At 36.1% G+C, this 144,179-nt stretch overlaps 3 protein-coding genes across 7 annotated transcripts; 1 reads left to right on the top strand and 2 right to left on the bottom strand.

Annotated features, from left to right (window-relative positions):
• Positions 1-25,094: 25,094 nt before the first annotated feature.
• LOC127834082 (F-box only protein 31-like) lies at positions 25,095-66,379 on the bottom strand. 5 transcript variants are annotated; one of them, XM_052359684.1, is made up of 9 exons: positions 66,112-66,379; positions 64,657-64,716; positions 64,151-64,227; positions 59,161-59,243; positions 44,431-44,511; positions 42,123-42,211; positions 39,696-39,867; positions 39,056-39,279; positions 25,095-27,271 (listed from the first exon to the last, which is right to left on the bottom strand). In XM_052359684.1, exons 3-9 carry the CDS (start codon positions 64,194-64,196, stop codon positions 27,100-27,102), a joined length of 867 nt encoding a protein of 288 aa, XP_052215644.1. In that variant the 5' UTR covers positions 64,197-64,227; positions 64,657-64,716; positions 66,112-66,379; the 3' UTR covers positions 25,095-27,099. The 5 variants fall into 5 exon arrangements, with proteins under 5 accessions (XP_052215644.1, XP_052215634.1, XP_052215652.1 ...); XM_052359674.1 differs by having other exon boundaries at positions 59,161-59,328; positions 66,112-66,378; XM_052359692.1 differs by lacking the exon at positions 66,112-66,379 and adding an exon at positions 65,908-66,053.
• An 11,400-nt stretch (positions 66,380-77,779) lies between these two features.
• Positions 77,780-97,185, top strand: LOC127834080 (beta-1,3-galactosyl-O-glycosyl-glycoprotein beta-1,6-N-acetylglucosaminyltransferase-like). Its single transcript, XM_052359664.1, is given in 5 exon segments — positions 77,780-77,928; positions 88,516-88,685; positions 91,484-92,166; positions 92,168-92,627; positions 92,964-97,185. Coding segments are annotated over 3 exon segments (1,365 nt in total). The 5' UTR covers positions 77,780-77,928; positions 88,516-88,685; positions 91,484-91,548; the 3' UTR covers positions 93,251-97,185.
• A 2,022-nt stretch (positions 97,186-99,207) lies between these two features.
• LOC127880599 (uncharacterized) lies at positions 99,208-118,233 on the bottom strand. The gene is made up of 12 exons (XM_052427945.1): positions 117,166-118,233; positions 114,084-114,291; positions 113,181-113,406; positions 112,644-112,789; positions 112,187-112,304; positions 110,606-110,769; positions 109,066-109,213; positions 108,000-108,141; positions 106,022-107,060; positions 101,975-102,126; positions 101,671-101,790; positions 99,208-100,598 (listed from the first exon to the last, which is right to left on the bottom strand). The coding sequence occupies exons 1-12, from the start codon at positions 117,861-117,863 to the stop codon at positions 99,707-99,709; spliced, it is 4,053 nt and encodes a 1,350-aa protein (XP_052283905.1). The 5' UTR covers positions 117,864-118,233; the 3' UTR covers positions 99,208-99,706.
• Between the last annotated feature and the right edge of the window lie 25,946 nt (positions 118,234-144,179).

The raw sequence follows: 144,179 nt of genomic DNA, 5'->3' as shown, positions 1-144,179 counted from the left end.
GATGACATTGTTGTTCCATGTGCCACTGTGTCCGAAGGTTTAGCCCGCCTTGAACTTATCTTCGAAAGGCTTCTTGATGCTAACCTTAAATGTAAGCCCTGAAAATGCAGCTTGTTTCAAAAGAAAATTTCTTGGCCACATTGTCTCAGAGGATGGTATCTCTACGGACCCAGCAAAGATTGAAGCAGTGCTGAGATGGCCAACGCCGAGAGATGCAAAGGAAGTTAAGAGCTTTCTGAGACTTTGCTCGTATTATAGGCGCTTCGTCAAGGACTTTGCGCTTAAAGGGAAACCTTTGCACAAGGTTTCGGATAAGAGCTCCAAATTTGAGTGGTCACAAGAATGCGACGAGTCATTCCAATCTCTAAAAACTTCTCTAACTTCCTCACCGATTCTAGGTTATCCGGTTCCTGGTTCCAAGTTTGTCCTGGACACTGACGCCAGTGACATAGCAACTCTCACAAATTCAAAACGGGACCGAAACTGTGATTGCATATTACAGTAAGGCTCTAAACTCCCATGAAAAAGCATACTGTGTTACACGGAAGGAGTTGCTTGCTGTAATAAATGCATTGAAAGCACTTCACTCCTATTTGTACGGACAGCCAGTCCTTGTCCGGACAGATAATGCAGCGGTAAGCTGGATGAAAAACCTGAAGCACCCTACTGGGCAAGTTGCACGCTGGCTACAGGAGCTTGGTACGTATAACCTTGAGGTTACGCACCGTAGTGGGTCACAGCACAGGAATGCTGATGCCCTTTCACGCAATCCGTGCTGTAATTGTGCCCGGCAACAACGCCTCAGTGATGAAGTGTCCGAGCAACAAACTGCTACACCTGAAAATTGTCTCCCTGAGGTAGACAAGCATGACAATGATCGCTTAAGGGCCGTTACACGATCCAAAGCAAATGAAAAGTCCCAATGCAAACCTTCAATGGCTACTCTTAGTAACTGGTCACCCACAGAAATCAAAACCGAGCAGCTGAGAGATCCTTGCATTGCATACCTCATTCAAGCTCTTGAAGGTTCTGAGACAAGGCCACAATGGCAGGCCGTCAGTGACAAAGCATCTGCTGTCAAAATCCTTTGGCGCATGTGGGACCAATTGAACGTTGGTAGAGGTTTCCTAGTACGTACATGGCATGAGGATGAGCTTCACAAATGGGATCAGATTGTCGTGCCGTCTCACAGACAAGAAGATGTACTTTATTACTTCCATGACATTCCGTCTGGTGCTCACTTGGGTGTCGAGAAGACACTAGGAAAGATTCGGCAAACTTTCTTCTGGCCAAGTATGCGAGAAGACGTTGAGAGGTACTGCGCGATGTGTACACATTGCGTATCGCGCAAGAAATCTAAGCTGCCTAAGTCACCCCTTGGTCAGAATCACACCTTAGCCCCATTAGAGCGGTGTGATGTGGACATATATGGGCCGCTTCCCAGGTCTGAATCTGATAATGCATTTGTCCTTGTGATATGCGACTGCTTTACACGGTGGACTGAAGCCATTGCGATACCAAATCAAGAAGCCAAAACTATTGCAAAAGCATTTGTCGACAATTATGTTTCGCGATTTGGAGTCCCTCCATCAATTAATTCGGATCAGGGTAGTTGTTTTACCTCATCTCTTTTTAAAAACATGTGCGACTTGTTGGGAATAAGGAATACTCTGTCCACTCCATTGCATCAGCAGTCCAACGGAATGGTTGAGCGCTTTAACCGCACTCTTGGTACCATGCTCACCATGTACTCTGCCTCAAACCAACGAACTTGGGACCAGTTTCTGCCACAAGTACTCATGGCTTTCCGGTCTTCCATCAACACTAGCACCGGACAGTCTCCGAACAAAATGGTTTTTGGTAGAGAAATCACATTGCCCTTGCAGGCCTGCATTGGATTGCCACCAGGGTCTGGTACAAACGAAAAACCTATTCCTGACGATTATGTGTCAGACCTACGTGCAAATTTGGAACACATCCATGATGTTGTTCGTAAAGATCTTGCGAAAAAGGTGGCCTACCGCAAGCGACATTATGACCTTTTCGCAAAAACTAGGCAATTCAAGGTTGGTGACCCTGTCTGGTTACTGGATTCAACACGCAAACCAAGTGTATGTAGTAAACTACGTCCACAATGGCAAGGGCCATATCCTGTATTAGGAAAGATAGACGATCTTGTCTATATTATAAAGAAGTCCCAGAAACACAAAGCTAAACCAATCCATGTTGACAGGTTGATGCGATTCAACGGAAGCGAAATCCCTAAGTGGATTCTTAACGCGAAGTAGATATTTATCAGTACAATTTACACAGCTCACAAATTGTTATCTTCACACAGACCACTTCCTACAACAATACAATCTGCACTTTATTATATAAATATATTGTTTTTAATCTTTCGCTGTGGTTGCAATCACTTGATGGCAAACTTCTGAAATTTGCATGAATCCTGCAATATGATAATTTGATACCGATACAAATGATGATGCTTAAATGAAGATTGAAGTCTATGATGAATGGTGCGCACCATACGCTGAGTAATGAGGTTGGCTTGATCACCCGATTGCGATTTACTCCAGAGAATGATTAGATTCTACGTTAAAGCATATCAGCTCATCAGTAAGGTATTTCCCTTGTGTACTTGCAGGATACAAGCCAATTGCTTGGGATTGAGGACCGGTTGGTTGCAAGGGTGCAGAAGAGGAGCGACATTGTGTTCCAGGCAATAAGAGAATCGGAAATCGACATTATACCGACTCCAATGTCGATCCACCTATCTGATCCATCATCACCCGTCCAGCTACCCCTCCAATCCATGCCATCCTTTGATTTGTCTCCCCTCCCCACAGTGTCTGCATCTTCATTGATCATCCCTGTACCAACTTCAATCCCCGCAATCAGCCCTCTCCGAAGAACCAATGAGGTAACTGCCGTCATCGCCTCCACAGCCAACACTTTACTCTCCAGCCAGACACCATCTTCAACCAATCTGTCACCTATTAACTCATCTTCCGTCCGTCCTGTTCCAGCCATGATGTCGACGCCTGCAGCCACACTCCAAGCACCCATCACTGCCAACCTGCCTTCCCTGCCAACAGCATCTGTTTTCAAGCCACCACCAACTATTAGGAGTCCCATCACCACTTCATCAACGTTTTCCACAACAACATTCCCTTTTTCTGTCCGATGCCTTCTATCACCTATTAGAGGTTCAACACATGTATATCATCCAACATCCCCAACCACCGAGGCTCAAAGCGAGGTCGCGAGGTATTCCCCTTCTCCATTGTCTGTGGTGGAACACTACGTGCCGACCCCTGCAAACACACTCCTACAAACACATGCGAAGGTCCTTCTGGTCAGTGGGGCCATGCCTCTGCTACGCCCTTCCAAACGTGATTGGTCTTCTGTTCCGGATGAGGCAATTACGCTCGTACAAGGTTTACGCTGGCCACCAAAAGGATGGAGGAACCTATCTCCTGACTGCCGATTACTTGCACTGGAGTATGCTGCAACATCCATCCTCCAGTCCACTGCTGTATCATGGAGCATCACTAACCGATGTCTGTTGGTCCACCAATTTCAGCACCTGATGCTCCCTGGTACAGCAGGTATTCTCCTGGACAACAGTGGAAAGGCCCGCCACTACTTACACGAAACAGTCCGAGAGATTGCCAGCGGCGTCAGCTCTCTTCCAACTGAAGTCAAGTCGACGATACTAAGGACCCTCCCAGAACATCAAGACGACCCTCTCCTGTCCATCATTAAGGACATTCCAGTTAGGCCCTGAAGGAAGAAGATGTCATGTTAACTTTGAATGTTTAAAGTTGTTTAGTATAAATAATTAAATTTTATTAAATCATATGTTTTAAATGACTGTTTAAATTTAATGACATAAAAAAAGTACTTGTGCTTGTACATTTCAAACTCCAGGAGGAGTTTATTTCTTTAAGGTAGGGGAAATGTAATATGTAATAGTTATGATATTATCAATTAAATCTACTTACATATGTTTTATTAACTCCAGATACTTGCTAACAATCCATTGTTTGTCACAATTCAGTAATTCAAATCCAAAAAATACGCCCCATGTTTGTTTACTATGACGCTGTCAGCCAGCTGTGTAGGAATACGACCTACATTTTCAATTGCACAATATAATTTGTTATTCCTAACTATTGTTCTCCAAAATTAATGGCTTTCACTTGTATTATTAATCTAAGGATGCATTTGTGTATTGCATTTTGGTAAAGTTATGTTCCAGTTGCAAATGCTTTGGAACTATTTTGTTAGGCGTAGAAAGCCTATGCATCATATAGTTTCATGTTTCCATTGTATTGTTAAAATGTTTAACAGAATTTAAATGCAGAACATTTCTGCCTGATATTATGTATTAATGTTATGTGTTTTAATACAAATTGCTTTTTATAATGTAACAACTCATATTATTGACTGACTTTGTTGATTTAGGATTCCGAAATGCTGTTCAGAAAAAATGGCTCTTTGTAAACTTGTTTTATTGGCTAAGGAATTCCTAAGTGTACGTTGATTGGTTGGGACGCCTAAGTTTCGGAATCCTGAAGCATCTTCACTATAAATAGCGCGCAGCATCACGGATTCTTCACCTCGGTCAATGACTCAAAATCCACGTATTTAAAAGTCGGAAACCTACCAGCTTAAGCTAAAGCGATCATAATGGTAGGGAATAGTTCTGTAAGCTCTTAAGTATTCTTTTAAGTTATTTAAAATAGTAGTCAAGTAACAGTGATGCTGCGCACCTTCATCATACTTATAGTAATTTATTCGTAAACCAAACTTCTTAAGTCGCGTTCTACGATTTGAATAGATTTGTTCTATCCTGACAACTTCGAAGTGTCTAAGTATTACATTAGGTAGAAAGTGACGAATTTTAACATATGTTTTGCGTGTTCATTAATTTAGATGGTTATGTGGTAAAAACATGGTTTAAATAGGGAATAATAGGTAAGTGTTGATTATAGATCAGGTTTATCATGCGAGGCTTAGAAAACAACAAGCACGACCCTTGGCGAGCGCATTTTCGTTTTCGTGCCGAGCACGATAAAACTGACTTATAATCAACACTAATCTATTATTCCATTTATCCCACTTTTTATTCAGTAAACCTTTTTATTTGAACAAAAATAGTTAAACTGGATAATTTAGCTTGATTTTTGAAGTCATTTTGTCGAAATAATAACGTAATTTCCTGCCGTGGATTATAGTAGAAATTTAATCAACGGGGCTTTAATCAACCGAATTCGCTGTAAAAGTGGTTTGAAAATGAGTACTTTAAACTCATTTACTCTGAAAGCGCATTACCCAGAGATTGAATATTTTGTTTGAAGTGTGTCGTAAAGATTTCCCGCAGGCGTAAAAAAAATAAAAATATATATACTACTGAATAAAAAGTGGGATAAAAGTAATAATAGATTAGTGTTGGTTATAGATCAGGTTTAGCATGCTCGGCACGAAATTTCTCTCTCTCTCTCTCTCTCTGTCTCCCTCTCTCTTATGTATGTGTTCTGTATGCGTGTTGTCTGTTCTGTCAGTCTGTCGGTCTGTGTGTGTGTTGTGTGTCTCTATGTCACGAGAGAAGGAGGAGAAGGAGAGAGAGGAGAGGAGAGGAGAAGAGAGAGAGAGGGAGAGAGAGAGGTAGAGGAGAGAGAGGAGAGGCGCGAGCGAGGAGGCGCGTAGATGAGAGTGAGGGAGAGCAGAGAGACGACTGAGGAGATCTCTATACGATCACTACGATAGCTCTCTACTCCTCCTCTCTCTCGCGCTCTCTATATCTCTCTCACTCTCTCTCTCTCTCTCTCTCTCTCTCTCTGCTCTCTCTCTTCTCTCTCTCTTCTCTCTCTCTCTCTCTCTCTCTATTTAGAATTTAATGCTATAAAAAAAGTTGCGGTGAGAACAGTTTGTGAGCATTTACCAAACCAAGTTGCGACCCTAACATAACAGAAAGCCTTACAGCTGACTGGAGCTCAATAAAAGTAGCAGTACGCAATATAACGAATATGGAAATGCAAGAGCGGTATAATTTATTTTAATATATTCAGCACCTGATTGCATAAATTTGTTTTCCTGATATCATGAACATTTATGGTCTAAAATCATTAGCATTGAAATACAAAACTATTCACATGGAGAACCAACACTTTAACAGCGCATCGTAAAGCGGATATAGCCGTATTCGTCTGAATGCACTCTAGGATTTATGCCGTCACACTAAATCGAGATTAGTATATTACCTAATTATGATCATTCTTAAAACTTGCCAAAACGATAACAATAATTAATTCCCATGTACAAATACATATTTCCTATTGTTTTTATTTATTCAAGCAGTAAAATTTGCTAAGGCATTATATTTTGAACGGTCAGTAAATTCTTATGTTATATATGTTTAACAGGAGTAGTGTAACTTTATATCAGTTCAAGTGATCACTAATTATCCGGACGTATTCTCATATGATTTGCTCATCTAACATTGTTGCATATGACTTTCATGAAAGCGCCATATACTTTTCATTTAAACGTGATAAACAAATTAATTTGGGCTTGCTTTGCACGCAACGCTGTTCGCCGATGTTCATGTTCACACAATTTTATCGAGAATAAATAAATATGGCTACACATGTGCAACGAACGCAAAACCTATATTATAGCATTAAACAATAGTAGGTTTTTTCGCGTTAAGTTATGTTAAATGTTAAACACTTCTTTAAAGTTGTTTTTCTACCGTATTTTAGTTAGAACATTTAAATGTTGTAGTTTATTTTTCCTATGTATGCTTGGTAAACCGTTGTTTATTAACTTGTCCGTTATAACAGTGCGTTTAAACTAGTTCAAAAATGTTTACTTATAATTTACCTCGTAATCATAGATGTTGTTTTTTTGTACATTGTACATGTTTTTTCTGATGTCAATAAATATTCGTGAAGGTGTCATTTTGTTTAATGTGTCAACCTTATCATTATGTTAAGGTTTCCAAAAAGTCCATTATTTAATTTAATTAATGAATTTCAAGGGCGATGACAGTCTTTTCAGATCCACCACCATAAATTTTAAAATGACTCATAAGTAAACAAGAGGGCCTGAAAGGTCCAAAGTCGCTCACCTGAGATAACAAGATATTATTGGGACAAATCTTCTGACCAAGTTTCACGAAGATCGGAAAATAAATGTGGCCTCTAGAGTGTTAACAAGGTTTTACTATAGCCATATAAGGAAAAATGCCCCGCCCCCTGGCAGCCATGTTTTTCATCCAACCGGCATTATTTTTGAACTCGTCCAAGATATTATTGGGATGAATCTTCTGACCAAGTTTATGAAGATCGGACAGTAAATGTGGCCTCTAGAGTGTTAACAAGATTTTACTTTAGCCATATTAGGAAAAATGCCCCGCCCTTTGGAAGCCATTTTTTTCAAGCAAACATAATTATTTTCGAACTCATCCAAGATATCATTGAGACCAATCTTCTGACCAAATTTCATGAAGATTGGACAATAAATGTGGCCTCTAGAGTGTTAACACGGTTTTACTATAGCCATATATAGACTCAATCCCAGTTAACATGGACAATTGATGTCGCCAACCCTAGTTGAATATTTGTAATGTATCATGTTGCTTTACGAACTGAACAGTATCTAATTACAGTCAATTGGTATATTCAGTGTTAATTTCCGCTAAGGGTTGATTCCCAAGCACCGAGATTCATAAAATAATACTGTGTTGATAACGGATAGCAACTAAAAACTGCCTGTCGCCAGATGCTATTCTACAACTGTTATCGTATTTAAGACATACTAAAACACACTAATTAAAAACGTTTAGGCTGTTAAATTTACGAACGCACATGCCACCATCCAGGTAACCAATTAGAATACGATATGAAAATTTTTTTTTAGAAAATTTGCCTTTAAAATATTTGTCTTCAAATTGAATAAATCTACGGGACAAAAGATCTTAAACCAATTTATTAATTATATACGTGCATAATTTCTTTTATTACGCTTGTAAATGGTCCTTTGTTCATGCACACATTGATAAAAAATCAACTTTATTTAACTGACATAGACGCAGTAATTAAACAGCTGTGTCAAAAGTGGAAATCCGAGCGTAATTTCTATTCGGTAACGTACGGGACGTTGAAAAATTGATCTATAAAACACTGAAGCGCATTGTTTACACCTGTGTGTACTTAATAGAACTGAGTTTTATTGAATAATATTGTGTTAATAAATGCATGAATATATCATTTCAGAATGGCTAAATCTAAAGCACAGCGCATGCGCGAATATCGTGAAAAGAAAAAAGAGCAGCTTGGTGACAGCTGGTTAAAGGCAGAAAGAGAACGAGTGAGGGGATACTTTGTTCCAATCGCAGATTTGGACGATGAAGCACGAGAAAGAAAAAGTGAAAGCAATAAAATAAGGCAGGCCAGATTCAGAAATAAAAGAAGAGTGGACAAAGCAAATGAGGCAAGTGTTGCCAATGTTTACAATATGAGCAATGACATACAACAGCCTTCAACCAGTGAAAATGGTGTTTCCAGCTCATCTGATTCCGTATTGACAGTAAAAATGCCATTTATGGTTAGGGAAAAGGTATCAATTCGTGGCAGAAAAAGATCATCGAGAGCCTTAGCGAAATCTTACAGAACTATTGAGACATTGCAGGATAGAAATGAAGAATTAAAAAGAAAGCTTATAAGTGCTCAGAAACGACTTCAGCGTTATGAAAATCGTGTTAGCAGCGCCAACACACCAAAAAGCAAAAGTGACAATCTCTTGAAACGATCTGGAATCAACCCAAAAGATGTTCCTGAGGTAAGAAAGAAACTGATATTAGGAGAATGTTTGTCAGAAGAAATAAAAACAGCAAAGAATGCTCAAGAGGGAAATTCTGCCAAAGCTCAAATTGTTCATAGAGTAGCTTCAGGAAAGGTCATTAAGAAGTACAGGATGAAAAGCACACTAGAAAAGGTTACTAACTTAAACAGAAGGAGGAACATAAAGAACAAGAATGTTTTGTCAATTAAACGGAAAAGACTTGACGACCTCAGGAAGAGAGTGAATGATAAGATACAAACATTTTTAGAACGAGATGATAATTCCAGACAGCATCCAGGAAAAGGAGATGCAGTAAAGGCAGGCAATAAGAAGATACAAAAAAGAGTGCTAAATGATTACATGTACAATTTGCAATTAAAGTTCAATGCAGAATCAGATATAAAAGTTTCCCGGACAACATTCTATAAAACACGACCGAAGTACGTTAGTCTGGTGAATTTTACATCAAGAAGTGTTTGTGCTTGATAAGATACCAGAGGGCGAGGAAGTTAAGTTTAAACAATGGAAACGTGTTAAGCTGCAGAGTGGAAAAGAAAAACAGCGTGTTGTCGAAGTTAAAACCTCAAAAGCAGATTTTGTTGAAATGATGCTGGAGACATATCAAGACTTAAAAAATCATATTCAAAGAGTGAAACAGCAATACGCCGCAGTAAGTAAAATGAAGGAATGTCTACCTAAGGATCAAGTCTTAATACAAATGGACTTTTCTGAAAACTACAGCTGCAGCACACTCGAAGAAATACAGTCAGCCTACTGGAATAGTAGCATGGTTACTCTTCACCCTGCCGTTATTTATTATCGAGGTGAATTTGATGAGTTAAAACATACAAGTTACGTTCATGTGTCCGAGATGCTTAATCACAATGCCTCGATGGTGATATGTATCATAAACAGTCTCATAAACATAGTGAAGGCAATTATCCCAAACGTGACCTCAGTTCATTTTTGGACTGATTCACCTTCTTCACAATACAGAAACAAGACCATATTTGACCTGGTGAGCCGATTCAGAGTTGAGTATGGGGTAAAGGCATCGTGGCATTATTTTGAAAGTGGACATGGTAAAGGCCCGTGTTACGGCGTCGGTGGCACTACAAAACGAAATGCAGACAATGCAGTGAAACAGGGTAAAGTTCTCATACAAGATGCTTCCGATTTTTATGCCTGGGCAACTCAGAATGAACAAGGTATTCGCTACGAGTTTGTAACAGAAGAAGATTACAACTTGACTAAGATAAACGTCGACGAAAGAAACAGCAAAATAAAACCAGTAAAGGGATGTATGAAAATTCATGCAGTTGTTGGGACAAACGATGGAACAATAGCAGTCAGAAATACCTCGTGTGCTTGTAGTAACTGCTTCGATGGGTCATTCAATATAAAATCACCTTGTACGTGGGAAGAGCATAGAATTGAATTAAAAAGGCAATCAGGTAAAGGCATAAAGTTGACAGATTCTAATGAGAAGCCCAATCAGTCGTGTAAGCCAGCAACAGTGGACAGCGTACAAATAGTACACGAAGTAATTAATGAGAACATTGAAGTGAGTGTAAACTCTAGTAAAAGTCAAGAGGATATACCTTCAAAGCATAATGACATGACAAGCGAAAGGGCACCGTTTGATATGGCAGCAGAAATAGATGGCCAAAACAGACAAAACGATTTTGATATTGAAGTGAATAAACTTGTTGTTGCAAAATATAATGACATGTGTTACTAGTATATTGGAAAGGTATTTGAAGTCTGCGATAAAGACAATACGGTCAACATTACTTTCATGAGTGAGTGTGGCAAGAGCAAAGGAAAATACAAATGGCCTATAGTTGAAGACAAAGTATGGTTGAAAAAAGGTGATGTCGTTCGATTGATCCATAACCCTATACCAACAAGTAAAACTGGGCGAATGTTTACCTTTGAGCAAGACATTTTTCAGATGCTTTCTAATTAATGTTGGCGACTGTGCTTCCGTTGCAGCAAGTTGTATATTGAACATTAAGCGGGATAACTTACGTGACAGAACTTTCTTTTTGTATTTTTAGGATCTATCTCAACATACGAAGGACAGTCTACCAAGTCTACAAAACTTTAATATTGATTAGCATTTTGCATTAAAACATTTCATTTTGTATTACATTTCCAGGTAGGAAATATTAATGATTTATATTTTTCCAATTTGTTTAATCGCCATGCGGAAAATATATAGAAATAAATTTCGATAAATATATTTTAAAGAAAAAAAATATATACGTAATTGTTGTTTCGAAATGGTAACATATGGTTTACGATGTTTAATTGCAAATGTTAATAATGATGTGGTTATAGATAACAAGTAATCACACATTTACACTGTTGTAACCAACGGGACGAACACATGTCATTTACGGGACATCTGAATTTTATGAACCAACTTGTGTAATCCTGTAGTTACCGATTTGAATTTTGTGCCAATGTTTCTCAATAACGTTTATATAAAAATGCTAAGGTGTTGCACTTGTAAAAATTGTGTGTTCATTGTTTTATTTAAAACGGAAATGACCGCATTTGAAAAACAAAAAAAAGTTTTCTTTCGGTCGTATTGACTTGTTCGTCATATATATATATCGTACGCCTGTGGTGACAATACCATTAAATTCTATGTCTTATAGGTCTTACTGTAAGTTTTACACCAATTTGGTATGACTGTTACTTCATATACATCCCCTGACTTCGTGCATTTGCTTCTACACCCTTAATTGAATTCATAGTCGTATTTAATTAACTGTACTCAACATGAAGTGCCCTATTAAAATAAATATAAATACGTAAGTGGTAAAATTTCAAATGCTGGTTATTAACACCTTACTTGACAAAATTAGGTAACTTCCATGACATTTTATTGAGATAAAAAAATAACTTTTTTTTTATGCTGATAGTCTACGTTTACTGGGAATGAGTCTATAGCCATATAAGGAAAAATGCCCCGCCCCTGGTGGCCATGTTTTTAAAGCAACCAAAACCATTTTCGAACTCATCCAAGATATCATTGGGACAAATCTTCTGACCAAGTTTCATGATGATCTGAAAATAAATGTGACCTCTAGAGTGTTAACAAGGTTTTACTATAGCCATATAAGGAAAATAGCCCCGCCCCCGTGGTGGCCATGTTTTTCAACCAACCGGCATCATTTTTGAACTCGTCCAAGATATTATTGGGATGAATTTTCTGACCGAGTTTCATGAAGATCGGACTATAAATGTGGCCTCTAGAGTGTTAACAAGATTTTACTATAGCCTTATATAGTCATATAAGGAAAAATGCCCTCCCCCCTTGGCGGCCATGTTTTTCAAGCAAACGCAACCATTTTCAAACTCATCCAAGATATCATTAATACAAATCTTCTGACCATATTTCATCAAGATTGGACAATAAATGTGGCCTCTAGAGTGTTAACAAGTTTTGACTATATATAGCCGTATAAGGAAAAATGCCCCGCCCCCAGGCGGCCATGTTTTTAAATCAACCGGCATCATTTTCGAACTCGTCCAAGATATTATTAAGATGAATCTTCTGACCAAGTTTCATGAAGATTTGACGATAAATGTGGCCTCTAGAGTGTTAACAAGATTTTACTATAGCCATATATAGCCATTTAAGGAAAATTGCCCCGCCCCTTGGCAGCCATGTTTTTCAAACAAAGGTTACCATTTTTTTAAATCATCCAAGATATCAGTGGGACAAATCTTCTGAGCAAGTTTCATGAAGATTGAAAAATAAATGTGGCCTCTAGAGTGTTAACAAGGTTTTACTATAGCCATATAAGGAAAATGCCCCGCCCCCTGGCGGCCATGTTTTTCAACCAACCGGCATCATTTTCGAACCCATCCAAGATATTATTGGGATGAATCTTCTTACCAAGGTTTATGAAGATCAGACAATAAATGTGGCCTCTAGAGTGTTAACAAGGTTTTACAAAAGCCATATAGAGCCATATAAGGAAAAATCCCCCGCCCCTGGTGGCCATGTTTTTAAAGCAACCAAAACCATTTTCGAACTCATCCAAGATATCATTGGGACAAATCTTCTGACCAAGTTTCATGATGATCTGAAAATAAATGTGACATCTAGAGTGTTAACAAGGTTTTACTATAGCCATATAAGGAAAATAGCCCCGCCCCCGTGGTGGCCATGTTTTTCAACCAACCGGCATCATTTTTGAACTCGTCCAAGATATTATTGGGATGAATTTTCTGACCGAGTTTCATGAAGATCGGACTATAAATGTGGCCTCTAGAGTGTTAACAAGATTTTACTATAGCCTTATATAGTCATATAAGGAAAAATGCCCACCCCTTGGCGGCCATGTTTTTCAAGCAAACGCAACCATTTTCAAACTCATCCAAGATATCATTAATACAAATCTTCTGACCATATTTCATCAAGATTGGACAATAAATGTGGCCTCTAGAGTGTTAACAAGTTTTGACTATATATAGCCGTATAAGGAAAAATGCCCCGCCCCCTGGCGGCCATGTTTTTAAATCAACCGGCATCATTTTCGAACTCGTCCAAGATATTATTAAGATGAATCTTCTGACCAAGTTTCATGAAGATTTGACGATAAATGTGGCCTCTAGAGTGTTAACAAGATTTTACTATAGCCATATATAGCCATTTAAGGAAAATTGCCCCGCCCCTTGGCAGCCATGTTTTTCAAACAAAGGTTACCATTTTTTAAATCATCCAAGATATCAGTAGGACAAATCTTCTGAGCAAGTTTCATGAAGATTGAAAAATAAATGTGGCCTCTAGAGTGTTAACAAGGTTTTACTATAGCCATATAAGGAAAATGCCCCGCCCCCTGGCGGCCATGTTTTTCAACCAACCGGCATCATTTTCGAACCCATCCAAGATATTATTGGGATGAATCTTCTGACCAAGTTTTATGAAGATCAGACAATAAATGTGGCCTCTAGAGTGTTAACAAGGTTTTACAAAAGCCATAAAGAGCCATATAAGGAAAAATGCCCCGCCCCTTGGCAGCCATGTTTTTCAAGCAAACGTTACCATTTTCAAACCCATCCAAGATATCATTGAGACCAATCTTGTGACCAAATTTCATGAAGATTGGACAATTAATGTGGCCTCTAGAGAGTAAACAAGTCAAATGTTGACGCCGCACAACGCACGACGGACAAAAGGCGATCACAAAGGCTCACCATGAGCACGTTGTGCTCAGGTGAGCTAAAAAGATTATTATATTATACGGTTAAAACGAGAATAAGAAATTGAAAAACTACTCCAAAATTGATGTTTAACACAATGTGTTATGTGACAATCTATATAAAACATTTATGAATTACTCGCTATTATTGATCGTTTCTAAAATGATCGTTTTATTTAAATTAAGAATTTCGTGTACATGTATTGTTTATACGATTAGTGTACACACCTCGTAGCTCACTATCAGTACATATGCATTACACAAACACATGCATAATACCTACAGGTCGTTCGAAAGCGGTAAAAGTGGAGACGGAACCAGTGTTCGCAATGTTTATCTTATGTGGCGTGGGAATTTTTGTATGACGCTCTGAATTAAATTTGAGCTTTGTTTCATTTCTAAGTTACATGCCATACTTAATTACCTTGGATAATTTTCAACATGCAATTTGAAAAAAAGTTACGGTGTGAACAGTTTGTGAGCATTTACCAAACCAAGTTGCGACCCTAACATTACAGAAAGCCTTACAGCTGACTGGAGCTCAATAAAAGTAGCAGTACGCAATATAACGAATGTGGAAATGCAAGAGCGGTATAATTTATTTTAAAGCGGGTATATACGATTTTTTTATATGTGTTTAATTGTAATATATTGATAAAATATGTTACAATAACACAAAATAGGCAAGAAAAATTATACATTAAAGCCGAATTTCATAAAATGCAGCAAAGACAAAATAGCGCCCCGAGCCGACAGTGACGTACATATTTTCCTACAATAACCGAAGCATTCGTCTTTGTATTAGGATCGGAGATAGTGTTCGTGTGTCGTATGAATAGATATCGTTGCAGGAATTCAAATAAACCGTTAAACTAAGTTTAGATGCACATCGTACATGTATGGTATACATGCTGGCGAATTCGGCTGTACAGCCGTTTTCAATTTCAGAATTAAATATCTGGCTTATTTCGCATTTTTCGACACATGTTATTCTTAACTTTTATTTTAATTTATATTGAAATATATATATAATAAGTTTTTTACACAGTTAATATAAATTCATAAATATTTGACAAAATCGTATATACCCGCTTTAATATATTCAGCAACTGATTGCATAATTTTTTTTTCCTGATATCATGAACATTTATGGTCTCAACCAATGTGCGATTTATAAAAACAGTTGCAATACAAATTCATCATTATCATTGAAATACAAAACTATTCATTATATTCTGAACGGTCAGTAAATTCTTATGTTATATATGTTTAACAGGACTAGTGTAACTTTATATTAGTTATAGTGATCACTAATCATCCGGACATATTCTCATATGATTTGCTCATCTAACATTGTTGCATATGACTTTCATGAAAGCGCCATATACACTTCTTTATATTTGAAAAGTTACATTTTTGTTGTACTGCACTTCATATCAACTTTGTTGATTGCCGCTACTCGGATTCCGGCGTTTGACTTAATGGAACAGTCCTACGTTTGGACATTCTTGACATTTAAGGCATAATTACATTTATTCAAACGCATTTGAATATTTAAGCAAGTATATAAGGTGTTATTACTTTTTAACAAATTAAACAAAATCACTCATCTGATATAAAAAGTAACTTATCTGTTCTGTGCACACCAAAATATCATTAGAACAAATGAGTCGCGTTCTGAGAAAACTGGGCATAATTCATGAGCGTAAGTGTCATCCCAGATAAGCCTGTGCAGTCCGCACAGGCTAATCAGGGACGACACTTTCCGCTTTTATGACATTTTACGTTAAAGCAAAAATCCAATTTAGGCGCACATGCATTATGCCCAGTTTTCTCAGAACATGACTCAAATGTTATGACCAAGTTTAATGAAGAGTGAACTACATGTATAAATGTAACTTTCATAGTGCTTACGATGTTTCACTATAAAGTTATAAGAATTAATTCCACGCCCCCTGGCGGCCATGTTTTACAACAGAACCATTTTTAAACTTTAAAAACAAATGTTCTGACCAAGTTTTATGATGATATGACAATAATTGTGTCATCTAAAGTGTTAACGAGGTTTTCTATATCCATAGAAGGACAAATGCGCCGCCCCCTTGTGGCCATGTATTTCAACAGACCAGAACCATTTTCGAACTCATCATAGATATCATAAGAACACTTGTTTTGACCAAGTTTCATGAAGATCGGACTATAAATGTGAGTTTTAAAGTGTTAACACATTTTTACTATTTAAGGAAAAATGCCCCGCCCCCCCCCCCCCCTGATGGTCATGTTTTTCAACCTACCGGAACCATTTTCGAACTCGTTCAAGATTCGGATAAATCGTCTGGCATTGCATAATTCAAATTATGCTGTTACATATAACAAGAAATATCTTTAAACTAGAAATGGCGCGGCAGAGGCCGACGCGTATCCCCACGCCGAATGTTTGACCTAGGTGTGCCCCAGGGTTGGTAATGGGGCCATGCATAGCTGAGATTGACCGTATTGTCATAAGAGAAGTTCATCATCAATTAGAAGTGAATTGGTGTATAAATGAAGAAGTTATAGTAAAAGGCAATTTTGGGTGGGTGTGACATATGTGGGCAGGGCGCCCCAGGGTTGGTAATTGTGCCATGCATAGTTGAGATTGACCGTATTGTCATAAGAGAAGTTCAGTATCAATTTAAAGTGAATCGGTGTAGAAATGAAGAAATTATAGTAAAAGGCAATTTTGGGCGGGTGTGGTCTATGTGGGCGGGGCCCCAGGGTTGGTAATGGGGCCATGCATAGTTGAGATTGACTGTATTGTCATAAGAGAAGTTCAATATCAATTTGAAGTGAATCGGTGTAGAAATGAAGAAATTATAGTAAAGGCAATTTTGGGTGGGTGTGGTCTATGTGGGCGGGGCCCCAGGGTTGGTTATGGGGCCATGCATAGTTGAGATTGACCCTAATGTCATAAGAGAAGTTCAGTATCAATTTGAAGTGAATCCGTGTAGAAATGAAAAAATTATAGTAAATGGAATTTTTTGGTGGGTGTGGCCTATGTGGGCGGGCGCCCCAGGGTTGGGATTGGGGCCATGCATAGTTGAGATTGACCCTAATGTCATAACAAAAGTTCAGTATCAATTTGAAGTGAATCCGTGTAGAAATGAAAAAATTATAGTAAATGGAAATTTTTGGTGGGTGTGGCCTATGTGGGCGGGGTGCCCCAGGGTTGGGAATGGGGCCATGCATGGTTGAGATTGACCGTATTGTCATAAGAGAGGTCCAGTATCAATTTGAAGTGAATCGGTGTAGAAATAAAGAAGTAAATGTAAAATAACCTAAAAAAATGAGTGATAATTTCTGACGCGGCCCCACCCCAACCGCTATAACTTTTGACCCAGGGGTCAGATCAAAATTCCAAATAGTGCAGGGTCGCACATATGCTCATAGCTACCATGTGTGTAAGTTTCAAGGTTCTAGTGCTTTTAGTGTAGGAGGAGATAGTGGCCAGGACGGACGGACAGACAGACGGACGGACGGCGGAGATAACCACAATATCCCCACCTTTTTTTCAAAAAGCGTGGGGATAAAAAGATATACGGCGTTGATTGTGGTTGGAGTTTATGGAAGGTAAAGATTTAAATGAATGAGATCAAGGATAGCTAATATCTTTTTCTGTGCAGTTTTTAGCTGCATGAAACGCAGTACGGGATGTTACGCGGAGTTTCCGCGGCTTATTTTACATTATTACATATTGCTGGTCATAAACCTATAGATACAAAACAGAAAACCGAAGTCAACCGGCCACACGCGAAGTCTCCGTACATATTTCAAATATGTATACGCGCGTTCTTCGAACAAATCTGTATGAGTGGTTTATCGGGCATTGCTACGTGTATTTGATTCGATTATTAACAGTATCGAGAATCATCGCGCTCATACTTAATAAATTAGTCAATATGCTGCAATAATACATTAGTAAATATGATGGAATAATTCTTGTTAATTAATTAAAAATAATATTTATCATGGTATTGTTGAAAACATATTAAGAATCTATTATTGACATGCCATAAAATAATATCGCTGGATATCTTCATTTCACATCTTTCTGGTGGTAAAGAAAATTCCAGTTCACCTAGTTCACGCTTTAGCGTCTTTATTCGGCGTAAGCTGTATTAAGCCAGCTTTTCACCCTGACTTGACCTTTGTAAGTGTCCAATAATACTCAAATAAAATTTCCCGCGGCTAGGTACGAATGAATACACTTCATTTATTCCATTGGCTGATTTGAGTATAACACCAGAACATTGGAAACACATCCGCGTCTTTGTAACACTGTTTTACTGCATGAAACAATTTTATCTCTAATGAAAAGGCTCAATAGATAGAACAGTTTTACAATCAATTTTCGACATAAATACAGTTTGTGCGTTCACCTTTTATTTTCAGAGAATTACCAGCGCAAAAGCGTTTATACTAAAGGCTATGTTGTCATATTTAGTACTTACTTGCATTGCATTTCAAACCGCGAGGTTTCGGGCCAATTCGCGGCCATTTGTGAAAGTCAGAGTTTATATACAGTTCATCACCGGAGTTCGCAGAAGGGGCTGCGATCATTGTGTTACACCGGTCTTACTGACAATAACGTAGTGACTGTAATGCATTGCATTCCAATCCGCAAGGTATCAAGGTCAGTTTGCGGTCAGTTGCAGAAATCTTTATATAAACGCCGTCTCGTAAACTTTGTGCACTTGAAGTCTGTTTTGATCAGAAAGATACTAAATAAAGATATTCGGCGATATTATTGTGGTATGTCAATCATCGATTTTTAATATGGTTTCAACATTTGCATGATAAGGACCAATTTTGATAAAATTGATTAGAAATATTTATCCATTTAGACCAGTTTATTAAGCATGAGCACAATAATTCATTATACTATAATTATGCAATTAAATAAGATTCGAGTATTGCCGGCTGACCTATATGCACTCGTTTATTTTCATGTTTCTTGTGTTTTTCTATTCTGTAAATATAGATATCTGAGTAATAATATCACATAAAGCAAAATAAGCCACGAAATCTGGCGCAACACCCCGTAATTGATTTGCTTATGATGTAGCTAAGAACTGCGCAGAAAAAAAAGCATCCGCTACTTTTTATCTCATAGAGATAACTTTTGATCGTTCATAAACATCGACCACAATCAACGCCGTATATCTTTTTTAAAGATATTTCTTGTTATATAACTATTATGTTACTGACCGCGTTACTCCGAACAGCACATAAGGTCTGACCTGTATATAAACTCTGACATTCAAACACACTAACCGCGAACTGACCCCTTATACCTCGCGGGTTGAAATGCAATGCATTAAAGTGAGGCATCGCTTCCACTGCTCTTTATACTTTTACATATAACATGTTGACAGGAATATGGAAGTCAGTACTAAATATGAGAACATGGCCTTTAGTACACAACGTTCTCGCGCTGAAAATCCTCTGAAAATAAAAGGTGCACGCACAAACTGTATTGATGTCGAGATTGGGTGTAAAACTGTTCTATCTATTAAGCCTTTTTATTAGAGATAAAACTGTTTCATGCTGAACACGCAGTAAAACAGTGTTACAAAGACGCGGACATGTTTCCAATGTTCTAGTGGTATTATCAAATCAGCCAATGCAGTCAATGAAGTGTATTCATCTGTACTTGGCCGCGGGAAGTTTTATTTGAATTCTATTGCACGCTAACAAAGGTCAGGCTAAGGTGAAAAGCTGGCGTATACAGCCAACGCCGAAAAACAAGGGCTGTTTGTAAAACATGCATGTTCCCCATATGTGCTGTCAGTGGTAGTGGCAGCCATTGTGTGAATACATTTTGTGTCAATGTGACCTTGACCTTTGACCTAGTGACCTGAAAATCAAAAATGGTCGGCCATAACTCTGTTATTATCCAATTGTGTACAATGCCATTTGGCGTGCATCATCCTTTTATCAATATATATACTAATACCAAGTTTCAATGAAATCCGCCAAAGCATTTCCAAGATATGGCTCCGGAAACAAAAAAGCATTTTTTTTCAAGATACAAAGGGAAATAACTCCGTTATTAACAGATGGTGTATAATGCCATTTGGCGTGCATCATCCTCAATATATATACTCATACCAAGTTTCAATGAAATCCGCCAAAGCACTTCCAAGTTACCATCCGGAAACCATTTTACTGTTTCGAGTCACTGTGAAATTGACCTTTGACCTAGTGACCTGAAAATCAATAGGGGTCTTCTGTGAGTCATGATCAATGTACCTATGAAGTTTCATGATCCTACGTTTAAGCGCTCTTGAGTAATCATCCGGAAACCATTTTACTGGTTCGAGTCACCGTGACCTTGACCTTTGACCCAGTGACCTGAAAATCAATAGGGGTCATCTGCGAGTCATGATCAATGTACCTATAAAGTTTCATGGTCCTAGGCGTAAGCGTTCTTGAGTTATCATCCGGAAACCATTTTGCTGGTTCTAGTCATCGTGACCTATGAAGTTTCATGATCATAGGCGTAAGCGTTCTTGAGTTTTCATCCGGAAACCATTCGGTGGATGGACAGACCGACCGACAGACCGACATGTGAAAAACAATATACCCCCTCTTCTTCGAAGGGGGGGCATAATAATATTTAGTATGCATATGTACTGTGTTGGTATTTGTAGGTGTAAAGCGTTATTTTTAAAGTTACTGTCAACACGGTATTTGAATGTCGAGTGTCATTAATCTCTTTTCATTTAAGGTATATTACAGTATAGCAACTGATAATAAATGTCTTCTACGACAATAAGGCCGTAAAGCACTTAGTGAGTTGCAAGAAATCGAATTGCGGCTATTGTGTCACATTTAACCGCTGTGCCTATAAGTGCTGCATAGATAATCATAAATCAAATCCATACGTCGTTATTAAAATAAAAATTAAAAAGTTATGGGTAAATAAATGGGTAAAATGGGTAAAAAAAACATTTTACTTACAACATGCGACGCACATGATAATAACTCTAACGTAGGAATAAAATAAAATGACGTGCATAATGTCCATATTGCCATCGATACATGTTTCAAGTTTCATGAAAAAATATTAAGAATTTTTTAAGTTATCGCATGATCCAGAAAAGTGTTACAGACTCACGGACTGACAGACTCACGGACTGACTGACACACAGAGCGCAAACCATAAGTCCCCTCCGGTGAAACCTGTAGGGGAAAACAAGGTTTTACTATAGCCATACATAGCCATATAAGGAAAAATTGCCCCGCCCGTGACCGCAATGTTTTTCAACCAACCCGAACAAGTTTCAATCTCGTCCAAGATGTGATCCAAAAAAATCTTCTGACCGAGTTTAATGAAGTTCGGAAAATAAATGTGGCTTCCAGAGTGTTAAAGGGACCGTCAACCACGATTGACGAAAAATGAAAAGTTCTAAAATACAGTATTTTTACAAGTATTAGTTTATATTGATTAAAATATCACGACTGGTATATTACATTACTTGAAAATAGTTCATATGTTCAGTATATTATTCGGTAATACAATTTTTTGAAAATAGTTCATATGTTCAGTATATTATTCGGTAATACAATTTTGCGATGTGAAATCGAAAGTACATCGCAAAAATAGGTGGCATAACGATATATACTATAAATAACGCAAGTAGATTGGTCATTTTATATATAAAATATAATGCAATTCAGTAAGCATGCACAATTTGCATTCCTGGGTTTACCACGTGATGATGATGATCAATCTACTTGTGTTATTTATAGTTACTGGCAGTAACCTGGTACCTGTACCCAGTAAAATTAATTACCGAATATACTGTAAATATGAAAACTTAAAAACTTTGTTCAAGTAATGTTATATACCAGTCGTGATATTTTAATCAATATAAACTAATAATTGTAAAAAAGGGAGCTGTCACCATAGGATGACATGTGCCCCCTATAAACGCTATGATAGAAGTTATAGCATTTTTCGAAACCTAGACGCAGATTTCGAAACCTAAACGCAGACCCTAAGTTCAAGGTCAAGGTCACAGGGGTCAAAATTTGTGTGCGTATGGAAAGGCCTTGTCCATATACACATGCATACCAATTATGAAGGCTTTATCTCAAGGGGCATAGAAGTTATAAGCATTTTTCGAAACCTAAACGCCGATTTCGTAACCTAAACGCGGACCCTAAGTTCAAGGTCAAGGTAACAGGGGTAAAAAATTGTGTGCGTGTGGAAAGGCCTTGTCCATATACACATGCATACCAAATATGAAGGTTATATCTCAATGAACATAGAAGGAATGAGCATTTTTCGAAACCTAAACGCAGATTTTGAAACCTAAACGCAGACCCTAAGTTCAAGGTCAAGGGGTCAAAACTTTTGTGCGTATGGAAAGGCCTTGTCCATATAGACATGCATACCAAATATGAAGGCTTTATCTCAAAGGACATAGAAGTTATGAGCATTTTTCGAAACCTAAACGCCGATTTCAAAACCTAAACGCGGACCCCAAGTTCAAGGTCAAGGTTACACGGGTAAAAAATTTTGTGCGTATGGAAAGGCCTTGTCCATATACACATGCATACCAAATATGAAGGTTAAAACTCAAGGGACATTTTTCGAAACATAAACGCAAAGTGTGACGGAAAGATGGACAGACGGACAGACAGACGGACAGTTTGATCACTATATGCCCCCTTTTCTTCGAGGGGGCATAAAAATACGGTATTTTAGAACTTTTTTTTCGTCATTCGTGGTTGACGGTCCATTCAAAAAGGTTTTATTATATACATATAAAGAAAAATGCCTCGCCTCCTGCATGGCAATCATGTTTTTTAACAGACCAGAACCATTTTCGAACTGATAGAGAATAAGATATCATAAGAACAAATGTTCTGAGCAAGTTTCATGAAGATTGGACAAAGCATGTTAGTGACCAATTGCCAAAACAGTACGAAACAGCACAATACGAAACACATAGAAGAATAAAGCTGGGATCACCGCTTTGGAACAGCCAATCCAAAGAATTGGGGATTTACACCGGTTTTAGAGCGCCCAACCTCACACTTGGCTCAGCAATATTCATTATACATATAAGTGTAAATAAAATTTAACCCTATAGCATAGCAACTCAACTGTAACAATAATAAAAGGGAATTAAAACGCATTCAATTTAATTACCATTTAATTACTCAATGGTCGGAAGGAGACCAGACCAACAGAGTAAAAACTTTTTGAGGAACGATGAAATGAAATTACGAAAGTGTCAACTACATCCCTTCTTTTTACAAAACGATTTAAGAATATATTTATATAAAGTTAATATTTCAGATCATCATCGTGCAAATACAGGAAAAAGCGGCAACATTGGGTGTAAAAGATCCATATTACATAGCTTGGTTGTTTATGTGACTGCTAAAAATAAATCAAGCACGAAACGCCCATCAGAGGAAATATAATTACAATGTATTAAGTTTAACAATATAAACCGGATGACCTATCCATGTAGCCTAAAACAGTGAAAGTGGATCTGATGATGTAATTAAGAAGCAATGACACGATGACGTCAAGAAAATCCAATATAATTAAAGGGGCAGTACTATAAAATAACAAAAATATTAAAGGGTCAGTACTGTAAAATCGAATTACCAATAAAACCAGCTTTTTTAATTGAATATTTCAGAATTAAACATACAAAACTGTCATTCCATTAATAATTCCAAATTTTAAGAGAAGAAAGATATAGTGAATCGAAAACCAACAAGCATTTGTTTTTAAGTTCGTCAATATCATATCCTTTTGATAACAAGAGCACCGCATAGTCGGTGCCAACGCTCGGCTGTGGGTGCAGTTTTGAATAAATGAAAGCTTGTCAGAAGTAACCTTGACCTTTGACCTAGTGACCACAAAATGGGTGTGGCGTGTAGAACTCATCAAGGTGCATCTACATATGAACTTTCAAAGTTGTATGTGGAAGCACTTTGATTTAAAAGCCTGTGTTAAGGTTTTAGCACGACGCGGACGGCAGACGCCGGATGACGAGCTGGCTATGACAATACCTCCGGTTTTCTCCGAAAACAGCCGAGCTGCAAACATGCTTCAAAACATCTCCAGTTTCATGAAGATCGGACAATAATTGTAGCCTCTAGAGTTTTAACAAGGTTTTACTATAGCCATTTAAAGCAATATAAAGCAATTTTACTATACACATTTTCTTTAATACATTTTAATTTGCAAACATGCTTCAAAACATCTCCAGTTTCGTGTAGATCGGACAATAAATGTAGCCTCTAGTGTTAACAAGGTTGTACTATAGCCATTAAAAGCAATACAAGGAAAAATGCCCCGCCCCACATTGTGCTCAGGTTAGCTACAAATCGTTTGTTTTAAAAATCTTCTGTCATCAATTAGCGAATGTGTAGTGTATATGTCGTCCGCATAGCGATTGCGAATCCAACTAACAACCCCGATCCCTAAATACACAAGTTCCGCCCCCTCATCCAAAGAAAGAACTCGACAATCCAGTGACCTACTACAATTTAGGATATAGAATACGGAATGATCAATAGAAAAAAGCAATGCTGCATTCTACTACTTTCGGGTAACAATACTTGAGCTTCACATTGGATGGTTCATCTAAGAAAAAAAATCATGTACATGTTATCTCAAATTATTTGAAATAATGGAAAATATTATACTTTTAAACGCTCAATGCAAATATTTTGAACATGTAAACATCCTGGTCATTCTTTCCACCTGGCTATTTTCAGGAGCCCTTGTATCTTTCATGATGATAATTCATTCCCTCCAAATATAACCGGCATTCAGTTTAACCTACACCAATTGCTATTTGGGCTGGTAATTTAAATTGCAACACTACATACAAGAATTGAATGAAATTAATCTAATGGAAGAATATTGGTAATGTATAACTATAAATTTACTAAAATGTTCATAAAGCCACCAAACACACATTAGATAAACAAATAACAAAGTGCTCATACATTCGTCTTTATTAATAAATATGGACATTTTGGTATCACAGATATTAGTTTATATCACACACAATCACACAATTAAACATAATTTCTGAACGACAATCACACATATGATAATACATTTTTTACCAATGGACAACACAAACATATATGTATCTTTGCTATTTTACAAATACAATATTATGTTTCAAACAAAATGTAATTTACAACAATTACCACACTAGTAAGGCCAGCGATTTTTGTCCTTCTTTATAAAGTATCGGAAAACGGCACTTTCCCTCTAAGGAAAAAATACAAATTTCCCAATCGCTGTACAAAAAAATCCCAATTTAATGTTTTCCAAAATAAATAATTAATTAAGTTTTTTTTATAAATAATATTTAGTTAGTTTCCATTTGCACCTCTATGTCTTGAACCTAAGTAAATATAATATTGACAACTTGAAAACACCGAGTTATCAATTGTAAGTATTTGGGAGGAAAAAAAAGCAAATACGTTCAATTGATATACCCCGCGAAATAAATTTTGTTTATGGATGGGTGTAGACCTTTGACCTCAATGTGTGACCTTGACCTTAGCCATAAGGATTATGGGTGTTGAATGTGAAGCATCCCTAGATGATAGAGAACAACTATAGAAAGTTGCATGGCTCTGGCTCATGTGTTAATTGAGAGGCTGTGAGCTTATATTAAAAAGCATTTTTTTCAAGATACAAAGGGCCATAACTCTGTTATTAACAGATGGTGTGCAGTTCCATTTGTCGTGCATCATCCTCTTTTCCATATATATACTCATACACAGTTTCAATGAAATCTGCCAAAGCACTTCGAAGATATGGCTCTGGACGGACGGAAAGACGGACGGACAACGCCAAAACAATATCAGTCAGCCTATGGCGGGGGAGTTGAATGTGAAGCATCCCCAGATGATTGAGAACCACTATAGCAAGTTTCATGGCCTAGTAAAGGAATGACTAAATCATGAATAATTCATCAAATTTGTGACCTTTGACCTCAATGTGTGACCTTGACCTTAGCCCCTAGGATTATGGGTGTTGAATGTGAAGCAACCTCAGATGATTGAGAACAACTATGGCAAGTTTCATGGCTCTGGCTCATGTGTTAATGGAGATAAAGCTGTAAGCTTATATAAGAAAGATTTGTTTCAAGATACAAAGGCCATAACTCTGTTATAAACAGATGGTTTACAATGCCATTTGCCGTGCATAATCCTCAAAGCACTTCCAAGATATGGATCCAGACGGACAGAAAGACGGATGGACAAAGCCAAAACAATATCCCTCCACCTATGACGGGGGATAATAATCAAATTCATCAATTTCTCAATATGAAGACTTCACAACGCAAATTTTCCCAATTTCAGGGGTTTTCGCACATATTTTTCCCAATTGGGCTGGCACCATTACTTTTTCCTAATTGGGCAAAAACATCGCTGTAAGGGTTACTCATTAAGTCGTTAAAACAACTTGTTCTAACATAGTCAGCATGTATAATATCGGGCGGTGCTTCATTGTACACACGTTTTGCATAATTGTTAAAATAATGGTGATATAAGATGGGAGAAAAAAATAAATTATTTGCTACAATTATGCAACTTCTCATGATTAAAATGATACAATTTACAATATTGTAACGTCTCGCGAATAAAAACTAGTAAACAAGTTGCTAATATGAATGTTGGAACAATTAGGTCTCGCCCATTTAAATATCCAGGCCATTGTGTGACCATTATTTACATATTTGCCATGGTTCAAACTCAGCATGGATATTAAGGGATTAAAATCCATCCATTCATTGACTGTCATACCAACCTCTACGAAAGCTATCTGTATACGTAATATTGGTTCGAACAACATTAACATTTAATAAATTTCAAAAGAATAGAAACAACATCAATTGTACTCACATTTTTTAAACAAAATTTAACTTAACAACACAATCTAGTCATTTTTAAGGCAAAAAAGAGTGCATAAATACTGATAAAGCTAGCTCACACCTGATGCCCCAAGTTCCTCGTGTACACGTCTGTAGAACGAAAAGTGGTAAAGGTCTATCCAGATAACGCCGAACGTGTCCGCGTCAAACACAACGAAGTGAACTGGGATACGCTGTGGGTCAACATAGCCCGTAGGGGAAACAGTGCCAAGTGCGTGATATCTGTGAAATTATAGTAATAGAACATATTCTAGACCCGCTGAGTAAGCTACCATAAAATTCACGTAAATTCAGACATAGTGTGACCGACATTCTTTAACCATCCAGAGGGGAGGGGGGGGGGGCGGGGCAGGGCCCAGGACATAGTACTGTATCGGCGGGTAGAGCTGCAACAATTCAATCACATGCATCGAAAATCGGTTCGAAATGCGTCGATTCGATTACGATACCAAACCTACCAAATTCGATTCGATTCTTTAACATATACACATATATATATATATATATACATAGATACGTAAAACTCGCTGTATTCTGACTATTTGATACGGGAAGGTGTAGGTTTTATCTTTACCTGTAATTACGACGCGCGCGATTGGCTGCTTATTACTTTAGTCATCCAATCAATAAGCGCGTTACGGTCTACTTTCGGACAAAGCGTCAAAATTGCTGAACAAGTTGTGGCCGACAAATTGAAATTATCAAATGCGCCTAAGAAGCTAAAATCAAAAGTGTGGCAGTATTTTGGGTTTCGGGATGGTAGCCCTCCTGATAAAGCAAAGTGTAAACTGTGCTTCACGGATGCAAACATAACGTTGATTTAGCAAGACTAAGAGGTAGCACAAGTGCAACTACTCAAGTCGCCAGCCAGAAAAGTAGTTCTGTTTCTGTTGTGAATTAGTTACGTTTATTAAAGAATGTGCTTTGTCCTACAGGTAACAGATGATGCTGTCACGGCTAAATGGTAGACATGCTTGTAGCGGTTTTGGAAATAAGTATAATAGTGATAGTACTATCACTCCACTGATTCCAGATGTTCTTATGATTATTTATTTAATTTTATATTATTGTGTATTCTAGTCAGAAGATTTTTTATACCCCGGTAATAAAATTGAGTCCTAATTTGCTATTCTTTCTTATGTGTTTTATTAAAAATATTGACATAGTTTGAAAGACAATTGGCAGTTTCTTGCAAAATATTCCTTACAAATGTAAATTTTACACACTTTCAACAGTTTTTAAAACACTGTTGAACCAACCAAAATATATCAAACAAATACAAAATTTGACAAATGCCCAAGATATCTAGGTATGCGACACTTTTGAACAGAAATGTTTATGACAACCCTTTATTTATCAGGGATGTTTTTGTACCTTGCTTTAATTATATGTAAAACACATAATTATTATGTTTACGTTCGTAATAAGCATGTCTAGATTTTGTAATAAAACATGTTTAGATAAATTAAACTTTCTTAGTCAAAAACTATTTGGTAATCTATTAAATATGAACGTTAATGAAAATTCTTATTCTATCAGGAATGCTTTGTACCTTGTTTTGATTATATGTTAAACACATATTATGTTTTTGTTGTAATAAACATGTGTAGATGTAGATTTTTTTATCAGGGATGTTTTTGTACTTAGCTTTAACTATATGTTAAACACATAATTATTATGTTTTTGTTTGTAATAAGCATGTGTAGATGTAAATTTTGCAAAAAAAACATGTTTAGATAAATTTAACTTCCTTGTCAAAACCTATTTAGTTATATATAAAATATGAATGTTAATGAAAATTCTTATTCTATCAGGGATATTTTTGTACCTGGTTTTATTAACATGTTAAACACATATGTTTTTTGGTGTAGTAAGCATGTGTAGATGTAGATTTTATATAAAAAAATATGTCTAGATAAACTTAGCTCTTATTTTTATTCTATTGCATAATGTTTTAAATATTAAAATAAAAAAAATTCTGAAAAGCATGCAGAATTAAATGACCATCAAAATCTATTGCATTCAGGTTTGTTTGTGTGAATCATGAAGATTTTTTTGTCACTCTTCCCTTTTAATGTTCACCATAAGGGATACACCACCAAAATAATATCATGTAAACAAATCTACATATGTTGTAAAATTATGTATTTTTGATGTAAATAAGTCCATATGTTTGATTGTAACCACAATCATTCATTATACATTAAGCCTCCTTTTGTACATTTTGTTCTTTTGTTCATATATTATATGTTTGTGTTGAATTTGCTGAATTGTTTGTGTTCTAAAATGCAGAATTTAAAAGTTATGATTATTGTATTTTATACATTATGCAAAGATACCTGTTTTATGATTCATATGTTAAAGCACTTTTGTCATTGGTATAACCATGGATAATCTAAAATTAATCTCATACAACTGTAGGGGCCTAAATAACACTAAAAAACGTAGAGATGTCTTTGATTTTTTAAAAACAAAACAAGCACACATTTATTGTCTCCAAGACTGTCATTTTACTCCTGATATGAAAAATAGAATATATTCAGAATGGGATGGAGACTGTTTTTTTAGTTTTGGGCAATCAAATTCAAGAGGAATTTGCGTTTTGTTTAAAAAAAACTTACCAATCACAGTGAATAAAATTGAAAATGACTCTCTTGGAAACTACTTACTTTTAGATTTGACATATATGACAAACAGTTTTACCTTATGTACATTATACGGGCCCAATAAAGATACGCCCACTTTTTTTACAGACCTCTTTAAAAAAATAACAGATTTTAATACTGATAAATATATAATATGTGGAGACTTTAATTGTGTATTAGATGTAAACTTGGATTATCAAAATTATGCATCCATTAACAATAATAAAAATGCAAGAAATACACTGCAATCTATTATAAGAGATAACAATATAATTGATACTTTCAGATATCTAAATGGCACTATCCAACAATATACATGGAGACGGTTAACACCATTACAACAGGCTAGACTTGATTTTTTCCTTACTTCAAATAATCTGTCATCCAAAATTAGAAAATCTACTATTGATTCATGTTATAAGTCAGATCATTCCATCATTGACCTAGAAATAATTTTTGAGGATGTAGCACATGGAAAAGGGCTATGGAAATTCAACAATTCACTCTTAAAGGACATTGAATATTTAAACTGCATTAATACTTTGATAGAAAATATTAAACTACAGTACTGTATACCTATCTACAACATAGAAAACATAGAAAATATTCACAATAGCACCATACAGTTTGTCATCAATGACCAATTATTTCTTGAAACATTACTTATGGAAATAAGAGGAAAAACTATTTCTTTTTCATCATATAAAGCTAAACAGAACAAAAACCATGAATCAAATTTAATTAAGAAAATTGATATACTTCAAAAATCATTAACTGAAACTAATTCTGACCAACTCCGTGAGCTACAAAATGAATTAGAAAATGTGAGGGAAAGTAAACTTAAAGGATCTCTTATTCGTTCTAGAGCTAAATGGATGGAAGATGGAGAAAAACCCACAAAATACTTTTGCTCGCTTGAATCTAATCATTATACAAATAAGTCTATACCTTTTATTGAATTAGAAAACGGGGCTAAGTTAACAGAGCAAAACGATATTTTAAAAGAAGCTGTTTCATTTTATAAAACATTATACAATAAAAATGACAACGAAATAAAATACGATATTAATGCTGATCTATGTAATATTAATATACCTAAATTAAATAAAGTGCAATCTGACTCATTAGAAGGACTGCTGAATATTGAAGAAGTATCAATAACACTTAAAAATATGAAACATGATAAAAGTCCAGGCTCTGATGGATTCACTGCGGAATTCTTTAAGGTTTTTTGGAGTAAGTTAGGCCACTTCATAGTGAGAAGTCTAAATTATGCTTTTATTACAAATTCCTTGTCCATAACACAAAAACATGGAATTATTACTTGTGTTCCAAAAGAAAACAAACCGAGATGTTACCTGAAAAACTTACGACCATTGACATTATTAAATGTAGTTTACAAACTAGCATCGGGTTCCATTTCAAATAGATTAAAGACAGTACTTGATATTTTAATTTCCAAAGATCAGACAGGTTTCATTAAAGGTCGATTTATTGGTGAAAACACCAGATTACTTTACGATATATTGAAATATGCTGAAGATAATAATTTACCTGGGTTACTTATGACAATCGACTTTGAAAAAGCGTTCGATACTTTGTCCTTCCAGTTTATAGAAACAACTATTAGATTTTTTAATTTCGGACCAATGTTTCAAAAATGGATATTTATGTTCTTGTATAATACCATGGCCTCCATACAAATAAATGGATTCTTGTCAGATACTTTTTGTATAGAAAGGGGATGTCGTCAAGGAGACCCAATCAGCGCTTACATTTTTATTATTTGTGCAGAAATTCTTGCTATTAAAATAAGGGAAAGCAAAGAAATTAAAGGTATAACTATAAATGACCTACAATATAAAATATCACAATTTGCGGATGATACATCTTTATTTCTGGACGGATCAGAATCATCTCTTAATTCTACATTAGATATGCTTCATGAATTTTCATTATACTCTGGACTTAACATAAACTATGAAAAAACTAATTTAATTTGGATAGGCTCTATGAAATATAGTACTAGATCAATAAAAACTAAATACAAACTGACATGGGGAGCTACTACCTTTAAGGTTCTTGGAATAATGTTTGATATTAATTTAGACAAAATGGTAATGACAAATTTTGAAAACAAAATCGAAAGTATTAAAAGATCAATAAGTCATTGGAATCGCAGAAATATTACTCCTCTAGGAAAGATAACCATTGTTAAATCATTATTTCTACCTTTACTTATTCATCTATTTGTATCACTACCAACTCCAAGCGTAGACACTATGAAAACAATAAATCAATACTTTTATGACTTCATTTGGGCAGGACCGAGCAAAATTAAAAAAACAGTAATTGTTAAAGATTATAATGAAGGTGGATTAAATATGATAGATATATGTTCTTTTGAAAATTACATGAAAATAACATGGCTTAAAAGAATAGTGTCAGGAGAAGGAAATTGTTATGCACTGGCTAAATCGTTAATAGATTTTAAAATATTATTCAATACTGGTAAAATGTATGCCGAAAAAATATGTTTACACTTGAGAAATAAATTTTGGCTTGATGTTTTGAAAAACTATATATGAAGACCTGCCAAATTTTGACAAAAACACTAAAGGACCCATATTACCAACTTACATAAAAAAAATATTAACCAGTCCGAAAGAAGAGAAACATATTTATAAAACATTAATTCAAAACAATGACATTCCAGCTTGTAACACTAAATGGAACTCAGAATTTTTAAATATTGATTGGAAAAAAGTGCATGGACTTGTTTTCAATCTAACTAAGGAAACATATATCAGATGGCTCCAGTACAGAATAGTCCACAGAATATTGGGAACAAAATCCCTAATGTTCAAAATGAAAATTGTTACAAATAATCTATGTACATTCTGTAATTTGGAAGTTGAAAATATAATTCACTTGTTCTGGAACTGTCCAAATACCCAAGAAATTATTAAATTTGTTGTTGATATTGTTCGTAGAAGTAGACCAAGCATACATATTCCCATTACATGTCAGGATCTAGTACTTGGAATTATTAATCCAAAAATGAATGATTTAAATATAGTTTGCCTAGAGCTTAAACGGTATATCTTTCATTGTCAAAGAAAAAACAGAATCCCCTCAAAGTACGGACTTGTAAAAAGAATGAAACAAACTTTTGAAATTTACAAAAGCACAATTAAATCAGATGAAGAATTAAAAATATGGTCCCTTGTGAAAATATTTACTGACATCACATATAATGACATAACTAACCATAACACATAATTCAACTAATACATATGAATTTGTTTTGTTGTTCTTGTAAACTCTGCATTATCAGCTTGCGTATATAATGCAATTCAGCACCCATACTAATTTTTTTTTTTTTTTTTTTTCTAATGTGCAATTTTTTATGTTAAATGATATGTACATACTTATATTCAACACTAATTTAGTTTGTATTGAACAAACTAGTGTATGTTGTTGTTGTTACATACTTGTACTATAACTCAATTATAATTGTATATGAATGTATGTTTGAATTTAATTACCAAATTGCTATACATGAACTACTTTGTTATATGCTATACATGAACTACTTTGTTATATGAAATTCATAATGTATGTAATATTATACGGAGTGAATAAAATTTTGCAGGTAGAAAAAAAAAAAAAAAAAAAAAAAAAAAAAAAAAAAAAAAGAAATGTTTATTTTGAGGCAGAATAGTGGATATATGATAAAACTTGGTTTGAAGATGAATCGAATCGAAAAAATCGGTATCGGAGTGTCTGAAATCGAAATCGAATCGAGCTGTTGGTGAATCGTTGCAGCTCTATCGGCGGGACACACAGAATCACATACAGAATACAATTAACACGAACAGGATACGTGATACCTCTCTCTATGTTCTAATCTAATCTATTATATTTATCAGAATCTTCAGAATGGGTAATCATGTGACAAACAAGATGGCGACGTCCATGCTGAGACATGTATTTTTCTCGAGTTAATACCATTTTAGTTGCATTAATTGTTTAAGAGCCGCTGACATATAAGCGTTTATTTCGTATTAATATTCGCTTTTTATCTCGCCTTCACTTGCAGCGAATTTTCTTAGCTGATGCTGAAATTTTGTGACCCGCTAAGAAATTTCGCGATTGTCAAGTGATTCTCCCCTCTGATCTTTACTGGCCATTAGGTATTAAGATTACACACTGAAATAACGTTCAATAAGTCCGTTTGATATTAAATAAAATATACAAACCATATGCAGTATATACCAAGTACATATTCGATAAGATATAGGATACATGTTAAATAACGTATTTGTAACTGTGTCAATCACACAAGCCACACACACGTAACAAATAAGTTTTTTCACGGTGAACCAGAATCACAAAAGCGCATATTGACGATTGTCTCATTGGTTTGGCCTCCGTGCGAAGCGACCACTACAATGTATCTGTATCAAAGAAGCTTTAATTTCAGTCTAATTCTTCACGACTGATGAAAACCATGGCGCAAGCAATTTATTTTTATTAGACGGCAATATACGCTATTTAAAATTCAACAATGAACGTGTGAATTCCAACAACACGGTCGTTAATCACGGGCGCCACCTCTTTTTGCCCTGCATTTATAAATGAGCCGATGCTTCTTCCGAGGTGGCGCTTAATTCAATTATAATTCTACAGGGTGAGTCAGTTTATATATTTTTTAACATATTTCACATTATTTTAAAAATCAAACAATTTAGTGCAATTCAGCGAAGATCAATTCATTCAAAAATGTACAAAAACATACTATAACTGCCCATCTGGAAATGTGGGAACCTTTATAGGTTGTGTCAAAGGAGTTTTTGAAAGGAGATCGATGTCTTTTACCAGTGTGACGAGCTAATTTACAACCAATGAAATCGCCCCAAGACAGGACCTTTGAACAAGTTGTATGGCAATTTGTCGATATAATAGATAATTTTGTATTTTTTCCAAAAGAGATGGATCAAATGGAGGTGGCGCTAATGACAGGATTTGGCGCTAATGCACATTTTCAGCTGTTCTAATTTTTGTTGCCGTTTGTACTTTTTTGTTTGTTATTCAAGGTTGAATGTTTTATCTTTTTTGTCTTCATTCGATGATGGTTAGGTATAATCGAACAAGAGTGCCAAACTGTGTCACAAGATACACCCCTTTGCAGGTTTTGGACAACTTGATAACTTTACCATGACCCATATTTGAACTTGACCTAGATATTGTCCAGACACAACTTCTGACCAAATTTGGTGAAGATCAGATGAAAACTACTTCAATTAGAGAGCGGACACCATGCCTAATGCTTGAAATGCACTAAGTGACCTCGTGATCTAGTTTTTGACCCGGCATGACCCATATTCGAACGTGATCTAAATATTGTCTAGATAAAACTTCTGACCAAGTTTGGTGAAGATCGGATGAAAACTATTTGAACAAGAGCACCGCCTTGCGGGTGCAGACCGCTCATCTATTTTCTTTTTAAAGGTGAAGGGACTCTCATTTTCAATCACAAAGGAGGGAGGAGTGGAGTGAAGAGGGGTGTATAGTGTGGGGTTGTGGACATTTATTACATTATCTTCCAAAAAAGCGAAAAAAAAAAAAAAAAAAAAAAAAAATCGGGGGGGGGGGGGGGGGGTATAGTGTGAGGGTGTGGTGATAATTTGTGAGATGATCTTAAAAAAAAAAAAAAAAAAAAAAAAAAAATTCAAAAAAAAAATTTGGGGGGGGGGGGTGGGGGGGGGTGGGGTGGGGGTATAGTGTGAGGGTGTGGTGGTCATTTGTGAGATGATCTTATAAAAAAAAAAAAAAAAAAAAAAAATTAGGGGGGGGGGGGAGGGGGGGGAGGGGGGGGAGGGCACGGGGGATGGTTTGGGTGAAGTCTATTGTGGTATGTCAGGTAAGAGTAGTTTCATCAAAGTATCAATCAAATCTAATCATAAATAAAGAAGTTATGGCAATTTTAGCAAAATTTAATAATTTGACCTTGAGAGTCAAGGTCATTCAAAGGTCAAAGTAAAATTCAAGTTGCCAGGTACAGTAACCTCATGATAGCATGTAAGTATTTGAAGTTTGAAAGCAATAGCCTTGATACTTCGAGTGGATCGAAACACAAAATTTAACCATATATTAAAAGTTACTAAGTCAAAAAAGGGCCATAATTCCGTAACAATGACAACCAGAGTTATGCAACTTGTCCTTTTACTGTACCCTTATGATAGTTTGTGAGTGTTCCAAGTATGAAAGCAATATCTATGATACTTTAGGGGTAAAGTGACCAAAACATAAATCTTAACCAAATTTTCAATTTTCTAAGTATAAAGGGCCCATAATTCCGTCCAAATGCCAGTCAGAGTTACATAACTTTGCCTGCACCGTCCCCTTATGATAGTTCATAAATCTTGCAAGTATGAAAGCAATAGCTTTGATACTGTAGGAATAAAGTGGACCTAAACACAAAACTTAATCAAATTTTCAATTTTCTAAGTATAAAAAGGGCACATAATTCTGTCAAAATGCCAGTCAGAGTTACATTACTTTGCCTGCACAGTCCCCTTATGATAGTTAGTAAGTGTTGCAAGTATGAAAGCAATAGCTTTGATGCTTAAGGAATAAAATGGACCTAAACACAAAACTTAACCAAAATTGTCAATTTTCTAAGTATAAAAAGGGCACATAATTCTGTCAAAATGCATGCCAGAGTTATCTAACTTTGCCTGCCCAGTCCCCTCATGATAGTAAGTAAGTGTACCAAGTTTGAATGCAATAGCATTGATACTTACTGAGAAAAGTGGAACTAAACGCAAAACTTAACCAAAATTTGCAATTTTTTAAGTACAAAAAGGGCACATAATTCTGTCAAAATGCACGCCAGAGTTATCTAACTTTGCCTGCCTAGTCCCCTCATGATAGTAAGTAAGTGTACCAAGTTTGAATGCAATAGCATTGATACTTTCTGAGAAAAGTGGACCTAAACGCAAAACTTAACCGGACGCCGACGCCAACGCCAACGCCAACGCCAACGCCGACGCCAAGGTGATGACAATAGCTCATAATTTTTTTTCAAAAAATAGATGAGCTAATAAGAGAGCGGAAACCGCTGTGGACGCCGCCCGCCCGTCCACCCGCCCGCCCGCCGCCAAGGTGAAACTATAATACCTCCCGTTTTTTTAAACTGGCATATAAAAAGTAAAGTCTACATAATTATTGAGAAACATGTATTGGTAAATGATTTTGAAGGTTTCCATAATTAAATATACTATAAAACTGGAAAGTAACTTGAGTATAATACAAAAACTAACGACTAAACACATTTTAGCCTACTTAAGATTTGTTCACATTTGCATTTCAATGAATTAAGCATTTGGATTAATTGAAAATCTCACCGTTTATAGCAGAAGTAACATCTTTTGATTAGTTCTTGAATAACCTTACTGCATAATAACATTTGTCTCAGAAGAACTATTTTGAGAATGTTGAGAATGTTGTTATTGGATTTATTTAGTTTTACATGTTTTGAGTTTATATCGTTATGTCAGATTGATGACATTATAATTAAATTGGCTTCTTATATATTTACGTCTTCTTTGTTTTAGAATGTGTACATGTTCTGTACAGATTGGGTTGACGCAAGAACGTTTTTAAATAAAAATAAATTCTGAAAAGGAACATATTTATCAGTTGGGGGTCAAGTGATGGTTCATATATCGTGCATTGGCACCACCTCCTGTCCTAAGCGCCACCTTATTGGTATTGGCTCCATTTCTTATGGAAAAATACAAACTTATCTATTAAATCCCCAAGAGGCCAATGTGTTTGTGCATGCAGCAACTAGTATCAGTTGAGCGCAATCGTTTGATGTCATTTGGGTATTGATCTTGTGGACAGTTACTCGTCACGCGGGCAAAAAACATAGAATTGCTTTCCAAAATTCCACCATGGCACAACTAAGTAAGGTCCCCACGTTTCCAAATGTGTTGTGATTGTATGCTTCTGTACATTTGTGGATGAATTAATCTCTGCTGAATCGCACAACATTGCCGGATTTTTTTAATAATGGGAAATATGTTGAAAATACAAGTACAATCTACTCATCCCGAAGAATTAATCTTGATATTTCCAAACATCCGGTCCTAAGAGCCGCCTAGGAAGCATTGGCTCCTTTATAAATGCATCGCCAAAAAGAGGTGGCGCCCGTGATAAACGGCCGTGAACAAGCATAGCTGCAAACCAGATGTGCAATTATGCAAAAAGGTCATCCGCGTTCCCCAGAACTCTGTTTTCATGTCTTATGTGTTATATTAATATTTATCTCATACATAAGAAATTGCATAGTTTTTTTTATCAATAATGATGATGTTCACGTGTTTCACCTGCACCCCCCCCCCAACCCCCACCCACCCACCCCAAAAAAAGCCATGCAAGCCTTTTCGCTTGACAAACCTGGTAGATAAAAAATCAGTTTCATTATAAGAACGAAAATATTAATATGAAGAAAAATAAACAATTAAAGTCACACATAAATACTCAAACTCAACGAATATTTCGCGAAATATATTGCAAAATAAAGTTAACCCATAACAAATCAGTGTACCTTATAGCAATAGCCATAGTTTCAGCGCTAGTATGGTAACATTGACTAAACGATATACAAAACAGTTGTTTTGATATTTTGTGCGACAATATACTTTTAGTATTCCATGTGAATTTCCCGTTACGATATTTACAAGCGAATGCAAGACTGGCTTCGGGCAGCGCCGGAAAAACGTTGTATTCATGAGAACTACAAGTAGGTAGTGCTTCCTACGTTGCCCGAATCCAATCTTGTGTTCGCTCGTAAATAAAAGGATATCGTCATCAGAAATTCACATGGAAAATATATTGTGACAAAAAACATAAAATTGAGCATTTCCTGTCTCATTAAACCTACCGAACCAAATCTAGCATTAAAATTTTGGCTAATTTTATAAGGGACTCTGTTGTTTTATGTGTTAAATTTATTGTTCGAAATACTGTGCGAGATATTTGTGATTTTGAGTGTTTATGTGCTTTTAAATTTCTCACATATATTTACATGTAGTTACTCCAAAATCACATTTTATATAATTGAAGTTAAGAAAATGTTTTCAGTGTATATTATATTTGGAGTATGGGCTTATTAAAATGCTTGACACCTAAACAAATCCAGTACCCATATTGGTTGTAATAGTATGATTGTCCATTAGCATATAAAAATTGTTTCATGTTAGATGATGACAACATAATTATGTTCACACTTTTTTTTAAACAAATCTCAACCTTACTGCAGAATGATAGGAAAAAACTAAACTCCAACCTGCATAAGCACATGTCAGGCGCCTCCATATCAGCACTCTCATGTGTAGGAATCACAAAGGGCTGTCTAAAGGACGTCAATGCATCACCGATGACGGGTAAAGGGGCATCGCGGTCTATAGCAGCCACCTGTTCTATGGTAATCTGCTGTTCTCGCGTGAGAAGCATGGGCCTAGACAGGTCAGCCTCCACACTTACTTCACCTGCTGGGACATTACTGTCGCCCTGAAAGTTAATTAAAATTACAATCCATTTACAGACAAATACTTACACTTCAAACTTGAATTCATAACTATTAAAACATATACAGATCTTATTTAAGGTGTAATTTACAATCATATACATGTACCATAGAATTTTACCGAAAAAGAGCAGTCATATATCATGTTGCTTTCAACACTTATTTTTAAAACAAATCTTTGTCATACCATAACTGTTGAAACTTGATGTATAAAACATTGAGAAAGAATGTAAAAGGTTTTTTAAGGTATTTTGAACAATGAAATTACAAGAACTTCTCATATGTTTTGATAGTCATGCTGCCTACTCCTAACAGTTGTTTGATCTTTATTGACTATACCGCAAACATTACAAGACAGATCACTGCTGTTGATGTACAAGAAAGCCTTATTTCAACTTACTGAAATTTTCAGCACCGACACGTCCTTTTTCTCCCAGTTGATAGTCACCAACATGATCTCAGTACCGTGCGCACTGTACATCCCCTTAAAGAGGCCCTCTCGGAGAGGACAGAGCGGATCCAATACAGTCAACGGAGCAGGTAAGTAGAGTCTTTCAAATTGCTGTGTTTGTCTGGAAACAAAAGGGACAACTGAGTTAGTTGAACATAAAAGATAATATGACATACTTTCACACACAAAGAAAAAAAATGTCCAGTTGTTCATTACCCTTTATTTAAAAGACGGTATGACTAGCATGATTTCATGTTCTATTTATACCTCAATTCATTTTTCAGTTGACAGGTCTAAACATGTTCCTCTAAAGGTCCACAGAAACCATGAAAAAAGCCTAAATGCGTAGTTTTATTAAATTATCAAGTCTGGCCTCTCTATCCAGTTTTCAACTCCAAGTATTTGTCCACCATAATATCTCAATCTCTTATCCTATCGTGTCTATCTTATCCTTACTTATCTCCAATCTTTTCTCTTACCTGAACAAAACTATTGCCAAGCAATATATGTCCCCTACTGGCTACACCATTGTCAGATTGTTTTGATTTTTTTATAGATTTATTGCCATAGCAACCAGAATTTTTAACGTAGGAAGAAAATGAAATGACGTGCATTATGTTCACATTGCCATCTATCCATGTTTAAAGTTTCATGAAAAAATATGAAGAACATTTTAAGTCAAAGCAGGATCCAGAAAAGGTTGACAGACTCACAGACAGAGAGAAAACCATAAGTCCCCTCCAGTGAAACCCATAGGGGACAATACAACTGAGTAAAGTCAAACCCAAAGCCAGGGGCAGGGCGATGAATTGGGTGCACCCATCCATCAAATGTGTCATGTTTTGAGAAAACGGAGCTTAATGCATGTGTGTTAAGTGTCATCCGAGATAAGCCTGTGCAGTCTGCACGGGCTAATCATGGACGACACATCCCGCTTTTATGGTATTTTTTGTTTCAAGGATGTCCCTCCTCACCGAAAATCAAGTTTAGGCAGAAAGTATCTTCCCTGATTAGCCTGTGCGGACTGCACAGGCTTATCTGGGATATCACTTTACGCACATGAATTAAGCCCAGTTTTCTCAGAACAAGGCTAAAATGTATGTCAGGTGATAATTTCGTTGTGATACGACTGTTAATTGATACATATAATAAGTGCCATCTGCTTAGTATTGGCTCCATGCAAAATTATCTACTATGTCGGCAAGAAGCAAATATTTTTGTGCATGCAGCATCTTATGTATGTTGCTAGCAATCACTTGATTCTGTGAGCAATTTAATTTGGTTGAAATTTTCTCGTCACACCGGAAAAACTCATCAAAATGCTTTTTAAAACTCCACCAGGCCACAACCTATAAAGGTTCTCACTTTTTTAAAAGGTTAAGAATGTATGTTTCTGTAAATGTTTGGATGAATTAATCTTCGCTGAATCACACTACATTGCCCGATTTTAAAAATAATGCAAAATATGTTAAAACAAGACTATTGTCAAGCAATATAAGTCCCCTACCGGCTCCAACATTGTCAGAAATTCCAGATTTTTTAAAATATATACGTGTTGCCATAGCAACCAGAATTTTTTATTAAGGAACAAAATGAAATGACGTGCATAATGTTCATATTGCCATCTATCCATGTTTCAAGTTTCATGAAAAAATATTAAGAACTTTAGAAGTTATTGCAGGATCCAGAAAACCACCATTTCAGCAGTATTTCTAGTCTATTTGTTGCCATAGCAACCAGAATTTTTTACGTCGGAACCAAATGAAATGACGTGCATAATGTCCATATTGCCATTTATCCATGTTTCAAGTTTCATGAAAAAATATTAAAAACTTTTAAAGGTATCGCAGGATCCAGAAAAACCACCATTTTCAGCAGTATTTCTAGTCTATTTGTTGCCATAGCAACCATAATTTTTGACGTAGGAACGAAATAAAAATGATGTGCATAATGTCCATATTGCCATCTATCCATGTTCCAAGTTTCATGAAAAAATATAAAGAACTTTAAAAGTTATCGCAGGATCCAGAAAAGTGTGACGGACGGACGGAGACAAAACCATAAGTCCCCTCCGGTGAAACCAGTAGGGGACTAAAAACATATTTAACTAATTACCCTGTAAAATTATCCATGAAATTTCAAAACCTCAGGGCCTGAGCGCCACCTCGAAAGTTGCATTGGCTCATTTATTAATGCATCTCAAAAACGAGGTGGCGCGAATGATTAGCGACCCTGAATGGCAAAGAACTATTACATTGGAAATAAACAAGAACCCCATTTTTGGACAGGGGTGTGTAATTAACATTAGGATTAAACTATGCCTTTGCAATTATTGGAGAAGAAAACTACTGATCCACCATCCTCAGCTACACTTACATGTTAACGTTCTGAAATTTGTCCCCTGTAAAGTGAATCAGCCACTGTACCCCTCTCAACCTGCATTCTGCTGCAAACCTTTGCTTGGCCTGAAGAAAAGCAAGGTATCTATTAAACACAATGCATTTTCTAAGAGACAGCCTGGCTTTGTGCTTTACCCAGACTCTTCCGACCTTGAAAAGCTGATCTTGACTTTGAGATAAGGCTGACTCATGACTTACATTTTCTGAATGACATTAACTTTTAATGAAAGCCCATAATAATATAAGCGATATGAAGCAGACACAATGAGGGCTAATCTTTTGACCGCAAAGTCTGAACTTGACCTTTAGCCAGTGTTATTATTTGATGTTTTCTACACAAACATGCAGTATTCATTACATTAACATTGTAGCACAGAATCATGAAAACCCATAGAAAGGCTATAAACAAGAGATGTGTTTGTTAGAAACACAATGCCTCCTAATGCGCCGCTTTTTTTTTTTTTAATAACCTTTGACCTTGAAGGATTTCCTTGACCTTGACCTTTTACCACTCAAAATGTGCAGCTCCATGAGATACGCATGCATGCCAAATATCAAGTTGCTAACATCAATATTGTAAAAGTAATGACCAAAGTTAAAGTTTTGTGACACATACAATGACAGACAGACACATACAATGACAGGCAGGCAGGCAGGCAGGCAGGCAGGCCGGCAGGAAGGCAGGCAGGCAGGCAGGCCAAGACAAGACAAGACAGACAGACAGACAGACAGACAGACAGACAGACAGGCCAAAAACAATATACCCCCATTCATTCAATCCGGGAGTATAAAAAGGATTAATACAGAGGCTATGGCAACTGTTTATAACATTGTGGCTAGAATATGGAACTATGTTTTCTGACAAGACAGCTCTGAAACATGGGGCATGACACATTTACCAAAAAAATAAAGGCTAAACTATTGACCTTCAAGTGTGCCATTGAACTTAACCCAGTGTGATTTATGCATGTCTTCTTTTAGCACAATACCTTGACCTTGAGCCCGAATGACTTGACTCATGCCCTCTACACATTATCTCAATAACATGAACCCTGTTGCAAGCTTAATACACATGTTTGAAAAGATTGAAGAAAAAGAACATACACAAAAATCCAGACTTCACCATTTCACCTTAAAATGTAACATGATTTTGAGCTGAATTACTGACTCATGCCTTCTGCAGATCACATCGATGACCTTCATTTGTTAAAAAGCTTAATAAAAATCATTCAGAGGGAATATATGTGTCTTGTTCTGAGAAAACTGGGCTTAATTCATGAGCGTAAAGTGTCGTCCCAGATAAGCCTGTGCAGTCCGCACAGGCTAATCAGGGACGACACTTTCCGCCTAAACTTGATTTTCGGTAAGGAGGGACTTCCTTGAAACTAAAAATACCATAAAAGCGGAAAGTGTCGTCCCTGATTAGCCAGGCTAATCTGGGACAACACTTAACGCACATGAATTAAGCCCAGTTTTCTCAGAACAAGACACATATTATATACTAGTAGACTGGACACAAATGCATAAGCATAATCTTAATTGTTTTACTTTGAACTATGACCCAGACATGAAGCCAGCATAACTCAGTCATTCCTTCTGCACATTGTCTAACTAACCTTTTTTTATATTATGTCTATGTTTTATTGAAAGTCCTTTAATAAGATCACCAGAAATATGCGAAACATAAAGATAGAAGCTTAAACTTTTAACCTGAGGCTAGAAGAATGTCTTTTACCTTCAGTTACAGAGACTGATACATGCATTATGCACATATTTCAGTGATCTTAATATTAATCCCAGATTCTTAACAATCCAGCAATGGTCATATGAGATATGGAGTAATGATCAAAATAATGGCCCAGACCTTTGACCTTAAGTATAACCTCAATCATGGGCAAGCATGACTGTCTTGATAAGGTCAAAATTAAAGGCAAGTTTTATGAAAATCAATCAAAGTGTAATGAAGATATAAGATAGACATAAGTTTTCATGGACACATGGACAGACTTACTATTGGATAGCAGAGGGGCATTCCTATAATACCCCATTCAATTTGTGGTCCCGCAATAATAAAAATCTTCCATTTGCTTCATGGAGAAAATTTAAGACATTGCTCAGCTCGCCTTGAAATGCCCATGTTTTAGCAAGCCTTGAAATTACAGAAATAGGGGCGAATAGCTTTAACATTATAACTCTTGAACACATATGTTATCCTCCATCATTTGTCACTACTTTCCACTCTTTTCCTACTGGCATATACATGTATATGATCACGGTATGCTTACCATCTCGTCCACCTCATCTGACTCATCATTCAGGTCTCTGTGCCACACAAGGGAAAATCTTTCATATGGCGTACATCCTTCCTATAAACATGACTTACATTTGAATTTTTTGCAACATTTGTTTAGAAAAAATACAGCAATAATTAAGAGTTAATTAATTTATTGCAAATCAATCTTCTTACTATGTTGATTATGCAACATAGATTGAAAGATTATTAAACTGAAGTTTTACTGACATCTCATTTTGAAAATTGAAAATATACCACATAAGTTAAGATAACTAGTCATAAATATTACATAATAGAAGTTCGATTTTGAAAACAAATTCTGTATTTGAAAATCTTTTCAAAATCTCAAATTAAAATCTTGTAGCTTTTCTCAGAAATAGCCCTGAAAAGTAACAAATACAAACACATTAACTGAACTATCGTGAACAAGATATTGCAAAGCAATATGGTCCCCTACAGGTGAAAGTCCACCACAGGGTTTAACATTAACGGTTGTCCGATTGCCCTTGCCAAGTAAAAGTTGGGTCCGGGCAAGTAATTTTATAATCTAGGTGTCCGCCCGGGCAAGTTCAAAAAGAACAAAGAAAAAGGTGTGTTTCTGTGGTTAAATAGTACAAATAATCACAAATGATTTGCCCTTATGCACAAATTTACCTCGGCGATTGTTGTTTGCGGAAGTCCGAACTAACTAAGCATGGTGCGCTTGCATTTCCAAACTAATTTTTAGAAACACCGTAAACGGTGCCTATATTACGAGACTTTTTAAGATCTGTGTGGGGAGTAAAATATCAACAAAAGCGTGACAAAGGTAAGATTTTTTAGGATAAACTTTTTTAATATGTCACCATTTTCAATGGGATAAAGTGGAGAGCCCCCTCATTCATGAGAGTTTTCTATAGTATCATGATTTTATAAAACAAATAAATATTGTTTCAGTAAAATGCAAAAGCGCGTTTGAAAGGTTAGAAAAAGGTGGGATGCGTGTGGGACATTATTATCCCCACGCTTTTTGAAAAAAAGGTGGGGATATTGTGGTTATCTCCGCCGTCCGTCCGTCCGTCCGTCTGTCTGTCTGTCCTGGCCACTATCTCCTCCTACACTAAAAGCACTAGAACCTTGAAACTTACACACATGGTAGCTATGAGCATATGTGCGACCCTGCACTATTTGGAATTTTGATCTTACCCCTGGGTCAAAAGTTATAGCGGTTGGGGTGGGGCCGCGTCAGAAATTATCACTCATTTTTTTAGGTTATTTTACATTTACTTCTTTATTTTTACACCGATTCACTTCAAATTGATACTGGACCTCTCTTATAACAATACGGTCAATCTCAACCATGCATGGCCCCATTCCCAACCCTGGGGCGCCCCGCCCACATAGGCCACACGCACCAAAAATTTCCATTTACTATAATTTTTTCATTTCTACACGGATTCACTTCAAATTGATACTGAACTTTTGTTATGACATTAGGGTCAATCTCAACTATGCATGGCCCCAATCCCAACCCTGGGGCGCCCGCCCACATAGGCCACACCCACCAAAAAATTCCATTTACTATAATTTTTTCATTTCTACACGGATTCACTTCAAATTGATGCTGAACTTCTCTTATGACATTAGGGTCAATCTCAACTATGCATGGCCCCATAACCAACCCTGGGGCCCCGCCCACATAAACCACACCCACCCAAAATTGCCTTTACTATAATTTCTTCATTTCTACACCGATTCACTTCAATTGATATTGAACTTCTCTTATGACTATACAGTCAATCTCAACTATGCATGGCCCCATTACCAACCCTGGGGCGCCCCGCCCACATAGACCACACCCACCCAAAATTGCCTTTTACTATAATTTCTTCATTTCTACACCGATTCACTTCAAATTGATACTGAACCTCTCTTATGACAATACGGTCAATCTCAACTATGCATGGCCCCATTACCAACCCTGGGGCCCCGCCCACATAGACCACACCCACCCAAAATTGCCTTTTACTATAATTTCTTCTTTTCTACACCGATTCACTTCAAATTGATACTGAACTTCTCTTATGACAATATGGTCAATCTCAACTATGCATGGCACAATTACCAACCCTGGGGCGCCCTGCCCACATATGTCACACCCACCCAAAATTGCCTTTTACTATAACTTCTTCATTTCTACACCAATTCACTTCTAATTGATGATGAACTTCTCTTATGACAATACGGTCAATCTCAGCTATGCATGGCCCCATTACCAACCCTGGGGCACACCTAGGTCAAACATTCGGCGTGGGGATACGCGTCGGCCTCTGCCGCGCCATTTCTAGTTTTATTTTGACACAGAAACATCACCTCTGGTAAAAATAAGCAATAAACTTTATAAGCGGAGATTACACTATATCATTATGCATTCTTTTTCAGGTTTCTTTCATATATTTATGAAAACAAAATCAAGAAAAATATTCTTACAGTAATTTGATCTGTGTGGTATACGTGTTTAGAATGATCCGTGTTTTGAGATAATAACGACAATATATATATTGTTAATTAATTTCAATTATTTCACTACTACTACTACTACTACTACTACTACTACTACTACTACTACTACTACTACTACTACTACTACTACTACTACTACTACTACTACTACTACTACTACTACTACTACTACTACTACTTCTACTACTACTACTACTACTACTTCTGCTACTACTGCTACTACTGCTACTACTACTACTACTACTGCTACTACTGCTACTACTAGCAGTAGTAGTAGTAAAAGTAGTAGTAGATCTATTATTATTATTTAAAAATTGATTCATTTCAGTAATCACCTATTTCACAATAGTGAGCGGACTAATTAGTTAAGGGAAGAAAAAAAAGAGGAAACAGTTTCACATGACAGGAATACTATACAGAAGGGGAAACTAGGAGTAAGGTTGGAGCAGGCGAGACGAAACGATAGCAAACTGTTGCCAACAATAAGAATGTGGATGGACTAACGCAATTGAAATTTTAATTCGGACACAAATTCTGCAATAGAAATTGTGTCAAATATTACACAGGTTGACAAAAAGCAAAGTAATATGTATGTTTTAAAATCAAATGTGAAATAAAAACTGATAAAACAGAATCCACCAGACATATTGGTTTGTCATGGATTTCAAAGTGCCTTGCATCATTGTGAAAAAAACTTACAACGACTAAAAAATGTTACATTTTCAACATTATTTTCTATTTTGTTGTTATTTAAAGTTGAAGGTAACCGGTATGATTAACTAAAAACAAAAAAATGGTCATAGTAGAAACATATATATATGGGTGTGTTTGTGTGTGTTATTTTAAAAAATTATGCTCCAGCGTAAGATTTTAATATTATAATGGGGATTGTATAGCATGTCTTTATATCATAATTATGTATTAGTTCAACAAGCGGTGAAAGCGTAGTGTATAGCCATTATGTGTTTTACACGCTATCGCATTTAAAAATCCAGTTTCAAAAACATTATTGACAAGCATTTTTTAAACAACTGAAAAGAACTGAAAAACTTAAAAACAGTATACCACACAGATCATTCTAAAAACGTATACCACACAGATCATATTACTGTAAGAATATTTTTCTTGTTTTTTTTTTCATGAATATATAGCAGAAACCTGAAAATGAATGCAAAATTATATAGTGTAAGCTCCTCCAATAAAGTTTTTTGCTTAATTTCACCAGAGGTGATGTTTTTGTGTCAAAATAAAATAATGTCCCCACACTGATCCTACCTTTTTCTAACCGTTCAAACGCGCGGTTGCACTTTACTGAATTTTTTTATTTGTTTTATAAAATCATGATACCTATAGAAAGCTCTCATGAATGAGCGGGCTCTCCACTTTATCCCATTAAAAATGGTGGCATGTTAAACAAGAGGGCCAAGATGGCCCTTGTTCGCTCACCTGAGAGGAGTCTGTTCATTCAATCTTTACCAAACGTCAAACTTCACCTACATATTGTCCAGACAAACATCCTGGTCAAGTTTCATCATTATTGAACCAAAACTCTGGAATATGGAGTGTTTTTGTTTTTGTAAGATTTGACCTGGTGACCTATATTTTGAGTTGACCCCCCCCTTACCAAACATCAAACTTTGCTTACAAAAATAAATATTATGACCAAGATTCATAAAATCTGAAACAAAATTGTGACCTCTAGAGTGTTTACAAGGATTTTGTATAATATAATGAAAATTTGGACAATCTAAGGGCAATAATTATGGCATTTATTATGTGATATATATAAAACCAATCTTTGAACCAAGTTTCATGATTATTGGGCAAAAAATGTGATTTCTAGAGTGTTCACAAGCTTTTTTTACTATATAAATATAAGAAAACTGCCCCCCCCCCCCCGGCAGCCATGTTATTCAACTGACAAGAACTATTTTCAAACTCAACTCTCATATCAAGGAAACAAATGTACTGACCAAATTTCATGAAAATTGGGCCAAAAATGTGACTTCTAGAGTGTTCACATGTTTCACTATATACATATAGAGAAAAATGCCCCGAAATGTTTTTTCACCGATCTGGACCATTTTCAAACTCGTCCGAGATATCAATAAAACCAATGTTTTGACCAACTTTCATGATGATTGGGCAAAAATTGTGACTTCTAGAGTGTTTACAAGGTTTCTCTATAGCAAAATAAGGAAAACTGCCCCCCTCCCCCCCCCCGGCAGCCATGTTATTCAACTGACCGGAACAATTTTTGAACTCAACTCTCATATCAAGGAAACAAATGTTCTGATCAAATTTCATGAAAATTGGGCCAAAAATGTGACTTCTAGAGTGTTCACATGTTTTCACTATATACATATAGAGAAAAATGCCCCACCCACTGGCGGCCATGTTTTTTTACCGATCTGGACCATTTTCGAATTCGTCCGAGATATCAATAAAACCAATGTTTTGACCAACTTTCATGATGATTGGGCAAAAATTGTGACTTCTAGAGTGTTTACAAGGTTTCTCTATAGCCAAATAAGGAAAACTGCCCCGCCCACTGGCGGCCATGTTTTTCAACGGACCGGAACCACTTTTAACTCGACCAACATATCATTAAGGCAAACATTTCCACAAAGTTACATAAAGATTGGTCATGAAATTTGACTTCTACAGTGTTTACAAGGTTTTTCTTTTTTTTTACCTAGTTTTTGACCCAGCATGACCCAGTTTTGAACTTGATCGAGATATCATTGGGACAAATCTTCTGACTAAGTTTCATGAAGATCTGACATGAAATGTGGCCTCTAGAGTGTTTACAAACCAAATGTGGACAACGGACAGACGGACGGAAGACGGACAAAGACCGGTCACAAAAGCTCACCTGAGCAATAAGGTGAGCTAAAAAGTAACACTTAAAAATCTTACCTTTGTCATGCTTTTGTTGATATTTTACTCCCCACATAGATCTTAAAAGGTCACGTGGTATAGGCACCGTGGTAAATGGCTTGGGATTCCAAACATCAGCTTTCAAATGCTATTGTGTTTATCTTTTTCATTACTATTCAGTAACAAATAACATCGTTGGTTTTTCAGTCACAAAGAAAACAACTAAATTTATAACTATATAAAAACAACAACAATTAGCTTCAGTATATACATATTTCATAATTTGCGACATACATTTTCAACAATCTTTTACTTTACGTCAATTGACATTTTTGTTACGGTTCACATGTTCAATGTTGTTTTATGTTTACAGTACTGTTAGCAGACAAGAAATGTCTAGTTTATTTAGCTTCGGCTTTACAAGTAACTTTAAGTCTGCAAAATCCAATGAAAAATGCACAGAAAAATCATCCGAAAGTGCCAAAAAGTGCGAATTGAAACGAAAACGCAACTTTTTACCATAATGGAAAAGTGAGTTTGAATGGTTGAGATATGATGAATCGTTAGGAGAAATGTTTAATAATCAAATATTGGCACAAATCTACATTTAGACTTAAATTATACTTTAATTACTGTAATAATTTTGTTAATGTGCAAAAATAAAAAAAGGTTTTGTGGTGTATCATTTTGATCTTTATCAAAACATATGAGGTTTACAGTTAATGGTTTACAGTTAATGTGATATTTCATGTTTTGGCAAGTGGCTTTACGTTCAGGGCAAGTAGATTTTCTAAGTACTTAGTTGGTTTTTAGGTTAATGTTGAGCCCTGAACCATTGTCAGTTTAAAAAAATATATTTGTTGCCATAGCAACCAGAATTCTTGACATATGAACTAAATGAATTGCCATGCATAATCTCCATATTGCCATCTGTCCATGTTTCAAGTTGCAAGACAAACATGAAGAACTTTCAAAGTTATCGCAGGATCCAGAAAAGTGTGACGGACTGACAGACAGACAGGGCGCAAACCATAAGTCCCCTCTGGTTTGACCGGTAGGGGACAATAATATTGCAGTCAAAGGGGAGTTACTGTGGCAATGGTAATATTAAATGCTTGAATATTATGATATTTGTTTGTTGAATGTGTAATATTTTCTAAAAATTGATTTATAATATATATATATTTATGGTTTATTCGTAAGCAGAAAGTGGTACAGAGTTAAAGCAGAATACTCTTCCACTGGAGATGCAAATCTGTTGCAGACTTATGTTAGTAAAAACCTTATATTTGAAATCATTCAGCTTTAATTGTTCGGGGAGGACTCAAACTTTTCTTGTGTGTCCCTGCCACTTTGCGCTAATCAAGTTTAGACTGTATCTTACAACTATTATTTTACATTTTAATCACCAGAATGAAATCTTTGCTACTTTATGTTGAACAAGCGATGTGTTCGTGAAACACTATGTCCCCATATATATGACCTTTGACCTTGAAGGATGAACTAAAACTACACTACACTAAAAGCACTAGAACCTTGAAACTTACACACATGGTAGCTATGAGCATATGTGCGACCCTGCACTATTTGGAATTTTGATCTTACCCCTGGGTCAAAAGTTATAGCGGTTGGGGTGGGGCCGCGTCAGAAATTATCACTCATTTTTTTAGGTTATTTTACATTTACTTCTTTATTTTTACACCGATTCACTTCAAATTGATACTGGACCTCTCTTATATCAATACGGTCAATCTCAACCATGCATGGCCCCATTCCCAACCCTGGGGCGCCCCGCCCACATAGGCCACACGCACCAAAAATTTCCATTTACTATAATTTTTTCATTTCTACACGGATTCACTTCAAATTGATACTGAACTTTTGTTATGACATTAGGGTCAATCTCAACTATGCATGGCCCCAATCCCAACCCTGGGGCGCCCGCCCACATAGGCCACACCCACCAAAAAATTCCATTTACTATAATTTTTTCATTTCTACACGGATTCACTTCAAATTGATGCTGAACTTCTCTTATGACATTAGGGTCAATCTCAACTATGCATGGCCCCATAACCAACCCTGGGGCCCCGCCCACATAAACCACACCCACCCAAAATTGCCTTTACTATAATTTCTTCATTTCTACACCGATTCACTTCAATTGATATTGAACTTCTCTTATGACTATACAGTCAATCTCAACTATGCATGGCCCCATTACCAACCCTGGGGCGCCCCGCCCACATAGACCACACCCACCCAAAATTGCCTTTTACTATAATTTCTTCATTTCTACACCGATTCACTTCAAATTGATACTGAACCTCTCTTATGACAATACGGTCAATCTCAACTATGCATGGCCCCATTACCAACCCTGGGGCCCCGCCCACATAGACCACACCCACCCAAAATTGCCTTTTACTATAATTTCTTCTTTTCTACACCGATTCACTTCAAATTGATACTGAACTTCTCTTATGACAATATGGTCAATCTCAACTATGCATGGCACAATTACCAACCCTGGGGCGCCCTGCCCACATATGTCACACCCACCCAAAATTGCCTTTTACTATAACTTCTTCATTTCTACACCAATTCACTTCTAATTGATGATGAACTTCTCTTATGACAATACGGTCAATCTCAGCTATGCATGGCCCCATTACCAACCCTGGGGCACACCTAGGTCAAACATTCGGCGTGGGGATACGCGTCGGCCTCTGCTGCGCCATTTCTAGTTTTATTTTGACACAGAAACATCACCTCTGGTAAAAATAAGCAATAAACTTTATAAGCGGAGATTACACTATATCATTATGCATTCTTTTTCAGGTTTCTTTCATATATTTATGAAAACAAAATCAAGAAAAATATTCTTACAGTAATTTGATCTGTGTGGTATACGTGTTTAGAATGATCCGTGTTTTGAGATAATAACGACAATATATATATTGTTAATTAATTTCAATTATTTCACTACTACTACTACTACTACTACTACTACTACTACTACTACTACTACTAACTACTACTACTACTACTACTACTACTACTACTACTACTACTACTACTACTACTACTACTACTACTTCTACTACTACTACTACTACTACTTCTGCTACTACTGCTACTACTGCTACTACTACTACTACTACTGCTACTACTGCTACTACTAGCAGTAGTAGTAGTAAAAGTAGTAGTAGATCTATTATTATTATTTAAAAATTGATTCATTTCAGTAATCACCTATTTCACAATAGTGAGCGGACTAATTAGTTAAGGGAAGAAAAAAAAGAGGAAACAGTTTCACATGACAGGAATACTATACAGAAGGGGACACTAGGAGTAAGGTTGGAGCAGGCGAGACGAAACGATAGCAAACTGTTGCCAACAATAAGAATGTGGATGGACTAACGCAATTGAAATTTTAATTCGGACACAAATTCTGCAATAGAAATTGTGTCAAATATTACACAGGTTGACAAAAAGCAAAGTAATATGTATGTTTTAAAATCAAATGTGAAATAAAAACTGATAAAACAGAATCCACCAGACATATTGGTTTGTCATGGATTTCAAAGTGCCTTGCATCATTGTGAAAAAAACTTACAACGACTAAAAAATGTTACATTTTCAACATTATTTTCTATTTTGTTGTTATTTAAAGTTGAAGGTAACCGGTATGATTAACTAAAAACAAAATAATGGTCATAGTAGAAACATATATATATGGGTGTGTTTGTGTGTGTTATTTTAAAAAATTATGCTCCAGCGTAAGATTTTAATATTATAATGGGGATTGTATAGCATGTCTTTATATCATAATTATGTATTAGTTCAACAAGCGGTGAAAGCGTAGTGTATAGCCATTATGTGTTTTACACGCTATCGCATTTAAAAATCCAGTTTCAAAAACATTATTGACAAGCATTTTTTAAACAACTGAAAAGAACTGAAAAACTTAAAAACAGTATACCACACAGATCATTCTAAAAACGTATACCACACAGATCATATTACTGTAAGAATATTTTTCTTGTTTTTGTTTTCATGAATATATAGCAGAAACCTGAAAATGAATGCAAAATTATATAGTGTAAGCTCCTCCAATAAAGTTTTTTGCTTAATTTCACCAGAGGTGATGTTTTTGTGTCAAAATAAAATAATGTCCCCACACTGATCCTACCTTTTTCTAACCGTTCAAACGCGCGGTTGCACTTTACTGAATTTTTTTATTTGTTTTATAAAATCATGATACCTATAGAAAGCTCTCATGAATGAGCGGGCTCTCCACTTTATCCCATTAAAAATGGTGGCATGTTAAACAAGAGGGCCAAGATGGCCCTTGTTCGCTCACCTGAGAGGAGTCTGTTCATTCAATCTTTACCAAACGTCAAACTTCACCTACATATTGTCCAGACAAACATCCTGGTCAAGTTTCATCATTATTGAACCAAAACTCTGGAATATGGAGTGTTTTTGTTTTTGTAAGATTTGACCTGGTGACCTATATTTTGAGTTGACCCCCCCTTACCAAACATCAAACTTTGCTTACAAAAATAAATATTATGACCAAGATTCATAAAATCTGAAACAAAATTGTGACCTCTAGAGTGTTTACAAGGATTTTGTATAATATAATGAAAATTTGGACAATCTAAGGGCAATAATTATGGCATTTATTATGTGATATATATAAAACCAATCTTTGAACCAAGTTTCATGATTATTGGGCAAAAAATGTGATTTCTAGAGTGTTCACAAGCTTTTTTTACTATATAAATATAAGAAAACTGCCCCCCCCCCCCGGCAGCCATGTTATTCAACTGACAAGAACTATTTTCAAACTCAACTCTCATATCAAGGAAACAAATGTACTGACCAAATTTCATGAAAATTGGGCCAAAAATGTGACTTCTAGAGTGTTCACATGTTTCACTATATACATATAGAGAAAAATGCCCCGAAATGTTTTTTCACCGATCTGGACCATTTTCAAACTCGTCCGAGATATCAATAAAACCAATGTTTTGACCAACTTTCATGATGATTGGGCAAAAATTGTGACTTCTAGAGTGTTTACAAGGTTTCTCTATAGCAAAATAAGGAAAACTGCCCCCCTCCCCCCCCCCCGGCAGCCATGTTATTCAACTGACCGGAACAATTTTTGAACTCAACTCTCATATCAAGGAAACAAATGTTCTGATCAAATTTCATGAAAATTGGGCCAAAAATGTGACTTCTAGAGTGTTCACATGTTTTCACTATATACATATAGAGAAAAATGCCCCACCCACTGGCGGCCATGTTTTTTTACCGATCTGGACCATTTTCGAATTCGTCCGAGATATCAATAAAACCAATGTTTTGACCAACTTTCATGATGATTGGGCAAAAATTGTGACTTCTAGAGTGTTTACAAGGTTTCTCTATAGCCAAATAAGGAAAACTGCCCCGCCCACTGGCGGCCATGTTTTTCAACGGACCGGAACCACTTTTAACTCGACCAACATATCATTAAGGCAAACATTTCCACAAAGTTACATAAAGATTGGTCATGAAATTTGACTTCTACAGTGTTTACAAGGTTTTTCTTTTTTTTTACCTAGTTTTTGACCCAGCATGACCCAGTTTTGAACTTGATCGAGATATCATTGGGACAAATCTTCTGACTAAGTTTCATGAAGATCTGACATGAAATGTGGCCTCTAGAGTGTTTACAAACCAAATGTGGACAACGGACAGACGGACGGAAGACGGACAAAGACCGGTCACAAAAGCTCACCTGAGCAATAAGGTGAGCTAAAAAGTAACACTTAAAAATCTTACCTTTGTCATGCTTTTGTTGATATTTTACTCCCCACATAGATCTTAAAAGGTCACGTGGTATAGGCACCGTGGTAAATGGCTTGGGATTCCAAACATCAGCTTTCAAATGCTATTGTGTTTATCTTTTTCATTACTATTCAGTAACAAATAACATCGTTGGTTTTTCAGTCACAAAGAAAACAACTAAATTTATAACTATATAAAAACAACAACAATTAGCTTCAGTATATACATATTTCATAATTTGCGACATACATTTTCAACAATCTTTTACTTTACGTCAATTGACATTTTTGTTACGGTTCACATGTTCAATGTTGTTTTATGTTTACAGTACTGTTAGCAGACAAGAAATGTCTAGTTTATTTAGCTTCGGCTTTACAAGTAACTTTAAGTCTGCAAAATCCAATGAAAAATGCACAGAAAAATCATCCGAAAGTGCCAAAAAGTGCGAATTGAAACGAAAACGCAACTTTTTACCATAATGGAAAAGTGAGTTTGAATGGTTGAGATATGATGAATCGTTAGGAGAAATGTTTAATAATCAAATATTGGCACAAATCTACATTTAGACTTAAATTATACTTTAATTACTGTAATAATTTTGTTAATGTGCAAAAATAAAAAAAGGTTTTGTGGTGTATCATTTTGATCTTTATCAAAACATATGAGGTTTACAGTTAATGGTTTACAGTTAATGTGATATTTCATGTTTTGGCAAGTGGCTTTACGTTCAGGGCAAGTAGATTTTCTAAGTACTTAGTTGGTTTTTAGGTTAATGTTGAGCCCTGAACCATTGTCAGTTTAAAAAAATATATTTGTTGCCATAGCAACCAGAATTCTTGACATATGAACTAAATGAATTGCCATGCATAATCTCCATATTGCCATCTGTCCATGTTTCAAGTTGCAAGACAAACATGAAGAACTTTCAAAGTTATCGCAGGATCCAGAAAAGTGTGACGGACTGACAGACAGACAGGGCGCAAACCATAAGTCCCCTCTGGTTTGACCGGTAGGGGACAATAATATTGCAGTCAAAGGGGAGTTACTGTGGCAATGGTAATATTAAATGCTTGAATATTATGATATTTGTTTGTTGAATGTGTAATATTTTCTAAAAATTGATTTATAATATATATATATTTATGGTTTATTCGTAAGCAGAAAGTGGTACAGAGTTAAAGCAGAATACTCTTCCACTGGAGATGCAAATCTGTTGCAGACTTATGTTAGTAAAAACCTTATATTTGAAATCATTCAGCTTTAATTGTTCGGGGAGGACTCAAACTTTTCTTGTGTGTCCCTGCCACTTTGCGCTAATCAAGTTTAGACTGTATCTTACAACTATTATTTTACATTTTAATCACCAGAATGAAATCTTTGCTACTTTATGTTGAACAAGCGATGTGTTCGTGAAACACTATGTCCCCATATATATGACCTTTGACCTTGAAGGATGACCTTGACCTTTCACCGCTCAAAATGAGCAGCTCCATGAGCAGCTCCATGAGATACAATGTACACGTGCATGTCAATTATCAAGTTGGTAGCATCAATATTGCAAAAGTGACATTAAATGAGCGATTTTTACCCATATATTTTACCTTAAAGGATTACCTTGACCTTTCACCACTCAAAATGTGCAGCGCCATGAGATACACATGCATGCCAAATATCAAGTTGCTATATTCAATATTGCAAAAGTTATGGCAAATGTTTAAGGGATCTTTTCATGGTGTGGTAAATTGACAAAATTGAAAAAAGTTGTTTCAGATAATTCGCAAATTTTCGTTTTAGTTATGAAATTTGTGAGGTAACAGTATTACTGAACATTTACCATAGTCCAATAAAGCAATTATATGTATCTTTTGACGATTTGAAAACCTAAACGATTTGAAAACCTAAAAATTATAATGCGTTGCAATGCAAAATGATTGAATAATTTGGCGAGTTCTGTTGTTGTCGTTTAAATTTACGAAACTACGAAGAATTTTATATAAGGTATAAAATACTTAAACTGTGTATACCCGGCGGAATAGCCGAGAGGGCTAATGCGTTTTTACTTCTGACTACCTCCAGGACTCCGGGGGTCACTGGTTCGAGCCCTGGTACCGGTCTTTTAAAGTTTATTCTTGATTTTATACTGGAACTTTTAAGATCCAATGTTTACATTTATCTATATAAAGCATTTAATGACAAATTTCAAAATATGTCAAAATCTGTGAAAAGGCCACTTTTAAGTTGGGGCAAACAAACAAACCAACAAACAAACCAACAGACAGGGCAAAAACAATATGTCCCCCACTATGGTGGTGGGGGACATAAAAAGATGTTCATTTAAAGTCTTTACTTTAGCTGTGTTACATGTTATAAACATTATATAAAATACAAGACAGTTCCATGGCTGGCCATTTTTACCCTAGGGATTTGATTGAAACAAGCTTGATAGAAGACTATCATTCCATGTTATAAGGCAAATATTGTCATGGTCTTCTTGTAAAATATTTTAGATTTTTGAGCAATTTTGCAATATAAGTCTATATTAATCATGTGACCCCCTGAGTGTGGCTAGATTTAAGTACAAGGGCATGATTTAACCTGTTTCAACTCGATCAAAAGCAAAGTGAAAATGGCTATGTGCAAACAACTTTAAACCAGAACAGCCTATGAGGTACTCGCATTCTGTTCAGGTTTTATGCTGTTTGTTGCTAATCGGTCACTAAGAATTGGAAATGAAGCCTTTAAAATATGAATCTTATAGGAAGAAAGGCCTTTTATTAAAATAAAATTTTTAAGCGACTACAAATGTGCAAAATACATATCTTTGTGGTAAAGGCTAAACTAAATCTGTAGAGGACCACAAGACAATGTTGCACACGAAACATTAGAACCCTTTAAGGTTATAGATAGTTTCTAAGTTGTTTTTATTACTATCTATATTAAGCTCTGGGGAACAAATGGACTAGAACAAATTGATCAACTTATAAAAGAGAAGAGATTTTTTTTTTAATGTTTATTTCTATGAAATTTCTGAAAGTCTGCCCAGCCGTTCAGGCGGGGGAGTCTTGGCACGCACAAACTGACTGACCACAGGCAACAGGGTATCTTAACAGACGGACTGACCACAGGCAACAGGGTATCCTAACAGACGGACTGACCACAGGCAACAGGGTATCCTTACAGGACTGACTGCCGACAACAGGGTATCCTAACAGACGGACTGACCACAGGCAACAGGGTATCCTAACAGACGGACTGACCACAGGCAACAGGGTATCCTAACAGACGGACTGACCACAGGCAACAGGGTATCCTAACAGACGGACTGACCACAGGCAACAGGGTATCCTAACAGACGGACTGACCACAGGCAACAGGGTATCCTAACAGACGGACTGACCACAGGCAACAGGGTATCCTTACAGGACTGACCGCCGACAACAGGGTATCCTAACAGATCCCCATTAGGACTCACTGATCAAGAGAGCTAAAAACTTACCGCATTTATTGTGCAAGGTGTTGTTGTCTTATACATTCTTCTATGCCATTCTAAAGAGATTCCACTGCTGGGCTCTACTGATACTGTAAATAAGGTTGCCTTTATAAGCTCTTTATTAATGTCTTGCTGTCCAAAATATTCATGTCCTACTATGCTTCCATCAGTGTACTGAAATTAAAGGTTCACATAAAATAGCTCTCTTTCAAAAACATCAGAAAGTATCATAGTCACTGAACCATTGATCATATGAGTCGTGTTCTGAGAAAAGTGAGCATAATGCATGTTCGTAAAGTGTCGTCATTGATTAGCCTGTGCAGTCTGCACAGGCTAATCAGGGCCGACACCTTCCGTCTTAACTTGATTTTCGGTAAGGTGGGACTTCCTTGAAACTAAAAATACCATAAAGCGGAAAGTGTCGTCCCTGATTAGCCTGTGCAGACTGCACAGGCTAATCTGGGATAACACTTTACGCACATGCATTAAGCCCAGTTTTCTCAGAACGCGACTCATATGAATAATGGAATTATACACTATGAGATTCAAGACTTGCAATATCTTTAAATATAAATGTACCAATATAATTCAAGGAGTCCAGTTTTTATTTGACGATATATTGCCATTTCAGGGTTGGACAGTTTAACCTGATTAAGTAGAATATATGTAGTATTTCATTGGCATATGTAAACTTAAAGATGAAAATTAATAAATGAAATCAAACAAGAAATATGACCATGTCAAGAAACAAGATTTTCACATTTTACTTATTAATTTTGTTGATTGAAATTATCTTTCCAAGCAAGGTCCTCATTTAAGGTATATGTACCAACATGCAAATTAAGTTCTGGAGCGGTACACATTTTAAGTCTACTTTAAGTTACAATGACCTTGAATTAACCAAAATGCAATTCTTCTATAGGTCTACATGTACATCAACAAAATAAATTAATAATGCGCAATACTTTCATCAGAACTAAAGCTATAGAGCGAAAACTATTTTTATTTCGTAAGCAACATACACTAAGACTTTGACCCCATTTGCCCCAGACCTTCCCGTAGTCAGTCTATATCAGACCTTCCCGTAGTCAGTCTATATCAGACCTTCCTGTAGTCAGTCTATATCAGACCTTCCCGTAGTCAGTCTATATCAGACCTTCCCGTAGTCAGTCTATATCAGACCTTCCCGTAGTCAGTCTATATCAGACCTTCCCGTAGTCAGTCTATATCAGACCTTCCCGTTGTCAGTCTATATCAGACCTTCCCGTAGTCAGTCTATATCAGACCTTCCCGTAGTCAGTCTATATTATAACCAAAATACACACATAATTTCAGCATAATATACATGTATCTATCCTATTTTAAGCAGCAGTGTCCTGGACCTTGGCCACGATACATTTATTGGTCTTGATCCCTGACCTTAACCCATTTATGCCTAGTGGACTCTCCCTTCCTTCCAAATTGGATCCATTTATGTCCAAAATTAGGGATGTCTAGTATATTTATTTCTATATTAAGAATATTTCTTACAGAAATTCATTTAAGCAAACAGCGCAGACCCTGATGAGACGCCGCATCATGCGCTGTGTCATCTGGGTCTAAGCTGTTTGCCAAGGCCTTTTTTCTAGACGCTAGGCATTAATGGGTTATGTGATGTTTCTAAAGACATGTGTAAAGTTTTCATTGAGTGTCTGTGTAAGTTTAAGAGATATGTTCTTGTTGCATGCCAACTTGGACCTGAATTTCATCTTGAACACAAACTCAACCTGACTTTTCTAGGTCGTAAAGGGTATACATGTAATCCTGAAAAAAACTGGTCATAGCTGTAGGTCTTATTAATCAGTTACTGTTTATACAGATCCCAAACAAATATCCACAAACGTTTACCTACAAAAGAGGCGCAATTTTTCTTAAATGCAGGTCAGACTGAAGTACCTTGGTAAATAACTGCCCATGATGATCCCAAAGACATACAGGAAGTTTCAAGAGAAAATCTCAAGCAGTTACAAAGACAAGTACTTGCTGCAGTCATACCTGAACTAAAATGTCATCTTACACACACATCTTAAGAAGTCTTATTATAAGTTATATAAGTAAAAAGGGGACATAATTCTAGTAAATAGCTTGTCAAATTTATTGGTGTTGGTCAGTGAATGTTCATAAAACCTTTGACACATACATGTATGTGGAGTTTTTATTCAATATATATGCATGTTAGATTAAGAAATAATAAAGAAGTTGCAAGCAAAAGTTTACGACCGTGGACAATATTTTCAATTTGCAATCCGTCATACAAAAGTAAGGCGGCAGAATATATGTATTTTATATCGACTTTTTTAAGGCATTCGATATTTGTGCACATCCAAAGACAACAGTATAGACAACTGAAATCGCGTATTAAAATCGGAAACTATCTAACCGATGCATTTGTTGTGAAAAGGGAACTAAACAAGGCTGTGTTAGTTCAACAATAGTTTTCTCCCTTTATATAAACGACCTTATAGATTACTTGAAATCTGCAAGTGATTGCGGGGTAAAAATAACCGGTTACGATTAAAAGATTCCTGGTTTCCTTTTTGCTGATGATGTCGCATGCGTAGCAGATACTGTCATCAATCTTCAGCGATCGATTAATCATGTGGCCTCCTTTTGTGATTCAACAGGAATGCAAATAAACATTGACAAATCGAAAATCATGGTGTTTTGAAACGGAGGACCACTACGGGCATACGAATCTTGGACGTATAAAGGAGTGCAATTAGAAACAGTCCCTTTTTATAAATATCTCGGGTCTTACTTTACGCCAAAACTACTATGGACTAAAACAAAAGAGATCCTTAGCCTCCAGGCGCTTAAGGCAGTCAACTCCATACTGAACCAACAGAAACACTTCGGTTATTTTCACCACCATGAAGCATTTAAATTGTTCGATTCAGTAGTGAAACCTATACTTACGTACTCGGCAGAGGTGTGGGGATACCAGTATTGTGAGCAAATTGAAAACGTGCAAATAAGGTTTTGTAAACGTATAGCTTGTCTTAATAGAAATGTGGCCGACTTTTTCGCGCTAAGTGAATGTGGGAGATATCCACTATTCGTAACATATATGAACAGATGTGTGAAATACTGGTGTAAACTCACGCAGATGCCAGTAAATCGATACCCGAAACGGTGTTACAATATGCTACGACAATTAGACGAGGCTGGACGCACTACATGGGCTACGCAAGTGAAGAGGTTACTATTCCAATATGGATTTGGGTATGCGTGGATACACGGAGACGTTGGAAACACTGTGGCGTTCTTGAAACTTTTCCAAGACAGACTAAAAGACTGTGCTAAGCAGAAAATATTGGCTAGTATAAACTCCTCACCAAAAGCGATTAGTTATAAACTTTACAAAAGCATCTTACACCCAGAAAGATACCTCTCTATACCTTTAACCTACATTTTGATGAAAACGCTATCAAACTTTCGTTGTTCTAGCCACAACCTAATGATCGAGAAAGGGCGTCACATGAAAATTGACCGCCAGTTCAGATTTTGTCAATACTGTCAAACCAAAAATATTTATGTTATAGACGATGAATTGCATTTCCTATTAGTATGTGAAAAAGTTAAACAGCTTAGACATAAATACTTTCTGGAAGAGTGGCTTCATTCTGATCCATCAGAAGCATTATTTATTCGTATAATGTCAGACTCTTCTCAGAGAGGCATTTATGCACTAAGTCGTTTTCTGAAAAGCGCGTTTGAACTATCATAGAAGCTTTAAACATAATTGTATAATATTTCTATATATACTGTTTGTATCTTTATAGTTTAATTTCGTAAACGGAAACATTGTGTGAACGTAAAACATAGCTTGTATTTTGGGCCGGAGGCCTTGTATTACTAAATAAAACTTATGTTATGTTATGTTAACCTGAAAGTACAAAAAGTGTAAGTCACATAATTCTGCTAAATTACTTGTCAGAGTTATGGAAACTGGTAATTGACCTCATATAACGACATAAGTATAAAATGAGTGCTTGCAGTAGAAACAAAGGTGATGCATGTTTACTTTAAACAGCATTACTCACCAACTGACAGTGTCACCGTTATTTGGATGAGAAGTATAGCTCTAACTACCTTTATTACTCTTAAGTTTTCGGACACTCTAAGTTTTCGGACACCCTCTTTTTTAGCAAAAAAAAATATTTTTCGTGACTCTAAATTTTCGGACATATGGGTTTTCTTCCATAATTAAAGTCTCTTTAATTTCGGACAGTATATTTTACCGCAATATCTACAGACTTCGGCCCTGTTTTCGCTTATCTTGTGACACTTCGATAATGGATTTTTACAAAGGGATTAAGATCATAAAACCTGCAGATTTATGCCTGAGGACAATGGACCATTACATTCGCGTAATTGGGTAACTAAACATGTATACCGTAGAAAGAAATGGATTCACCCAACCGCATTTCAATAGTGTCGTCCAAGGACTGATTTTCTGTTTTAACGTTTTTGTTCTACACAAAGACCTATAATACACTATATATATAGGTCTTTGTTCTACATCATTTCAGGCAAGAGTTAGCAAAGCTGTAAATATGCATTTATTTTTAAGCAGAAAAAGAAGATTTAATCACAAGAAGATTACTGTACATTGATTTATTGCATTTATTTCAATATAATTATAACATTCGGACACCTTAATTTTGCCTCTAAATTTTCGGACACCGGTAATTTTTGAATATTTTTCGTATCTAAGTTTTCGGACACGATTTTTTAAAATTATTTTTAAGTGTCCGAAAACTTTAAGTAATTACAGTATTTGGTAAATAATGCATCTTAAACTGATGTCACTTTACTACCTGTGTTTGCTGTATACAACAATAGTGCTGTTTATTTTTTACTTACAATATGATGGTGAGATAAATGAGGTTTAAATGGGCTAAGCATAATGATACCACTGTTCACTTCACTTTCTACTTTTTAAATGTTCACTTACCTGCACTTGTACGAGTCCACCATAACAGTCTGTCCTTATCTTCCATAGGCCATGCAAAAAACCATATTTGTGAAGAACTGTAAAGGAATCAGTAAATGACACACAGTAAACCACAACGGTTACAATAAGCACCATTCTTTTACACACTTATCCCAAGACACATATGGGTCATGCCCTGTGAAAAGGGGATTTAATGCATGTGCGTGAAGTGTCATCCCAGATTAATCTGTGAAGTCTGCACAGGCTAATCAGGGACAACAATTTCAGGTTTAATGAAATTTTTGGTTTAAAGAAAGTCTCTTCTTAGCAAAAATTAGGTTTAGGCGGAAAGTGTCATCCCTGATTAGCAGACTTCACAGGCTAATCTGGGACAACACTTTATGCACATGCCTTAAACCCCCTTTTCACAGAGCGTAGCTCATATCATTTAGAAAATCAATATAATCAGCCAAATATTATAGAAGAAATAAACATTATCAGAAATGGTATCATTCATATCAATATACCTTTCGCATAAACTTCTTTAAATGAAAGATTCCATCCTTCAAGACAAGTAAATTTGTACTCTGAAATAAAAAGCAATAGTTTTATCTATTATATATGTCATTATAATATCCTTTATCATATTTTCAGTGTCACTCTTACAGAGATCGGGATAAAGGTGCGCAGTGTGTTGTTTTCCCAGCACGAAAAAGTGCGCATCATTTCCGTAATTCGATGTGCACCATTACGCAATGTGATGCCTGTTTCATAAATCTTATATAAGATAAACTACTCTTACACAAATGATTTGTTTGCTCTTACTCGACTTATGAGATCTTTCATGAAAAAAAAACAGGTAGATCCCCACATCATCGCGGTTATGTTTGTTGAAATTGTTGTTGTCATAAAAAAATTGTTGATTTACAACGCAAAACGTCTTATTTGAACTGACGCAAATTAATTTAATCATATTTTTCAAATTCGTTTTTGCTTTATTTTAATAATTTTAACCAAAGTTTAATGTTATCATTTTTTTTTTACAGGAATTGAAAACAAAAAGTCAGTTATAGTCTTCTGAAAATTTACACTCTAAGTGAATTGACAGTTTGAAGTCATCATAGGAAAGCCGCTTCCCGTCTGAAGCAATAAAGCGACACATTTTTCTCGCCGCCAAAGACAAAATTGACTTCCTTTGTCTAGCAATCAACGTGCCAAACCAATCATGTGTTTGTTACTCAATGGCATTCGTCCAATTTTATAATAGCACTTGCATAGCTCCGCCTTTGAAACTTTTGCAGAGAAGGGAGGTGGAGTTTAACGGTTAATTGAGCAAGTGTTTACACAAGTTGATATTTGATGTGCCGAAATTACTTGGCCCTAACAAAGACCTATAGAATACATATAATGTATTTTATAGGTCTTTGGCCCTAAGCATTAACACAACAAATGCATTTATCAATGATTTTCCGAGATATACCGATTGGTTCCGATTTACAAACTTTCTGTACAGTTCCTAACTATGGCAGACGCCCGTGTTAACAAAATTCCTACACACATATATCCATTATCGTAAATAATGGCAGTGTTTTAATGGATTATTTATACTAATTATCAATTTACAAGGTAATATTATTTATATCTACTATAATATCAGGTTTATATTACTATTGGGACTAAGCACTTCCCATTTGCTACACGAATATAACAGGTACGAAACAGCAGAGTGACAAAACCTCCACAACTCATTCAGTTATATAACAAACGAGTATACTCACTACTTAAACCTTGTTACTACTGGTAATATAGATGACCGTTTAATTTATCATATCGTAATTAACATCAGCGTCTTTACAGTGATAAACAACGTTAAGCTTTCACATTCATCTCAACAGTAGAGTTGGGGTTTGATAAGCTAAGTTGACATCCGAATTACAAATAATCCGGAACATACTATCAGTTTGATAAACAATCAAGATTACCATGTAAACAGCGTTGTTTCCATAATATGTCACACTCAGACATCTGATACATAAGTTTGCATGTTAATGATAACTTTGTGATTGCTACTCCATTGAGAAAACTCAATATATGCGACAGAATTTCCGGTGGTAATTCCGTGAAAAACATCGCGAAACTCTAATGAAGGTTTCGCTACGAGGCAGTTTCGAGCCCGTTTCCTCACGTCGCAGTGCTGGTTTCCGGACGAATTATATGTTTTCGGTTTAATTTGTATTATATAAATTATGGGATACTTGACGTTCCAACAAAGAAGAGAACTGCGCTTTTTGCCACAGGCACTTGGCATTAAGTTGCACCCCTCAGCTGCTACCCCCTCCCCAAACCCTAATCAAAGCGCTGACGGCATTGTAGTTGTTCTCTATTGCATAATTCAAGACGCAACTAATTTTTCATAATTAATCGCAAGTTTGAAATCAACACACGCAATTCAAATTTATAAAAAGCGTGTCATAACGCACGGGTCGAGATTTGTGTGCACTTTTTATCATCCTATTTATTTTATAGAGATAACTTAGACAAAATAACAACAACATGGCCCTTTTAGACGTTCTGAAAGCATATAAAGTATGAAGATAATGGTAATGAGAACTGAATATACAAGATACAAGATACAAGAATTTTTATTTAACGTCGGATATGAACAACAGTAAACATTAGCTCATGAGCTATTTCCCGAAAAACATCTGTATATAGTATAACAAGTATAAATGAGCTAAAAAGATTAAGCATATTATATAAGCATTTAAAGTACATGTTAAAGCACATGAAACACAAATTAAGTACAAGTCTACAGTAAGAGCATAATATTTTGCATGCAACAAAACACAAACATATAATACAAAGGATACCTTAAAGCTAAAAGAAAGATTAAGCATAGTATATAAGCATTTAAAGTACATGTTAAAGCACATAGTTAAAGTACATAAAACACAAATTAAGTACAAGTGCACATTAAGAGCATAATATTTTGCATGCAACAAAAATAAACGTATAAGAAAAAAGAAATAGTGAAGAAATATACTCATTATAAGGCATGTGAGGACACATATGATGTGCACTCCCAGAGGGTTTTCAGCACTGTCTGCGCCTCCGGAAAACGGAGGCCCTCCCAAAGCAAACGGACCCGATCCCAAACCGAAAGTATAAAAAATCCCAATCCCCCCCCCCCAAAAAAAAATTATTTTTAAGAATGAAGTGTCTTATAACTGGTGTGACTAACCAGTGTTTGTTTTGTCAAAAATATCTGCTATAAGGTTTTGACTGTACAGTTCTTATCTCAGAGTGTAACTGTAACTGAAAAACAAAACTGCAGTACTTGAATAAACGTTGAACATGCCCAATATTGCATCTGTTATATAAAGAAGACAAAATAACAAATTAAAAAAAATATATTTGTTAAACCACTGAATTATTTAAGCATGATAAATTCACAATTTTTTCCCAAATGAGCCGTTTCATCGAAGCAAAAATTCCAATTTGGTCAGACTCCTTTTCCCAAAATAGGCAGAAAACCCCCTGACTCCCGTAGTATAATTTTTATATACATATACCACGATGATAGGGCGAATACCACAACTTTTCCGCTCACCGTCGAAATTTTATACTTCTGACAAGTGCACCGTATCCTTTTGACGAAAAGTAACATTGCGGACAAAGACCAATCCGGTAAGTAGGTGACAAAATGTTTTAATATAAGACACTGAACAATGATTGCCACTTGCGAAGCACTCCACCGAATTTCTGAACCAATATGTCGTCTATTTAAAAGTTTACTAGTCGTTTTATATTTAGCATGACTTTGAACAAGTGTTTACAAAAAGTCGTGTCGCGCTCGACACCATTCGTACTTGTGAGAAAAATGTAATAATCCGATTATTTTCGATGTGTCAGACCTGCTGTGACAGACTTAAATCATTGTATATATAAAAAGAACATGCCATACGAAGCTGTTTGTTTCAATATCTGTTAACGGCCTAATTTTGGTGAAAACATGCATCACTTACATAAAAATCGATGCACCGCGCAACACTGATAATAAGCACCGTATATATATTCAATGTAACTGAAATTCGTGGCACCGCTAACTTCTGCACGTGGTTTTAAATGATAAGCTATAACAAGCCATCGTGAGCTTAATTTATTTACGATAATTTTCCATTTATCAAAGTTACATGTCCCAAATTTTATCATGAAAATGATTACATGCTTGCACCAAAAAAAGGGATCGATTGTCTTGCTTTCCATTACGTGGAGGGCACATGTTTAAGTCTCATGTTTCAATTTATCTTTATTGTTGTGGTATAATACAATCATAATTGATATTTATTATTTATTGATTTCAGATTCATAATCCGTAAATGAAAAGATGTCAAGCTACGATTATAGAAAGGTATAGGCAAATGTTGGTGTAAAACTAACCGAAAGAAATAATAAATTAAATTATCTATAGAGTGTGCATTGTGATGTTGCATTGGTTACATTTACTGAAATATGACTTTGGTGTTTTTGGCCAAAACCAACGGTATATACCAAATATGCTCTCGACTACTTAAATCAGAAAAAAGCGGTTACAATTATAAAAAACAACTTGTTTTGAGACTGTCTATAGAAGCTTGTGAGTGCACGTCTCCATAGATAAGACATTACAGCGCGGTCCGTTTTTACGAGATGTAAAGGGTTCGAATCATATATAGTTATTTCCGTCAAGTATTAAAATAAATAAATTGAAACCCAAATATGTTCAAAGTACACTGTAATATTGCTTTGAAACGGTTTGTACACTTGTTTACCATCGTGATTCAGTATGAAGCCATTATTTGACATTGTTTTAATAAATATTGTGCTTTATATTTGTTAACAATTATGACCCCAAACATGAATCTTAACACTTTTCCGTGAAATAATCTATGCACAACTCTCCAGAATTTCATGGTGTCTTCTTTGTATGTCATCATTGAGGTTATCGGTAGACCGTACCACCTGACAGCATCCAGAAACACTAGCAGAGCAATATTTGTCAGCGGAAACTTGTTGTTACATACCAAATTGATAAAGTTACAAAAGTCATAGCATAAATTTGCCGAGTGTAATTTTTGAAAGAAACCTGGTAATAGATGTGTCACTTTTTCAGTCATGTTTTCTAAACTGCTATTTTCAAATAATTTCTTTTATGATGATCTTGCTTTCTTGGTTTTCCGTTTGTGTGGAGCATTAACAATATTGTCATGGAAGGCTGGGCGGCACTGATCAGTTGGTGTCTCTGTGACATACGTCGAGCTGGTACATGCCGGTTGACGGTCGCCTGGAGATGCGCTGGTTTCATTTTCAGCACCGAGAGGAAAAAGGCTCCGTTTCTTGTTTTTTGGTTTGTTTAAACATACATTGGAACGTCTCTTCCATCTGAAAGAAAAAATATCAAAATAAAGCGGTGCCAAAAAATCATAAAGATGCGGTGCCTTTACGGACATTGTTGAGCGGTGTCCATATTTCTATAATGTCAGTGTTGAGCGGTGCATACTTGCTAACACGTGTAAATGTAAAAATCACAGTTATATTCAATAAAGCATGTCATAATGTGTTGTAAATTGATTCTTCTACCATAAAATACCGTTTAACCAAAAAAATCTTTCATTTAAAATGTTTAAAATCTGCAAAAAATACGATTTTTCGCGTCATGAAAGTCACTTCTTTCAAGACATGCTCAAATTGTTTTCAAAGTTTTGAAGTTAAAAGCGACTCAATTTTGATGCGGTAAACGGCAATTATATGTAAAGTGTATACTTCGTTCGATGGAATATCTTTTTATTATCAATTTACCTTCTATCTTGTTTTTTTCTTTCATTTCTGTACTCGCCAAAAAGGTTGAGGCCATGTTTTTGACAGAACGATACGGTGCGCTTGTCAGAAGTATAAAATTTCGACGGTGAGCGGAAAAGTTGTGGTATTCGCCCTATCATCGTGTATACACTAGTTTGTGGTTTGACAATTATAACACACATTTCATGCGATGAATATGGGACTTACAAGTGAAAAAATATATAGACAATTTGCAATCACCATCATATTAAATTAATATTGTTGGAATATCGAATACTTATATCACGATGATAGGGCGAATACCACAACTTTTCCGCTCACCGTCGAAATTTTATACTTCTGACAAGCGCACCGTATCGTTCTGTCAAAAACATGGCCTCAACCTTTTTGGCGAGTACAGAAATGAAAGAAAAAAACAAGATAGAAGGTAAATTGATAATAAAAAGATATTCCATCGAACGAAGTATACACTTTACATATAATTGCCGTTTACCGCATCAAAATTGAGTCGCTTTTAACTTCAACACTTTGAAAACAATTTGAGCATGTCTTGAAAGAAGTGACTTTCATGACGCGAAAAATCGTATTTTTTGCAGATTTTTAACATTTTAAATGAAAGATTTTTTTGGTTAAACGGTATTTTATGGTAGAAGAATCAATTTACAACACATTATGACATGCTTTATTGAATATAACTGTGATTTTTACATTTACACGTGTTAGCAAGTAGGCACCGCTCAACACTGACATTATAGAAATATGGACACCGCTCAACAATGTCCGTAAAGGCACCGCATCTTTATGATTTTTTGGCACCGCTTTATTTTGATATTTTTTCTTTCAGATGGAAGAGACGTTCCAATGTATGTTTAAACAAACCAAAAAAAAAGAAACGGAGCCTTTTTCCTCTCGGTGCTGAATATGAAACCAGCGCATCTCCAGGCGACCGTCAACCGGCATGTACCAGCTCGACGTATGTCACAGAGACACCAACTGATCAGTGCCGCCCAGCCTTCCATGACAATATTGTTAATGCTCCACACAAACGGAAAACCAAGAAAGCAAGATCATCATAAAAGAAATTATTTGAAAATAGCAGTTTAGAAAACATGACTGAAAAAGTGACACATCTATTACCAGGTTTCTTTCAAAAATTACACTCGGCAAATTTATGCTATGACTTTTGTAACTTTATCAATTTGGTATGTAACAACAAGTTTCCGCTGACAAATATTGCTCTGCTAGTGTTTCTGGATGCTGTCAGGTGGTACGGTCTACCGATAACCTCAATGATGACATACAAAGAAGACACCATGAAATTCTGGAGAGTTGTGCATAGATTATTTCACGGAAAAGTGTTAAGATTCATGTTTGGGGTCATAATTGTTAACAAATATAAAGCACAATATTTATTAAAACAATGTCAAATAATGGCTTCATACTGAATCACGATGGTAAACAAGTGTACAAACCGTTTCAAAGCAATATTACAGTGTACTTTGAACATATTTGGGTTTCAATTTATTTATTTAATACTTGACGGAAATAACTATATATGATTCGAACCCTTTACATCTCGTAAAAACGGACCGCGCTGTAATGTCTTATCTATGGAGACGTGCACTCACAAGCTTCTATAGACAGTCTCAAAACAAGTTGTTTTTTATAATTGTAACCGCTTTTTTCTGATTTAAGTAGTCGAGAGCATATTTGGTATATACCGTTGGTTTTGGCCAAAAACACCAAAGTCATATTTCAGTAAATGTAACCAATGCAACATCACAATGCACACTCTATAGATAATTTAATTTATTATTTCTTTCGGTTAGTTTTACACCAACATTTGCCTATACCTTTCTATAATCGTAGCTTGACATCTTTTCATTTACGGATTATGAATCTGAAATCAATAAATAATAATTATCAATTATGATTGTATTATACCACAACAATAAAGATAAATTGAAACATGAGACTTAAACATGTGCCCTCCACGTAATGGAAAGCAAGACAATCGATCCCTTTTTTTGGTGCAAGCATGTAATCATTTTCATGATAAAATTTGGGACATGTAACTTTGATAAATGGAAGATTATCGTAAATAAATTAAGCTCACGATGGCTTGTTATAGCTTATCATTTAAAACCACGTGCAGAAGTTAGCGGTGCCACGAATTTCAGTTACATTGAATATATATACGGTGCTTATTATCAGTGTTGCGCGGTGCATCGATTTTTATGTAAGTGATGCATGTTTTCACCAAAATTAGGCCTTTAACAGATATTGAAACAAACAGCTTCGTATGGCATGTTCTTTTTATATATACAATGATTTAAGTCTGTCACAGCAGGTCTGACACATCGAAAATAATCGGATTATTACATTTTTCTCACAAGTACGAATGGTGTCGAGCGCGACACGACTTTTTGTAAACACTTGTTCAAAGTCATGCTAAATATAAAACGACTAGTAAACTTTTAAATAGACGACATATTGGTTCAGAAATTCGGTGGAGTGCTTCGCAAGTGGCAATCATTGTTCAGTGTCTTATAATAAAACATTTTGTCACCTACTTACCGGATTGGTCTTTGTCCGCAATGTTACTTTTCGTCAAAAGGATACGGTGCACTTGTCAGAAGTATAAAATTTCGACGGTGAGCGGAAAAGTTGTGGTATTCGCCCTATCATCGTGTATATCACTAAGAATATAATTTCATGATGAAAATTCCATGTACAAAACTTCTGATTTTGACCCCATATACAAATTCAAATATATACAATAAGATAATTGATGAAAATAAAAAAATAATCTGCGAGCAATACTTTTTACTCACGAATTAGGTAGTCATAAAGACAGCCCTGTTGACCCGTTCTTTGTTGTTTATGCATTACTTGTTACCCTAGCAGTTCACACGGTGTCAACAACTCTGACCTAAACATAGGTATAAAGCACTATTGCGTTTTTTCGGCAAAGCTGTTTTACCCAGCTTTTCACCTTAAATGACTCTCACATAACGCCAGCAGACACGCATGAATATATTCGAATATTTCATAGGCTGATTCGAGATAAAACCTCTGAACTTTGACTACATCACCATGTCTGTGCTCATCGCAAACGATGTAGCACTGTTAAATGTAAGAAATTCCGGATTACTCTATGTATGTTCAAACGTTACAAATTGTGGCCCAGTTACAATTACGCATTTAAACCCATCTGGAAGAATTTCAGGGTCAGTACTCGTTCACTTAATCGCCCGGGGAATATATAATTGACTATCAATAAACACAGTTTTGCTTTCAAGAAGAGAAAACAAATATAACCGAAATAGTATAGTATCACGATAAGAGGAAAATAGTTTAATTATCCAACCGCAATGTTTGCCGTCCTCGGTCAGCACGTCTGGAAATCGTTCCTGAACGCCTTGATAGGCTGCCCTTATTTACAAGTTTGCTATTTTTGAATTCAATTTTGTATCAAAAAGCATTGTTCTAAAATGTGACATTTACAATTCGCAATGAGATTTTTAATGACCCTCGTCATGCGAAAATGGGTTTTATTCCATATGCGCCAATCATATATATAGCCCATTCAGCCTGCGCATCTCTCAGTCTGGTCAGGAGAAACATAATGATACCATAACACATTGAGTGATTTTATAGCGAATAGCATCTCCCCTGACCAGACTGCGCAAATGTACATATTGGGTTTAAGATACGCTGTCCGAAACGCATAGGAGCCATGTTCGCATGACGCGGCTATGAAAGTCTGATTTCAATGTGTCAAAAGAAAACTGCTTTTAAATCAAATATTAACATACGATATATTTCGATGGAGAAGAAATATACTCATAATAAGGCATGTGAGGACACATATGATGTGCACTCCCGTAGGATTTTTTTTATCTACACACACTAATTTGTGGTTTGACAATTATAACACACATTTCAGGCGGTGAATATGAGACCTACACGTGAATAAAAACACAATAGTTAAACTTTTATTTTCAGTTTATTTATTTAGAAACGTAAATTGCAAACTTTATTTCAAAGTCAGCATTTACGCCGACTACCTTTTTAAAAGCTATTTCTTGTTATATTTAGTTGTTTTTAATTTTTCGGTTTTAGCGATTATAAAGCATTTTTGAGGTTGTCTATAGTATACCTGTAGTAATTGGTGAGCTCATGTTCAACATTTTATAAATTGAGAACTGTGAATACAAACAAGCTTAACTTTATTATTGCGTTGTTGGCACCCGTCAATACAATAGATCGCCGCTATCTATTGAGAACAAAAGAACGTTTCCCAGAAATATCAAATTTAACCCCGCTGTAGAAACATGAACAAGATTACGAAACGAATAACTCTTATTACATTTGATTGTTTTGATATTCGGTTTAAGCGATTATGAAGCATTTTGTTGTTGTCTATCGTATCCCTGAAGTTATTGTTGAACTCATGTTCAACGTTTTATAAATTGAGAATATAAACAAGCGTAACCTTATACTATTGCGTTGTTTTCCCGAATCTATTAATAGCCTCAGATTATGAATGACCTGTACTACGTCATTAATAGTGGACTATTTTTAATCATTCATAAATAATTTCTTCCGCGACACGTATAATACAAACATTGTTTATTGATTCTTTTCTATATAAGCTCCGTTCAAAAATATTCCATTTAACACGATATTCACATAATGTTTCCATTTGTGAATGAAAATAGCTGGAGAACTCAAACCTCTTGCATAAATTATACAACTCTTTTTCCCGCGGATACGACAGGTGTGGCGGGTAGTAGGCTCTCCGTAGATAAGCCGAACTGACTTGAAATTTTCAGTAGTGGTGCAGGTCGGACCGCAAAGACCTCGTGAAGAGACCGGTAGGACCTGTAAATAAACTCTGATTTAAAAAAATAAAAATAAAATAAGGATGACCTTGACCTTGACCTTTCACCACTCAAAATGTGCAGCTCCATGAGATGCACATGCATGCCAAATATCAAGTTGCTATCTTCAATATTGCAAAAGTATGTATTGCAAAATGTTGAAGTTGGCGCAAACAGACAGACCAACAGACAGACCAACAGACAGACCAACAGACAGGGCAAAAACAATATGTCCCCCACTACTATAGTGGGGACATAAAAATCATTAACAACATTAGCTCTTCGCTACGCGAACAACAAAAAAGTGTCCATTTGTTATACACAATTTAAAAACACAAAAATTAAGTCGATTTTTTTACTTAGCATGTCTTTTTGTAGTATTGTGCTTATATTATGTACATAACTATACTGTTTATCAGAGCACTTGACGAATCCCCCTTTCCCTTTACACAAACTAATTATGATGTAATATCTTAACTTAAGGATGAATAAGCTTTCATTAACCGAAAATACGCTCTTCGACTATCTTAAGATATGTAAATACACTGTTTCTTGAATGAGCTTTGACCTATATATATCACGACAGTTAACTATATTACATTCGCAATATAATTGTGATTGAGCTGGTTGAAGAGTTAATTAACGTTAATTAACGTAAATGGTATACCAAATTGGAACACTATAGCTGAGAGCATTGAAAGATAACTATGCGGATATATAGACTCTAAACAGCGAGACAGTAGAATAGCAAACAGCCTAACTAGATGTGGACATGTGCTTTTTATTTACAATCATCTCCTTAACTTTCATATAGTGTCTGAAATTCGGCATTTTATCTTCCAAGATTGAAGGGACCTTTTCACAGATTTTGGCATGTATTGAAGTTTGTTATAAAATGCTTTATATTGATAAATGTAAACATTGGAACTAAAATGCTCCAGTAAAATACATCAAGAAAATTAAAGAACGAAAAAGTAACACTCAACTGTACTCGAACCACTGACCCATGCAGTAAAAAGTCTAACGCTTATACCACTCGGCCTTCCGTGCTCATACAATGAATGACGTATTTTATACTTTATATAAAAAAATCCTCGTAGTGTCGAAAAATATAACGACAGAAAAAGAACTCTCCAAATTATTCCATCGTTTTGCATTGCAACGCTTTATACATGTCAGGTTTTAAACCGATGCATATAATGCATACATTTTAATTGCTTGGTAAATGTTCAGTATTACTGTTTGTTCGCACATATCAACTACAACGAAAATTTGCGAATCTGAAACAGTTTTTTAATTTTGTCAATTTACCAAAACGTGAAAAGGTTCCTTTAGATTAGTTCACGACAGTTGGAAACGTGTTCTATCTTGAGTCTAAAACCAAAAATACTGAGTATGATTTTAGGTAATACTCAGCTTTGTCGATTCTTACCAGTGTGGTTATCCCTTTTTGAGTAATGTTTGCTAAATGTACACATTCTCAGTTTTTTTTTACGGAGCGCATCCATGCTTTCAAGGTCAGTTTGTTTGACACCATCCGAAGACTAGACTGAACCGACTATACAAAACATGTTATGCTGCATATACGTTTTGAAATAACTTTGTCATGCGTACTAGATCTAGTTGAATAGTAGAAAATTTAGTGATGACTTTGAAGGGTATGTGTATTTTTGATGATTACCCTTGCCTATGCGCTTCCTCGAAATAAAACATACACGTTCATGCATGTATAAGACGTTATTAATAACAATATCACAATTGAGGCATACACATTTCCAAAACCAGCCTCTGGCTTGTACTGTCAGGAAACTGAACGTTAACAATCATAACATGAATCAGCTTTAGGGATTTGAATTGCCGTCGTTGTCTTGTATGGGGCGCTGATTAAGTGGAACCGACTCTAAAGACGGACGACGTAATGAGTGCAGTATACTAGGTTTATAAGGAGCGATCAAGAGCTATACTTCAAACACTTGAACTCTAAGACTATAACCCCGTGAAGTGCTTGGTGTGGACGCTAGTGTATACAATCTGACAGGCCTTTATTTAACCGAGAACTGTTGAAGTATCTTTCAAAATCTGAAAGCAGATAGATGCAATACTTCCAAAGATTCATGTCCATGTCATACAAAGAATTATATCATGTTGAATGACATTTTGCGATCGTTGTTAATGATTTTCCAATATGGATGTGTTCGTGATTGTATGCATTGCATTTCCATATAATTCCATGAAAGCATAAGCATGTGAATAACTTTCGTTTAAACTCTCAATTCATTTTATGCTAATACCGTCAGACCTTAACGGTGTGCAAAACAATTGCAAAGAACTGTTCAATTTTTCTCCCACTATTTCGCATTTGCATTGTAAACAACTACAACGTGTTATAGATGTATGTCAAATTACTTGTTCACACGAAGTGTGTGTATCGACAATCATGTATTTCAGAGGCAAACCACAAAAGAACGCTTCCAAAGGTCGTCTCCACATGACTCAAACGGAAGACAGCATATTCAAAAGCATTGCCAACTTACCTGTTTACCTTGTGTTTTATAAAAACGGTATTCCTGTACACGCATTTATGTAGTACATAACATAAATTTCAGAGTCATGCAGTGTTATTTCATTATATAAATTAACATGTTAAAGAGCCAGTTAATCCTTAAATTATTAAATTGATTCGCGTTGTAACACAATGCTGAATATAATGTTATACACTAATTATCAATTATTTATAAATAAATACATTAGTTCTGAAACAAATCAATAATACTCATACTCGCTATATAATTGGCATTCTAATTATTATTATGAAGTTTTTAAACAATAAAATAAATCCGCGATCTGTGGTGTGTGAGATACAATAATCTTTTCAGACAGCTTTCTATAACGGAGATGCCTCTATAACGGAGATGCATTATCTGCATACACTATTAGCAGACTGGCGGTGGTTTACTCATTTACAAATGTCATATTTAGTCTACGTACGTGTGCATGTACTGAATATGGAAAGCTTTCACAACTTGAAAAACAATATGCAGAATATATATGAAATATAGATGTACTGAATTTAATGTAAGTAAATATTGTGTAAAGGACTGTTATGTCCTCGCTTTATATACTTCTTAGCTTCAATGACAAATCTGCTGTCGGATAAATCCCGTCGTTGAAAAATGTCAAAGGCTACATTAAAGGGATCTTTTCACGCTTTGGTAAATTGACAAAATTGAAAAAAGTTGTTTCAGATTCACACATTTTCGTTTTAGTTATGATATTTGTGATAAAACAGTAATACTGAATATTTACCATGGTCTAATATAGCCATTATATGCATCTTTTGACGATTTTAAAACCTAAAAATTATAAAGCGTTGCAACGCGAAACGATTGAATAATTTGGAGAGTTCTGTTTTTGTCGTTAAATTTTGTGAAACTACGAAGATTGCTTATATAAGGTATAAAATACGTCTAGTATGTATACTCGGCGGAATAGCTCAGTAGGCTAAAGCGTTTTTACTTCAGGACTCTGGCTGGACTCCAGTGGTCACTGGTTCGAAACCTGCTCCGGGCAATGTTCTTTTCCTTTTTTAAATATTATTCTTGATTTTTTACTGGAGCTTTTACGATCCAATGTTTACATTTATCAATATAAAGCATTTAATGAATAAGTTAAAAAATGCCAAAATCTGTGAAAAGGCCCCTTTAAAGCGAGTATACGATTTTGTCAAATATTAATGAATTTGTATAAAATGTGTAAATAACTTATTATATATATATATATATATATATATATATATATATATATATATATATATATATATATATATATTTCAATATACAATAAAATAGAAGTTCACAAGAACATGTGTCGAAAAATGCGAAATAAGCCAGATATTTAATTCTGAAATCGAAAACGGCTGTATGTACAGTCGAATTCGCCAGCATGTATATCATGAATGTACAATGTGAACCTAAACTTAGTTTAACGGTTCAACTTAAATTCCTGCAACGATATCATTCTATACATAGATGGTGACGTCACTACGTTATTGTCAGTAAGACCGGTGTGTACACAATGGCAACGATATTTATTCATACGACACACGAACACTAACTCTGGTCCTAATGAAAAGACGAATGATTCGGTTATTGTAGGAAAATATGTTCGTCACAATCGGCTCGGGGCGCTAATTTGTCTTTGCTGCATTTTATGAAATTCGTATTGAATGCATAATTTTTCTTGCCTATTTTGTGTTATTGTAACATATTTTATCAACATTTTACAATTTAACACATAAAAAATCGTATAATCTTACTTTAACCAACTTATCGCGTCAACTATATTGTGTTTCACTTGACCTAAAAATAGCAGTATTGAGAGCAAACGCTTCGCTGTCGGTTATTGATTGTATTCGCCTCAGTCGTGTTGTGGTTAAGTACAGTGTTCCGTTGAGGTATAGCATATTGCATATTTAATATACTTATTACGAACTATATGCTTTGTTGAATATGAACAATAAGTGGATTTTCAATTATGTGAACACTATTCAACTGTGTAGCTTTGGTCGTATATACCGATAGATACAATCGCCTCACTTGCTGAGAGTCTCTTCATGTCACAGTGCAAACGTGTAAATTTAAGCTCTAAAAGTTTTATAATTTTGGGACATTTAGAAAAGGAGTTTAAGTAAAATAAATCGTACAGTGATAGGGCTAAAGCATTCCAGTGGAGTTATGTGATTCTTTAGGTATTCTGATAATTAGAAATTAGCGTTTTTAACACTTTTGTGCGTCTTTTCTGCGTCTTTTCTTTCATTTCACATTTTTTCGTGGATATACATCACATTTCACATAAGTGTGAGTAGATAAAAAATATACTACGGGAGAGCACTTCATATGTGTCCTCATATGCCTTGTTATGAGTATCAATAGCGCCGTCATCCAAAAATGGGTCTTATGCGTGTCGGCATCGTTTGTTAAACCCAACATGTGCTTTTGCGCAGTCAGGCCATAGGCGATTCTGTTCGCTATAAAATCACTCAATATGTTATGTTTCTCCTTACCAGAAGGAGAGATAGCTGAGTGGGCTATTTATATGATGGGAGCATATGGAATAAAACCCATTTTTGCATGACGAGGGTCATTACAAATCTCATTGCGAATTGAAAATGCTAAATTTAAGAACAATGCTTTTTGATATAAAATTGAATTCAAAATAGCAAACTTGTTAATAATGGCAGCCTATCCACACATTAAGGAATGATTTCCAGACGTGCTGACCAAGTACGGCAAACATTGTGGTATGATAATTAAACCATATTTCTTTATCCTGACACTATACTATTTCGCTAATGATTGTTTTCTCATCTTGGAGGCGAAAGTGAAATTCTGCGAGATGGATTGTAACGCGTAATTGTAACAGGGCCACAATTTGTGTCGTTTGATAATACAAAGAGTAGTCCGGAATTCCTTACACTGAACAGTGCTACATCCTTTGAATTGAGCACATACGCAGTGATGTAGCAAAAATTCTGAGGTTGTATTTCGGATCAGCTTATTAAATATTCGAAAATATTCATGCGTGTCTGTTGGCGTTATGTAAAAGTCACTAAGATGAAAACTGAGTAAAACAGCTATGCCTAAAAGCGCATTAGTGCTTTATACCTATGTTTATGTCAGCGTTGTTGACACCGTGTGAATTGCTCGGGTAACAAGTAAAGCATAAACAGCAAGTTTTATAATACTTTTATTCCTCCATATACAAGATACGAAGATTATTGTATATTTTGAATTTGTATATGGTGTCAAAAATCAAAAGTTTTGTACACGGAACTTTCATTATGAATTTATATTCTTGGTGAGATAAATATTTGATATTAGAAAAATATTCCTTTAATATTATGGTGACTGCAAATTTTCTTTATATTAAGTTCTCATTACCATTTTCATCATACTTTTCATGCTTTCAGAACGTCCAAAAAGCATGTTGTTTTTATTTTGTCTAAGTTATTTCTATGAAATAATAAGGATGATAAAAAGTGCACACAAACTCGACCCGTGCGCTATGACACACACTTTATAAAGTTGAATGGCGTGTGTTCATTTCAAACTTGGGATTGATTTGGAAAAATGAATTGCGTGTTAAATTATGCAATAGCGAACATCTTTAGTGCCTTCAGCGCTTTGATTCATCATGCAAGGAGAGGAACTTTCCGGAAAGAGGGTTTCTTTGGGGGGTCATATTTTTAAAACTGTGGCTTGATATTTTGGGGGGTTAGTGTGTTAAAGATTTTAAAATAAAATTATTAACATGTTCAAGTATTTTGAATGAGCGGACCAAATAACGGGAGTATATATAGAGGCGCAGAACTCTTTTGGTCCGGACCAAATAACGGGAGTATATATATAGCGAGCGCGATGCTTTTACATCCAACATTTATTCATCATGCAAGGAGAGGAACTTTCCGGAAAGAGGGTTTCTTTGGGGGGTCTTTTTTTTAAAATGGGGCTTGGTATTTTGGGGGGAAGTGTCTTAAAGATTTTAAAATGAAATTATTAACATTTTCAAGTATTATGAATGGGCGGACCAATTAACGGGAGTATATATAAAGGCGTAGAACTCTTTTGGTCCGCTTGCTGCAGAATTACCATAGCGCGGACCAAATAATCTCAGGCTTTCATGGCTAATGAGCTTCGACGTGGCATGCAATAAATACACCACACTGCGTTATGGGTGTAAACCGCAGTTCACAGTTTAAACGTTTTTCGGTCAAGGTTTAAAGGGGCCTTTTCACGTTTTGGTGAATTGACAAAATTCAAAAAAGTTGTTTCCGATTCGCAAATTTTCGATTTAGTTATGATATTTGTGAGGAAACAGTAATACTAAACATTTACCATACTCTAATATAGCCATTATATGCATCTTTTGACGATTTAAAAACCTGAAAATTATAAAGCGTTGCAACGCGAAACGATTGAATAATTTGGAGAGTTCTGTTGTTTTCGTTTTATTGTGTGAAACTGAGATTATTGCTTATATATAGTATAAAATACAACGAACATTGTATATGGAAGGATGGTCGTGGGGGGTAAATGGGAGACTTTTTACGCCAGGACCCCAGGGTTCAGTGGTTCGAGCCCTGTTGAGGGTAACCTTTTTTCTTTTTTAGATTTTATTCTTGATTTCTTACTAGAGCTTTTTAAAGCAAATGTTTACAATTATCAATAGAAAGCATCTAATGACAAACTTCAAAACATGCCAAAATCTGTGAAAAGGCCCCTTTAATGGGGTTTCTTGTGTAGATAAGATCATATTATTTTCACTGACATGCAGTTGTATTTGAGATGGAAACACGACAACATCGGCGGGAGGTTTATAAACAATGGATGCTTTTATAGGAATTAATTGGAAAGGCAAATAAGGTATTTCAAATAATGACGGAATAAACTGTAGTACTGTTAGAAACAGACTATATATCATGTCTTCTTTTTCCTAGTTTCCGGAAACTGACGGAATAAGCCGAAGTTGATATTTATTTACATCCGAACTACTTTCTTCAATTTTTTTTGACTGTGAAGGACCAGGCTTAATGCATTTTTTACTATAATTTCAATAATATATAGTTCTGTTCCTATTAAAAATTATACATGGTCCGCGGATCAAAAGAGGGGATAATGCCTGCTGCCATATAAAATATTTATGAAACGGTGTTTATAATTATTCCCATGGCTTTACTATCAACGAAATATGTTCTTTTGGTCCATATGACGCACCATACACGCAGAGTGCGTGTTCAGTAAACACAGTTATAAATCGCTTTCGTTTGCAGCAAGGAAACTGAATTTTTAATGCACATTGTTTGGCATGGGAAGATGGGAATATATCCGTTACAGTATCGACCAGATATCGTAAGTGTTAGATTTATGCTTCATATTTAGACAAATATATAAATCTACCATTATTGTATACGATTGCACTCAATAAATTCAAGTAAAATAAATTAAAAGCTGTTATATACAGTACAGTTTGTTGTTTAATTTGGGGTTTCGCGTCTTTCTATAGTATTGGAGATCAAGTTATGTAAATTCGTGTTAATATGAACGTTTGAGTAGTGAACTTATAACGGGGCGGTTCAACTATTGTAGTTTTTTTTTTTCGCCTTGTAAGATGAGGACTAGGCGTCTTGCAACTGTTGAAGCTGTTAAATCTTATGTAGATCAATCAGTTTCACTGTATTTTATCTTGTTGTTAAGCCCCCCCCCCCCCCTATACACCATAATCGGTCACTTAATAACACCAAATACATACTGCACTACACTGGCGTTTGTAATCTTACCGCTGTTTATAAGCCTTCCTCCAGTACGCTATCAATGCTATAACGCCGGTTGAAATCGATTAACTGACAGCAAAAACTGCACAAACTTCTGATTTAGCTGCACACGCCAGATTTACAATGCAGCATTATCAGTTAGCATAGGCGGATGTAAGAAGGAGGCGGAAACGGTCCTCACTAAGGATCGTCTTTTTAAAGTAACTCTATATTGTGTTATGAACTGTCTGTTAAATGCTTGACTTGTGAGACCAATTTTATGGAGAAAGGGTCAATATGAATATTCATGCAATTTTAGTTATTTTCTGAGATCAATATAATTCTTACAATTGATACAGAAATAATTAAAATATACTGTAGTCTGCACTCTGCCATTACTGAATCTAATTTAAGCTAGGTAAATACAATTTCTGATCCCCTTTTTATTCTTAAAAGGGGCCTTTTCACAGATTTTGGCATATTTTAAAGTTTGTCATTAAATGCTTTATATTGATAAATGTAAACATTGGATCTTAAAAGCTCCAGTAAAAAATCAAGAATGAAATTTAAAAAAGGAAAAAAGGTAGCCGGTACCAGGGCTCGAACCAGTGATCCGCCGGAGTCCTGGAGTAAGTCTGAAGTAAAAACGCACTATCCCTCTCGACTATTCCGCCGGATATACATGTTTAAAGTATTTTATACATTACATAAGCAATCTTCGTAGTTTCGTAAATTTAAACGAAAACAGCAGAACTCTCCAAATTATTCAATCGTTTCGCGTTGCAACGCTTTATAATTATTAGGTTTTCAAATCGTCAAAAGATACATATAATGGCTATATTGGACTATGGTAAATGTTCAGTAATACTGTTTCATCACAAATATCATAAATAAAACGAAAATTTGCGAATCTGTAACAACTTTTTTAAATTTTGTCAATTTACCAAACCGTGAAAAGATCCCTTTAAAAGTAAGTAAATTTGTCAGTAGTTAATTTTGCTAACGGCTGCCATCCATTGCGGCCCAAATGCTATGCATATTGGTTGCCGGTAAAAATGCGACGTTATGGGATATAACGGGCTAAAATGAGCCAAGCTTCGCCATGAAGCATGTTCCTTCGATGCGACCCTACACGTAAATGTCCAGGATCGTAGCGAAAAGAGCCCGAAATATTCCGAATTCGCAAATTTCGCTTCATAAATCCTTCGGAGTTTAGCTGACGTCTATGGAATGATATTTAGGGAAAATACATCATTCATGGTGAATATTTACAATGCGACTGATGTTTATTACAGCATGTTTCATGACAGTTCCAACATGCTTGTTCTCTATTCGTTTATACTTGATGATTGTTGCAACATGCTTGGTGAATATCTTATGTTTGAGTGTTGATTATTCCTGATTCATGTTTAAAAAAACAAATGATTTCACTATCATAAATATGTGCTATTAAATTCTTAACAACGTGATAACACCCTACTCTGTAAACAGTCATAATCGGGTTTGCCACTAAGCGTCATTAACAACGGCAGTTAGCAACAAGCAGTTGGCAAAATGCAACTTAGCCGAATGCAAGATACCATAGTATGACAGCATGTGGCGCACGTTTAATTTTCGTATGTTGAATACATTACTTAAAAGCACAATACGCTCCCGTATACGCATGCACCCCCCCCCTCCTTGAACAGTAGGCCTACCACGTACACAATAACCTGACTGAACTGCCTTGAATGTTTTTGATATGGGTATGTTTCAGTTGGTACTCCATAAAATATACACGTATTTTATTCAGGACGTTACGAAGCTTATATGTTGGAAGTGTTGCCCATCCCCAGTCCAAATACTTCAAGTATACGTAATCTACCGATGTACATTATATACCGACCTCATAACTATGAAGTAGCCCACCTCCCATTGCCACAGACCTCTGCGTGTAATTGTTAGATTTTGCTAGTCTGTTAACCATGCTGCACTTACTTTTTATGTAAACACATATATATCATTGTATGTCTATATAATTTATGGGATACATAGTGTTAGCTCTATCTGAAAGGTTATAAGTGCTCGTGTCTATTTAAACGATTGTGTACCTCGTCAAGAAAACAATGGTTTTACTATTAACATATCACAGAACTCACTTTTCAATAAATTTTGAAAAACTAAATAAAAAGGGGTGGTTTCGCGGGCCAAGATTGGCTACCGAACTTGCAAGGCCTGATCGTTGGGCTGTCTTGCTCGGGACCCTTTGGGTGGGGATGGGGGTCGTTTTTTCTCCTGGGACCGCGGACTCCCTGGCAAACACGGTGGGCCGAACTAGCGCACCCGTCCGGAGAGCTTTGTCTCAGCCTTGGCTTCCGAAGGCTTGATGAGCGGGTAGAACGGAACCGCAGGAGACGAAAGATTTGATCCAGCTATGCTGGTTCCAGTAATATCTCTGCGCGGAGGTTGTATTGTATCGTGGCTGATTGTATGTTGTTTTTGTTTGCGTGTATGAAGCGCACATCATGACATCGCGTTAATTAATTCAACGCATCGCTGTTTGATTCCATTATCCCATTTATGTCTAGCGTCTAGCAAGGCATTGGCAAACAGCGTAGACCCACATGAGACGTCGCATGATGCGGCGTCTCATCAGGGTCTGCGCTGATTGCTTAAAGGATTTTCTGTAAGAAATATTCTAAATATAGACATAAATATACTAGACATCCCTAATTTTGGAAATAAATTGATCCAATTTAGTCCACTAGGCTTAAATGGGTTAAGCCTCAATCGTCATCAGGCACGATGGGAGTGTCATTCAGCACTAAAAGGTGTCTACATACAAATTAGAAGTACCATCAAGAATCATGACAAAGTCATAATGAAGGTTGTAATTTTTACCGAAATATCGTTCCATAAACATCAGTTTTTACATTGTCCATTTTCAATGATGTAACAACTGTTCAATGTTGGTATCAGTAGTAGCCGTGTATAATTAACGGACACAGGTAGTTCGAATGATGGCATTAATGATGGCATTATGCCAACGTCAAGTCGACATTAGTCACGTTGACATCCTTTCTCGAACCAATTAAATACCCAACATGTGGCCGATGTACACATTTACATCCGATAACAGTCGAACGTTAGTAGAAAAAAAAAATTTGGTACAGCTCCGTAGGGCTGTCGCTGTTTTTTTCGTAATTAAAAGATCTTAATGTCATATAATTGCAGCTTTTACAGAAATTAAATAATACATGCTTGTTTTGTCACCTTGGCGTTTTGCTGAAATTTTAAATGTGTTTTTGCAGGAATATTATCTTTACTAATAACGAGCAATTACTCGGTGTTCGAAGTGTGTTGTGTAAAGTAAACAATTTTTGTTTAATATTCCTCCTCTCAAACCCCAACTCCTCTATAAATTGGCCATTGTGTAAGTTCCATGTGCTCTGACAAACATTTGTAGACGATATATCAAGTGTGATACTTGAAATGCGTTCGCCCTGTGTTCGAGTGTACCACATCGTTATTCACTAATAACGTTTGGCATGCATGTTCCAGTAACCAGACATTCGCGGCAGAAATTAATCGAGTGGCTGTGTCCTCGACTGATTTCCCCAGCTGCGATGAAACCAATATTTTATGGACATGAGCTGCGGAAATGGGACTTATGTCATTGTGGGCAACGTAGCTTCACACCAGTGTGCGATTGTTTGAAGCGTTCCTTAAGCTTGGATCAGGAGCTATTCTGTCCGTTTTAAAGCCACACACCTTGAAGTGAAAGTAAATTTAAGTATTAATAAGATACATTTTCTATCTATGCCAATTAGAATATATCTGGTGGTTACAAGGAAGAAATCCGTCTTTTTTTGAGTTTTAAAACTTTAAAATAATCGCGTTTGTTGAAATGGACGTATACGTCTAGAAATTCTACTTTCGGTTTTAAAAGCGGTACCGTTTGAAAAATAATAAATTACTTGCTAACTAGTTTTTATCTATGCCAATTAGAATATATCTGGTGGTAACAATGTAGAAATCCTTCTTTTCGCGCTTTAAACTTAAAAATAATCGCGTTTTTTAAAATGGACGTTTCCGTTTAGAAATCCTACTTTCGGTTTTAAAATTAAAAAAAAAAAACTTGCTAACAAAGCTATAGATTTAATTGTATCTATGCCAATTAGAATATAACTGGTGGTTACAAGGTAAAATCCGTCTTTTTGTACTTTAAAACTAAAAAATATTCGCGTTTGTCGAAATGGACGTATACGTATAGAAATCCTACTTTCGGTTTTAAAATTTAAAAAATAATAAATTACTTGCTAGACTATAGATTTAATGACAATCTTGCACACTTTCAAATTGCTTGATAAACATGTATTTCATTTCAAGGTGTGTGGCAGCTCAGGGTTGCGTTGACTCACGACCGGACATTGTAGCTTCAGACCAGACTGCGCGAATAGGCAGGCTCGTCTGGAGCTATCCTGGTATATAGCACGCGACAAATTTTCGCACGACGCGTCTCAAATATTAAGTACGGTAGCGTTTTTAACCAGATTTTCCGAAGGAAAAAAACTGGTTATTAGATTGGCGAATGTCAGCGGGCGGGCTGGCGGGCTGGGAGGCTGGCGGTCTGGCGGAACAAGCTTGTCCGGGCCATAACTTTGTCGTTCATTGTGAGATATTAAAATCATTTGGCACATTTGTTCACCATCATTAGACGGTGTGTCGCGCGAAAGAATAACGTCGATATCTCCAAGGTCAAGTTCACACTTTGAGTTCAAAGGTCAAAAATGTCCATAAATGATCTTGTCCGAGCCATAACTATGTCATTCATTGTGAGATTTTAAAATCATTTTGGCACATTTGTTCACCATCATTGGGCGGTGTGGCGCCAAAGAATTGCGTCAATATATCAAAGGTCAAGGTCGCCACGACAAAAAAATATATTGATTTTGAAGCAAGGGGGGTAACTTTGAACAATCAGTAACAATGCACATTTTGAGTTGGTCTCCCTTTATCAGACTTTTTTTCAAATTGAAATCAAGGTCGCCACGAGTAAAAATAGATTGAATCTTACACAAGGTGGGTAACAATGCACATTTTGAATTGTCTACCTTTATCAGACTTTTTTTTCAAATTGAAAACCTGGTTCTGTGACAATTTTGTCCCTTGTTTTGCTGAATAGAATGGATAAAACATGCTTCTTGATACCATTATAATTTCAATATTACATAGTGAGTCTTCTCTTGTGATGACGTTCATCCCCAATGAGGACTATTGTTGTGTTTTACTGATACCAGTTAGTCTTCAGTATGATGCATATTTGGCTGTGCATGTCTTCCATCACATGTTAATACTGTACTTGCTTCATTTAGTCAGAGGGAGAGTCATAACTAAGCTGGTCGATCTACGCTCCACATATGAAGGCGTGCTAGATAAGACGTTGGCCAGGCGATGACAGCGAGATCTTTTATAAAATCACCGGCCATAGAACATTGCTGATGATCAACCAAACGTGTCAGGAGTGGAGTTCAGGGGAAATCAGGTATGTCAGCACGGCCAGGCATGTTGTCAATTACATTGAATTTATACAGAGCAAACATGAAAACCGTTTTTGTGACCCATTTCCGTCATTGAATGTATTCCCGCACCTAATGCGAATCATGTTTATGATTATCTATTTTCGGTTGTGCCTATTTTGCATTGAATATATAAAACTGAAAATTACATTTAACTGTACCTTAAATGTTGGATTTTGCTTTAATGTTACTTTATGAGAACTCGGTATACATTGTCGGTACAACTTTTGCTTTTATTGTAATTTACGGATGGTCATCAAACAGGAAGGTCCGCGTCATAAGACTATGGGTATAATGCCATATGCGATCAGGGTAGCTCCAGATCATTTGAGCCTTGTTCTGAGAAAACTGGGCATAATTCATGTGCGTAAAGTGTCGTCCCAGATTAGCCTGTGCAGTCCACACAGGCTAATCAGGGACGACACTTTCCGCTTTTATGGTATTTTTAATTTCAAGGAAGTCCCTCCTTACCGAAAATCACGTTTAGGCGGAAAGTGTCGTCCCTGATGAGCGTGTGCGGACTGCACAGGCTAATCTGTGATGGGAATTTACGCACATGAATTAAGCCTAGTTTTGTGTATTGAGCAGTTTGTTCAGCAGCTAGCCTGTCTTCCAAAGAGACCACGAAACCCATGTTCGGTATAAAGTCATGCACTTTTTCGCAGTCTTCAAATAAAACATGTTATCTCACCGTTCTTCAAAAAGGGTAATATGTGCCACTTTTCTTAAAAATAGAAGTAAAGATGTGTTTACCCAATGGGCATGGCTACTAATGAGTTTGCAATTAACGGTTGTATAGAGATACGCTGGTTTCATATTGCATAAGGCCCATTTTTGCATGACAAGAAACATACTGGCTTCTAAAATTGTGAGAAATGATTCACGTGTGGGTTCGTATGATGTAGTTTTTATACGCCCGTCTATGACGGGACGTATTATGGTATACCCCGCGTCTGTCCGTCCGTCCGTCCGTCTGTCCGTCCGTCCGTCTGTTAATGTCGTACGCTACGTCAAATATCCTTTGACAGATTTTCTTCAAATTTTAACACAATCTTAATATTGATAAACCCTGATCCCCTTTCGTTTTTGACGGAATTCTGAATTGTCGTTCCAGAGTTATGGGACTTTGTTCGTCAAAATTTCGTGATTTCATTGAATGTCCTACTGTAGCTCAAATATCCTTCGATGGATTTTTTTCAAATTTCAACACAATCTTAATATTGATAAACCCTGATCCCCTTTCGTTTTTGACGGAATTCTGAATTGTCGTTCCAGAGTTATGGGACTTTGTTCGTCAAAATTTCGTGATTTCATTGAATGTCCTACTGTAGCTCAAATATCCTTCGATGGATTTTTTTCAAATTTCAACACAATCTTAATATTGATAAACCCTGATCCCCTTTCGTTTTTGACGGAATTCTGAATTGTCGTTCCAGAGTTATGGGACTTTGTTCGTCAAAATTTCGTGATTTCATTGAATGTCCTACTGTAGCTCAAATATCCTTCGATGGATTTTTTTCAAATTTCAACACAATCTTAATATCTAAATTGATGTTGCAAGATGATACATTATGCTCCATTGAAATAGTATCCCTGAAAAATTGAACAAGGTGAGCTTTTTTCTATTCCGATTGTACACTACCACTTACCCATCTACATTTCTCTTTTATTATTGGTCAAAATATCTATAACAGGTTTACTTCAACTCCATATCCTCTAAAGAAATGCATACATATACTCAAAAAAAGATATGGTATGAATGTCAAGGAGACGGCGCTCCATGCTCATGTACTTATAAAATAAACCATGTATTCAAATACAAATAAACTGAAGTAAAAAAATGATTCAAAGGGTTATTTATTACCTTACTACTTCATTGGCGAACGACGGGCGTATCATGCGCTCATGGCGCAGCTCCTCAGTTTTACCATATTAATCACGGAAACAGCCTTCAACTTCCTTCCTGATTCCGTTACCACATTGTCGATATGTTATTACAGTCTGCTGCAGTTAGGCAGTCTTTGTGTATAAACGAAATCTAGGAATGCAATTTATATGATTCATGTTTGTATTTTAGCAAGTATAAATTATCTGAACTTCGATTTGTGTGGGGTGCAGAAAGATACATATAAAAGACAATAAATTCAGTGGATGTTCAGTTATTTAAGTTTCATTCTTTCTGCGCGTTATACTAGTAATTGACTTTTTTTGCCAGATAAGTACCTTATCGGTCGATTGTCGCTTGTCGACTGAACGAAGGTTAAGATAGAACCCGAAATAGCCATATGTATCTAAATTGCCAGTTTAAAAAGGCTGAATATATTTTCTCAGCGTTTTGTGGTGCGGGGATTTCATCGTGAATTACGTATGTTAAATTTAAAATTATTGCATACATTAATTTTAATGAGCCAGAAAATAAATTTTGTTGCGACATAATGTTTCAAATTGTATAACATTATGTAGACGTCAGATTGATAAAAAGAAGCATCCTTATTTGGTATTTACGAAACTTAAGTGCTTTTGAGATTTGTCACATGCATTTCTTTCCCACTTTTTTGTGTTTTGTGGTTTTTGTTTACATCTAATTAAGCGACTGTTTATAAGCATGCTTCGCATAAGTTACACACGCTGTGTTAATTTGTGTTTGGGCAGATAACGTCGATGAAGTTTAATTTGATTATGCGGTAAAACATAAGTCAGCTGTTCAAATTCTTTCATCAGGATATAAGCACGAGGTTATTGCGTTTGTTTATATTTCTAACAGAGATGCGGCTGCGAACATCACAAGACTTGCAGGGACTCAATCGACAGAGCACGTGAACAGCCAGTATGTTATGCCCGCGATTAAAAAAGTTGAAATGCGCGCTGGTTGTATCCGCGGCGTTCTGTGTGCTTATCGGACCTTACCAATGGTTAAAGGGAAGTACTATCGACGATAGGATCTATTACGATGAACCCGTGAAGCTTCATTTTGGTGATAAAAAGGACTCGACATTGCATTTAACGGATCCACTGTTAAATCAGGAGCTGCAGTCATTTAAATGCGTCCGGTTGTTTCAAAATGATTCTGTGGAAATGGCCAAGGCCGCTACGTTTTTATCAAACCTCAACTACTCCTTTTCTAGACGCCAAGATGAAGAATTTTTAGAACTCGCCTCAAACTGTGATCAATTTAAAAAAGACTGGGGCTTCTTCGTTTACCCGCCTTCGCAAGAAGAGACATCCTTTCCGATAGCATTCAGCATCCTCTTCCACGAAAATGTGGAACAATTGACGCGACTTCTCCGTGCAATATACAGACCTCAGAACCAGTATTGTATTCATATAGACGGCAAAGCACCGGGCAGTATTATTGAGATTGTGACGCGCATAAGCAGCTGTTTCCCAAATGTGTTCATAGCTTCGAAGCTTGAGATTGTAATCTACGCCAGTGCGACCCGACTTGACGGCTGATATTAACTGCATGAAGGATCTCGTGCAAAATGGCGAGGACTGGAAGTATTTACTTAATCTCGCGGCCAGCGAATTCCCGATCATGTCTAACTTGCAGATCGTCCAAATTCTACAGGAGTTCAATGGTTCGAACGACATTTACGAAACTTTTTCTACAATGGACAGAGGCCGGTTTAAAAAGCGCTATTATACCTATATAGATCTTCGTAATAAGTCAGGGTACATTATACATTCCAATGACCATAAAGACCCGCCGCCCCATGGCTTGAAAATCACGAAGGGGAATGCGTATAACGTGTTTAGTAGGAAGTTTGTAGAATGGGCTCTGAAGGACAGAATAGCCCGGGATTTACTTGCATGGGTGCAAGACACATTGACACCTGATGAGCATTACTGGGCGACACTCAACAACCTTTTCAGCAACCCATCATTGAAGACACCTGGTGGCTATAAAGGTATCAATTACATGTATTTCACAGTGCAGCAACTATAACTGGGTAATTTTTTTAAAGTTGATTCATTTTTAAAGATTTGTATTGTTCAAGTTTGTTTTATTTGTATAAAAGGACAAATATTGTGTAATTGTGTCAATGCTTAAAATGTGTTCATCGTCTGACATTAGAAATATGCTAATGTTGTCATGAAAAAAAGAAAGTTTTAAATAATTGAATACAGTTTACATTTATTCTCCAAAAAAAAATACATGCACATATTTATATTTACACTGTCTAGTATCGAGGATTCATTGTATGCCCAGTTTTGTATAAGAGGCTATTATCTTTACTATTCAGGACATCCCGATAAAAGACCCTCATTTGGTCGCTACATCGGATGGTCTTCACCAGTGCATAAAGACCGTTGCAAGGCGGGTCGATACATCCACAACATTTGCACATTTGGCGTCCTTGACCTTCCAGTTCTGTGGAAAAGAAACGAGATCATAGCCAACAAGTTCGATATTCAGTACGACCCGATAGCCTACAAGTGCATGGAGGAACTGATACTGAATAACTCTGTAGAAAAGAGGGGCGTATCTAGACGTCCGCTTTACCGGCGTATTGCGCAATTAGGGGTCTAATACGACGAGTTATGTTTACTAAGGTAGCACATAGGCCGCATAAGGAAAACATTAACCCATTTATTCCTAGTGGACTCTCCCATCCTTCTAAATTTGGATCAATTTATTTCCAAAATTTTGGATATCTAGTATATTTATTTCTATACTTAGAATATTTCTTACAGAAATCCCTTTAAACAAACAGCGCAGACCCTTGTGAGACGACGCATCATGCGGCGTCTCATCTGTGTCTACGCTGTTTTCCATGGCCTTTTTTTCTAGACGCTAGGCATAAATAGGTCAAGCTCAGCAAAACCGCAAAATTTAAGTGATGCTGGGATATTTTAAACACAATGCGGTAATTTCTAGAGCGTTTATTCAATGGTGATACTCATTGATATTTGTAGAGAAAAAAGAAAATATCGCCGTAATTCTAGACAGTAGAGATGAACACAGCCGAACACAGCCGACAGGAACGTAAAACTGCAAATGATACTGTTCTTGTTATCTTAATTGCTTCGCAGTACTGATATACAGATTTCTTTAACCCATTTATGCCTAGTGGACTCTCCCATTCTTTAAAATTGGATCAATTTATTTCAAAAATAAGGGATGTCTAGTATACTTATTTCTATATTTATAATATTTCTTACAGAAATTCCTTTCAGCAAACAGCGCAGACCCAGATGAGACGCCGCATTATGCGGCGTCTCATCTGGGTCTACGCTGTTTGCAATGTCCTTTTTTCAGGACGCTAGGCATAAATGGGTTGAATGAGCCATATTTATTATCAAATAACCTAGTAATTTTGATTAATAACTATAATTCGCACAGAGGCGTGTACTTCTCCGTACAAGAAAAAGAAAACATTGCGTGGTATGTTAAAGGTTCATAATACAATCGAGTGATAAAGATGTAGTTATATCGCATTTAATGATATTTTATTACTTTTTAATTTGAATAACAGTGGTACGAGGTTACTGCTTATTCGCCGCATTGTTTTAGCGCATCATTTTAGGCTAAATAATAGTTTTTACGCGTCATTTAACGCTTATTTCCCCAATTGCTTTTCATTGGCTGTTCCAAGGCGGTTACCCAAGCGTTAATTGTTACCTCACCTTAGCTCAATTTGCTTTTGTGCTTACCTACCTCGAAGGAAGCGTACGAAAATACCGTAAACAGCGATTCCCGATGTGCACTGTGTATGTGTTTTTTTTACAATTTGCTTTTATTTTAAATTTTTCTTCATTAGCTAATCTGAGTACAACGTGCCCGCAGTGAATTATTGTGATCACCCTTCGTCCAGCGTCCGTCGTCTTGAGATGTGCAGCGTGTTACGCCTCGTTAACTTCAAGGTCTTTAACACTGTAGAGGCTTAATTGTTCGTCCAATCTTCGGGAAACTTGAGAATAATGTTAGAGTGGAATTTTTTTGGCCGAGAGTGAATTTGGATTATGTTTGTCAAACATTATGACATCAGGTCAAATCTGTGAGCATCCTAGTTACCGCACTACAGGTCATATTTATGACTTCATCCTGATAATCATGATTTATTGTACTTCAACAAAACACTTGCTACCACTCTAGAGGCTACATTTATGACTAAATATTGATAAAACGTGGTTATAATATATTTTAGCTGAATAGGAGTCCGAGTTTAATGCGTCTAAGAACCAGGTGACCATATTAAATCGTAGAAAACCAAGAGGCCAAAATTATGTTGAACTTTTCGTAGAATGTTCATCTTTACAGCAAGCAGAAGGGGCGGGGGGGGGGGGGGGGGCTCTGATGAATTTTGAAATAAAGGTCAAGGTCACACCTAATGGTAATTGGGCCATAAACAGCTTAAACATTCCTGTCTCGGCTCTTTCTTTGCCATATATGGCGGGATTGTGCACGAAATGGGATGAAAAGTAAAGCATCATACACATAGAGTTAACAAGCCAAATTTGTCCATAACACTATCAGAAGATTAGTGTCATCGGCATATCATTGCATTATATTAATCGATTTGGAAATAACTTGGCTCTAATGTAATCCATCGTGAGACGACAAGTAACGTAACAACTTGTCTTTCTACCTCAAAGGTCAAGGTCACACACAATTTTGCCATTACTCAGCTTATTCGGACTGTAATTGTGGCATTCATCATGTTGTTTAAAGAGAACTTACAACTAATAAAAACCGAGGTCAGGATAAAATGTAAAGGTCATATTTGGCTGCAAACAGGTTATCCAAACTGTAACGTTTTCTATCAGCACTCAATTTGTACACTTCGTTATTCAAATGAAATATAATGAGAAGACTAAGTGTCGTATGTCTGTCTCATTGCCTCAAACACACTAAGAGGTGAACTGTCAAATTTAGCCATAACAGCATGAACAAACAATGTTTGTGACGAACATGCGGGGTTTGGTGGGGCAACGATGCTTACAGAACAGCGCAACACATGTCTTGTGCATGGAGGTATAATCATAGCGTTTACTTACTAAGTTTGTGCATTATATCAGGTCAAGTCCGCAACAATTGGTGCACACGAACACTTAAGGTTATTGTGTTAGGGCCATCAGCGCCCACTTGGTTTTATGTTATATGTAACATTTTTGTTTTTCCCATCATTTTATAGACATTTAAACACTAAACTTAAATGCAAGACAAGAATTTCTCTCATAAAACTTTCATTGAGTTTCATGTTTGTATCCATTAAGTTGTTTCCGGAAACGTTCGCATTTCGTGCACATTTGCTGTGATAATTTAACTCTTTCTAAGCTAGTGAAATTACCATCATATTACCTTGTGTTCACTGAAAGAAGCATTTGTGTATGGTATTTTACCAAGTTCGTATACATGTATTAAATTTAATGTTGTTAATTCATCTGAGCAAAACCTGCTCGAAGTGAGCGATTGTGATCACCCTGTGAACCTCGTCCGTCGTCCAATCTGTTCCGAGTTACATTCTGTTAAACGTGCATCCACGAACTAGGTTGCTCGGTTAAGCACATCACTGGCCACAGTTCTTACTTTTTAAATATTAAACTTCGACAGAATGGTTTGTCTTCAGTGTATCTAACTTAAAGGCGAAGTCGAATCTTGTTTCCGTTCGTTAAAAACACTAGGTCACCAGGCCAAATCTTTCAATAATAATGTTACCACATTAGGTTTTAAATAAAGCTTTATGCAGCATGCGAGTCAAATCGGTCTGATACTGAACAAAGAATAGACGCAGTTACACCCCTTTGATTGCAATGTTATGTACAGTAGTTAAATGTACGTTTATAGATACTAGTAATCTGATTACGATTGGTATGTGAGGTTATATTGTTTGTATGCAACCTTTCGTAGAAGCAGCCATATACAAGTCGACATGTTCTTCTGCACGTTTGTGCGATACATTTTGTGGGAGTGTTGTCTCAGACTTATTTAAATCATATATTAATGGATTTTTAAATAACTTTGTACAAATTTCCATCAGAAATATATGTAGCGTGTATATCTCCCTGTCTCAAATGTAAATATCACACGCAGTATTTAAATGTCAAATTTTGCCATTTTAAAAATGCTTTTCAAAAAAAATTAGAACAAAAATAAACCTAATAAACCCTAAAAAGAAAACCTGTCGAATGTAAATACCGTCTGCCTATCTAAAAGGTCATGGTCACACATAGAGGTCAACAGACACACTTGACCATTAAACAGCTTGTAATTTATCTTTAATTAATTGCCATATATTAATGGATTTAAATAACTTGGCTAAAAAGAAACTCATTAACTCAAATACAACGTGTATCCAGTTGAGCGTTTACTGGCCTTAATTACCCTTTGCATATACGTATAAATATTGCATTGTATGATTACATAACTAATTTATATATTATATTAGATTATTTTCAATCTAGTCATAATGGGTGACACTTATGTTTAAAACAAGTCAATATACATGTATATTTCAAACATAATGACATTTCTTGTTCAGTTTATATGGATATTTAAAGGATCCAATCTACCAGCACCCGATTGTATAAACAGTTAAACCGGCGGATAACCACACATCGGCGGTTAAAAGTCGGTTACTTGTTGGTTACTGGTCGGTAAGCGTTTGTATAAAATTTGGTTAGTTGTACCGATCGGTTAAAACCCAGTTAAAACATACCCTGCTTCCCTAGGTGGGTAAGTACAAGTAACCGAGAGGTAACTTACACAAAATGGCCGCGGCGCGCGACATTATAAAAGCTTACCATCGACAACCTTCACAATTTCGACGAGTAAACAGACAATTGCAGCGACTGACACTTTATTTGACAAAATTTACAGGAAAATACGCTTTCCGATTTGGACGACGAATTTAAGGACACACAGAACGTGTTTTTTATATTCTGTTATGGGTAGGCCGTGTGTGATTCGATGCATAAATGGCGCCCATGTTAAAATCATTTCTCCGTGAACAGGGAACGACAAAAGTACAAACAAAAACCAAAACGCGTGCGAACTAGTATCTTACCTTTAATAGTAGTTATTGCGAATTATTTTTTGTGTAGACTTATTACGCTCAATGCGTAATAATTTCGTCTTGTTCCGGAAGTGCAAGTCACACGGCGGGTCCCAGGCACATGTTCTCTTAGAATGAATATTTCTGAAGAAATAAGTGATAGTTTGGATCAAACTCATGATTATTTGGCGCACAAAGATTCCCTTCACGAGGCTATACAACGTATAGAGGACAGGTTATCCAAAATTGAATTTAACCAAGGTTCTTTCCGTGGTCGCTCTGCGACAACAAAAACGTCCGTTAGATTTCCGCCACCGGAAGTCAGTTTTTTGCCATACCAGGCCAATATTGAACACTCTTCTGATCTGCCTTACTTGGCCAATCCATTTACCCTCGGTCCTGACTCATCGGCAGCCACCGCCGAAGGTCCTATTCCTAAAAATATTCAGGAACAATTTGACTGTGTGAAACAGACGGTAGACAAGGTATTGTTACCTCCTCATCTGAAGCTTCATGAGTCTATAACTGGCATTCGTAGAGAGAACCAAAAAACGTTGAATGTTATCTCAAAATGTGGTCGATATGTTGAAACATGTCAGTCAGATCAAGGAGAATGAACCTAGTGATTTAGGGCCAGTGTATATCACCTATGCAGCCCAGATTAACTAATTGCAAAAAGAGTACGGTTCACTTGTAGTCAATAGTAACTTCGATGAGCCTACAGCAAACAATTTTCGCTGTTTACAAGGAAACGCCTCTGGTTTTGATCGGGAAACACTTAACAACATACGTGTTGCCGCGGAATAATCTAGTATTTAACAACATACGTGTTGCCGCGGAATAATCTAGTATTCGTCGGTTTGAAGCACCGCCAAGAGGACGTTGGCGTGTTATATGTGTTAAATTTTAATATATTGATAAAATATGTTACAATAACACAAAATTGGCACGAAAAATTATACATTGAAGACAAATTTCATAAAATGCAGCAAAGACAAATTAGCGCACAGCCTTTTTCGATTTCAGAATTAAATATCTGGCTTATTTCGCATTTTTCGATACATGTTCTTCTTAACTTTTATTTTAATTTATATTAAAATATATGTTTAATAATTTTTTTACACATTTTATATAAATTAATTAATATTTGACAAAATCGTATAATCTCGCTTTAAGTGCTCATTTTATTCCAATTATTACATCAAATCGACCTCACTAAAACAGTTAAAGTATTTACATGGGGATAATTCCAGCGTTAATTAACAAATCGAATTAAAAACAGTTTAATTAAAATATTCGGAATTCAAGTTATCTCCACCAGTATACTAATATTACTCATTAAAGTCGCTGAAGTAAGTCTCTTTTCACGTCTCTTTACTGGTTTTACGAGAAAGATTTTTCATGCACGGGGCATTACTAAGTCGTTTATTGATAACATGTGGACACTGGAGGCTGAGTGGCGACACGTCATTGAAATACAATCATTAATACACACATTATGCCGTATTTATTAATTAAAAAAATAATAAAACCGATTCTAAAAAACTACATTACATAAATAAATATACAGTTGAAAACTAATACGGTATGTTTGCATATAATATTTTTTCATAGATAGGATAGAGGCTAAATATTAATTCCAGATTGGAGTGAGAAACATAAACAGTAACATTATTGTTGTTGCGCAACAAATAAAACAGTACATATGTAAAATTAAATATCAACTATTTGCTCTTGGTAAGATAAACAATTTAACATGTTAAAAGCAATTATACTTTTTTTGCTAAAAATTGTCATCGAGATTATTTCGGTATTGCTTAGCATTTAGATTTACCATAGTGTTGTATGGTCAATATTGTCGAAAGTCTTGGTGCAAAATATATATTTATTTTTTATTTCAGTCAATTTTGATTTACTTATCTGCTAAAATGTCACTGTTTCGAAACTACGCGGTATAAGTGCTATTGGAGTAATAGATCTGTGAAAACAGTTCAGTATAGTCTAAGAAGTCCTTCAACCGAAACAGGGTTCAGTCTCGTTTCCGTTTTTGCGATGACGCGTCGGCCCTCGCTCGTCAGCTTGGTGTTGTTGAACACCAATCGCTTAATAGTCCTGTTCTGCTTAATGGCCGCCACAAGGGCGGTACACATGGCCGTGTTTAGTTCACAATCACTCAAATCCAGATTTTCCAGCGAATGCGTGAGTTTGATGTACTCGGCGAGCGCCACGATACATGGTCGATCCAGCCTAGCGCCGCGCATGCGCACTGTTTGGATACCGTCGCACATCTGCATGCCTTGAAATATGGCTACGAGCTCGCTGCTGTTCAATTTTGTGTTACTCAGATCGAGATGACGGATCATCGTGTTCCCATGGAGATGACTTGCGATCTGACCCGCGCACATCAGGTTGAAAGCACATCCGGTGATATTTATATGAGCGATGGTCGTCGGTATGTGCTGAAGAACGTGGTTCAAGACGGCGGTAACGCGTGCATTGAGGAATGACAGGTGCTGCACAGACGTCATATGGTTGCAGGCCGACTGCATCGCCGCCCATGTTACCGCGCTCACGTGCTTGGGAATGCACTTCCGAGTATGGTCTTCCGTGATATACAACGTTTCCACCGATTTTCCCTGCTCCATTACAGCGGCTAGATACCTGGACATGGTGTCCAGCGACGACCACGTGATTTTGATGGAGTGGATATTTCGGCAGCGGCTGGTGGAGCCGGCTAGCGCGAGAAATACCGGAAGTTGAAAGTTGTGGTACTGATGGAGGTCGAGCTCGATTTCTTGGACAGTGCAGTCTTTGTGTTCCAAGGCGAGACATAGACCCTGGGTGGTTTTAAGGGTTATCAAACCGTCCGATCGTATAATTAGTCTGAAACATAATTATATTATAGCTGTAGTATTTAACATGAATGTATACCTGATGTATGATAGGTCAGTATTATTATATGTGTCTAATGTACTAGTTCTTATGTCCATTTTCTTGTTAGTGTCCATCCCTTTGATATTTAATCCCTTGTCCTGTGCGCATCTGGCCATGTACTGTGATGTCAGACTTGGTTTGACGAGTTAGATGGAGAGATTTCTAACATAAAATATTTGTAATGGTCAATATTAAAAACCCAGCGAAAGTGGTTGCAAATTGCTGCCCATGCTTAACTTTAGTCCTACGCTGTCGAAAGACACACTTCAATTTGTGTTAATCTTCTTTGACTATTTTTCATCTGCATGTACCAAACCTGGTGAACTTTATCTTATTTGTATTTGTAATCGAGTTGGACAAAAAATAAATAAATATAACTATATGAATTATCCCCACTCCTTCCCAACTGCACTGCTACACTGATTAGTAAAAGAATGTGAAAAAAACTATTCAAATACATTTTTGGTCCAAAAATAATCAACTCAATAAATCCAGGTCATGGGAAGAGCATCAGTGCAATAGTTAACCCATTTATGCCCAGTGGACTCTCCCATCCTTCTATATTGGATCAATTAATTTCCAAAATTAGGGGTGTCAAGTATATTTATTTCTATATTTAGAATATTTCATAAAGAAATTCATTTAAGCAAACAGCGCAGACCCAGATGAGACGCCGCATTGTGCGGCGTCTCATTTGGGTCTACGCTGTTTGCAATGTCCTTTTTTCAGGACGCTAGGCATAAATGGGTTAAATTAGAGAACGACAGTCTATCGTCAGGAACTCAACCATGAACATGGTTTTAACGCATCTAAATGTAACCTGAAAGGCAAGAAACAAGAATCTAACTAATTTGCAATTTATTTTGTTTGGGATGTCGGTTTAAACACTATTTTTGCAAATTTTAACACACAACACCCCCTTTGATTATAAGTCACATAATTAACATCTAGTTCTTTTGATGGATATTTATTGCTATACTGAGTGATCCAAGTGAGCATGTTGGCGGTGTGTATGCTATACCTCTGTGGCAAGGACTGGGCAACAGTCTGCACGGCGTCAAGTCTCTCCGGACACTCGGACAGACATTGTAGGCTCGTAGAAAAATCGTTCCAGCACCCCTCGGGGTACCTTCGTCTTGAGCTCACTGAAGTTCATTAATGCAAATTTAGTGACGCAATACGAGAAGATTGTTACTTTTTCTATTTAAAAACAGAGATAACGAGAAATAAATGCCGCTCATGAAAGCGTTGGTAGCACAATTATGTTAAAGATAAATTTCTACGCCACAGGAGTCATAAATTTTCATAATGCTACATGAAAATACCTTTCTACAGACACGGGCGACTGCAGGGTGGTCGCGGGCAAATACAGCCCCCGGATGCAGTACTCGTTACGAGCGGCCAGCTGGTCAAAAAGAGATATAAGCACGGAGGTGTCCGTATCCTCCCGATACTGACCACAGATGAATGACATCAGCTGGAAAAAGAAATCCGTTAACCTTACAGTACAGTTAAGTCCGGTAATCTTGCGCGTCCGGTAATCTTGCGCACTTCGCATCTGCGAATCTCGCAGACGACGAATGGTTTTCTTTAGTGATGAAAGATGGAATAAATTCGCAGACGACGAATGGTTTTCTTTAGTGATGAAAGATGGAATTTCACATTTTAAAGAATTAACGGATTTAAAAGTTACGTATTCCATGCAAAATTAAATTCGATCATTTCATTTAAACACCGGTTGCGTCATCCCTATACATCGTAAACACTGACCTTCTTACAAAAAATTCAAAATGAATCACAAATTCCCTGCAGTCTTTAGCGTTTTCATACTTTTAAATTATGAATTCATATATCCAACGTGTAATTTATTATTCCATTGCGCAATATCCGATCAGTTTTGGTATTTTTGCCATAAAAATATATCGCATCAGACGACATAGTCATTATTTCCCGCCATTCTGTCAAACCAATTTGGTATGATATGCGCATGCGCAATGGCCTAGTTTTGATATTTTCTGTAAACTATGGAAGCATGATCGTGGTATCAAACCCGTTATGCATTTTTTTCACGCATACCGGTACATTTTTATTAATTGTACACTATTATGAGTGACTATATTATTTATTGATTTGTAGTGAACAAAAACTGCACTAGAAATCCACATTTAATTTCAATGGTTTTACAAACTGATTTAAAAAATATTTTTATGGAATGCTTTTTGTCAATAATTGAACACCATATGTCTAAACTTTTGGAAATTTTGCCTAAACGAGGTCATTATACAAAGTGCGCAAGATTACCGGACACTCTGATAGTTTGAAAATGAGGTGAGTCATGTTTGTTTTGAAATCAAATCGGACAGTTCTTCACTGAATTTATTAGATATTTTTGTGTTAATAAGCACATGAACTTATTATTTTCATAATAAATTTATATATTTTGTTGCCATTTATAAAAAAACATGTTTTTAAACCAATTGATCCTTAACTGCGCAAGATTACCGGACAGCATCGTACACTTTTTCAACATATGTATGAAATGAACTCTGATAACAATTTAAAAAGTGTTACGGAACTTTTTGCAGCGACGGACCATATCATTGCCATTTCACAATCATTTGCTGTACTTGTTTATGTGTATCTCCCACGCCACTGATAAAGGCATTACATCTAAGCGGTTGTGTGATCATTTGAGTCGTGTTCTGAGAAAACTGGTCTAAATGTTTGTGCGTAAAGTGACGACACTTTCCTCCTAAATTGTATTTTTGCTAAGAAGAGACTTCATTTAAACGAAAAATGTCATAAAGCGGAAAGTGTCGTCCCTGATTAGCCTGTTCGGACTGCACATGCTAACCTGGGACGACACTTTACGCACATGCATTATTTCCAGTTTTCTCAGAACAAGACTCATTATAATTTTAATTTTAATATGTAGCTCAAGATGCATTTATGAAAGGCCATTCCATCTATCTTGAAATGTTTGAAACCAGAATTTAAAAATATATTTTAAGCAATTCGGATGTTGGAAATCCTGAAGAAACAAGACAACCAAATAGCTTAAGGTTGTTTTCTTCTAGTTTGCCTATATCACCCCATTGGTGCAAAAAGGTAACATGTTGCATATAAAATGAATGTCACATGGTACCTTTTTGCACCAATGGGGCGATATGTAAGTATAAATTAGATACTTATATAATTGTGGTATATGCACTTTTATTATTAGTCAATAGATACGTAACGGTTATAAATGTGTCATAGACACGTATATAACTTTGCTACAAAAACGTATTTAATTTCACGTAGATAAAGAAAGTATGTTAGTGTACCATAGATTCGTATTTAATTATATAAGTTACTTAAAAAAGAATAAACTTGTAATTTTGCCAAAGATACTTAGTAAATTAAGCCTAAGATACGTATATAATTGTTTCATATATATATATATATATATATATATATATATATATATATATATATATATATATATATATATATATATATATATATATAATATATATACATATTTGTGCCATATATAAGCATATACTTGTGTCATAGATATGTAATAATATCATACATGGCCAATGTAACAATGCACGTCTCACGTGTCAAATGACACAATTCACAGTAAAAACTAACAAAATATTACTTTTTACCCATTTATTACCGTATTGATTTAAGTAAATGTAATGTAAGTTGTTAGTAAGTATGGATGTGATTGACACTCTACGATTGTCTATGTTTACCAAGTTGCTAACATTTCTCTAAGTGAATGCACAATTACGAACTGAACTAATAGCGACCAGCTTTGCAACCTTTTTATAGGTTACAGTATACTAAATAATCGTTTTACTCTCTAAAAATATCATAGTTGACTCGAAAGCATTTTTACACTTTAAACTGTTGTTCGGGTTTTATCGTTTGGAGATAGTGGAAGGGCATTAATATGTGTTCAATACTGAATCCCTGAAATATGATAAACTTAGAGACTAAAGTAAAGCATTGCACTGAAAAAGGTTACATTCCACTAAGAAACGGCCGGAAAAAATGTTGCAAAAAAAAGTCGAGTTTTTTCTTGATTTGAACATGACATATCTTTTTATTGCATAAATCGATTCCGCTTAGAATAACCTTTAAGAAAATGTATGGTTATGTAGTCTCAATGTGCAGAATGTTGCATTTATTTTCGCTTAAAGTTGTCGCTTTTACATTGAATTATATAGGGAAACTATTTAGTATATTATGACCTATATACACAAAAAACCTCTGCAGATTAGTACTAGTACTGGTCATGAATGTATAGATGAAAGGGATATTGCTACAAAAGACGCGACATAACGAAGTTAAATGCCATGCGTTAAAATTACAAGGTTCAAATTGGCTGACTAGCGCAATAGAACGGTGGATACAAACGGAGCTAATACCTCAGTCACAAATAGACACCGATCACCGTCCGATCCGCGGCCGACGTATTTTCCGCTCATCGGGCTGGCGACCGGCCGATTATCGCAAGGAAACCGGACCAATTTGTAGCATCAGGCGGCGTCCGGATTAATTTTAAGTTTCACTTAAAATTTTACCCGACGTCGGGCCCGGGAAAGAATCGAGTTGAGATCGAAACAAGATCGGACGATCAACTCACGGGTATCGCCTGGCGATCGCCTGACATTGGATTTATTGAACGTGTAACGGCAAAAGTAAAGGTATTTCTCAGAGGCATATACATCGGCCGGCGACCGTCTGATTGTCGGAGGGCCTCCGCACGATGCCCGACGGACGCCGGACGATGCTTGTTATGATACACGTACAATGAATCCGATGTCGGGCGCAAGCCGGGCGATAACCGCTCGTTGATCGTCCGATCTTTTTTCGATCTCAACTCGATTCCTTCCCGGGCCCGATGTCGGGTAAAACAAAACTGTGATATAAAAAATTAATGCGGACGCCGCCCGATGCTACAAAATGACCCGATGTGCGTGCGATCATCGGCCGGCGCCAGCCCGAAGAGCGAAAAAAAACTTCGGCCGCTGATCGGACGGTGATCGGTGTCTATTTGTGACTGAGGTTTTAAACTTTGTCACTCATCGGACGGCGGACGGCTCCGACCTGTCCAGTCTTCCCGATGCCTGGAGATCGGACACATCGGCCGGCGACCGGATTATTTGTGACTGAGGCATAAAAGGAGGGTCGAACAAAGTGATTTAAATCGTGATTATGTATGGACATCACGTATGCAATCTAACGTAAACGTTATTAACTCCTTTTGTTCAAAACTATCTTAATACTTGTCAATAAATATCAGTTTAGAGGCTAATATTTGAACACAAAATACAACTGCTTGTACCAAAAAAAAAACACAAATTCAGTGTTACCTGTGCGAATTTAGGCAACTTCACAATCTTGTTCTTCATCACGGTTGTCTCAATATCTTCAAATGACATGTCGGCAATGTGTCGGGCAGCAAGGAAATCCATGGAGATACCACAAGCAAACCGTAGCATTGAACTTTGCGTAAACTTGCTGAAAGCACCAAATTTCAGGACGACCGTGTCCCCAGTCTTCTGTACTACGTCGTCTTCACTAAATGTCCTACGTCCGTTCATTACACAGGAAAATGCGAACTGATCCAAGGCATCTATTGCACGCATAACTTCGTCGGGGAATTCGAAACCTACAATATCGATTTTTTGCTTCCTACAGTACAGCGTCGCCATTGCCACTCCGTATTTTTCCAGGAGGTCACACGTGGTTTTCATTTCCCTTAGCATCGTGCCCTTTCGTAGAATGCTGTAGACGCCAAACGCCATGACGGCCATCATTGGGTTTGCGAGGTGTGATCGAAGAGGCCAGGATTCTCTGCCGGAGAGATGGTACAACTTTTCAAACTGGTCGTGCTCTAGATCGGATATGGAAACACAATTTCTAAAGCAACGACGGATGTTACCTTCATTAAATCCGAGGTTAAACCATTTACAGTCAGCTACAAATCCGTTGGGCAATTTGGTATGCGGTTTAGATGTTAATAGCACCGTGCATTCCTTAAGCCGAGTACCAAGCAAAATGTCGGTGATGTCTATATCACTATCGTGAACATAGTCATCTATCATGAGCAAGACCTCATCTGCCGATCGCTCCAGCATTTTCCAGAAATCGCTCAAAGTAATTTTGAAGTTTTCCGGGAACAAACTCTTGTACACGGCGGTTTCGAGGTTGCCGTTCATTTCTGACATGTTCAGATAGAGCACGTGACGGTATTGAGCCCGAAAGTAGCTGGGTTGTGTTGCCCACATGAATGCCAGCCATGCGCAAAAGATCGACTTTCCACTTCCGCTTGTACCTTCGAATATGATACGACTGCCTTTACCACTTGTGGCGGGCAAGGGTAACAGGTCAGCGTGTGACAATTTATTTCTGTAATAAATAAATAAAATGTTAAAATATTACATGTATATGAAATCATTGTAACCTATGTCGCAGTTACTATAAACGTATGTTGTGCTACCTGTATCAACATCGTATTACCGAAACATGTGGATACATTCGTCTGAGTGTAACATAACAACACCAAGTGCAATATCAAATGGCAGAATAATTTAAAAAGCGGATTTATGCATAAATACTGGTATCTATCCTATTTTATTTTAGAGTATCGCTTGCATTAAATTAATGTTTGTATATTTATGAATAAACACAAACCAACAATGCTATTTTCATATTCTTGCCATAGATATAACTGCAAATGTTAATTTTTGTGATTTAAAAAAACATACATCTTGAAGACAAACTTGCATTTCAGTAGCGTTCTGGTCTTAATGCATATGCGTAAAGTGTCATCCTGTGAAGTCCTCTCAGGCTATTCTATGGCTTCACTTTCCGCTTTAATGGAATTTTGTTGGTTTAAAGAATGTCTCCCTCCATCCCTCTCCCTTCTCAATCATCGTGACTCTAAAGCTCACCCACGAAAAAGAAAAATAGGGGAGGAAAGAGAACCCCAAAAAAAAATCAAAAAAAAAACACTCTCCCTCCGCATCCCCATCTCTCCTATCATCTCAGACTCGAGCGAATCTTCCTCGATGCTAGAGCGAAGGCTCTCTCTCTCTATCTCTCTACTCTCTCCTTCTCTCTCTACTCTACTCTCTCTCTCTGTAGTCTCTGATCTCTCTCTCTTTCTCTCTCTCTCTCTCTCTCTCTCTCTCTCTCTCTCTCTCTTTCGTTTAGACGGAAAACGTCGTCCTTGAATAGCCTGTGTGGAACGGCTAATATGTTTATGACATTTGAAGAACATGCACTAAGCACCTTTGTCACAGAAAGAGTCTCAATTACAAGTGAAGTACTTTTGAAGGGACGTACCCGTCTGTATCGACGATGTCGAGGGACGTGTATACATCCCGTACCGAACCGTACACACTGTCCGTCCAGGGGAACGGGTAGACTCGCGACAGTCGCGACTTGTACTGATTGCGCAGGCACTCTTCTGTGATGCCTTCAACGTCTGAAATATCGTTAAATTATACACATTCGTAAATTTTAAATAGTGTTCCAAATATTTTATGACAGTTTTAAGTACATCTGCCGTTTTTATAGTATGACTTTTTGATTCTTTGAAGCAAAAATCAAGGGTGAAACTGGTTTGCTGTATTAATAAAGAGCATCTATCAACAGTAGTTCACCAGTTTTCGTCCATAAATAGTTTAACCATGTATACACTTCATCACCCCAAACAACGTCAACTTCTATGCATGGTCAATGTTTTGCCCTATATAACACGTGTACAACCCCGTATATGTTGACTATCAGCACCAGCATGTTTGACATAGAGGATATTTGTTGGATTCGGTGGATTATCGATTTTAATTTACGAGTGATCATAGAAAAGCGCAGCCACGAGTGAATTTTTTTTTCTATGATCGATATTCCACCGAATACAACAAATTTTCTTTTTATTCTATGCCTTTTTTCACAGTTTATAGACATTGTTTAAGTATTTAACTAAAGAATTTCGCTGGGATAATGACGTCATTTCTTTAAAAAAAAGACGTCATTTCAAAGTAAACAATGAAAATTATCGATAATTTTCACTGACGATTTTCACTGTTTGAAACAGTGAAATTATCAGTTTTAATCGACTGATATTTCTCTATAAACCACCGGAAAACATAAAATAGATAAGAATATTACCCTTGTTCTTGGAAATGTGAGCTTAATGCATGGACGTAAAGTGTCGTTCAAGTTTAGCCAATGTAGTTCACACAGGCTTATCAAGGAAACATGTGGGGACTGTACAGGCTTATCTGTGACAACGCTTTACACGCATGCGTAAAGACCAGTCTTCACAGAACGAGGTTCATATTATTTCACAAAAAGTGAAGGGGAGATGATTCTCAGAAATAAGATAACTCTTCCTAGTCCCACCAACCTATCGTAGTGACCACGCCTTCTTTGTACGTCTGCTTCCGGACGGCCATCACGTGGTCGTACAACTTCTTGTACTTGAACTTCATTGCGTCGAACAACGCCTTTAGTGCGTACGGCAACTTTGAGTCGGCAATCTTGTCCAATAGGATCTGATGGATCAAACATTATCATGAAGATGCTGATAATGCATTAGAATGTATTCAATAGATCCTATACAATGCAAATGTGAGTACTGCCTTGTTAAAATACTATATACTTTACCCCATATAAAAATGGGTCGCTTTTGCTCAAGTGTTCCTTGTAATAAAAAAAAATGTACATTTTAAAGATGAGAACTTTCAAACAATAAATATAAACGTTCAGAGCAAAATATCAAATGTATTATTCATTGTCAGAAATATAACGAAACATATACACACCGTTCAATCGCCTCCAGCGACGACTGTGGATCAGACGACGACTAAGATACTGTATACATGTCGGTGGAAAGCGGAGGGTAAGTATTTCACTGTTCTTTAAATATCACGTAGATATATTGGAATGAGCAGGTTTGTATGTGTTCATTATACAAGTTCCATTGGTTCAACATATAAGAATGTTCTTCCCCGGCAACAAGATGAGAATACCAGTCGCTATAACGACTTAGGATAAGACACAATCTTCGGATAACGGTTAGTCTATACGCGCACAGTAAACATTACAAATTTAACAGTTCTGTGTAAGGAATAACGTCCACATCTCATCATGCCATAGTCTCAGCCGAATACATGAACATAATTTTATTTTCGTAGCCGTTATCATGACCATCTAATAATTAGTCACGGCCCTAAGCACGAGGAGTTTTTCAAAACCTACTCGAATTTAACCCATTTATGCCTACCCTCTAGAAAAAAGGCCTTGGCAAACAGCGTACACCAAGATGAGACGCCGCATGTTGCGGCGTCTCATCAGGGTCTGCGCTGTTTGCTTAAAGGAATTTCTGTAAGAAATATTCTTAATATAGAAATTAATGTAATAGACACTACTAATTTTGGAAATAAATTGATCCAATTTAGAAGGATGGGAGGGTCCAATAGGCATAAAAGGGCTAATCGTTGATAAAAACGTTGTTTGCTCATGCGGGATGCCGTTATTTTGGAATAACCGACGAAAAGTATAACATATTTCAATAAAATGTTTTTCATATTATCTTTGGTCTAAATCCTGTGAAATTAGAGCTTGACTGAGAGAGTTGTGAATTTTTGTTAGATGATGTTTGACCACATTGTAACGGATTTCTTGAAAAGTAAGCAACTAGGAAGGTAAGAATTACGTTCACAGAGTCCTTCTTACATAGGCTCTCAAAGATCACTCTCAGACCTGCTCAATCCAATACGTAAAATATAAAGAATAGGGAAATACTTACACTCCGCTTTCCACCGACATGTATACAGTATCTCAGTCGTCGCCTGATCCACAGTCGTCGCTGGAGGCGATTGCACGGTGTGATAAAAGTTGTGTTAACTTGTTGAGTCATTAAAGACCCCAACGTTTTGTTAGACCTGCGTGCGTTCTTGTTTCTTGGAAGTGGCCAGAATATCCTGCCGGTCCGAGAACTTGAGCACCTGCGACTGCTGCAGACGATCTATGACGTCATCAGCCTGCACATTCTCTACCAGTAACTTGTGGACTTTCTTCAACACGACACGATCTTCGGCAGACAGTCCTGTAACCATTTAGCAGGACAACAATTGAGCCGCGCTCGGAGAAAATCGGACTTTATGCATGTCCTTAAAGTAACGCCCTAGATTAACTTGTGCAGTCCTCAAGGGCAAAACAGGGATGCCACTTTCCGCCTAGACTGATTTTTTTATAGAAAATTCTTCCTTTAGACGAACAATTCTATGAAAACGAAAGTGTCGGTCCTGATTTGCCATTGCGGAATGCATATGCTTATATTTAAGAAATAATTCGCACTCGTGATTTAATACCTACGCATCTAAACTTCCGGCAGTGGGTTATTCGATAACAAACTATAAGTTACACGAATTATTTCAATTTTAACACGGTTTTTTATAAAGATTTATACAACGTATCTTATTTTTCTTGTTGACTATTTTTTATGAAGTTCCGCCCATTAAAATAACTTTCGGCTGTTTTGTCGATCAGATCTCCACCCTTCTGACTTTCATTCATAAAATACCGGATTATTACGCTGGTGGAAAATGTATCGGCATGTTTTTTTTTAGTTACAGCGCGTGCTTTCAGTGTATAAGCTCCGCCCATTATTATTGCAGAATAACACACAGACGATTTTCTTCTTTGTTTATATGAAATTTGGCACGTACCGTGTTAGAATGGAAAATACTCTATACATATGCACTAAACACGCGGCTCGTTTCTAAAAAAATATGCAGCTGGCTTAGTTAAATGTATTGATTATTACAATAAAAAACATATTATTTTTAGACCATTCTACAATCAATATAATTTTATTTGTTTCTAATTAATTGGCCTATGAAAATGCTGACGAGTTTGTTTAACAGTTTTGTCAGCATATACAATTGAACCGATCTCAAAATTAGCTTACTATTTGTATTGCTTGTAAATGACGACCAAGTTTTGCTTAAGCCAATTTTGTATTTTGGCGGACACAACGATCAGAAGATTAATGCGAAAACCACTTGTTAGTTTGTCTTAAAAATTGAAAACTAACCATATAGCAAATACATTCTCACAAATCGAATTTCTTCTTGATGGATAAGATTTGATATATGGGTGGGCCTATGTAAAACATGTAGTAGCTTTAAAGTGCATTATGTATAAATAATATTACGCCGTCGGTATTCAAGCTAAGCGCGGGGCCATATTACGGCACATTTGAAAAATAAACACTCCTTATTTATACTAGCATAAACGTAAGTTACTGAAGTGAATATTTTTAAAATGCTTGAACTAGTATGGCTCTAGATTTATGTTCGATCAAAATTGATTGCACGGTGCTATGCTTGACCCTTGTGCTTGTTCGTTTGTTTTGTTTGTTTGTGTCTTGTCAAGTGCATCTGGTTTGGGCCTCTATATATGCAAAATCGGTTTCTTGTCCGAATGTCATTAAAAAGTTGTAATTTCAGTTGTTGGCATACCTTCTTCCGACCCCTTGGTGTTCGCGTACGCCTTCCGAGCCCTTGACGTCTTGCTCCTCAGCCCGTGCACCTTCTCAAGCTTCTGGATCAGATCCGGTTGCCAGGTCTCGCGTAGAGTCTGTACAGGATTGGACATAAGCACAACTATGTTGGATAAGTCATTAGGGCAAGTATTTTTTAATGATGCGTGTGTGAAGAATAACTCGTAGGCACATAAGAATTGTTCTTAATAAAAAGACTTGTATACAGTTTGTATATGGTTGTACATTCTCTAGTGTTTGAAATTATCCTAATAGCCTTCTAAATATTAAGTTTACGCAATGTGAACATGCTTTATAAAATATGTTCACATCTACCTATGCATAACATCTTTGACAAAGACTTGGAATAATCCGCCGACTGCTGTGTACAACAACACTCTTATTTGCAATTTAAGACTGATGAAACAAACGTCAACCTTAATGTAATGCTGCTGCAGTTCAAGGTTGATCAGTTCTGTCTCGATGCGATCAATTTTAAGTCTGATTGGAGGCCCTCCCAGTCGGACTATGACGTCACGAATCTGCAAGAACCACTGCACGTACGACTCACCGGCGATCCCCTCTGCAACGTCAGATAAACATGCAACTATTTGTACTACTACTAGCATAAACAATATAACTGCTGGTAGATTCTTTTTTAAAAAATGATTAAAAAAGAAATTGTTTTACATGAAAATCAAGTTTTAATTGCTGCTGCTGCTGCTGAAGAAGAAGAATACGATGATGATGATGATGATGATGATGATGATGATGATGATGATGATGATGATGATGATGATGATGATGATGAAAATAATGATGATGATGATGATGATGATGATGACGACGACGTCGACGACGACGACGACGACGATGATGATGATGATGATGATGATGATGATTATGATGATGATGATGATGATGATGATGATGATGATGATGATGATGATGATGATGATGATGATGATGCGTACCATGTCTCGCCATATCAAGGTAGAGCAGCTGTAGTCGCACTATGTCGGCGCTGAGTGACCCGTCATTAGGAAGTGGTTCCCGGGCCCAGCCGTTGGGATAGGGCGGGCACAGGTGACATATCGTCTCAAGGAGAATGATCAAAGTGCGGCTGTCGTAGGCCTGCGAGGTGCTGTGCTTCTTTTTGATTGGGTAGAGGAGCTTCCACTGGCGCTCCGTGAGCACGGACTATGAAATTGAACAATCGTGTTTAATTGTTTTCGCCGATTTCAAAACTATATTAGCATGTTAGGCGTTCAAGACCTCATAGACCTCATCCGTCTATTTCTGTTTAAGCTGTTTTACAAGTACTAAGTGTTTATATATGTGATAGCTACTGATCACTGGCTTACTGGTATCAAAGGTCGAAAAAAGTAATTTCATTACCAAACAATAAAAACAATCAGCATGTGGAAACCAAGGTTTGATAAAAAAAAAAACATGTTTAGATTTCTTTCGGTATTAAAGGTCAATGTTGTATAGTAACCTTCTTATTCAACCACGACCAGTAACATCGTTCCAGATTGAAATCAATTATTTTCCGACTAAAATTAGACCATACATATGTAAAACGACCACCTTCAAACGTTTTGATAAGCGCTAAGGTCCATATCATGTTGACCACATATTTCAAGTTTTAATTAAAAATTACTTATAAACTGGTAAAGAAGTTCTTGTTTAAGTTTAAGTTGGTGAATTTAAACAAACTGATAGTTTGCGGGCATTCTGACAAACCAACAATCTGACTGAGCGACATACTCTAATATTCCTCTTGTCAAACTTCGTTTGGAAGGTTGAAAAACTAAATTTCTGTTATGGATAACCTTATCGCTAAATCTTATATTTATATTTCCATGTGCGTATACCTGTTGCAGCAATTTCTGCAGCACGGCTTTCACGTGAGCCTGTTTGAGATGCTCTCGGAGGTTTAGCGGAGGATGAATGCTGTCGAATGTGGCGCGCAGAGCGGAAGTTCCGGCGTCGAGGAGCAGCCAGGCCAGGCGCGCCAGCATCTCTTTTTCCTTATCAAGCCCCACGATGCGAACGTGCCCGGACTGCTGATCCATTTCCGCGCTGGAAGATAAACACAATATTGTATGAAATAAATGATTATCGGTTCTTCAATGTGTTCGGGAAAAGAAGCAATGATTTGAAGTTTAACACATTTATGCCTAGTGGACTCTTCCATTCTTCTAAATTGGATCAATTTATTTCAAAATTAGGGATTTCTAGTATACTTATTTCTATATTTAGAATACTTCATACAGAAATTCATGCGGCGCCTCATCTGGGTCTACGCTGTTTGCCAAGGCATTTTCTTCTATACGCTAGGCATAAATGGGTTAATAATTCTGGTTTGAACCACTGCGCATCAGGAGCACACAGATATGTTTATTTGCAGATAAACAAGGGCATTAAGGAAACAATCGATTCTAGAGCGAGTTAGCAAATATAGTATGTAATCAAAATGAGAACGGCAAATATATAATTTATATTTAACTCGGCATTATGTTTTCTTTTTCCGTCGGTGTTTGGGAAGTGTGAACGCGATCAGGGTGCTTTAATCTATAATCGAAAGATTATCGAATACACTATCGAATATGTACATATGTATAACTTGTGTGTTTCATTAATGGAATGAATGTCATGAAATTTCTATCATTTTACTGAGGTTCTCAACCATGTGTCCTATGCCACACGAATAGACTTATCAGTTGGTTCCCGGGGGATGCAAGATACTGCAGACCAAGAAACATTACCTGCTTGCGTAATTGAGTAAAACGGATAATACACGTTTTCGAGGGCATGATCATCTGCGGGCGCTCGAAAAATCCGTTCCTGCCCGAGTGCGCAGCACGAGCGCAGGAACGGATTTTGACAGCCCACGCAGATGATCATGTCCGCGAAAATGTGTATTTTCGCTATTATTGCATAAACAAATCACACTACCATAATAAAATTAAACTAACATTGAAAACAATGTCTTTTTCATTCGACATCGACAAAATTATTCGATTATTTCATGTGACGTCACACAGTTCAAGGTTGTGTTTTACATACGCCTCACTCGGTCATCATCAGAAATGACGAGGCTTTACCTTCGGATAGGCAGTTTTCAATTTTAAATGTGTTTAATATCAAAACGAATTATTTCGTTCCAACTAAATTTTCTAAAAATGAATACTGCGAACATATTGTCACTGACGTATTTCAAGCATACACTGGAACGTTGAAGGTACATAAACACAAACATTTAGGCTACAGCATAATCTTTCGAAAGTGTTGAGTAAATAACCTTAACTTCATTGACGTTGCCAATAAAATAAAGCTGTTGTCAAGAGAGTGCAGATGGTATAATTTGAAAAGCGAATTGAAATATTCATTGCCTTTTTTGCATGCATGAGGAAACTGGTGCTTATACAGTTCCCCATTTATTCTTAGAAAGTCGTCGAAGGCTGGAGTTATTAGCAAAGTTAAGGGAAGTAACTGCGCGTGGACCAGTTTATGGCCATGAAAAATTGAAAAACACATAGCAGGACTTGAAATGCACGTGAATCGCCTTGTTAATACACGATTTTTCCCGTTCAAGCCCTACTTTTGCCGAGTTTCTGCACCCCGCCAGAGGGCATTATAGATAGAGTTTATGCAATAATGATTATTGATTGATTACTTATTTTGTTGGATTTAATTATTGATTTAATTAGAAATTTAGTTTATTTTATTTTTTTATTCCATGCATTGAGTCTTTTAGCTGACAGACAGGCTTGATGAATTGAAGGCTTGATGAATTGATCAAGTGAAACTTCGCTCGGTGTACACTACATTGATAATTTATTATTTTTTACTTTCATTCTTTTGTTTCGATGAGGATGTTGATATTCCGTGCAGAGTTTTGTTTTGTTCCCTACAAAGCGCTTAATTATGCGCAGTTATTTAGTATAAAAGGCGCTGTAACTATGCAACTTACTAGTTAGATATGACGAACGAGTCTTTGTTTTATTGACACCGAGTTATGTAGTACCAGTTTATAAGACAGTCGACTTATGCGAAAACAAATCAACACAATATTGAGTGTTAATAGATTTGCTAGAGAGAATCCAGTATTGTAAATGCATATGTCTATTCAATGCGGTGTATAATTTCGACCAATAAAGATATTATCACAAACTATCATCTGGTTTGAATAAAAAACGCGTTTCAATATGGATATATATATCCGATAATTAAGCACATAAATGGGACCATTCGATGTAGGTAGCAAGAATTTAGAAGATCCGAACAATGGGAAACAATGTCATAGTTCGATCGCATTGAAACATTATCTGATAATTGGGCGTACATCTCTTTAAGGAACAGTTAAATAATAGTTCTTCATCTTAAAAAAATGTCTGATAAAATATTAACAGCAATTAGCCTTCAATTATTTCATAATAATTTTTAGTTTAAATGTTTAAATTCCTTTGATAAAACGTGAATTGCGAAAGGAGTTAATAAACATGTTAATATTTTTCTACGTTGTAGCTAGGAGAATTTGTTGCTCAAAACAATAACAGAGCAACTGTTATCAAATCACGCTTTGAAAAGAGAGACATAAACATACAGACTGCCTTTATCTTAAGCCTTAACGCATTGTATATTGGAGCTCAATATAATAATACAACTTTGGCGCTCTTAAAGGGATTTAACATGATTTGTTTATGTAGAACATTACAGCTTCCACATGCTTGTGTTTAAAATAAGTATTGAACAGTTGTTACTGAGTATGCTTCTCTGACAATCAGATGAACAGAAGAATTCAAATAAAGCATGTGGTTAATATACATTAATTTGCCAATTATTAACATGTGCCAACAAAGCGCAAGTTTAACAAGCGTCCCAATACATAAGAAATACAGAAGCTGTGTTAAACATGAACTTTTACATATAAGTTGAACGTTCCAAACTCACAACATCATCTGTCCGGTTCGTTGCCCTGGAAACCTGACGTAAATTTGCTGAACTTTACCCCCAGTATGACCAGTGGCTGGGGTGTTCCTTGGGGCCTTATTTCCGCTAGTAGCACCTAAACTCAAAGCAGTAGTGGCTGGGGGTACAACAACAGTCGGTTTAGCATTTACTAAAGTCTGCGATTTGTTTGTGATTCCGGGCAACACTGTGTACTTAGATAACTCCGGGGTGTCTTGTTTTCCATTTGCTGTTCTCATTATTTCATCAGTTTTTGTTGGTGAGATATTACCATCCCTATCATTATCTATGGAATCTTTGAGCGTCATACTTCCGGTAGCAGTATCGTCAGGTATGGAGTCTGACTTTTCGCTTTTCTTTGTATCCGCGTCTACCTCCACGTATTTGCGAGTATCTTTTATTACTTTCCCTGTTTTAAGCGTCGCAATCGCATGACCACGACCATCTGGGGGTTTGCCTGTGACTGTATCACTGGCTATAGTCGAAACCGCGGATTCTTTTTCTGAATGCTGTTTTCCGTTTCCTGGGTCACCGTACCCATTCTGATCAGCATATTCATTGAAGGTCAGACTCCAATTATGCATTAGGTTCTCGTCATCTTTACTCCCGGTTTCTGTCAGTGTTTTTTCGAGTTTATCCGAACCATTTCCATTAACGATATCATCCTCTAGATTTGACATTGTTTTATGATAAAGCTCTTATATAATTACTATTTACTTTATTCACTTATGTACTCTCAATACATCATATCGCACAATAGCACCACTTTAGGTATACTGTTCATATTCAGAGACACAATGCATAAAACGAACAATCATGTATCCAATGATACCGCAGGGCCAACCCAGCCAGTCAGATTTAATAATTTAAAACTAAACAAATTCACAATAGCAATAGGTCGCTGTTCAATTGCATTAAACCTTATATCATATATTGGCTAAACATAATATAGTTGAGACATAAAGATCTTTATCAAATTCTAGTGGCTCAATAAACATCCAGCCGACACGTTGACAGGCAAATAGTCTACAGTGGAGGTAAAACACCAATCTTTAATTATTTTACATATGCAGCGATACATTTAATAATACAATACCTACGCCAGGCATTTATCTCTTCGTGGGGGTAATCTTCGCTAGGTCAAATTAGACTGGTGCCCTGATTATTTATCAATGGAGGAGAAGAGCTGCGAGCAATCATAAGATTATCGTAAAAACCATTGTGTAAAGAATTTATCAATAGACTTGCACACCATTGACTATAAAAAGCGCGAAACATTCGTGATATATGTATGACTTGCGCCTATTAATCTTTATAATCGATGTTCCTTTTTATTCAAAGTATGCATGTCTAATTTTAGAAAAAAAACATAAGAATTTCGTTACTAACTTCAACTGACTTTGATAGTATGGGACTTATTCAAAATCGGTTTCAATGACGATCTTAATCTTGTTATAGTATCAAAATAGAATGTACTTATTATCTTGAAACAAGCAAAATAAGACTTCACCAATAAGAAATGTTGGAAATGCTGGTTTATAAGACTTCACCAATAAGAAATGTTGGAAATGCTGGTTTATAAAGTGGGGATTAACAATCGAAATGATCAAAATGACAAAACGTTTATAATGCCTCGGTAATATGGGAAATACTTTGAGCAGTGGCATGGCGATAAATATGCAATTATTTCATGTAATATTCCGAATCCGTCGAAAACAGCAAATCAACATTAAAGCGAACATGAATATATTTTACGTGGGTAAACCAGCGCTCTCCCAATTTACAGCACAGCTGGGAGGACATAAACACATTTTGTTCGGGGCATATTTAGCTCCGTTTGCCAAGCGATCACATACTCTAATGCCCCATCAAAATGCCATTATTGCATTACCGTCAACCACGAAGAACCAGCGAATCAAGCGGCTTTATGGCAAGTTCGAATACACTAAAGAAAAGAAGTTATACACATATCTCATTAATACTCAGGCCCGTTTGCAACAGCACACAGTCCCAGCTGCATGTTACTGAATGGATATTCTTATCATACAAGGTCTTGACTCTGCGCTATACTAAGAAATGCAAAATGCTCGCAATTCTGATGGTAGACTGGTGAGTTTCTATATATAACCTAAGCCTAATATGGCATCATCGGCAGCATTGACGGTGTAGCGGGCGTAAGCCGTGTAACATCGATCCTATCGCTGTCAAATATCCTGTACAATCTGCATGCATTTACTACACCTAATGATACAACAATGACGGTCTCCATCCTCTTCCAGATTTTTCGCCTATACATTCATAACGACCTAAAATATGAGTCATATTTGAGAATACAATCAATGCAAAGTAACGTATATGTAATCAGTAAGAGTTATTACCAAATCCGATCATACCAAAATGCTTTGGCGAAACAGGCATGTTAAAGGCACGTTGCAATGGTGAGTGAAGGATGGGCCGATGCTGCAATGCAATCCAATTGAGAATTGTGCTCAGAATAACCAAATGGCGTAACCAAACTTAAGTCTCATACTCCATCCATGACATAAACAGCGGTAGTAATGAATATGGCAAATACTGTAGGATGACATGGACAAACTAAGATGGAGCGCATATTGACGACAAGACTATTAAAGCTTACAAAACACTAGGCCTCGGCTTCGACACACGAAAAGCGGTATTGTGATAAAACGAACCTTTACCAGCTTAGTGAGAATCATTATAGGTGTCTTGTTCTGATAAAACTGGCTTTAATTCATGTGCGTAAAGTGTCGTCCCAGATTAGCCTGTGCAGTCCGCACAGGCTAATCAGAGACGAAACTTTCCGCTTTAATGGTATTTTTAGTTTCAAGGAAGTTCCTCCTTACCGAAAATCAAGTTTAGGCGGAAAGTGTCGTCCCTGATTAGCCTGTGCGGACTGCACAGGCTAATCTGGGACGACACTTTACGCACATGTATTATGCCCAGTTTTATAAGAACAAGACACATAGGATAAGCCTCAATGAAACGAATTCTTACGCTAGCATTAACGTCAGTCCTAGGTGAACAAGTAGCTAGTACAACATAATCAATAAACGAGTAGTATTCGTCAAGACACATATGTTTGAAGATAATTTCCTGACCAAAATGTTTAAATCCCCAGGAAAATAAATGTAAGAAACATACAAAAGGGGTTCAATGTGTTCAATTAATGAATAAGGTTAATAAAATGCATGTATACGTAGAAGAAATACAACACTATGTTTAATTGATTGCTTTAAATGTTCTTGCTGACTGGATTCATTCGTATTGTTTCTCGTAACCATATATCATTGTATTCTGTACGCACGCTGCATGACTTTACCTCTGCTACAAGTGGCATGCTTTACATAGCTGCAAATGTGTCCCGTTAATCAATTGGTGACATCAAACGCCTCTGGTTTGCAAATATCTATTCGGCCAAGTATTATTCCTAATCGAAACCTCAAACACAACAGTTGCTCAATGTTTGTTAAAGGCTATTGCTCTCTAATATTAAACGATACAAGTCAATAGCGATTTATGGTGTGCTAATTTCCGTTATCAAAGGCAACGTGGGGGGGGGGGGGGGGAGCGACGCTTTTTCATAGCATTTGGATTTCGATTTTAAAATTTAAATCTCCACAAATTACATGAAAAAATATTTTGGTCAATCTGCGGACTTTGCTAGTCAAGTACTGCATTGTTTTGCTTATTTTTATCCTTTCTAACTCCAGAACGTGGATGTACGCACAAAATATGTTTTCAGCGGAAAACTGATACTTCAAGAACTATCACTCTAATGCCAACATTGCTAATAAAACTAAAATTTACTATCATGACAGATCTTGATACGACGTTGAATTACAACAGAATGTATTTCTATAACAAATTGAAAAAAATCTATGCAAAATGTCAAGAAGAAATATGCAATTCAACCTTTTTAAGAACATGTTGTTAGACATTTTGATATATTATGCCCTGCTTAAGCAACATAGTATATTATTACTGTGTGAGCAGAACATGTGTTATATTAAAAAAAAACTCTTACTTAATTGACGTATAAATGTCAAGTTTCACACAATATTGGTTTGTGCTCAAAGTAACACAGAGTCGTTATTGTAATTATGTGCTGTATGTTTTATGATATTTGAATTGCAAATACGATGTTATGGATTTTGATGTATTAAAGGGATCTTTTCACGCTTTGGTAAATTGACAAAATTGAAAAAAGTTGTTTCAGATTCGCAAATTTTTGTTTTAGTTATGATATTTGTGAGGAAACAGTAATACTGAACATTTACCATGGTCTAATATAGCCATTATATGCATCTTTTGACGATTTTAAAACCTAAAAATTATAAAGCGTTGCAACGCGAAACGATTGAATAATTTGGAGAGTTCTGTTTTTGTCGTTAAGTTTTGTGAAACTACGAAGATTGCTTATATAACGTATAAAATACGTCTACTAAGTGTACTCGGCGGAATAGCTCAGTAGGCTAAATCGCTTTTACTTCAGGACTCTGGCAGGACTCCAGGGGTCACTGGTTCGAAACCTGGTCCGGGCAATGTTCTTTTCCTTTTTTTAATTTTATTCTTGATTTTTTACTGGAGCTTTTACGATCCAATGTTTACATTTATCGATATAAAGCATTTAATGAATAAGTTAAAAAATGCCAAAATCTGTGAAAAGGCACCTTTAACACTAAATGTTTTTTAGTAACTCTGTGTCATTTGTAAACTTTGGGGCTCCTTTATACCGGTGTTTACCACACATCTCGTTAATTGATCCTTCTGTGGCCGAAACGCCATTAGTTTTCATGCTGGTGTATTTACATGTTTGTGTGCTCTGTCCGGTTCTGTTTTAGTGTATGTAGCACTGTTGTGCAATTGTTTCCCTGCCGTAAATAAAGGGCAACAGCTATAACAGGGTGAAGGATCAACGGGGTTCACAGGGGTTTGCACACCAGCTGGACAGAATGAAAACATACCGTTAAGAACTTTCTTTTTGCAAATATCTTAAGTTATTGAAATACATTTGCAAAAATCTTTAGCGCATAAAAGACAGTTTTTCTTGCAGTTGCGGTATCGTAGGATTTAGGAATAAATCATTGAATACGTCGGAATTCGATGCCAAAATTTCACGTAGCGTGCGACATAACAGTGTATATGATTGCGTTGCGATCGAATTTTTGATCAAGAACACGGGCTTATTAATGAAAGTGATAAAGTAAATAAAGCATTCTGATTTATTTCACATTGTCATAAACAGCATAAAAACTGTATTGTATGCACTAGTTGAAATCCTTCAGAAACACTGTGTTAAAAAGTTATTTGAAGAAAAGCACCTGTCATAAACAGCATAAAAACTGTATTGTATGCACTAGTTGAAATCCTTAAGAAACACTGTGTTAAAAAGTTATTTGAAAAAAGCACCAGATACCGTTTTTTTTTTGCATCCGTTAACGTTGAATTCATACTAATTTGTATTATACAATGTCAGTGTTAGTCTTCTATTTTATATATACATTGCAACATAATTCCATACTTTAAAGTATACTTTTATATTTACCACGCATGCACGTGCAAAGATTGTTTGCAAAATACCACTATTGACGATGACAAATATTACAAATACCAAATTTCATTATGGATAATCACCGTACGAAGTTGCTAAAATAATAAAGCGTGTCTAATGCTACTCGTAAATAATAGCGAAAATACGTTATACTTTTAGAACAGCGTCTGAATAGTCATTTTTATCTGCTGCGAACAAGTCCTTAACAGTATTAGTCTTACAAGACTCTTAGCAGCATTAGTATGGGGAAATTATTTGCCTTTATTATTCAGCCCAAAATTCTAAATGCGCTGCAGTTGTTGATCATTGTGTAAGAAGTGGCACAGAGGTTTGGTGAACGGCCAACATCGGTGTTCAAAACCATGTAGCGTTGTATGTATGCTTGTATTTATTTTGACCTTGCGGTCAAGGATAACCCATGAAAGTGCTAGCACTTATTTCCAATGGGGTACTTTGGCTTTTGCTGAAGAGACAGCAAGCAGAAGAGGCAGTATTGGGATACAAGGATTCCGGGTGGGTGCGATACCCTCGCTCTATGCGAATAGATCCCTTGGTTCGTTTACGTGCTCAGTGATTATCACCGATACACGTGAGAATAACCTGGCTTTCAGACCAGTACATCTCTAGTTGGGTGGGAAACACTTGAACCATTTCTAAAATTTCCAGTGCCCCGGTCGGCCGGGAATTGAACCGGGAAACTCTGAACACCAAAGTGTTACCACTCGACCACCACACCACCCTATTTGATATTTTTGTGATGAATACGTACCACCATACTGTCATGTGATATTTTTTATATCACTTTATCCGTAATCTGAACATTCTCATTTCGACAGCTCCCTAACCTGCTATAAGTTCATTACTATTGTATTCTCATTTCGACAGCTCCCTAACCTGCTATAAGTTCATTACTATTGTATCATTTAAGTGCGCTTCAATACAAATAATGTTAGTGAAACCCACGGATGTTTTTAAAATAAAATCAATATATAATCAATCAATATTTTAATCTTCTCAGTGAGAAATAATACGACCACATGCAGCGTTTGTTTTCATTAATATGCGTGTGATGAAATGTGAGTTGAACATAAGTATATAATGTCAGGCTTACAATTTTATTTCAATTTAAAGGGAACTTTGCACAGATTTTGGCATGTATTGAAGTTTATCATTAAATGCTTTATATTGATAACTGTAAATATTGGGTCTAAAAAGCTCCAGTAAATAAAAACAAGAATGAAATTAAAGGCAGAAAAAAGTTACCATTATCTGGGCTCGAACCACTGACCCCTGTATTAAAAGTGTATCGCTTAGACCCCTCGGCAACCCGTGTTTATACGATCAGTGATGTATTTTATACTTTACATAAGCAATCCTCGTAGTATCACAAAAAATACTACAAAAATCAGAACTCTATAAAGTAATCAATCGTTTCGCGTTGCAACGCTTTATAATTGTCATGTTTTTAAATCGTCAAATGATGCATATAGAGGATATATATGAGCATGGTAAATGTTCAGTGTTAATGTTTCCTCACAAATATCATAACTGCAACGGAAATTTGCTAATCTGAAACTTTTTTAAAATTTTTGTCCAGTTACCAAATCGTGAAAAGGCCCCGTTAATTGTTTAATCTAATTTAAATCCATTTAGTGCAACGCGCATAGATTAACTCTTTAGCCTTTTAATGTACCTGAACTCAATAGTGTCACAAAAATAAAAATTGAATAATAATCATACTCGTTGATATACCGTAAACACATTTTTAATCGAATTGTGTTTATGAAAAATGCAGCCATAATTTTCAGTAACATTAGAACTAGTTGTTTGCAAGCGAACAACTAAAACGCATCACAAAAAGCACTCTCTCTATATATATATATATATTTATTTGAAACAAACAAGTTAGGCCAACCACGGTTTTTTGAAAAACGCGAAATATGATAATTACCGAAACATAATACATTTATACAGGACATAAGATCGGGGTAGCATTATTAATTTACCCATTCTCGACTGTTTAACGACCGAACGTAAATCTATTAAGGCCACGACTTTTATATTTCTTGGTTTACAAAACCGCCGACCCTAATTTTTGGAAAATGGGAAAAAAAATAAAATCGGAAAATCGTCTTTTTTTTAAATATTTTATTCCCGACCGCACTGCAAAACGAGAAAACGAGAAAAAAAAACGATCCGGTTTGAGTACGAATAAAATCAAGTAAGTACAATCAACGATTGGTTCACATATATTCAATTGCAGAGATCGGGATATTTTTCAATGTGACACATTATGTACCAGTCCTTTTATGGGCACTTCTCAAAATTTATTTCGGGTAAAAATTACAGACAATAAGAAAATCAGCGTCAGTCAAATGTCGACCCCATCAACATTTATTTCCGTGTCTGTGACGCAACTATATTGTTTAACATGTTAATTATATTAAACAAACCCGATAGTATTTGATAATTAGTATAAATAATCCAATAAAACACTGCCATTATTTACGATATATGTGTTTAGGAATTTTGTAAACACGTCCGCCATAGTTTATAGGAACTGTACAGAAAGTTTGGAAATCGGAACAAATCGGTATATCTCGGAAAATCATTGATAAATGTATTTGTCGTTTCAACGCTTTGGGCCGAGTAATTTCGGCAAATCGGAACTCAACTTGTGTAAAACACTAGCTCAATTAACCGTTAAACTCCGCCTCCGTTCTCTGCAAAAGATTCGAAGGCGGAGCTATGCACGTGCTTTTATTAAATTGGAGGATTGCAATTGAGAACCAAACACACAATTGATTCGGCATGTTGATTGCTAGACAAAGGAAGCCAATTTTTTCGGCGCGAAATTTGTCGCTTTATTGCTTCCGACAGAAAGCGGCTTTCCTTTGATGACGTCAAACTGTCAATTCACACAGACTGCACATTTTCGGAAGACTTTAACCGACTCCTTGTTTACAATTCCAGTAAAAAAAAACACTTGCTAACATTAAACTTTGGATTAAATTATCAAAATAAAGCAAAAGCGAAGTTGACAAATATGATTAAATTAATTCGCGTCAGTTCAAATAAGACGTTTTGCGTTGTAAATCAACGAGTTTTCATGACAACAACAACTTTGACAAACATTACCGCGACGACGCATGGATCGATCTACCTCGATTTTTTTTTTCATGTACGATCTCATAAGTCGAGTAAGAGCAAACACATACCGGGTAATTTGTGTATGAGTAGTTTATCTTATATAAGATTTATGCAACGGGCATCGCATTGCGTAATGGTGCGCATCCAATTATGGAAATGAAGCGCAGTTTTTCGTTTTAATGGGAGAAGAACGCATGTCATGTAATGCAGTGTTTAAAATTGCCTGATGTTACATAATGTGCTGTTAGGACTCATTTTATTTGAAGATATAGATGTGTTTCATTGCATAATTTGATTTTTTGTCTCTGTGTTTAAGGTTATAAAAGATATGTTGTCTTTGTTCTGATGTTATTAGTATTAACTTTTTTTTCCAATGATGTTTTTTTTTTTTTTTTTTTCGACCGCCCGATGGACCATTTTCAAAATAATTTTTGTAAACCAATAAAAAAAAAAGTCGTGGCCTAAAGGATCGATGAAAAGTTAACCCTGAGATATTTTAATGAGAAAATAACAAAACCAAAGTGCAATATTGTTATTTATAAGAAATACTAGTCATGTAATAAAACTCTGTAGAGGAATAGTTTTTTCTTTATTTTATGCTTTCCAGTGGTTTATAGAGAAATAATAGTGATTTAAAACTGATAATTCAAACAGTTAAAAAATTACTGTGAACATTTTCGATATTTTTCAATGTTATAGTGTGAAATGAAGTCGTTTTTATGACGTAACGACGTGATTTAATCAGCCTGAATACACAAATTATCATTTGTTAGCATACGAACAAAAAACAATTGTCGGATTTGGTGGAATATCGACTGATTTTAATTCACTCGTGACCATGGAAACAGTGGATGCGCCTCTCGTGAAAATGTTATTTTCTATGATCACTCGTGAATTGAAATCAACATTCCACCAAATCCAACAAATGTCGTCTCAATAGTTACTCCGATAAAGCGAGTGTTTTACGTACGTGCAATTATTTAGCACTTATAGTTAACTTTTTAACGAGATCTTTATAACAACTTTTTTCCAATTAAAACATTGATAGTTGTTTATTGGAAAGAAGTTTTACAGAGAGGATTTTAAAATCTGTTCGATACACAATGAAGTCCCTCCTTACGTAGCGTGGCGTCTGAGACAGATACCATTTCAGCTGCAGACGCTGGTGTATTGTGAGCATGTCGGGGTGACAGCCGGCGTAGCTGTAACGAGTAGCTTAGGGTGGGGTTATATCCGCCGGATTTCTAACATTTGGGTCTATTTGGGGGTCTCATTCATGAATCAATGTACATTTATGGCAATCAATCGATCATTATTGTGAATTTGTCGAATATGACGAATATGGTCAGTCGACATTTTTTTTCTCAAGTGTGGTCATCACACACTGTAACTATCATCTCAGCATGTGTACTTTAAGTTCAATGTACCCTGATGTAAAAACGATATTGTAGAAAAAATGTTCCATAAGTCCAACGATACACATATAAATTTACGTCTATTTCTTAAATGTTTTATAAGTAATACCCCCCCCCCCCCCCGATGGACCATCCGCTATGATAATAACGTTGCATAAATCTAAATCAGTACGTTACGTGGTAAACTAATATGTACAATCTTTGGAAGATTACCCGATACATGTCAGTTACATAAGCCTTGATAAGGGTACGTAACTACGAAAAGACCGCGGAATTTGTGCAGCTCGAATAACTACCCCTGAAACCATCTTAATAATTACCCGTACTTTGTCTATTACAGATGTGTGGGTCACATTTGACAATAGTGTGCCGCATTAACATCTTAAAGATTAATTTCTTCATATACATTTATTTTTAAAATTATGGTCAGAGACTCATAATTATGCTGATTTATTATAAGAGTAAAACTATGTGTATAAGAGAAATAACACACGCTATTTAATCTTATGTTTTTATGACATATATATGAATATTTTAAATAAACTTGTTTGAATATTAAGCCTTTTAAGAAAGCATAATAGTTGACGTCTACCAATTGAGCGTTACAATGTCCGGGTACGTTAAAGTTTATTTTCCGTATCCGGGTGCGATAAGTATTCTTAAAAGAACCCGGGTTGCAATTAAGTAGTACCCGAACCGACAATGACCAATCAAGCGTCGGTTCAGAGGCCGCCTTAATCACCAGATTTTGGCGCAATCGACTCTGTCCATGGAATCCTTATATGATGTTACCGATATATACTCGAACGCGAGTGGGTAGTGAACTGCTGAACGTGAAGAAAATGCAGAAAAATTACAATTTTAAAATTATCATTTCCAACTTAAGAGTTGTACTACCTTATTCCAACCGTCTTCGTGTTTCTCTATTAGACATTATGAATGTATATTTACCGTAAATAATTGACTTAGAGGGAAATAACCAATGATTAAAACTTGTTAGATCTACCCGGAATAAAACGCTAACTGCACAAGCCCTTAATATATCAACATGATTATTGACTATTACTTATAACTCACAATTATATAATAGTATCTCTTCACACGACATGGTTTGTGTACTACACGACTTACGTCTTGTGTGAATGTTGGTTTGATATCAATTTTATCCAACTATTGAGACTGTGTGGTGATGGCATTTTGGGCAATAATTTAATCAGACGATCATAATATGAGTAGTGTTCTGAGAAAACTGGACATAATGCATGTGCGTAAAGTGTCGTCCCAGATTAGCCTGTGCAGTCCGCACAGGCTAATCAGGGACGAGACTTTCCGCCAAATTGGATTTTAGCTAAGAAGAGAACTCGTATAAACGAAAAATTGGCATAAAAGCGGAAAGTGTCGTCCCTGATTAGCCTGTGCGGACTGCACAGGCTAATATGGGATGACACTTTACGCACATGGATTATGCCCAGTTTTCTCAGAACACGACTCATATGAATATTAAAGTGCTTCGTTCTTACTTAAAACTACATCCGCTACAATCGAATGTAAATATATGCCATAATCTAAGAGTTAAAATCAACACGAGTCCCGCTGTCACAACTTTTGAAAGTTTTATTCGCCTAATTATGTAGTGCACGTGTTTGTGTGCGAGATAAATAACATACTTTAAAACAGCATTTGTAATTTCAGAATGTAAAGAAAATTTAATTGAACAATTAACTAGATTTTGGAATGTAAAGTTAGATAAATCAAAGCAATACAAAAATTCGGAATGTTACGTGTAGAAAACAAACTATGAAGTAGATTAATATAAAATAGCACAGGTTACGTAAAAAGAATAAAAAATGCATTATTTTTTAAAATGTATAACATCCGAGAAATAAAACAGCTTAATTATAATTCGGAATGTCGAGCTTGCGGAGTTACTAGAGAACGAAATGTACATAACATGAACACGATAAGTGCATTTTCATGCAACGTTTGCATATAATAACCCATTTACGCCTATTGGACTCTCCCATCCTTTTAAATTGGATCAATTTATTTCCAAAATTAGGAATGTCTAGTATATTTTTTTCGATATTTAGAATATTTCTTACAGAAATTCCTTTCAGCAAACAGCGCCGACCCTGATGAGACGCCGCATCATGCGGCGTCACATCTGGGTCTTCGCTGTTTGCCAATGCATTTTTTCTAGACGCTAGGCATAAATGGGTTTAATGCAACGTTTGCATTGCTGTGAATTCAATAGCTGTGTTTTATGTATACTGTTTGATTGCCATCGCTTTCAAGTGAATGTTTGATTAGTGTCTCCAAGCCATCTTGTATGACATACACACACTTAGGTATGAACTGCACACTCATCCCCTCGTATCACATATAGTATTTTGGGATCTTAATATTTGCTCAATTTTCTTCGGAAGGCGTTTATCAAAAATAAGAACATTGCATTTCTAAATCAGTATGACAAATCAATATGTTTTTTTTTCAGATGGTTTATATCTGATATACATTAGACACATTTAAATACGGTTGGTTTGCACTTTTATTTCATGGATGTCAATGTAAGAAATACAAAATGTTCAATGAAGTTATACACTTTGTTTGGATCTGAAAATTTACGTAGCATTTACATATTCAATGAGCATTCACACAAAAAGATTCTATAAAGGGGCGTTAACCAATAACGTTGTCTGGTAAATACTAGCGATTACTAACATGAATATTATTCTTAAGCTGACATGTTAAAAGAGTGTTGTTTTGCACATTCCAAAATGAAAACATAGTGTTTGCAATGATGAAAAAAGCTTCCGAAACAAACTGAAAATCCATGGAGTCGCGTTCTGTTTAAATTGGACATAATGCACGTTTGTAAAGTGGCGTCCCTGATTAGCCTGTGCAGTCAGGCTAATCAGGGACGACACTTTCCGCCTCAACTTGATTTTTGGTAAAGAGGGACTTCCTTGAAACTTAAAATACCATAAAAGCGGAAAGTGTCGTCCCTGATAATCCTGTGCGAACTGCACAGACTAATCTGGGACGACACTTAACGCACATGCATCATGCCCAGTTTTCTCGAACACGATTCCATTTTATGTTAATGAGTACTTATCATAACCAATACCAAATACCAAATATGTACCAAAGTATCAGCGTTACAAATGGAGAACTACGAACGTAGTTGAAATACTCTTCTTGTATTTGTTTTGTTCAAATGCGTCGATTACACGACGAAAAACAATGGAGCATTGAATTTTAATAGCTGGCATTAATATCAAATGAAATATCATTTTTTTTAAAAATAAAACAACATTAAAATGTGCCCCTAATTTGTTTCTGAATCACATTCCACAGAAAAAAAAACTCCATCGACCAAATTAATCATATCTCAGGTACGGGGCGCATTATTCGAAACTGAGTCTTGTAACAAATGTGGCCAGTGTAGCTCCAGCGCAGTCTGATCAGAACGTAAAGTGTCCACTAATAAGACCATACAACCTGTCATACCTCAATAGCCGACAGAAAGGCTCCTGACCAGACTGCGACTGCACTGGCCTCTTGTGGCGTAAGGCCCATTTTCGCATGACGTGGCTAATATATTTCGGAACATAAATCTGTCAGTCTGAAATGCGGGTCTACTTTTGATGTCAACAAAATGATTAAGCCATATGTATGGTAAACCTTGAATCAATTTCATCACAGTATATCATTTGAACATGTTTATAAGATCCCGTTTATCAGAGTCGCCAAGGTGAAGACCAGTATAAATCAATAGTTCAATAATTTATTTATGGATACGTCATGCACCTAACGGAATGACTTTTGAATATCATTTAAGTTAAAATATAAAACGGCTATGCAATTGATTGGACTTAATTTGCCAAGGAATTATGAAAAAATCAACGCTATAGTTACAGTAATAGCCAGTACAATGAGAATGCTATGAAGTAATATTCTTTTTAAAAGAGCTAAACATTAAGATTAGTGCAAATCTACATATTAATGCTTTTAAATAATATTTTTATCGCTCATGTAAACATCAAATGTTTTATTTTAGCGGTTTGCATAAAAACAGTCATAGGCCCCTATGCGTTAAATTTCTAACCAGGATATATTCGTCGAAATAAAGCATGGAAGCCGACTTTTCATCCGTTAGTATACGAAAGGCAATAAAACGTTTATCCTCAACTTACAGATACAGTTTTATAAACAGTTTCGGTAAAATTAAAATCGTCAAAGGAAACATATGTTAATAAAGTACAAAACATGTATTTTTTAAGCACTAATGCTGCAAGATCTCATTAAAATTTGTAACTGGCACATTTATAGTGAGCCAGTCAGTGGGAAAACCCTACTTGAAAACATGTGTCTGAGGTAACGTCTCAGATAATAAGGGTAGACGCTGTCCACCTAGACTAAATTTGCGTTTAGAAGAGAATTCCTTTAAACATAAAAAAAAACCTGAAATCTATCATTAATGTTATTTCTCTCAAAGTGGGTTGGAGCAAAATGTCAACGGCCCATATATTCATGACTTAATAATGTTTTTCTCACTTCTGTACCTAGCAAATTTTACGTGGTAATTAAAAGCTAATAGCATCAACAGGCAAACAGAAACGAAATCAGATGTTAGGAATAATAATCAAGATTTAATCATGTCGTTCATCAATATATATATTATTTGGTATATTTATACGATTTAAAAGAATCGGATGTTAATTTCTACATACTTATGTGGTGACATATGTGGTATATTTTACTAAGCAATATTGCCCATGGGTCATTTATATTTATATATTTTCTATATATGTGAAAGTAATGTCGTGTTATTTGTTCCTATCTTCAGTCACACGCCTCTATAAGAACCAGTAATATATTATAGAAAAGGCGTGTCAGCGCCTTTAGAAAACGAGTGCTATACTCTTCAATTGATAAATTGCACCAAGCACACCGCTTAATTTTAGTGCGTGCGGTGCCGATCTCTAAATTGTTGCATTTAGAAGTCATAAATTATACTTGAGGTACTTACGTGTATTTAAGTCCAATATTGCAATGAATTTACGATGAATGGCTTAACTTGTTGAGATAGCGATAAGAAATCTATTAAAATGAAATCGAAGCTGGTCGATTATTCGATTAAACGTAGACCAACAACTATAATCCAGAAAAAGTTCACTCCCTCCTTTTTAATGAACAGGAAATTGAACATCGTAGGCCACGTTGAATGCTCTCAATTCATAGATCATGAATAAAATATTAAGTTAATAACTGAAAAAAGTTCGCAAGTAAATCGTCTTTTTCTTCAAATCGATTTCAAAGTGCGGATAATCATTTGCAATATGTTGAAGACGAGCTTAAAATAGGAATGGAGAATAATATGATAATGCTGATGACGGCGATGGTGATTCATAAAAATGCTGATGCTGATGATAATGATTATAATGGTGATTTTGATATTGATGATGATTGTCAGGATAATTACGATGACGATGATGATTATGATTATAAACTTCATGTATGCTTATTAGGATGATCATACTAATAAAGAAGAAGAAGAAGAAAACGAAGAAGAAGAAGATAATGATGATGTTGTTGATGATGTTGAAGTTGTTTAAGTTGTCTAAGTTGTTGTTGTTGTTGATGATGATGATGATGATGATGATGATGATGATGATGATGATGATGATGATGATGATGATGATGATGATAATGATGATGTTGTTGTTGTTGTTTATCATGATGATGACGATGAAGATGATGATGATGATGATGATGTTGTTGATGATGATGATGATGATGATGATGATGATGGTGATGATAATGATGATGATGATGATGATGTTGTTGATGATGATGATGATGATGATGGTGATGATGATGATGATGATGATGATGAATCTACTTTTTTAAAGTTACCTTTCAAGTAAATATCTTACATTAATTAAGTGTAAACAAATAACTTACACTTTGTGAACCGTAGTGTATACCTCTATAATTGAATGTTATTTGCACAAAAAGTGCGGTCACGTTGATAATAAGCACTTATGACTAAACGTTATAAATTATTTACACTTAACACTTGATTTTATTACGCGCGGCATTTAGAAGTGATAAATTATAATTGGAAATGGTTTTAAGCAGTTCTTAATCCGGAACTCAGTAAAGCTTTTTAGAAAACGTTTTAATATTTAAGATAAGCAAGTCACTTTCTTTCGATATCATAAAATTATGGTGAGTGATTAATAATATGTCGCTTCTTGTATTCGTGAAGAAATTGACACGAGGCGAATTAACGTTAATGTAATTCCTTATGCCATTCTAAAAACGTGGATTTTTAAGAAAGATGTCTCTTCTCAACGAAAATTCACTCAAGGCGGAAAATTTCGCCCCAAATAAGCTTGTGCGGACATCACTTTACGCAGCTGCATTAAAACCAGTTTTTCCAGGACTCGTATTATATGTACATTAACCAATTTATGCCTAGCGTCTAGAAAAAAGCATTGGCAAACAGCGTAGACCCAGATGAGACGCCGCATGATGCGGCGTCTCATCAGGGTCTGCGCTGTTTGCTTAAAGGAATTTCTGTAAGAAATATACTAGATATCGAAATAAATATACTAGATATCCCTGATTTTGGAAATAAATTGATCCACTTTAGAAGGATGGGAGAGTCCATTGGGCATAAATGGGTTAATAATTACCGCTACTTATGTGACCCGTTTGCAGTCAGCAATCACAGGACACTGCAGAGCAACTGAAAATCAAGGCAGTAGGTGGGGTTGCATTGCATTATAAAAAGAGATTTTATGATTAAATTAGAAACATATCGACCTTAATCCAAAACATCCAGGAAGATAAAACACAACTTGAAGTGTTAAGACATCATCTTGTTACAAAAAGCCACTTTGTCAAAGAAACCAATCGAAGCTTGAATAGATTTATCTCATTTAAAATGCAAAGCATTCAATATGGCAAATAAAAGTATTTAGTGTCTCAATAGCGTAATCGTTTGTTACCTGGATGATTTTATTGCACACACGCGGCGAAGCATAGAATCGGCGAGTATATCGACTCTGTCGGGTTGTTTAAATTAACGACTCTATGATTGCGATTTTTTTGCTAACTTTGTTTAGAAATAGCAACACTACATATTTGAAGTTATACTTTGTATTTCTATATAAATACTCCTGTAGATAAAGTCAAAATATTAAAATAGTCTTCCCCCCCAACATTCCAAAGACATATTCTATCCACAAAACGAAACCGAAAAAACTAAAAACGTATTTTACAGATATAAATCTCCACACGTCCCCAAGTACTAATCAAGCATAGTACAACTTATTCATTCCTGCCAAAAAGAAGGAGTCGTCGCGATTTTATATTATTATTTCTTAAAAAAATGGGACGAAGAGTTAGTAAAAACAAAAGAATATGTTATCGCATAAGCGTTTTATAATATATCAGACTCTGTACAAATACCATGTTCGCTGAAAAGTCACGTTTCGCGGTCTTTGTAACGGACAACGTACCCCATAATCAGTCATAACCAGTTTGCGAAAATGTTAACTTTGTTCTGGAGACTCGTCGGATATGACATTTAACTCATTTTCGCGTGTTGCCGGTCATATGTACTTCTGTAAAATTCCTCTTCGGTCAAGAAAATGGGCTAAAAAGTTAATTAAAACCAATCAATACTCATACATCTAGGAAATATTTATAACACCAAAAACCCCTTTAACTGAAATAAACCTTACTTATTTAACGCAATGAAAACAAAGACAAAATGTCTTTCGACTGTGTTGATTTTTGTTGGTGGGTTTATGTAACGTCAATTATCAATCAATTTACGAATCGTCTTACCTATTTACTTCCATTTGAGTCGCGCTCTGTGAAAAATGGGTTAACTGCATGTGCGTAAAGTGTCGTCCCAGGTTACCCAGATTAGCCTGTGCAGTTCGCACAGGCTTATTAGAACGATTCTTTCCGTCTAAATTGGATTTTTTTGCTAAGAAGAAACTATCTTTAAAATAAAAATATCGTAAAAGCAGGAATAGACTAATCTGGTACGACACTTTACGCTCATGCATTAAACCCCCTTTTATAAGAGCACGGCCCATAGAACTTTGCATCATTATTTTCCACCACATAAATCCCTTTTTAGAGAAGTGGGTTAAATACTATGTGCAAGTAATACGAGACACGGACCTACCTAAATGCTAATGGAGACGTATCGAGTAAGTTAATTAACTCCTTGAAATCAGAGCGATACGCGTTGATTAACTACAAGATCATGTTCGATCTTATTAATTAAATGTGCTGCATCATGTTACATACTTTTCAGACATTCTTTGTGAATTGCACCACACAATTTCATATATAAGTTACATGTTCCCATGCCAAAGAGTTCATATGTGTTTTGTTCTGAGAAAACGGGGCATAATGCATGTGCGTAAAGTGTCGTCCCAGATTAGCCTGTGTAGTCCGCACAGGCTAATCAGGGACGACACTTTCCGCCTAAATTTGATTTTTAATAAGAAGAGACTTCATTTAAACGAAAAATGTCATAAAGCGGAAAGTGGACTGCACAGGCTAATCTGGGACGACACTTTACGCAAATGCATTATGCCCGGTTTTCTCAGAACGCGACTCATATGTTTTTTGTCTCAATCTGTGTACGGTAGGTAACAATCAACCAAGAAATGATATGTTATCGTATTTTGGACACGGATCGCTGAACTCTGGTTTGACTTTTCGACTTTAAATTTCAGAAATGCCTTCTTTTACAACTTTATATGTTTTTTAGTGTCAGACAAGAGTATTGTTTATATATATTTTATTCCCTTTACAAATCAATGTAAACTATGTTGTCCTCGTTGCGAGGGCCAGTTTTAAGCGTAGGGGCAACTTTTGCAATACGTTGTAGAAAACCTCTATATGGTGCTACGTACCAAATATGAACATATTGGGCTTAGCGGTTCCAGACACGTTTTTAAGTATTTCTTATATTTTAATCTACGTATACCTGGTGATCACAATGCGAGGCACTTTTTCCCAATGGAATAATGTGAATAAACTTTGAAGAGGAACTCTAAATGATACCAGTCGACAAATATGTATATCACGGACTATGTGGTTTAGACAACAAGTTTTTAAAAAGGTCTTATACTTCTGACCAACGGGGAGGGACAAGTTTTGAACAAATTGACATCAAGTCAAATTTGATGAGACTTAAAAGAGTACCCCGATACGATTCTACGTATTTCATATTAAACCGCTGGCTTTGCGGTTTTAGAGGAAAAGATTTGTTAAGTTGTCTTTTCTTTAAAATTTACATTTCGAGACCATGAACTAATTAACCAACGGGCATGTGCGGTTTAATATAAACGCGATGGGACGCGGCGCAAGGAAGACTCCCGTTATTTGTCATAAAATTCAGAAAATCGGTTCATTAGTAAAATAATTGTCATAGCCTTTATAGTTTGTATTAAAAACCTAATACAAGTTTTGTAATAAAATATTACTCCCTTAGATTTTCTCGTTTCCATAGAATCATATTGGGGCGGACACTTGGGTGTGCTCGTCTTGCGTATGAAATCTTTTTCGCCTATAGTGAGTAACATGACTTGAATTAATTATTGACAGGCAGTAAAAGCGGTTGCAAATTCTTCCTAGCAGCTATTACACTTAGCCGAGTATGTGTTGTATTACAACTATTACACTTAGCCGAGTATGTGTTGTATTACAACTATTACACTTAGCCGAGTATGTGTTGTATTACAACTATTACACTTAGCCGAGTATGTGTTGTATTACAACTATTACACTTAGCCGAGTATGTGTTGTATTACAACTATTACACTTAGCCGAGTATGTGTTGTATTACAACTATTACACTTAGCCGATTATGTGTTGTATTACAATAAAAAGTTCTTTCAACGTGTGTACTTGGAACAAAATGAGCCGCGCTCTGTGAAATGCGGACTATCCTAATGTACGAACGGACTAACCTAATGTACGAACGGACTAACCTAATGTACGAACGGACTAACCTAATGTACGAACAGTTTTTTTTCCTAGAGAAGCCTGAGCAGTCTGCACATGCGAATCAGAGAGGACACGTTCCGCTCTCATGGAATGTTCGTTTAAAAGGGACTTTATTTCAGACACCACATGCTATTCTGAGATGACCATTGACGCAAACGCATTACTCCCTTATTAGTCTATTTGCAACGCAAATATACTTTTGTAATAACGCATTTCTAAATCACAGTGGAAACGGTTGTCCTTGTCTTAGCCTTCCCTGATTTGGGCACACGAAAAAGATTTAGTATAGTTTTTCGTAATTCTTACAATATTTAATTTAAAAACTTTTTCTAACATTTTTTTACAAGAAAATTGCTTACACCATTTTTAGTGATTTTTTCTTAGACCGTTTTACGTGAAATAACGTTCTTAGAATCTAAAACAAATTTTGTTCGTAAAACAATTCTGTTCTTGGCAAAGGCGAGTGACTAGACCAGAAAATTTGGGATTCCATTATTTTTTTTTCTAAATTACCATCTACAAGGCAAACTTAAACGAATTACGTCCCTTGAACATAAAGGGAGACAATGATATTACTGCATCATGCGAGGAAGGGGACATTTATTGCTTTGCAATTGTCTTGTTCTTCATTAAACATTTTTTTTGATAGTCTTTTACATGTTCATTCAGACAACTAATCCTTTAACATTTACTTCAGCAGAAACGTCCCTGTATCTTGCAAATAGACTTTCAACGCCATCGGCGCTCTCGTTAGAAGAGCAAGGCTAAAGACGCATGCATGTTACAAATTCTAAATGTTCTGTTTACAGCACAGGGGCAATATCCAACAACAAAACTGCCAGATAAGTCCCACGCCTGATTGTCTCCCATCGATTTATCAAGCTACTGGTTTGTCAATCAGCTGTATCAAATCAAGCTCCGTTAGAGGCTCTCTCTTTTCTTTAAACCCATTAGAAGTCTATAAAGTTTAAAATCATTACCCCAATGTTCTTGTTTTCTATACGCACTTTTCAAACAACCACTTAAAGATTAAGTCCTGAGAGATCGTACAGCTGTTATGTTAGGCGCATACTTTTATATATACATCAACCTTTCAGTTACAAATATTACTAGTATTTATAAAGCATGTTATAATACAGTGATGTAGTAATTTTCATTGGCAATTTTCGTCACAGAAACAAGACTAATATCATAGACATAAGTAGTTTTAGTAGTTGCACTCGTGTCCGAATAACGGTTTCTTAACCATTAACTAGCTACAAGTACGCGCATTTAACGTATGAAATGGAATATCCGCCAGTCCATTCATGTTGCCAAATGAAAATTACATATTGCTAAATGACAATTGCATACTGCTAAATGACAATTGAATCTTGGTTTATTTTATTTGTTACACAATATCTGCGTCTTCCTTGCGTCTTTATTCTTGTTTCTATCAGTAAGTGAAATATTGCTTGCATATTTCTTTTTAGTGTCAACTTGATGTATGTAAATCATGTATACTTTCGAGTAAATGACAAATTGATTGTTTCTGTTAAATTGTTAATGTGCCTACGGTTGTGGCTATCTTCTTTTTGAGGAACTATTATCATATCAATACTAAGTATTGCTAGAAACGGGCATTTTTTGTAAATTCTACTAAGCGAAATGAATAAGCACAAGGCAGCAGCTCACATAAAGTAACCCGAATGCCGAATGCATTAGTAATACTGAATTCATACACGACGGAGAACCAGAGTTTTCAGTAGGTATCGGTAGTTTTCGTAAAAGATTAATATTTATAACGGTGTTGTATTATATATCTACCAGATGAATTACTCTACCGCGTTCCACTGTTCTTATTCAGGTAAAGTTTACTTGTTTATTGTACTGTTTTATTAGGTAAATTTCATACGATTACAAGTAATCCCCATTTCGAAAGTTGAATTGTCATTTGGTTTGTGATTAATGTCTATTTGAAGTTAATGGACGTAATCTTGTTTCGATATACACGTCAAACGTCCCATAGTATCATTGTAACGAAGGTGGGTTACTATGATCAAAACGTCTAACTGTTGGCTTGTTTGAATTTAACTATTAATTTCATTCTGTTTTCATCGCAAATTTTCGTAACACTGTCTTTATGTCATCAAATCGTACCTAGGTTGGTAAAATTGTATCTTATTCAAATTATTCATTTTAATTGTTTTTTACTAGTTTATCCCCATGGAAATTCATATATAGAGTTAATTAAAATGGAACGCAATGTGAGAAAATAAGTACGCACAGCTACCTCATTAACAAAATTAATTATGTTTTCTGGAACTAAATGGTTTCTCTTTTCCATTTCGAATGATTATATTTCTGATACTGTTTTATACTATTATCAATATATGTTGACCATCTTACACCTATTTCTGTATATTGGGTACGAGATGACTTAAGATAGGTACCAGTGACCAAACACAGGTATAAGTTGACCAAAATGGGTTTGAGTTGAACAGTTACCTAACAGGTGTCTTCAAACAGACACATTTAATGAAGATTTTTCTTTTATAGACTTAAATGGTAATTCTTTCTTGTTTTTCTTTGCATCTATAATGTGTAGCTCAGTGACTCAGTTAATGTTTACGGTTTGTAACTCGGGGGTCCTGGGTTCGATCCACACAGGCTGTGCTGTTTTTTTTCATAGGAGTTTCCTCTGACGAGACTGCAGAGCCCTAGCCTAGTACTGGTGAAACCCGGGAAGCATAAGTAAGTGAATCTTTGCCTTAATGTAAGTTTAATACACGGGCATAAACACCATACAAACAAACTCATCAAAATGTTTGTACATGTAGGATAATAGGGGGGGGGGGGGTGAAGATTTCCATAAAGATCGTACTTAGATGATCAAAGCAGATTAGATCATATTTCTGAGAAAAAAGGTAGAAACTTAGATCAGCAAGTGTGGAATATCTGACTACGTAACAGTTATTATCTATCGAATCTATCATTATACTACATAATGATGACTTGTTTTTATGAATAAAAAATAATGCACATGCATACATTTTCAGATATGAGCCAACAGCAAAGAGCAGCTGCTCTTTTAAGGCAGGCAGCAGATTTGTTGAATGTCAACACAAGTGACAGGAGTACACAATACCAGCACCTGCACTAGTAACCTCTGTCAGTAGAACTAGTGCTGCAAAGGCAATTTTTGCACCCGACAGTAAAAGAAGGAGGCATGGACATGCAAATACAGGAACTGTGGCAATGTCAGCACTGGACTATTACACCCAGGTGTAATCAGGTAGGCATCACTAAAGAGGCCTGTGCTAGATATTTTGGAACTACAGTTTATACCACCTTAATTCTGTTTTTATGTAAAGATTTCTATTGTTTCATAACATTCATGCATATACATCTTATTTTAATGTTCAAACTTAAAGAAGTCATTTATTATTGAATACTTCCTAATTATTGTTAACAAGACCTTTCTGTACTTTCAATTTATTCTGAAAACCCCCTTCATAATTAATGATGAGGAAAAATGCTTTTAGCAGCTAACTATAAAAAGGTTTATGGTTTGAGTTCCATAGTTTAGGATATTTCAAACACTTTTGAAATAGCAAAATAATTCCCAAGTGTACCCGTCCTTTTTCCAATTGGGTAAAGACATTGCTGCAATACAGAAAATCAGATTCCACAACACGGCACTTATAAGTACTGTATACAAATAGACATGTGTATCGAGTTGAGTCAGGTCCAAAATGCAAAGGTTATACCGGTTACTCTGATGGTATCAGTTATAGAATTAAAATGTTTGTTTTGCCCTTAAATCCAAGGCCAATAGCTATAATTAGTTATCAGTTATACAATTGCATATACTTTACGTTTCTAAATAAGGCATAAGCTATTGCATAAGTCAAGCTAAATATTAAATGATTTCAACCTTAAAAAGACAAATGTTTTGCATTCACTTCCCTACTGTAAATGCAGTTCCCTGGTTACAACTAACGACCACCTGTTGAAGGGGCTAGACGAGACCCGGGAGAGACACCAGCACAGAGGTGAATCCGATTAACTGGAGCTACAAGCAGCTTAAGAAAAACATTCAGGGACCAGTCTAAATGTTCTGATAATTTGGGCTGCTCTGTATCCAATATCCAAAGCATTGGCCCTAAAATGAAAGTGCTTCCACCTTCAACTTTGAAACTTCATATGTAGCTGCACCTTGATGATTTCTACACGCCACACCCATGTTTGGGTCACTAGGTCAAAGGTCAAGGTCACGGTGACCTCTAATATAAAACTTTAACATAGGATCTAAAATCAAAGTGCTTTAACCTACAACTTTGAAACTTCATAATTATGTAGATGCACCTTGATGAATTCTACACGCCACACCCATTTTAGGTCACTAGGTCAAAGGTCAAGGTCATTTATTCAAAACTGCACCCACAGTCGAGCATTGGCACCCGCTATGAGGAGCTCTTGTTGCATTTATTTTACACAAATTATAAAACCACGATGAAGTATATGTAATTAACAAATATAAATCAGTTTATTTATTGTGCATCCAGGCATTTACATATAACCAGACAGTAGTGCAATCTCACATGTATATGTAGGTTTTTAACATATATTGCACCAGTGTATAGATTGTTTTGAAAACAATTGTATGATCATGGTAAAGTTGCATATGTCTAGTCAAAAGCAGAATGTTTGGGATACACTAGCAACAGGACCAGAGGGATTATTTTGTTTTCAGATGATGTTTATGTAATGTGTGTATCATCCTAATATTTATTTAACCAGCCATGTAAAAATTTATTTTGTAATAAAATTGTAAAAAATGTTATTCAGTATTGAGATTATGTTGACAGGCTATTTCATGATGGATGGCTTCATCCAAAGTCATTACAAGACACACAGCAACAACATAATTGAGCCTCGGTCTGGGAAAATGGGTCCTAATGCATGTGTGTCAAGTGTTAATCAGGGCAAATCAGTGATGAACTTTCGACTAAATGGAATTTTTCCATAAAAAAAGTCTCTGATAAGTGTTGTCCCTGATAAGCCTGTGCTGACGGTACAGGCAAATCGGAGACAACATTTTGAGCACATGCATTGGGTCCGATTTTCCCAGAGCCAGACTCAAATGTTAAAGCAATGCCTGTTACATTAAGTCAAGCAGACAACAAAAAACTTTTTCCTGTAAGTCAATAACTATATAACTTACAACCACAAAAATTACACATGCATATTGTTTGTATACTAAAGTATATGTATGCCAAATTTCATTGGAATATATTAAATACAAACTTAAATATTTTGAAAATAATCATTTTTGTTTTCTGCTGTTTACACACCAATGTACAACTGAAAAGTAGACATTTTATACTGCCTCTGGACAGTAATCGAGGGATGAACGGAAGACTGTTGTAACTCATATTAAATAAAGACGGAGATACTGCAGTTTTCCGTTCAGCCCTCGTGGTGTTTAAAGCGTTTGCTCTAACCACCTTATCTGCCTGTTCTCACTGGTACACTACATAAATTATGTGTATTTAACAGCTTGTAAGACAACGTTGGCCAGTCTAGTGTTTATCATTGAAATCTGTACATATTGGCTGCTTTCGGGGAAAACGGGGCTTAATGCATGTCAAATAAGATTAGCCTGTGCACACTGATTAGCTGTATCAATGATTTGAAAAAATCACACATCTCGACCTGTGCTTTAAGACACACTCTTTATACATTTGAATGGGTTGTGGTCATTTCAAACTTGCGATATAAAAAGCTATAACATAATTTTGAAAACTGAGTTGCGTCTAAGATTATACCCCAGCGAACAAATTCAGTGCCTTCAGCGCTTTGATTTACTCTATCACCGCTTTTTACGGAGGATTCCAGAGATTGTCGATGTATCACGGTTCATACAGGAGATTTTGATTTTGATGTTTAGAGTGATCTCCCGGCAATAGTAATTTACGCTGCAATTTGCGCTGGAATTAGGTTTTTTAATACTGGTTATTCGCATTGTGAACTATTTATAATGGCGGTGTATGCAAAAGCGAAGACTAATTCTAAATCAGAGACGCACTAGCAATCGCCTTAAGAAGTAATATAGATCCACACAGATATTAACAGCTTGTTAAATTCAGTAGCAACATAGCCAAATGCACATAGTTAAACAAAGAACGCCGTTAGAATAAGCATAAATACAAATTCAAAAGTTTAACTGCAGTTGTCAATAAGACATACGAAGTAAAGATATATATGAAGTAATTATAAACGTATCAATCTGTTACAATGAGATGAAGTGTTTGCATAGCAAATGTAACTAGGCAAAATGAAAATACCATGTATCAAAAAGCATATGGCAGTAGTTTAAATAAAAATGTCATTTAACATCATGCATGGACTGGCGGATATTCCCTTCCATATTTAAATGGGGTTCTCGATGCATTGATACAATCTGGTTGTAGTTGGATAATAATAATTATAGCTGTTATCAACTTGCGAACTCATTTTTTTCACAATAATGTCAAAGCCATTACGATCAGCATAGAAGAGAGGAATAATAGCCTATTACAATGACACACCCTGGCAGGTTAACATTCCCAGTTTTTCACAAATGTGCGTTTTTATCCATAATCTTAAAAACAAATTTGTTTTGGCATTAAGTATTGATTATCACAAGAAAAGTCCTTGTGTATTATAGTTTGTATTTGTACTTATGAATTTAATCTACCATTCGTTCCATTTAGTTCGCAATTGTTTATACAAAATATGAAAACAAAATAGTATGGCTTTGCAGTACAAAAATTGAATTTTAAATTCAA

This window comes from Dreissena polymorpha, chromosome 1 (genome assembly GCF_020536995.1).
Source record: "Dreissena polymorpha isolate Duluth1 chromosome 1, UMN_Dpol_1.0, whole genome shotgun sequence".
NCBI lineage: Eukaryota > Metazoa > Mollusca > Bivalvia > Myida > Dreissenidae > Dreissena > Dreissena polymorpha.
This window is presented reverse-complemented; position numbering and strand designations above follow the sequence as displayed.

Bases quoted from the DNA above. Each gene is read 5' to 3' on its own strand.
- LOC127880599 (XM_052427945.1), bottom strand. From the start codon at position 117,863: ATGTCAAATCTAGAGGATGATATCGTTAATGGAAATGGTTCGGATAAA. The intron at 112,790-113,180 runs GTACGCATCATC...CTGACGTTGCAG, and splicing joins CCTTGATATGGCGAGACATG to AGGGGATCGCCGGTGAGTCG. The intron at 108,142-109,065 runs GTTGGTGGGACT...ACGATATTTCAG, and splicing joins AGGCGTGGTCACTACGATAG to ACGTTGAAGGCATCACAGAA.
- LOC127834082 (XM_052359674.1), bottom strand. From the start codon at position 66,259: ATGTTTTTCACGGAATTACCACCGGAAATTCTGTCGCATATATTGAGT. The intron at 59,329-64,150 runs GTAAGTGAACAT...CTTTAATTTCAG, and splicing joins GTGGACTCGTACAAGTGCAG to TACACTGATGGAAGCATAGT. The intron at 39,868-42,122 runs GTAAGTGTAGCT...TTTTGTTTCCAG, and splicing joins AAATTTCAGAACGTTAACAT to ACAAACACAGCAATTTGAAA.